This window comes from Acipenser ruthenus, chromosome 23 (assembly GCF_902713425.1).
Source record: "Acipenser ruthenus chromosome 23, fAciRut3.2 maternal haplotype, whole genome shotgun sequence".
Lineage (NCBI taxonomy): Eukaryota > Metazoa > Chordata > Actinopteri > Acipenseriformes > Acipenseridae > Acipenser > Acipenser ruthenus.
The window spans coordinates 18,192,617-18,314,512 of record NC_081211.1 but is presented as its reverse complement, the minus strand read 5'-3'; the positions used below and the strand labels follow the sequence as shown (position 1 = coordinate 18,314,512).

The 121,896-nt window shown below is 39.3% G+C and overlaps 8 protein-coding genes and 1 long non-coding RNA gene across 10 annotated transcripts; 6 read left to right on the top strand and 3 right to left on the bottom strand.

The window, feature by feature from the left end:
• Window positions 1-370: 370 nt before the first annotated feature.
• On the top strand, window positions 371-6,835 carry LOC117413139 (toll-like receptor 2 type-2). Its single transcript, XM_058996748.1, has 2 exons — window positions 371-396; window positions 5,742-6,835. The coding sequence occupies exon 2, from the start codon at window positions 5,854-5,856 to the stop codon at window positions 6,154-6,156; it is 303 nt and encodes a 100-aa protein (XP_058852731.1). The 5' UTR covers window positions 371-396; window positions 5,742-5,853; the 3' UTR covers window positions 6,157-6,835.
• Window positions 6,836-7,241: 406 nt separating this feature from the next.
• Window positions 7,242-8,227, top strand: LOC131699683 (uncharacterized). Its single transcript, XR_009308259.1, has 3 exons — window positions 7,242-7,479; window positions 7,727-7,803; window positions 8,080-8,227. It is a non-coding gene; the product is annotated as an uncharacterized LOC131699683 (long non-coding RNA).
• Window positions 8,228-11,034: 2,807 nt separating this feature from the next.
• LOC131699620 (uncharacterized) lies at window positions 11,035-17,867 on the top strand. Its single transcript, XM_058996747.1, has 11 exons — window positions 11,035-11,227; window positions 11,661-11,798; window positions 12,066-12,202; window positions 12,721-12,932; window positions 13,434-13,517; window positions 14,310-14,442; window positions 14,549-14,679; window positions 14,889-15,035; window positions 15,560-15,730; window positions 16,794-16,944; window positions 17,229-17,867. Exons 3-11 carry the CDS (start codon window positions 12,088-12,090, stop codon window positions 17,312-17,314), a joined length of 1,230 nt encoding a protein of 409 aa, XP_058852730.1. The 5' UTR covers window positions 11,035-11,227; window positions 11,661-11,798; window positions 12,066-12,087; the 3' UTR covers window positions 17,315-17,867.
• A 435-nt stretch (window positions 17,868-18,302) lies between these two features.
• On the bottom strand, window positions 18,303-20,813 carry LOC117413217 (probable UDP-sugar transporter protein SLC35A4). The gene has a single exon (XM_034022056.3). The coding sequence runs from the start codon at window positions 20,220-20,222 to the stop codon at window positions 19,242-19,244; it is 981 nt and encodes a 326-aa protein (XP_033877947.3). The 5' UTR covers window positions 20,223-20,813; the 3' UTR covers window positions 18,303-19,241.
• Window positions 20,814-20,946: 133 nt separating this feature from the next.
• On the bottom strand, window positions 20,947-23,838 carry LOC117413218 (SLC35A4 upstream open reading frame protein-like). Its single transcript, XM_034022058.3, has 3 exons — window positions 23,689-23,838; window positions 22,938-23,036; window positions 20,947-21,422 (listed from the first exon to the last, which is right to left on the bottom strand). The coding sequence occupies exons 1-3, from the start codon at window positions 23,701-23,703 to the stop codon at window positions 21,225-21,227; spliced, it is 312 nt and encodes a 103-aa protein (XP_033877949.1). The 5' UTR covers window positions 23,704-23,838; the 3' UTR covers window positions 20,947-21,224.
• A 3,763-nt stretch (window positions 23,839-27,601) lies between these two features.
• LOC117413216 (amyloid-beta A4 precursor protein-binding family B member 3-like) lies at window positions 27,602-51,145 on the top strand. 2 transcript variants are annotated; one of them, XM_034022055.3, is made up of 12 exons: window positions 27,602-27,931; window positions 37,407-37,594; window positions 38,035-38,090; window positions 41,409-41,469; window positions 41,905-42,051; window positions 42,651-42,778; window positions 46,365-46,479; window positions 46,824-46,911; window positions 47,665-47,748; window positions 48,722-48,843; window positions 49,048-49,227; window positions 49,798-51,145. In XM_034022055.3, the coding sequence occupies exons 1-12, from the start codon at window positions 27,883-27,885 to the stop codon at window positions 50,014-50,016; spliced, it is 1,437 nt and encodes a 478-aa protein (XP_033877946.3). In that variant the 5' UTR covers window positions 27,602-27,882; the 3' UTR covers window positions 50,017-51,145. The 2 variants fall into 2 exon arrangements, with proteins under 2 accessions (XP_033877946.3, XP_058852729.1); XM_058996746.1 differs by having other exon boundaries at window positions 27,604-27,931; window positions 48,722-48,837.
• Window positions 51,146-62,464: 11,319 nt separating this feature from the next.
• Window positions 62,465-67,849, top strand: LOC117413071 (steroid receptor RNA activator 1-like). Its single transcript, XM_034021809.3, has 5 exons — window positions 62,465-62,548; window positions 63,974-64,102; window positions 64,593-64,810; window positions 65,117-65,225; window positions 65,896-67,849. The coding sequence occupies exons 1-5, from the start codon at window positions 62,524-62,526 to the stop codon at window positions 66,084-66,086; spliced, it is 672 nt and encodes a 223-aa protein (XP_033877700.1). The 5' UTR covers window positions 62,465-62,523; the 3' UTR covers window positions 66,087-67,849.
• Window positions 67,850-68,956: 1,107 nt separating this feature from the next.
• Window positions 68,957-85,707, top strand: LOC117413401 (HMG domain-containing protein 3-like). The gene is made up of 21 exons (XM_034022548.3): window positions 68,957-69,067; window positions 70,606-70,753; window positions 71,080-71,254; window positions 71,746-72,270; window positions 72,489-72,587; window positions 72,726-72,875; window positions 73,361-73,746; window positions 74,228-74,340; window positions 74,654-74,746; window positions 75,086-75,174; window positions 75,340-75,441; window positions 75,774-75,923; window positions 76,332-76,636; window positions 77,181-77,308; window positions 77,742-77,873; window positions 78,445-78,629; window positions 78,927-79,146; window positions 81,067-81,200; window positions 82,982-83,095; window positions 83,429-83,638; window positions 84,372-85,707. Exons 1-21 carry the CDS (start codon window positions 69,055-69,057, stop codon window positions 84,828-84,830), a joined length of 3,930 nt encoding a protein of 1,309 aa, XP_033878439.1. The 5' UTR covers window positions 68,957-69,054; the 3' UTR covers window positions 84,831-85,707.
• A 1,620-nt stretch (window positions 85,708-87,327) lies between these two features.
• Window positions 87,328-100,523, bottom strand: LOC117431424 (vascular endothelial growth factor C-like). Its single transcript, XM_034052305.3, has 7 exons — window positions 100,079-100,523; window positions 97,264-97,480; window positions 93,761-93,951; window positions 93,034-93,185; window positions 90,901-90,989; window positions 90,100-90,436; window positions 87,328-89,314 (listed from the first exon to the last, which is right to left on the bottom strand). Exons 1-7 carry the CDS (start codon window positions 100,187-100,189, stop codon window positions 89,179-89,181), a joined length of 1,233 nt encoding a protein of 410 aa, XP_033908196.3. The 5' UTR covers window positions 100,190-100,523; the 3' UTR covers window positions 87,328-89,178.
• Window positions 100,524-121,896: the final 21,373 nt, after the last annotated feature.

Genomic DNA, 121,896 nt, shown 5'->3' with positions numbered 1-121,896 from the left:
TGGTCACAGTGCTTTAATTTTATTTATGTTATGATTTATTAAGAGCATACTCATAAAACATCACACTTGTTACGGATACTCATTTACGTATACATGTTACTCTGCACACCCCTACTGTAAAGTTTGCAAAGTCAGCTTTCAGATTTTAATTGTGAAAATGATGCTGGTGGATTTAATTTTATATCCGTAAATCACTGATATATTGACAGTAATACTTTCAGTAGCATTTTAATTTAAAGAAGGGCCTGGAGAATGCCATGGTTAACTTTCACGCAAATTGACTTACCAGCAAATCAGTCCCATAGCCTTCTATCTATCTATAAATAAATCTATCTTGCATAGTGGTGCATGCTGGGAGTGCTGCTGTGAGAGTGGAGAGGTTTTTGGTGCGATTAGGTGAGCGTCTTTTTTTCTATTTTATGTTTATATATTTATATATTTATTTGTGATACTTAAGTGTTAAAGCCTCTTGTTTTTGTGTGACAGCTAAAAGTAAGCTGACTTTGTCAGCTTTAGGTCAGCATGGCCAATTCAAGGGGGAGGGGAGCTCCCCCAAACTTTTCTTTTGAAACGTTAAGCTGCCGTCATGGGGTGAAGATAGTGGCAAAGGGGCTTGTTTCTTTAGAGCAGTGTGCTTTGGCGTTAGGCGAAGTTGTTGGGTGTGACAACATTAAATCTGAGTCTAGAATGAACGGATCAATTGTAGCTTTTTTGAGCGAGATTGATCTTGTTTCTAAAGTTGTGGAGAATGGAATTGTGTTAAATAATACCTTTGTTACAGTGGTACTGTTGGCTTTACCTTCCAGAAAAGTCATTCTTTGAAATGTTCCTCCTTTTTTTAAAAAAACTATCTAATAGAGAATACACTTTCTCGATATGGCCAGATTGTTTCAAGTCCCAAGAGAATCCCGCTTGGCTGTAAGTTATAGCATATTTTTTCATTTCGCAGACAAGTCGATATGATTTAAAAGATGTGAACGGAAAACCAAATGTAGCTCTCAAATTTAAAATAGAGGAAACTCAGTACATCATTTTTGCAACCACGGATGTAATGAAGTGTCCGTACTATTGGTAGCGAGGGACACATTGTTAGGAATTGCTCTGAAAAAGATCATAATGAAGGACAATAGGAGGAAGGAAAAGAGTCAGCATAGACAGGTAGAGAGAGAGAGAAAACTGGGCAGACAGAGGTGCAGGAAGCCGGGAGCGGCTTTTACTGCACACTGAGCTGATGTGCTTCTATGTAATGATTGTGTATCCAGGCGCTTTCAAACACTTCCTTTCACACAATGATTTGAACGTTCGCATTTCATATTTTACTACACCAAAAAGCTGAAAAAAAGGCATAGCAATTTTATGTATTTTTTTAAAGATTTTTAAAAACTTTAAAAGAACCCTAAAGTTGCACAATATATACCACAGTATGAATTATTCTATTATTAAGATCTATAATTTGCTCTAAACAATGTGGTGCAGCAGTTTGTTAGAACATTTGTATCGAGTACACTAAATAAAGTACTTTCTTCAGCTGGTGGTAAACACAATTAGAGAATGATCGGTTGTATTGCTTAAAATACAAATATATTATTATTATTATTTTATTTAGCAGACGCCTTTATCCAAGGTGACTTACAGAGACTAGGGTGTGTGAACTATGCATCAGCTGCAGAGTCACTTACAACTACGTCTCACCCGAAAGACATAGCACAAGGATGTTAAGTGACTTGCTCAGGGTCACACAATGACACAATGGGATTTGAACCGGAGGCCTCCTGGTTATAAGCCCTTTTCTTTAACCACTAGACCACAAAGCCTCTAAGATGTAAATAGTTTGTATGAAGCCAGAAAAGTTTTGAGAGAATTTCATCGGCTAAAATAAACGCAAAAAAGTTGAGCTTTTTTAGTAGGGGATTGGCAGGGTTCTGGGCCCCTGGTTTGTTTTTCATGGTTTTGTTTTTTGTAACAGATTAATTCCCCTTTTTATTTTAATGAAGAGTCTGTTTGTCACGTCAGGGCTGAATTTTTCTGAATGTGTTTTTGTCTTCGGCTTACAATAACTTTCTTTTAGGAGAAGCAAAGCTATCTATTTTAAAAAGTAGAGAAGCTCAAGTTGCTAATGTGATTGAAACAGATGTTGTCACTGTTTTTAGAATGCTGTTATCAGCAGGGTTAAGCTGGATTTTAAATATTACAATATGATAAAATATTTAGAAATGTTTGTTTTGAATTGGTGTAATGGTGGTGTACTTTGTGAGACTGATGGAGGAATTCTTAATATTTATTTGGAAATAGTCTCTTGATTTTTTGCTAATTTAAAAATAAAATGATATTTAAATATGTAATTTTGTGAATTGTGAATGTTTTTTATGTGTTAAAGTTTTTTCTAAAAAGAAATGCAGTTTTTTTTATATATATATCTAATTAAATGTATTAGTTTTGCACATTTTGTGATTTGGCATGGCAAACTATGAATCCACAAGCAGCTTTCTGTGATAGTGGTGCTATATCGCAATTGCAATGGAATTTTAGATTGAATCTGTTCCAAAGTTCCAGTTAATGGGGCTTCCCCTAAAAATTCCTTGGCTATAGAGCTTCCCTAAAACAGGTCAGTGCCCACTTTAAATGCTCCAATAAATACATTCTGCAGAAAAACTATAAAAATGAAGTCAAATTTTACTCATATTAGTTTTTATAGTAGGTTGTAGGATACAGAAAAATGACAGCGTACATTTGCCATGGTGAACTTTTAAAAGTTACTTCAGGTAGCTGAGACACAGTCAGCTGTTCTATGCTTAGTGAACATGATAATATATTAAATACATGTATACATTCAATACCAATGTATGTCTGGTTTTAAAACCCCTTTCTCCTTTTGGAAAGAGGTAAAAAAAAAGACAGACGACTGTTTTAAAGTGTGGTGTGCCACTCTACTTGTATCGACACAAGTGGACAGTCCTTTTCAATCTAAATCTATAGCCATGTAATCCCAAACGTTTAAAACGCATAGAGAAGTGTAGTAAAGCATTGTGAAAGCAATGCTGCTTCTTTTGAAAATGGATACTAGACAGATCTGTGCATTATTTTTTTACAACCATCAATGAAAACACTAAAAAAGATCTGATTACTATATCAGGTCAGAATACATTTTGTCTGAATTTAGGTAATGAACTCCACCATAATTATAAGATGCATTTTTATTTGTGTGGTTTAAAAAAAAAATAATAACCATTAAAAATAATCCTTAAATGTAATTATTTAAAGTCCAAAATGCAGAGACTATTTTCAGCATGAGGTTTAGCTAATATTACAGTTAGCTTGATTTTCTTGTATAATAAATATACAGTAACATAAGTGATTTGGAAGTTAGAAAAAGATTTAGTAACATATAAAGTATACAAAATGCCTACTTAGCACATATTTAAAAGGCAAAGCAGATGTGAGCATGGAAAACCACAGATATGTATGGTACAGTGCTTAAAGGATGGTAGACTGCAAAGTGGAAATCTCCTATGGTTGCAAAATAGAACCGCTGGTCTCATAGATGGCCACACTGCCAGCTAGCATACTAATTGAAAACATGTGCTGGAAACTTTCTGATTGAGCAACCTCTGTATATTATGAAACAAAACACACACACATAAAAACTGGGGAAGTGTCATTAAAAAAATTGGCAGACAAGTACAGTGTGGCTGTGGCTAATACTGCATTTCACTCAAAGACAGCAGAGCTGACAGTACTGGTATGTTTCTTATGTATATGTTTTATATAGCAAAATGTACTATATACGGCATGTAAGGAGGAATGTAAATTTGTTGTGTAAAGTTGTTTAAACAGTTTAAGAATAGATCAATATATTATGAAAAAAGTTTGAATAATTAAAAATACCAGCAATGCAAAGTGCATTATGGGTAAATGAATGCAAAGCAATCACAAGAAATCAACTTCCAACTCAAAACATAGTCACTGAAGCCAGTGTTTTACGAGTGAATTATTTACACAGAATACTGTGCTAACGGTAGTGTTATGGTAATATTCTTTCATTCAGTTGTTTTTGTGATAATTCTCTGTGAATACATCCTGTTTCATTTGTATTTACTTTAGCGTAACAGTCTCAGGAAGTGAATATTAAAATACTCTGAACGTCATTGATCATAAAGTCAGAAATGAGTTGAAAATGGCTGGTGGTAAACAGGTTTTCCTAAAATTTGAACCAGCCCTGCTGCTTTGTCCCTCTAAGAACCCTGGTGTATAACTGAAGTGTCTAACACGCTGGGCAATCCCTGCACGTTTAAATGCAATTCACTGAGTATTGTTCTTTTGCAGAGAACAACAATGTGGGTGAGTGTCTGTGCAACACTTTCTTCTCTTCTGCTGTGCCTTAACACTGTAGCAGAAGGGTGGAGCTGTTCCTATGAGGAGACACAGAGCTACTGCAGGTGCACCACAGAGGACAAGGATTTTAATACAATGTCAGTCTGTGCCAATGCCTCCACGTTTGAAATACTGGGGAAATACTTGGAGGAAGTGCCTATTGAGCTCCAAGCCTTTCTGTCCAAACTGCACACTTCTGATCCCAAACGGATCATCCTGAAGAAGGTCAACGTGTCAGATTCATTTGTGAACCATGTTGGTGGTGGCTTTTTAGGTTCTTTAGAAATTGAAGACTCAGAATATACAGGAATTGGACACTGGACTTTTAAAAATAAAAACTACCCAATGTTGACTTCAGTGTGGATTGTCAATGTGACAATTGTTGAGTTTTATAAATTTTATTCACTTCACTATCTCGGCCGTACACTTAAAGCTCTGAGAAATGTCACTGTGATTCAATGTAACCTGTTTTTAATTCCCTGTGAGGGGAGCAAGCAAATGACAAACTTGGAGTACCTAGATCTATCAGAAAACAAACTGCAAGACATTGCCATGACAATGTCAGTATGTCCTGGTGGTTACCCTAAACTCAGAGTTCTTAAACTCCGGAAGAATTATCTCAAGTCCTATCGGACTTTGTGCAACACTCTTAGTAAACTGAGCAAACTGACTCATCTTGACTTAAGCCAACATGACTTCTCCAAACCCCCTTTGTCTTGTTCTTGGCAGCAGTCGTTCCAGATCTTCAATCTTTCTGACACGAGGCTAAATCACATTCAAAATTACCTCCCTGCAACTGTAGAAATCTTAGATTTAAGCAAAAATAGACTTGCTGTCTTAGATATAACTCTGCCCACGGTGAAAAAACTGTACCTTTCAAACAATGTCTTGCAAGAACTTCCACCAGCGCAGAACTGTCCAAATGTAGAAATCCTGTGCATTGAGACTAACAAGCTGACTGATATAAAGAAAGAAAGATTACTGGCTTTTAGAAACCTGAAGTATTTAAAAGCAGGCAGAAACATGTATTCCTGTTCATGTGAATTTATGTCAGAAATACCTGATTTGATGAGTGCAGCTGCGTTTGTGAAAGACTGGCCAGATGATTATGTTTGCGAGACACCTTCTCATCATAAGGGCAGCAAGATTAAAGATGTCCAGCTTTCTTTGCTTGAATGCCATAGATCCCTTGTCTTGGTCCTCATCTCAGGCGGAACCCTGATAGTTCTCTGTATTCTAGGGTTCATATGGTACAAAACACACGCCACCTGGTACCTAAGGATGGCTTGGCAATGGTTACAGGCAAAGAGAAGAACTGTTAAAGCCACGACTGACTTAAATGCTAAATTTGATGCCTTCATTTCCTATAGTGAGAGTGATTCCGAGTGGGTTGATAACTTCTTGGTTCCCCAGTTGGAGAATACAAATGAGCCCTTCAAGCTTTGCCTCCACAAGAGGGACTTCCTGCCAGGGAAATGGATCATGGACAACATAATTGAGTCCATCGAGGAAAGCCGAAAGACCCTCTTTGTCATTAGCAAGCATTTTGTGAGCAGCGAGTGGTGCAAGTATGAGCTGGAGTTCTCCCAGCACCGCTTCTTTGACGAGAACAATGACTTTGTGATTCTGGTGCTCCTGGAACCTATCCCCAGAGAGTGCATCCCTCGCAGGTTCTGCAAGCTGCACAAACTCATGAGCAAGAATACCTACCTGGAGTGGCCTGAGGAAGATGACCAGCAGGGCATCTTCTGGGAGAAACTGAGAACTGCTTTGACAAGTCAATGAAGGGACATCGTGCATCTAACAGCACTGCATGTGTGGCTTTTCAAAGTGTTTCCTTGTTTGGAAAGAAGACAATTCCATGTTAATGTATTAGTTGATACGTTTTTGATTATTGTCATCTTGTGCAGTTTGGACAAGAGGATCACAAAGCGAATCCGAGTTGCTCAGACAATGCAAAATCATTTCTGTTATAATAAGAGACACCTAACATCAAAATGTATAAAGAAAAAATGAAGACTGTACTCATGAACTGCTATTAAACATTATTATTGACTTTAGGACTAAGCTATATCTTGATGGGATGACATCAATATATAGGATAAGATTTACTGGAATTCTAATAAATTCTAACTGATTTGTTGATTTCTCATACCAATATTGAAATGCCTATGACGTCTGCTTTATGGGACACCCTCTATATTTCCATTGTCTTTTCTTTACTATGACTTTCTGTTTTGTTCATTACTGTATATACTGTCATTTTTATGTAACAACATGTAATTGCTTATTCCAATGTTGTATTTCAAGACATTTATTAATGTTTATACCATCTTTTTATATTTTTATACTTCTTTGTTGGACTTTTACAGTCAAATTTGCCATTAAAACACAAACTTTGCTCATAAGAAACCACGCCTTTTAACATAATATAATGAACACAACACTTACAATGAATAGAGTGTAAACTGGTGTTTATGAAATTAATAAAAACTAATAACCATTGTGTGTGTTTGTTATTTCTTTATTCTAAAACCATTTTAACCATTAGAGACAATGGTGGAAATGGTGCTGAAGTTAATGAAAAGCAAAGACATTGAAAATGTATTAAACATGCTTACATTGAATTGAGTCTTTTGTTTCTGAAACCCTAGTCCACAGTGGAAGAGCAGCAGTAGAAATAGCTCTTAATATTTTAGATCACTGTGTAACACAGCACCTTCCTTCAGTCCTGTGGAGTTCATTAGAGCTTAACTGTTCAAGCCTACACTTCACTTTTTGAGGAATGGATGCTTCTTCTGTAAGTATAATATCAACTAAACAGGGTACTGGAAACTTTACCTAGTGCTGAAGCAATTCAGGGTACAGTGATTAGGTAAGAATTTATATTTTATCTTGTTATAAAAGTGAACACAATGTCTTGATCAGAACAGCGTCTAGGAAGGGAGGTAAGAAATAAGGATTTTTGTTGAACCATTGTGCGTTTCAATTTCCTTCACTGCCTGTACATCTTCATTATGAATTAGTCTCTCACACTTCTCTTGTTTAACTCCCAGAGTTCAACGGAAGTAAGTCTACATGTAGCAGTGGGTCTGTCACAGAGAACAGGTATGGTGAAAAGGTTGCCCTGGTAACATGGGTATATGATATTCAACAGTACATATACAATACACTGACAGAAACCCTTATGTTTTATATCTATTATTTTATAACTTTTACACATTAATTTTTAACTGAATATGATATTGTTTGTAAGGAAATGTTTATCATAGTTGGTGTTCTCAATACCAATGCCTGTTCTGTGGAATGCCTTTACTGTTAATTGACCTTTTAAATGTGATGTATTGTGATTCAGGGGATGAAGCCACCAAGGGTCCATTCATTATAGATGAAGATGCTAAGAGCATTGTCTATACCAGAGAAGGGGAGGAGGTGAGAAAATACATTTATATTGAAATGCAGCTCTGGTTTTGTGAAGACTATGCTAAAGTGGTACAAATGCATGAGTGATACTGTGCTACTAGACCCTGGTGCTATAATCACACTGTTATTTTATTCCTTAGTTTCAGGAGGAGGGTTTTTTAAAACAGTTTAAAGGGATACTGACTCTATATATTTAAGCTGTTTATCCTGTGTGCTTGTGATAATCATTTATATGTATTTTTCTACATTCATTTTTAAAAAATCACCTCCATGTTTTTTCTGTAGGATAGTCTCCGAGCAAGCCTGAGCAAGGTGCAATTTCTGTAATGAGGTCAGTTATAAAATACTAATTTCTTTCCCCCTGATATTGTGAGTTTGTTAGAGATTTTCTACTGCTAATCTTAAATAAACTCACAGTTTCAGTGGTGCACACCCCCAGGTAATTTTTATACACGCCTCATGACTCAGAGACAGCCCAAAGGTTAAGCTTGCTGGTGACTTTATTAAACGTGCCAGTAGCAGGGACTTTGGTTTTTTTTGGCTTTGTGTAAATAATGTTTATATAGGTTTAGCATCTAATTTACTTTTTCAGGATTTGGTCTTTACATTTGACGCTGTTTTGCATCCAGACCACATGCAGGTAGAAGTGTGTCAGTCAGAACTTGTGTAAATTTTTTTTTTTTTTTATTTAGTTATCGCCAATGGTTTTTACCCCAGTTTTCTCCCCAATTTGGAATGCCCAATTCATTAAGGCTCCAGCCACATTCTCACATGTTTTTGGCAGGGAGGAATTTAACCCCCTCCTGGCCGATCCAAAACAAACAATAGTACAATTACAATAATTAATCAAATACACCTATATCGATACACAAACGAAAAATAACAATAATTATAATGAAAACAATAATAATACAAATAATATAGTGCACATCATATAAAGGGCAGGGCACCTCATCACACTCTTCTGCACAAGGTTGATGGTGTAGATACACAGGTTCAGATAACCAGCTAGGTGATAGTGTCATGCTTTGAGGCATTGATTGGGATAGTTAGATACATGTTTTTTTTAATGTTTTCCTGTGAACCTTTACTTTAGAAGACACTGTACCCTGAATTGCTTCAGCCTCTGCTGGGGCGTGTGCTCTCTGGGTACAGTGCGACAGTGCTGGTGAGTGGGACACACAGCTCCGGGAAACAAAGTTTCCTTCATGGATGTGAAAGCAGACACGGGATTGTCAAACAGGTATAAAATACTATGTTTCTCTTAATGTATCTATAGAGCTCCCCACATTAATCCTGCAAGATTCCCTAAGCCTTCTTTAGAGGGGCTGCACTCTAAGTGGCATTTAAAGGGCACATAAGGACCTTTTTATTTTATTGTGTTACATGTTCCCATGTGTTGCTACAACTGTTTACGTAAGGTGCGTGTATTGTTTACATTTTTTTTACATTTTGACCACTTTTTAAAACTTTTAAATTGCATTCCTGGCCTCAAGATGGCTTCCCATGTACCCGCATGGACCTCTCAGAACTACATTTCCCATGAACCTTTAAACCCATGGCCGCTTATGCGAAAGGTGACAATAGTGTTGAATTGTGTGGTGGTGCTGTGAGTTGAGCTACGAAACTCAATTCACCTTTGACCTAGGCTGGAAGCAAACCCAGGCCTCCAAAAGTAAAAGGTTAAAAGGTAATTCTAGGTTACTTTCTGGAAATAATGAGTTCATTCTGCATTAACTGCTGTTAGTACATGTTTATCAATTGGAGTTAGTAGCTTATGTCATTTTTAGTATCCTTGGGTGGCCCATGTTTAATATTATTGCATCAAATAATCGGGTTTCCCACAAAAATCATATAACAGTCTTTTATAGCCAAATAATGGCACTGCAACATTCGCAGAACTGAGTAGCCTGATCAAAGCAGATTTTCTTGGAATCTTCAAACATATTGCAGTATAATATCCATATTAAATAATACTGTGTAATGGTCAACATTTTATGGATGGCTTGAATGGATATTTTGATTATGAATTGTATGTAAAAATCTAAAGTATTGAACTATCAAATGTAATTTGTAAATTAATTGATAAGTACAGTACTTGAGTTAAAAACAAAACACATTAATTATAAACTCTTCATTGTGGACTTGTAACAAAGAGAGATTGTATTGCTAATACATGAACAAACACATGGGGGATATCAAAGTATTGCATATCTTTGGGAAATCTCATGCTGTATCAATCCCATGCTGTTGATCCTGCCCCACCATCAAGCCCACCCCCAGGTGACTGTTTATCTTGTTTTTCTATCTAAAGCTGATAGGAGATTTATTCAGTGAAATGAATCAGATGACAGATCGGGAATGGTTTACTACAGCTTCCTTTACACAGGTAAAAAAAAATAGTCAAATACATTTAGAAAATCTTAAATACATTAAATAGAGAAAAACGTCTAATCTCCAAGTAGAGCTGGTACACCATTAACCTGTCCCCCTGAAAAACGCTACCCCTACCACTAGATGCAGTGTTTCAGGGGGACAGGCTAACGGTTACACTCTGATGTACCAGTTGAGCCTAGAGATAAGATATGTTTGAGAATTTTAAAGGCACCAGGAATCACTTAATCATACCATGTTTAAAATGTTGCAATACAATGATGCATCAATGGAAATACCCGAGGCCAGTCTATTAATGTCCCAACTTCCACTTTCAACTGTCTACAGCTACTGCCTTTTCATTAGTCCTATTTTGGAAAGCATCCCAGAAAACATGATGCAGTGGTATCCAAAAAGGACCGGCCATGTTTTTTTTTTTTCGTCCTAAAGACGCAGCAGCTTCTAAGCCTCTCCCAACCCTTTTCTAGCTTTTCGGAGGGTGATTGCATCAGATGTAGAAAAACAGATTTTGTAGCCACACAAGCATCCTCCCTCCTTTGGCTTTCTGGTCACTGTCATGCTCTGAACTAAACAGCCACCCTTTTCCAACTACATGCAGCAGCAGGGGGGAATGGATACCATATGTAAGCACTGTTTTAGAATATAAACACATGCTTGGTATGAAGCTGATATTTTTAACAACCTTCTTAATAATAATTAAAACCGTATGAAGCACTGTCCTCTGTACTCTGTTTTGAGGTAGACAAGTGGCTGCCTTCATCAGTGCTCAGCATTTGTCTACTTGACTTGGGGGTCGATTTGATTAGCCTGTACTCCACCAGGATAAAGCAGGGTTTTATTACATTCTTTTACAGCACTGTAATAGCCACTGAGTGAGTGTGGGGAATGAGACGGTCATTTTGGCTTCAGGACTTATCCTGTGCTTTTCTAGAGTTGTAGATGATTTGAGTGAAATTGCAGTATTCACTGCTGAAGAAGCCTTCAGTCTGTACCTGGAGGGGGTGGAAACACAGAAGATAGCTGGAAACCTCATCAGCAGGTTAGTGTGAAATGTAAACAGGAGTTCTGTAGTAAAAAAAAAAAAATGTAAAGCTATTGCCAAAGTTGAATGAAACCTGCTGAATAATGCTACATTAACATATTGAATTACATACTGCGCTATGGGGCACTATGGGGTAATATCAATTTACAGCTTTGTTGTAATATCGAAACACATTATTATGTGTAGTTTTAAAATGTGCTATTCTTGAATTCATATTGAATTTGTATGAAGTAACCATTCTTAATTATATAATCAACACTTTATCCTAGGAATTAAATTGTCATTAGTAATTTTACTGAATTGACATGGTTTTTAATGGGAATAAAAATAAAGCAATGACCAGGTGTTTTGTTATTCCTTTACGAAATGAATTTCAGACTGCTAATTGCTTAGGAAAACTGCAGCAGTTATTTTTTCTGTCCTTGTTTAGATGCAGCTCGTTGTTTTCTCTCACTGTGGAGCAGAGACAGGAGACCCCTGGTGGCAGCTCTGAGTATTGCAGATCCAGGCTGCACTTGTTTGATCTCACTGGGGGAGAACGGAAGGAGGATTTGAACGGGTAGGCAGGGTGAGATGAAATTACATTTGCCACGCGTGTGTGAAGAAAATTAGAACTTGTTCTAACTTGTCAAATCCCAACCACACAAATTCTGCATGCTATGTGCAAGTTCTATATACTTTAATATGTTCAACTATACGTAACTTAGTGTTGCCCAATACATTTTCCAGAGGTTTGTGTTTTGCGCATTCTAATTTTAAGATCAGGTGAGGTTTGTTTACATCCTATAAAGATAGTTTGAAGTTATTGATGACGTTGCTCATTCTTTCTATGCAGTGCTAACCCCTTGCTGACAGTAATGGAATTAAAAGACAGCAACTCAATGCCTGTCCATGGACTGCTGCCCATGCTGCTGTATCAAGGACTGGAAGGGAACAGTTATACAGTCCTCCTGTACTGCATACAAGTGGAAGGTAGGCTCATCCAGGTCAGAATAACAGGAATTACATGCTGAGGCTGTCAAACCCTGCCATTCTTATAGTTCTGTTTGCCCTGAATAATGGAATGATATAAAACTAGCAGGACACAACTCAGAGGGCTCTGTTTTCAAGCCTGTGCAAATGAATCAGTGAATATTTTTCTTGTCTAAAACTAGCAAGAAACTGAGCTGCTTCCTGTGAATAACACTCGTATTATATTTTAGTGATGGTGGTATTATTGTTATAGTGGCTTTTATACTGTACCAGTAAATATTAGCATTTATATACTTGCACACAGTTACAGTATCATCATAGGTTTTAAAATGTAATCCAAGGGAAGGTGGTTTCTAAATATATTTAGAGTTGTTTTATTCCTTTAAAAAAATATGCCTCTACATTTTCAATTGAACTAATCCTACCTGTACCTCAGCTGTTTCTTTACACTCTTCTTAAATGCAAATCTCCCATTTTTTCCTCAACTTTCCCATGTATTTTTTTCTGGACTGCTGCAGGCCTTATTGATGAGGAGGTCCCCCGGGCGCTGTCCCTGGCTCAGGTGGCGAGGGGTCTCAGGATGAAGGTGTCCCCTGGCCACTGGAGCCCTAAGGAGGCAGCCCAGAGCCTGCGAGCCCACATCAGAGAGCAGAGGTCTAGGATTGTGTCTGCGGGAGAGTCAGGGGGAGAGGGTGTCAACCAGCTAGGGGAGCTGATTAAGGCTTTGCAGGTTGGGATGAGCAAACAGGAGAGGCCTGGAAACCTCTGTTACTAACTCTTTGCACTCGCCTTTTCTTTATTTTTGAAAACCAGCACCCTATACTGCTACATTTTTGGAATGATAATATATGGTTTAATAAAATGAATTAAACAGTATAGATAATCTTAATATACAAGCCATTTAATACAAATAGTCTGCTACAAAGAAATTCTATCACATGAATATCAGGGCCTGATATATAAATTCAGAAGACATTTTTGTAAATGGGTTGTGATATATGTGAACAGGACAAGATATTGTGTACCTGATAAAATAACAACCTGTTTTGGCAGGTATCCTTTATACAAGTCTCCAGATAACACTGGCCCTGGCGATGAAAAGCTCTATACAGTACAGAATATTATAGAAAAGGAAAGGATGATTATTCTCTTTGATGTTACTCGTGGGAGGCATACTGTCTGGTGGAGCAGAAAATGACATAAATATGTTTTCGTGTAATCTTCTTTTCAGATTGTGAAGAACCAGGAATGGGAAAAGAAGAAAGCGAGATCAAAAGAGATTGAAGCAAATAGAAGAATCCGCCTCGCTGCGCGGGTTGGTATTACTGTTAGTCAGCATGGGAGTTTCTCAAGCAGTGTGCCTGCTGAGACTGCATGCAGGGGGTGGAACTGGTCTAATCTACTTGGGGAGTTCAGGTATAAATAACAACTAGAGTTTACTGAAGTTTACAAAAGCATACACATGTACCGGTATAGCAAAGTGTAGCACTATAGAGGATAGTGAATTGGTAAAGGCTCCTTAGGCAAGTATTATACAGGTACAATGTATGACCTAGAATTAACCAGATTCATGAATTATTGAATTGCTAAATAACAAAACAGAACTGTACATATTAAATGCCAGTGGCTGGAGAATCAGCAAGCTAGAAGTAATATCCCTGCTCATCACAAAGAGAACAAAGGAATCTTATTTTTAAAGAACTACTTCCCCAGTGAAGGATAATGCACAGTCCCTGTTTCATTGACATGCAATCTCAATAACACGTTCCACATAATCAATTACCAGAGATTACGGACCGATCTGACAAATAATCAATACTGCTTCTGCCAAAAAATGAACCGTAGTTTATTATTATCTCAGTGCCTATTCAAAGTTCATTCTAGGTTCAAATTGTGTTCATGTTTTCTTGCTGGTAGAAAACAAACGCGATTTCAAAACCTTTTCAACTCAATCGCAGTTGCAGATCGCATACCATTAAACTGTTTAAACCAATTCAGTACAAAACTAACTTGTTTTTGTAGATTTTAAAATACAATTTTTTGTGGGGACATCTGGAAAACAACCTGGCAGGCAACATCAATTCCGTTAGTATTTCTGATCTTACAGGGCTTGCTGCTGGGCCAACCCAGACCGTCCCACTCTGAGAAACCAGACCCCACCCCCCAGAACCGTGACACCCAGCTGAAGATCCAGCAACTACAGGAGCAGCTCAGGACAGAGATGGAGGAACTTCTTAGCGGTACCCTTTACCATTAGAATACCATTAGAATACCATGGGGGGCCTACACCCTATTGACAGTTCTATGGCAGGTGCCTAAGCCCTGAATATATATTCCACTCTGTAGGTGGAAAAGTGAGCGTGGACCTGAACCAGGAGCGACTGAGCAGAATTCAACAGCTGAAGGAAGCGATTGGGTGGGAGCAGAGGAGTATGACGCAAACAAGTCAACACACTGCCACCCCAGGGGTTGCCATGGTGAGATGTACATCCTACTGCCATCTATGGTGTGAGTGATCTCAGTCTGAACCAAGTCCAATATTCCTTATAAATGTTTACCATACAAGGTTCTTTCATGTTTCTGCAATGAATTTACTGTGTTTTACACACTGCATTTCATTTTCAACTGTTTAAAAAAAATGTAATCTTCAAATAAGTTGTTAACTTTTCCTCCCCCCCCCCCACAGCAGGCAAAAGATGGTAGTTCCCAGCTTGCTGACTTGGAGCTGGAATATACCATGGCCCTAAACAGAAGGAAGAGACTGAAGGAGGAACACGCCACCCTCATACAGGGGGAGCTTCTGAAGATGGAAGAGGAGCTGCAGGCTAAGGAGGTGAGAAAAAGTCAACTGAACTTGTTGATGAGAAGGAGAAACCTATCAAAATGTATGTAATGTTATTTTGTTTGTAATTGATTCACCTGGCATTATAGCTCCTTCAAACAACAAGTGGGAGAAAGAGAACTGCTTCAAATGGGCACAACATTTTTTTTTGTGTGTGTGGTTATTATACCCATGTTTTACTGCTTAATTTGAAATGCAACCAATTTACTGATCGGGAGAACTTGAAAATCAACAGGAGAGCTACATTCTCGCTGTCAAACCAATTGCCTCTTTTCACCTGCCGAACCTACAGATGTTACCAAGCTACTAAACCACGGAGGCAAGGCCCGGTCTGGGAAGTCTCTGTTCAGGGTACTGGCAGTTCAGTGTGAGACTGAAGGGTGATTGAGATAGAGCTGCAGTTCAGTGTGAGACTGAAGGGTGATGGAGACAGAGCTGCAGTTCAGTGTGAGACTGAAGGGTGATAGAGATAGAGCTGCAGTTCTAGGTTGATGGTTCTTGTGTTGTGGTTCCAGTGTGAAGGGGAGCCTGCGAGAGAGATCTGGTGGCTGCAGAGGGAGACGGAGGTCCTGGTTCTTCAGCTGGAAGTCCTGCGGAGGGAGAAGTGCGAGGCTGAGCGAGACCTGGAGAAGTTGCACAGGAGATACTCTGAGGAGCTGGACTCTCACCGAGCACAGAGCCTGCAGGTCAGAGTACACTGAGGTCAGGTTCCCATCAGGGCCTGTGTGTGGTAAAACTTGAAATAGCTGACACTTACTAGCAAGTATTTATTTGATATACCCATTACATTATACATGTTACTAAGAGTAGGCTTTCGTAAGGCATTACCATACTAGTTAAGATCATTATGCAGATGGTTAAAAGGATTACCTAAGATGAGGAGACAAATAGTTAGTTATTATTATTATTATTATTATTTATTTCTTAGCAGACGCCCTTATCCAGGGCGACTTACAATTGTTACAAGATATCACATTATACAGATATCACATTATTTTACATACAATTACCCATTTATACAGTTGGGTTTTTACTGGAGCAATTTAGGTAAAATACCTTGCTCAAGGGTACAACAGCAGTGTCCCCCACTGGGGATTGAACCCACAACCCTCCGGTCAAGAGTCCAGAGCCCTAACCACTACTCCACACTGCTGCCCTAGTTAGTTATAGTTCTTATGAATTCCTTTCAAAGCTAGGCAGTGGGCAGTGACAAAATGTATTACTTTGAGCATTTCCACTGACGTTGTTAAAGTAAATAATATTCTTTCGTACCAAGATATATTTTAGTGAGTGCTGAGCGAGGATGCATCATCACTGTATTAACACTGATATGTATCAGTGTGAGTACGGTATTTGAAAATAAGATGGACTTAACTGAAACCAAAATAGGCATTTATCTAACATACGCCCCCACTTTAATTATATATGTATGCAAATAACACTTGAATTTGATTTTTATTATAGAAAATAGGATGAAAACAGACAGTTTACTCAAGTGGGGATATAGCATTGAGAGTGAAACTGACACACATAAGATTTATTTATTTCATATTTTCAAAGTAATATCAAAATCCCTTCAGGGGATTACTCATGTTCCATTTAGATTAAATAGAATTATTTTTGAATAGCGCAATTTCCTGGAATCATTCTCGCACTCCTGTTTTACAATTCAATTTGGCGTTTCTTAGGAGGCAGCTCCCCCTAGAGGCCTGAAGCGTTAATGTACACTACCATACTGCTTGTTGGCAGGTTTTCCGTGCTTTCCGTGAGGTGTTTGAGGAACAGAAAGACGCCCTGGACCGCCGCTATCGGACTGTGCTGAGGGAAGCCATCCAGGATGCTATTTACCTGTCTGCACGCAACCAGCAGCTAGAGGCAGAGAATGCACAGCTACATGGTGGTGGGACCAGCGACATTTACTACAGCAATTTCATACATTTAACATGGTATCTCTATTTAAAGCTGTAGTGCACCACAATCACGTTACATTTTACACTAAAGTATTATCCATTTGTGACTGCTTACTGCATTATGCCTATCAATATGTTAATGTAACATTATTCAGCAGATCTCAGTTAATTCTATAGGGTGATGCAAAACTTTTGGCCATAGCTGTACGTACATTTCAATAGGTGCCACCAGAGAAGCACCGATTAATAAACCTGTTTTCTGTGCATCTTTTAGCACTTGCAGAGCTCAGAGATGCGCTGTCTGTGAAGAAGGTTCCTGGAGGCTCCCAGCGTCGTCAGCAAGATACTGCTGCAACCTAAGATGGAGAAGGATCGCAGCATTGCGGATTCAAATCACTCAGGAGTCTGCCTGTCAGGATGTCAAGGGAGGACAAACAACAGCAACTTTCTCAAGAATCACAGCTTAGTGTAACAGCAAGGACACAATAGCAAATCAAATCATCACCAGCCCCAAAGTGCTGTTGGGATGACAATCTCACAGCAGCGATACCGACCCTTTAAAATGTGTTGTTACCTCTTGTTAGCTTTATTGTAATGCTAAAGCACTGGTTATACACTAATGTGTGTTTTTTAAATATATTTATGTTACTGTAACTTTTTTCAAATGCAACACTGAAGCTACATTCCTGTCTATCAAGTCAATATGTACCAAGACGCAGCTGGAATTATACAGCATATTAACAAATGGGGATAGTTTTGTTCATTGCAGTAAACGATATAGAAAGAAATAAATCGGTTCTTTCCAGTTCTGAAAGGATCCTTCTCCAAAGGATGTCCTGTAACAGCAGCTTCTCTATTTTTGCCTATGTCTCTTGCAATTCTTTTTCTATTTTAGATCATTTCTCAAACAATATCTTGCAATGGTATTTTAAATATATATATATATATATATATATATATATATATATATATATATATATATATATATATATATATATAAAGTATAAATAAATATTGCAAAGAAATGTAAATATCCCAACTATAAAAAAAAAAAAAAAAAAAAAGTTTACTGCTAAGAGAACTTCTCCCCCAGCTGGCATGTGTATGAGAGCAAAGGACCGTTCACAATGTCCCAGTGAATCCTACCTCACTTCGCAGAGCAAATTAAACAGCTCCTATGGTCAATTTGCAAACAGAAAAAATGCGCAAAGATTGAAATCCCCTGATGGTTTAACACTTTGCATGGTGTTGGGGTTTAACAGTTAAATAGATTATTTTAGTTATTAAGGTATCCATGGGGGGGTGAGTAAAATGAAAAAAAAAAGAAAAAACATTTAATAGAAAGATGTTTGTATAGGTCACTTTATTGAATAGAGAAACAGGTGTAATATATGCATTAAGAACAGAGCACCAGTGACCTCCAACTGCTCTGTACATAGGGGAATAAGTGTGAACGAAGGCATTATTTAATGGCAATTTTATAATCATCCCAATGAGGTTAAAACGTGATCAACTAAGAATATGTAAAACGAAGGCAAGGTTTACGAAGACAGGGGGTTGGAGAACACTGCCTTAAGTGACACGAGGCAGTTACTGTTATCCCTATACAGTCACAGGCTGTTACAGATTGTAACAATGGCGACAGTGGAGAAAATAAAATCACATGTTCCCATCTAAATCCACAAAGTACATCAGTGACAAATAAATGTTGGCCTTTTTTCTCAAGATAGCACAATTTATACATGCTGTTGGTAAATGGTAGCTAGGCAGAAGGTAACATTGTGCAAGAACTGCAATGCATCAAAGACAACCTGTGGAAATTCAAATAGAACAAAAGAAGACCCATGCAAGTTTCACAGCAAAATACACACATGATGTAAAGCACCAAGAAACAATCAATTGAAATAATAATAATAATAATAATAATAATAATAATAATAATAATAATAATAAATGAAAAAAAATCCTAGTTGCATCAAAAACAAAAAAATGCAGCTTACATTTAGACAATTGTCTGCATCACAACTATCCAGTTGTCCTTAAATTATTCAGATATTGTAGATCAGTTATAGCCACACGCTGCTATTAGTGGTTTCTGTTGAGCAGTTGACTGGCCAAACGGTGGTCAAGTGTGTGTTGCCCTTAGTGGTCTTGATGTAGCTCAGACGGGATTCAAAACATTAACCAGCAGACTGATGCTCACTATTTCTTCCCTAGGGACCAAATCCAATACAAAATAAAAAATGTCCTTATTGTTCAGAAGGAATAATACCGTAACCTGTACATTTTACACATGGTAGTATAAGTGAATGGCCACTGCAATAAAGAAAACGGAAACAAAGAAGAGTGGAGTAAGCTGCAGGTTAAACAGCGCAACAGAGTAAACAGCGTTGACCAGCATGGAGCAGGAGATGACAAAGAGACGGGTGATGTTGCTGCTGTGCTTCATGACGACAGACATGAGCAACCCGTTCAGAGCTTGGGTAACCACGATCACCCCCACCCACCATGAGTAACCATCGAAAAAGCCACTGCTGACCTCAGCACTGGCGAGGTGGGCGCCCGAGTTCACTACAATCCCGAAGAAATAGAGGAAGAGGTTCTGCAGGTTCAGAGGCAGTCTCTGAGTCTTAAGGATGAGCTCTGTGTAGACAGCAGCCAAGCCAGACACAATGCAGTACACAAGCAACAGTAGCAGGCCCAGGGCAGTGATGTGAAACTGTGTTCCAGGTATGGCTTCATCCACCTTCTGCTTGGGTGTGCCCATGCTGCTGTGTGTGTGGCATATCCCTGCTGCCATCAGCAAAGCCAGCGACAACCACTGCCTGCGATTAAGCCGTTTTCTCAAGGCAGCGCTATAAAGGAGGGCAGTGGAGGCAATCTTCAAGTTGCTCAGGACCTGGAAGGTGCTGGGGTCCATGTGGACCTGCATGAAAACCACCAAGTTATTGTTGACTGCGTAGAGCAAGGCTGGGACTGCGTAGGGTACAACGTGTTTCCAGGAAACTGCAATGTGCAAGGAGTGCCGACCACGGAGAAATAGCAGCCCCAGCGAGACTATAAACTTGGCCAATTCTATTAGGACAACACAGGATGAGGAGCTGAATGGGATCTTGTTGTCTACTTTGCACAGGGTAATCAATGGGGCGTGGGAGCCATAGATAAGCACAGACAATGCGAGGAGGAGCCCCCAGCAGACCTGTGTGACCCTGTGCCCTTTCTGAGGAGCAGCCAGGTCTGCAGATTCCATATTTTTAATTATCATCATGCTTTAGGACCAGCATCACAATCCAGATCATTGGGTAATACACACAAACAGATAGATTCAGGCCAACCTACTGCAAAAACCAAATGGTGGGCTCATAAACTGCCAATGCAACTGTACCAGCATGGATATAAAGTTTCTACTGATTACACATTATCTGGATCACCTTTATACTACAGTACAATGCAAAATGTAATGCAATACACATGAAAGGTTCATCATTAAGGTTCACTGACAATCACTGACAATGCCCACAGCTCAAAGAAGACAAAATGCAAGTAACCAGCTATCTGATTGATATTTTTTATATAAAAAAATACTGTGTATATCCCTGACAATATGTGAACTAAGAATGAGAAGGCAAAGTTTGGTAGTCCATTATTTTGTGCATGCACTTTGACAAGTTATCCTCTCTTACACAGTGTATTTGAGATTTCTATTCTGCTTAAACACCCAAGGGTTAAACAGGGACGAGTGCTTTATTTCTAATCTTAAGTGAAAACTGGAACATTAAAATATTTCACTTACTGTATTTAACTGTAGTTTCAATCATTCAGTATCTTATTCATGACAGAATAAAAAAAAAAAAAAAAAAAAGCTGCGTCTTTTTGAATTTGTTTACATCTCAAAAAGGTTTAAGGCAAGTAAACAAATATTGTTTACATCTCAAAAAGATTTAAGGCAAGTAAAGTAAAAATTCTAAAAGAAGACTGTGCAGTTGCAAAAGTAGATTCTCATTGGTGCAACAAGAAACCAGTAACTCTTTGCAACAGAACTTTTGAAAATCAATATTAAAATGCAAAGTCTTGGACCCTGTGTTGCAAACTCTATTATTTACAGCCTGCAAAAGTCTTTGTCCCAAAACTAACCACTCCACTGCAGAATAAATATAACATTAAAGCCTATGAGAGTAATAAATGCAGAGAAAAGCGTTCTTGGTTTTAATATTGCTTCCAGGTACCAGTTCCTTTTCTCTGCCTCCAGTTGGCAGGATAGATGTTTCCTCTAGTTCGGTCCTTTCTTAATGGAGTTGAAATAGTCCTTGACGGTCTTTTCTATATTAGGGACATCAAAGCTCTGTGCAGCGTAGATGCCTGTGCATGTTCCTATTAACACACCCATCACAGCAGAGGAGCGTAGCTTTGCTACTACATAGCCAGCCAGAAATCCCTTAAGGAAGGGAGAGGCCAACAAAGATCCACCCTGAAAAACAAAAAAAACATTGTGGTTATTATTAATCCCATGAAACACAGGGAGTGACCTGACTGTGCATTGTTAAATGTTTAATTTTCATAAGTTATTTTAAAGTACAAAAGGACCCCCATTTTACCTAAACATGTGTGTTCTATAATCGTAAACATAGCCAGGTGCCCGAATTCTCTGGTCCGATTTCACCCCTCGGGCTGGCCTGAATTCTAAAGTCTGAATTCAGGCTGGGAGGAAATTATCAATAAATGTCAATCAAAAATGTTGTAGGGGGTGGGAACATACCACACAACAGGACATTTTGGCTGGTATTAAATTCGGCGGGTTTGCTACCTTGGTGGAGTTTGACGGTTTTGGAATTGCCGTTTATCACCTAGCACATTCACAAAGGAAAATGAAAAGCAGTTTTGCATTTATACTTTTAATTCCAAAAAGATTCAAATAAGTGTTTACTTAATGAAATCTGTCTGCTAAAACAGGATCTCATTTACACTAACTTGTTATACTAGCATCTACAATGTCACTGCAGCAACTTGGAGAACAACAAAGAAGGTCTTCTAATCAGTTAGACTAGCAAGCACTGGTAAAATCAGCTCAGTTCTATACAGTGCAGAACTCATTTATTCTAACGTTTTGTTTTGTTTATGGACTTTGCGATACCAGCTCGGTGGGTGTCTTTAGTAATATCTACAACGCATCGACAATAACAATCAACCATTTTGTTACAGACTTTCTAACAAATGGCATAAACAATTTTGGCTGTTAACATAAAAAACAGAGAACAGACCTAACATAAAAAAGCCCTTAACGTAAAAAAAAAAGAGAACAGTCCTACAGTAACAGGCACAGTTTACACTGCCTCTGGGTTTCTGATTGCATCCGATCAATTCCAGATTTTTTAAATCCTTTGATGGAAATGTCCGGTCTACTTTTAATGTTTTCAAGCAAACTGGCTTCATCACTGCCATTCTCATATCCACTTTGACATCCGACACATTATCTTGTCCAGCGTTTCTTTCCCTGTTCTGCTTACCAGTCTTCCAGAGGTATATGTACTGCATGAAACAAATGCGAAAGCATATCTAGATGGATTTAATCTTTTCGACAAACTGACTGTAATACCATCTGCAGCAAATGCACGTCTTGACCGAACTCAGGTGTTAACTCGGGTAAACTCAAAAGTATGGAAACGCCCCCCCCGAATCATTCCAAGTTCCATGTTGTGTTTTACATTGAGTGAACATTCTTCTACTTTCAACCACTTTTAGTGATCCCATTTGCTTGAAAAAAAAAAACTTTATATAGCAAGTCTCTGTATTTGTACCTGTGATTACTGCTTGGTAGAATAAACATGTTAATGTCTGTAGCTATTTATGTTACTTTTTAGTGTAACTGTAATTATAATTGCAATTACTGCAGCATAATTATAACTAATTATCATTACACAAACTGGCATTGTAATTTCAGCAAAAGATGGTGCTGTGATTGTACAACTGGCCCCAGGTCTGGTACCTGTGGTATCCCTGCCTGCACTTCCTCCTCCACTCGTTTCTGGATGTCCTCCAGCTGGTTTTTAAGATGGGCCAGGTCCTTCAGTTTACTCAGAGCATCCTGAAACAGAACAACAGACAGGCGGATTAGGAAAGGGGAAGGGCGTGCTTTTCTGTAGCCGTTTATCACTTCTTAAAGTAATTTAATTACTGCATTCAGTATATGCTACAGAATCTAGAGTTAAGAAAGAGCTATTAACAAAGATTTAAAATATATATATATATATACGTATAGAGATACACAAACACACAGTCTTGTTTTCATTTACCCAGTATGCATGGTAAGATGCATAAGTATGCACCCAGACAAAACATTATCGGCTGGTTTTACAGACAATAAAATAAAAAAAGGTATGCACATGCATTTGAACGCGACGATGTATCTTGAAACACTGCTGAGCGTAACAGTAACTTTGCTGTATTTAATTTGTAATGGGTTCCCGTATCAAATAAAGGTCAATATTTCGGAACACACCAGTTCTTGGACATATACTATATAGTTACACTCTACCCGTGTCGTTTTGTCGTTGTTTTCATTTCATACTGTCCTGAACCGCTATTTCACTCCCCTGTCTTTCACAACATTCCCGAAAAAAAGGCGGTGGCTACTTCTCCAAAACAAAGACTCCCAGTCCAGTCTCTTTACATTGTCTTTGTTTTCAAAATAGGTTCATTATAAAGTTCGCAATTTGTCCCTTGCAACTCACGCTCACCTTGTCGTCCGCCATCTTTGCCCGCTTCCTTGTGAGCTTGCGCGTTGACACGGGGCACAGTGTGATTCATAAGGCGACTCGTGGCTCGTCTGCTGTATTGCAGCAAGAAAGAACAGCTTAGTAATGTTTAACTGCGATGAAATACTGAACACCCTGCAGGAGCAAAGGTGCCAGCAAGCCCTGGTTAGTTTAGGAAATCGTTAAGCACGTCTTAATCGCTTTACTGGTTAATAAAACAGATCACGGTACACTATTTAAATGCAACCTCTTCGTTTTAATTACACTCACAGCAACACTGGATGAATTTCTAAAAAAAACCTTTATAAAAACCTAGAATTAGCAAAGGTTAAATGCTGTTTATTTTTTTAAATATGGTGCGCAAATGCTGCCTTTCAAATTGGCACATTTGTACAACAAACACAGTATTTTTTCTTCTTTAATATTAATGCAAGTGATGGGATGTACCCAAATCTAGGTTAAGGTACACTTAACTCACACGCTCAAAAATAGAAAATTCTCCAAAATATTTGCTCGTTAAGCTTTATTAATTCATTTAAAGCCATAAACAGTTAGGAAAATACACAAGTTATGAATGTATTTATGAAGTATAGGTTAAAACGTTACTGCGTATTACCTTTTAGTTCAGGGTTTTGAGCGTCGGGTGTAATAGCCACTAAAGGCCGCTGCAGGGTGCAAAAGAACAGAGTGTTGAAATAATAGTAACAGTTTGTGAGTTAGGTTTAAGGGTAGAGGTTAGGTTTAAGGGTAGGGGTAGGGGTTAGATGTAGGGGTTAGGGTTAAGTCGCATATGATGTGGCTTGGACTGAAGTTAGAGCTGTATTTTATTTTACTATATTTTTGTAGATAACTTTAGATTTATTTATTTTTTCTTATTTATTTTTTCTTTAAATTAATATAATAAAGGTCAAGGATGAGAAACTTGTCAGAATTTTATGGTTTTTATTGTGTGTTCAGTGTTAAATTATTTTGCACCCTCTAGCGGGTTCTAGTGGCTACTACATTGGACGCAAACCTCCGTGAACTGAAAGGTAAAGTTAATGAGACGTCTCCCATACTTTTCAGATTTATTTATTTATTTGTTTGTTTGTGTTCGCTTCAATGCTACCGTCCTTTCATAGCTTCTGCTCCCTTCCCTCCACTACATCATCATCAAATGATGTTTGGTATCATTGTGTGCACCACACTGAACATGGACCAGAGAAAGCAAAGGAGAGAGTTGTCCGAGGAGATCAGAAAGAAAATAATAGACAAGCATGGTAAAGGTAAAGGCTACAAGACCATCTCCAAGCAGCTTGATGTTCCTGTGACAACAGTTGCAAATATTATTAAGAAGTTTAAGGTCCATGGAACTGTAGCCAACCTCCCTGGGCGCGGCCGCAAGAGGAAAATCGACCCCAGATTGAACAGAAGGATAGTACGAATGGTAGAAAAAGAACCAAGGATAACTGCCAAAGAGATACAAGCTGAACTCCAAGGTGAAGGTACGTCAGTTTCTGATCGCATCATCTGTCGCTTTTTGAGTGAAAGTGGGCTCCATGGAAGAAGACCCAGGAGGACTTCACTTTTGAAAGAAAAACATAAAAAAGCCAGACTGGAATTTGCTAAAATGCATATTGACAAGCTACAATCCTTCTGGAAGAATGTCCTTTGGACAGATGAGTCAAAACTGGAGCTTTTTGGCAAGTCACATCAGCTCTATGTTCACAGGCGAAAAAATGAAGCTTTCAAAGAAAAGAACACCATACCTACAGTGAAACATGGAGGAGGCTCGGTTATGTTTTGGGGCTGCTTTGCTGCGCCTGGCACAAGGTGCTTTGAATCTGTGCAGGGCACAATGAAATCTCAAGACTATCAAGGCATTCTGGAGCGAAACGTACTGCCCAGTGTCAGAAAGCTCTGTCTCAGTCGCAGGTCATGGGTCCTCCAACAGGATAATGACCCAAAACACACAGCTAAAAGCACCCAAGAATGGATAAGAACAAAACATTGGACTATTCTGAAGTGGCCTTCTATGAGTTCTGATCTGAATCCTATCGAACATCTATGGAAAGAGCTGAAACTTGCAGTCTGGAGAAGGCACCCATCAAACCTGAGACAGCTGGAGCAGTTTGCTCAGGATGAGTGGTTCCAAACTACCTGTTAACAGGTGCAGAAGTCTCATTGAGAGCTACAGAAAACGTTTGATTGCAGTGATTGCTTCTAAAGGTTGTGCAACAAAATATTAGGTTAGCGGTCCCATCATTTTTGTCCATGCCATTTTCATTTGTTTTATTATTTACAATATTATGTTGAATAAAAAATCAAAAGCAAAGTCTGAGTTCTATTAAATATGGAATAAACAATGGTGGATGCCAATTACTTTTGTCAGTTTCAAGTTATTTCAGAGAAAATTGTGCATTCTTCATTTTTTGTGGAGGGGTACCAACAAATTTGAGCACATCTATATATATATATATATATATATATATATATATATATATATATATATATATATAGCTACACTGGCTTTTCAATGTAAAAAATAATAAAATCTAAATGGAAGTTTAATGGAATATTTGTAATGCACTGTATACTATTCATTTCAGCAATTCATATTAATGGCAACAATAGCCTATTTGTTTAAATTGTAATCTAATCAATTATGGAGAGTTAGCTGGAATACAGCAGTGGTTGTGGTTTTGTCTTATGATTGTGGGTTCTGAAATTAATAATGCATTTAAACTGTGTCCTTGCTGTACAGATTCAGAATAGCAGGATTTATTCTTCTTTGGTGGGAAAAGGAGGCTGCCAAGTTTGATTTTGTTTCTGTCATCATATACTTGTAACATTTTAAAACTAAGAAGTTTAAAGTACCCATGTTTCCTCAGTATAGCTGCCCTTAATCATGTCTAAACTCTAAGTACTGGTACTCCATAGATTTAGAAACGCTCACAATGGATCTCTATTACAATGGCATTTAAGTTCACACAGCTACAAAAAAATATGAAATAAGGTTTGTTTTTGGCAGTTTATAATCCATCAACATATAATCATAATTCTTACTCTTTATGAAAATAAATGGAAATATCCTATTGAAAAAGAGCAATATTATCTCTAAATCTATTTAACAGGAATCTATACTTTGACAAACTCTTTGGAAGTGGGCCAGCGCAGTGTTGCTGCGATGTTTTACAAGGGAGTTCTTATACAGAAGACAAGCTCTTTTGTTATTAATTTCTCAGCGCTGTTCTGAGTAGAGAATGGTTTTACTGTTCTCATTAATCCACTCTCATCCAGATGACCCCTGGTACAGACTGGATGTAGGCCCTTGGTTGCCATGGGAACAGATGTAGGTAAGGGATGGAGGCTGGCAGCTGCAGCCTGTGATTAGCTGATGACGGAATGTGAGAGACATCAATGGCCAGCCTCTTGTTAAGGAGGACCTGGAAGAAAACCTAGAGTGAAGAAAAGCAGTACGTTTCACAGAGGCTGTCAATAGCAATGCCTTATTTACTGTAGCTATAGAGCTATAGTATTAGATGGCTCATAAATGCTCATTAGAGTACAAAGCTGTTGTATTCTACAAAGTGGAAGATACCAATGTTAACGTAGCTAGATCAGGTAACCTTGAATCTGCTTTGAAAAAACAAAACAAAAAACCACTCCTGGGAACAAGTAGGGCTAGAGTGCCTATGTATCAGGGCTCTTCAACAACAGGCTTTTAGGCTTGCAAATAGTAGCCTGTAAGTGCTATTTCTCAAGGACAAACATGGCTTCATAACACCACAGTATTTCCCAAGATAAACCAATAAATGTTTTCAGCTGCATTGAACACAATTTCAAAGCAACCTTAAGGGGAGTATTGGGGGAGGAGTAGATGTAACAATGCAGGAGCTGCAGGGATATTAAATACAAGCTACTTGAGGAGGAGTTGCAAGCAGCCTTCTCAAGCACAGAGACAGCAGCATCAATCCAGCAGCAGTATCGGAGAGAGGGAAGAAGGCATTGAGGGTCCATTAATTACTGCTGCCGTTGGTGCACAGGTTTCAGGTTGTAATTGGAACCCCCTTGGCATGCTAGATTGTTGTACAGCAGTCTGTCAGAGCAGTATTAGCAACAGCTGGGCTCTCAGTGTGAGATGTACTGCGGCTAAACAAGGCAAGACTGGAAAACTACTCAGCTCGGAGTTCCGACATGCTAGGGAAAGACTACATGCTGGCTATCATCCTAGTCAACTATGATGGTAAGTAGTTTTTAAAACCTTAGCTGACTGTTCACAGATTGCAATCCTGTATCATTGTCTCTCTAGAAGTGGTTTAAGTTTCAAGCCTCTAACAGAACTACAGCCGACATGCAGTGATAAGCACATTGCTGCTTTGCAAGACCTAGAAATATGCAGGTGTGTTATTGATGCTTTGGTATAGCTTGTGTTTGGCACCAGGTAAAAGTGTTGGGTCATCAAAGGCACACAGGGGTTGACAGAAACTTGTTGCTGTTTGTTTGTGTGTATTTGAGCCACTAGCAGGGATTGTTTATTTAGGAATTAACACCTTCCATATAACATCTATCCAAATATGGAAAGGAATATTTCAATAAATCATTGATGTAGGGTTACCATGTGGCTCCAGATTAACCGGACGCTGTGAGACAGAACGGGATTTCAAACTTGCCCCTAAATTGAAATAAATGAAGGTGTAAATGAACCATCCTTAGCTACAATTAATAATGGTGCTTAAATTATCCAGGGCGACTTACAATCGCAAGCAAATACAAATACATTCAAGTGTTACAATACAAGTCATACAATAAGAGCAAGAAATACAATATTTTTTTTTTCAAGTGTGACAAACCACAATTCAATAATACAGCAGATAATAGTGAAAGTTACATCAGGATATGATTAAATAGTGATAGTTACATCAGGATATGATTAAGTACAAAATACTACAGGTTAAACACTTGGCAGATTACAATATTCTGAAGTACAGGATTAAATGTAGTAAAATAGGGGGCAGATAAGAGCAAAATAAAGCATATTTAAATGAAGGGTGATAGTGTCCCAGGATACAACAGAGGAGTTCTACAGGTGCTGTTTGAAGAGGTGAGTCTTAAGGAGGCGCCGGAATGTGGTCAGGGACTGGGCAGTCCTGACATCTGTAGGAAGGTCGTTCCACCACTGCGGAGCAAGGGTGGAGAAGGAGCGGGCTCTGGAGGCAGGGGAAGAGGGAGAGAGTGTGGTAGATTCCAGAGGAACAGAGATAGAGAGATCAGAGGAGGGGGAGGAGGAGGGAAAGAAAAGGAGGTCAGATTTAGAGAGGTTTAGTTTGAGGTGATGCGAGTGCATCCAGGAGGAAATAGCAGACAGACAGGTAGAGATATGGGAGGAGATGGTGGAGTCAGAGGTGGAGAAGGAGAGGAAAATCTGAGCATCATCAGCATAGAAATGGTATGTAGAGAGAGAACAGGAGAGGACCCAAGACTGACCCTTGGGGGACTCCAGTTAAGAGAGGGTGAGGTGTGGAGGTTGCTCCATGCCAGGTTACCTGGTAAGTGCGGTTGGAGAGGTAGGAGGAGAACCAGGCCAGAGCAGTGCCAGAGATCCCCAGGTCAGCAAGAGATGATAGTAGAATAGAGTGATCAACAGTGTCAAAGGCAGCAGAGAGGTCGAGGAGAATTAGGACAGAGGAGAGAGAGGCAGCTCGGGCACACTTAAGTGAGTTGGTGACAGACAGGAGGGCGGTTTCAGTGGAGTGAGCAGAGCGGAAGCCAGATTGGAGAGGGTCAAGCAGAGAGTGGTTGGACAGGAAAGCAGAGAGCTGGCGGTGTACAGTCCGCTCGAGGGTTTTGGAGAGGAAGGGTAGGAGGGAGACAGGACGGTAGCTCTGGAGGGAGGTGGGGTCGAGGGTAGGTTTTTTGAGGAGGGGAGTGATAGAGGCTTTTTTGAAGGCAGAGGCAAAGATGCTAGAAAGTAGAGAGGTGTTGAGGAGTGAGGAGATGAAGGGGAGTAGAGCAGGAGCAGCATCTTGAAAGAGGTGAGTGGGGAGGGGGTCCAAGGCACACGTGGTGGGTTTGTGACCCTGGAGCAGGGAGGAGAGGTCAGAGTCTGAGAGGGGCAAGTAGGTGGAGAGGGAGGGCGAGTTAGTAGGGGATGTAGTGGGTGTAGGGGTTGGAGCAGGAGGGGGTGCAGGGGAGGGAGAGGTGTTAAAGAGTTTGCGGTTTAAACTGTATATGGATCTCAGTCATGTGTTTTATGTCTCTGTTTGATATACAACATTATTCAACTACAGGTGAAAGATTGTTGGTTGATATGAACAAGTACAGACAGATACATACTTGTGTCCCAAGAGGTTAAAAGCTACTGCTTTGTCCAGAAGGGGGCGCTTTTGAGTAAATGAAGCAGCTCCCAGACAAGATATTCTTTCTCAGCATTGTCATATTAGATATTTCCTGAAGGAAAAAATCCAAAGCACAACATACCTGTTTTGATATTCTTGTGCTCTTCAGAAGTCGTGCTCCTGTGTTATTTTCTGTATAGGGCTACTTTTACCTACAAGCATGAGTTTGATTTCTTTATGCCATGTGTTCACTTCTTTCTATTGAAACTGTTGGTTATAACTAGACTAGATGTTAGCAGAAAAGGCCCTGCTTGCTACGAAGCTGTTCCCCAGTATTAGGGACCATCAGTACAAACTCAGGAGGGCTCTTGAAGCTTATGGAGGCATGTCTGATATGCATCAGGGTTGCTCAGAAATGTTGTTGCATGGACTACAGTAGATAAGTAACTGGGCAGTGCCGGTATGAATACAGAAACAAATGATGAAAGCAAGAGTGTGTTGAATCAAGCCCTGCAATATTTTTTGGAATCTATAATATTTACTGTCCCTGCTGTTTGTTGAATAGCATGAAAGAACCACACTACACTTCATGAAAGTAATATTTTACAGCTAATTGTTCAAAATAGTATGCGTCTAGATTCTCAAGGCTCTTTGCTCCAAATGTATATGAAAAACTAGTTTATTTATTTATTTATTTATTTATTTATTTATTACATTTATATCTGTTCATACCCAAGTGTCACAAAGCACTGAACAGTATAAAAACACAACACATTAAAATAAAAGTTCCCAGACATATTATCTGTCACAAATAAAAACATATTCAAATAACAGATTAAAAAAAAAAATATATATATTTAAAAAGTAGCAAATAAGTTACATTAAAACCCACTAAGATAAAAATGCTGTTTTATCAAAGTGTGTTTTCAGTCTCGACTTAAATATTGTAACTGTTCCAGCTTCCCTGACGAACGAGGGCAGAGCATTCCATAGTGTAGGAGCTCTAAAAGAAAAAGTCCTGCCTCCTCCCGTGTTAGTTTTATTGACCCTAGGAATAACCAGCAGCCCCGCTTCCTGTGCTCTAAAGAGTGTGATTCGGCAGATTTGCTGTCAGTACCTCCTGCAAATAGCTAGGTGCTAATCCATTCAGGGCTTTATAGGCTAATAGAAAAATCTTAAAACCAATTCTATGTTGTACAGGGAGCCAGTGTAAGGAGGCTAGAACAGGGGTAATATGTTCATCTTTCCTAGTTTTAGTGAGAATTCTAGCGGCGGTATTCTGAACTAGCTGTAGGTGGGACACCACATGTTTTGGGATACCAGAGAGGAGTGCATTACAGTAATCAATTCTTGATGAATCAAAGGCATGCATTAGTCTCTCAGCATCAGATAAGGAAATAATTGGACTAAGTTTGTCTATAGTTCTCAAAAGATAAAAAAAAAAATACTTTAGTAATTTCCCTAATATGAGTCTCAAATGATAGATAAGGATCAAAGATTACCCACAAATTTTTCATTTCAAAATTAACTCATGCAATCCTACATTATTTAGTTGATTCAGAGTGCCCATAAACTGAGCTTTTCGACAACCTACTTACTGCCAACAAAACTAACGGCTAGCAGCATTTGGGTTTAGAAACTGCATTGTTGCTTAAATCAGAGCTATATCGTCTTTGCACAAAATTATGATTTGTACTTTGTTGTCTAGTAGTTCCTAATAAAGGATCCATAGACCTTGTACAACTATAAACAGATAGTGAGGCTCTCCAGTACCTGATTCTGGGCTCTATTGATCCATGAGAGCAGCTGTTCACAGAGCATTAGGGTCACACAAGCATAGTAATGCTTTGATCCATTCCATCTTTAATGTTCTGATGCAGAGAGTTTGACCTTGTATTAAACATATGGCCCTTCCACCAGGATCACTTTGTGCCAGATATATTATTGGATCAATTAAAAGATCCCTCCCACAGTGCCAGAGGAAAACGAAGAGGGAGGGCTGAGTGTGGAACTGGGATGGAGATAAATCTGCCATCCACTCAGTTCCTGGGCTTTCTTTGCTTTGTCTGTCTTTGTATATTTGCTGTCGAAGAGCTGGAAAAGGAACACAAGTATCAGTGAAGTGCACTGAAATGCTCTTTATACTTATATTAACTTGTCAGTTTATCAACATTTAATGAACTTTTCATGAGCATTTAGTAATGTATCATATTAGTAGGAGTCATAGTAGTAATATTCATTGGATGTATAACTTGCCTTTTAAAAAATAAAAATCAAACATCTTGTAGCTGCTCATAGTTAATTCTCATTAAAATGCAATTTAAACTGTAACTGAATTCCTGTGATATAGAAATCATAGAGGCTGGATTACTGAGGAAAGATTGCATATAGAATGAAAGTCAATTTCTTTAGCAAATAGATTAATTTTTAGAGCTTTATAGCAAACTGACCACGTGAAAACCCACACAACCTTGTGTTATAGCTACTACTGACGCACATTCCAGTAAGACTATATGCTGCTGGTTAAAGATATATATATATATATATATATATATATATATATATATATATATATATATATATATATATATATATATAAAAACTTTTATTATAGACTGAATCTGTGCTGGAGAAGTCCAGTTTGTCAGACAGTAAGACTGCCTGACCTCTGAAACCATGGATACAGTAGAGTAATGAGGAACAAATCAATGATCCCAGTGATGTTCAGGTCACCTGACAGACCTTGTATTGCTGGAAAGGGTTTGGAGGTGCTGGTGGTGCAGTGGGCAGCACTGCTTACATGGGATGGAGGAAGTGCTTTGGGGCACTGTCCCATCTTGACCTTACCATGATTTTAGAGGACACTGGTTACTATGTGTTGTATTAGATGAGGGCATTAAATAAACTAAGACAGTCTTTCAAATCCAGTTTGGACAAACTCTGGGCCTGGCTAATTCCCCCATACCCTGGCCTAAATTCAACACCAATTTCAGTTTTGCCTTGTATTTTTCTACCCAATTTAAAATGGCCAATTTGAATGTCGCCTCACCACTGCAACCCGACCGGGTAGGTCAAAGGGCAACCTCCATTCCCGGTGTCAAACCAATACTTCTTTCACCTGCTTAACCTAAGCAATCAATCTTGTCAAACAACTGACCTAGCCCATCCGATTTTCAACCATAACTACAAAGAAGTACAAAAGCCTATGGCATATTTTTAAATGGACAGCATCTTTGTTTAAGATATTCCACTAATTGCCAGACATGGTAAACATAATGGGAGCTTGTTTTAACATGTATATACACTTTATAAATGTGTAAGTGAAAATTGGTAGGCGTTTTAACAGTGTTTTAAATATTTTTTATATTTAAGAAGGTTGTTACCTAAAACCATTTTTATGGCACACTGTTGACAGAATGCTTCAAGGAGAAAAGATTAGGCAGCAGTGTGGAGTAGTGGTTAGGGCTCTGGACTCTTGACCGTAGGGTCGTGGGTTCAATCCCCGGTTGGGGACACTGCTGCTGTACCCTTGAGCAAGGTACTTTACCTAGATTGCTCCAGTAAAAAAAACCCAACTGTATAAATGGGCAATTGTATGTAAAAAAAAATAATGTGTTAAAAAATAATGTGATATCTTGTAACAATTGTAAGTCGCCCTGGATAAGGGCGTCTGCTAAGAAATAAATAATAATAATAATAATTAATTGGCTGCAGCTAAACCTGTTCTGTGCACTGTGGTGACGCAGAGTGCACAGAACAGGTTAAATTGTGAATAAATGGAGTAAACGACACCCATTATTATTGTGTAAATGTTTCAATATTCCTTCTTGTGCAATAAAACATCCCACTAAAAATGTCTTCTCATGGCTTCTGAACAGCACATAGAAGGACCTTTATGTATTGTAAAAGTCCTTTACTGAAGAGTTTGATCAGAATTCTGTTGTAGGTGGATGCTATTGCAAAGCTACCTGATTACAAACAAAGTGACATAATTGTGGAACGTTGCTTCTTTAACTTATTTGGAAGTATTTCTAATACTTCTAAGAATAAATGGGTAATGCAATTAGAATTCAGGTGGTCAGGAGTCAGTCACTGTGTTTATATGCATGGTAATGTTATATTATTACACAGAATACATAGTCTAGTCCTGCACTGCATGCTTGGAATGTGGTGTGCAGTATTAGGAATCTTACCAAAACATTTCACTTCTACAAAAGAGCCAAAAAGACAAAAGGAACAAATCACAAAATCATTTACTTTATACAGGAAGAGTCAAGTTTATAACACAAGCTGGAACAGCATGGAATACAGAAAGAATGTAACGAAGACAAAAGACATAGAAGATACAATAATTCAAGCATCCTTATTCATGACTGCAAGAGTATTTTGGGAGACAGACTTACACCCTCATAATATTGACCAATTATATTGTGCTTTTTGTAAAACTGCCCAGCAATACACAGAGCTCACAGTTTTTATTTTCCTTAAAGGAAACAGGGTACAAGCAATACTAATTGGACCAACATAATTAAATATGCATTGTTCTAGTTGTGATGCACCATATTGCCAAAAGGCTTTTTTTTTTTTTAAAGTGCTTATTACAACGCTGTTTCTTTTCATGGAAGCTTGCTAGACCCCATTAATCTGCTCTGTCAGCCAGTCCCTTGGGATGTACTCCAATCTTTGGCAGCTGATATCATAGACTGCGTAGATCAGTTGTAGTCCTGTTTCTGTCAAAGCTGTGTGAGGGATGGAAGAAGGCAGGTATGAAGCCTGCAGTCCGATCTGCTGTGAAACTGTGGAAAAGGCTGTTATATTTTTAGAAACAGACATGAAATGCTACCTTGTCTCCTTAATGCAGGCTGACACAGGGTCGTTCGCAGACATTTACATATACATTATCACATGCACCCTCGGAAGCAACGTGTTTTCAGCTGTCAGAAAGCAAATGCAACAGCCTGGTATTGCAGGTTTCGTTGGGGTTTTTTTAAATGTTTTTTTTCTGAAGAATGTATGGTTTTTAGGGTTTTCAACAAACAAGTAAAAAACACATTAGTCGTTCTTGTGAAATGTTATCAGTATACACAAGAACACATTTTTAGACAAAAAAAATGCATTTATCAGTGGTTTCTCTACTAGACAGTGACGTTTCAACTGTTTAACATTTTAAAGTTGGCAATGATTTATTTTACAAAGAGAAACATGCCGTCAACGATATGACAGTCTACAATTTAGCCTTTTCAGTAATCTGCTTTTTTTATTTTCTTTACCCTATTTGTTTCATAATTTGGCAACTCACATATCAAATCAGAAGGACTGTAGATCAGCAGGCATCCTCCTACCCTCTGTCTAGCCCACCTAAGCAGCGAACATTGCCAAGCTAAGTCCATCGGCCTCCTGGCCTGCAGTTACCAGGCCCCTGATCAATAGGGATAGTTATGGGGAGGTGAGGAGAACCAACCCCAGCCCATGCTCCCTCTCTAACCCGTGGGAGAGAAATAGACCTGGTTCTCACTGACCCATTTCTGTATTGCTGCTCTAGTATGGGCCTTTCAGCTAAAGATGCTTTTGAAAGAAGGCCTGTCTTAATCAGTGTCTGAAACAGCAATCTATCAAGTACCCTGGGAAATGCAGTAGATTTGCCAGAACACATACTGGATTTTCAGTTAATGTGTAGTGAGTTTTAGGATGTGGGTAGAAGCCAACTTCTCTGGCTGCTGGATTGACTGGGGGGCATACTGTATGCATGACAGCCACCCAGCCCTAAATTTCTCACCTGAGATAACATTCTCTGGCATTACATTAAAGAGACAATCCTATGAAGGGCCCTGTGAACAGTTTGGCTGGTGGTGGTGACGTCAGAACCGGAAGAACACACAGTACTGCGAGGTGAAATGTGAATTGGGCTGTTGTGTCGGTTTATTGCAAAGTAAAAGAGTTGAACAAAACAGCACGTGAACTAATCTGTGCACTCCCAGTACTCACATATTAATACACATTTTATCTGCACGTGAAGTGATTGTGCAATCCACGTGGCTAAATACTATATATTTTAAATCACTCGTGCTCCACAGCCCTATTATATCCCGTGCACCAATATGTATACACACCAACAATAACACACCACATGCAACATAAAACACAATCTACACACGGGCGGGTCACCCCGCCACAGGCCCCTGCTTGTAGTTCTTTGGAGAATATAATTTATAGCTGGCATATAGTTATGAGTTAGTCATTCTTTTCTTGCTGCTCTGAAATAGCCTGTGCCAGTGAAGTCTCGTGACCCAGTTGTTGCAGCTGATAACGAACAGCATTCTTGTCCTGTTGAATAAGAGCTGCAGTCATCATAGTGTTATTTAAATTGACCTAGTTTTCTTCACCCTTTATGAACAACAGCACATCATTTTGATTTAATAATATGGCCAGTTATGTGTAGCTTTAGGCTGTATCTATATACTGTTACAGACATGACAACGTTTTGTGAACACAGATGTGAATTCTTAACATATAATTTATAACTGGTTACATAAATCTCAACTGGAAAATGGGAACAGCATACTCTGAACTAAGAAATTACAGTAATCTTCCTGCTACAAGTCTTCCATTGACATCAGTCAAGAACAGCTAGGCTATCTGAAATAGGTGAAACTGAAAAGCAAGCTGTAGCTTTTACACAGTTTCATTGGCTTTTTTAAAACATGTTTTCTTTGGTAGCAGCATAACTTTAAATATTGTTATACTTGTCATAGGGCCACCTTTTATCCCCCTCACAGTTGCAGGCTTTACCCACAACAGAAGAGACAGCCCTCTTAAAATGCTAACAGCCCTGAGACAGGTATACAGATATATTTCAACAAACATAGTTCTAGTTGCACTTAAGTTCAATTGAAGTAATTATGCACAAAATATAGGCTACCAAACTTTAACACCCACTGTAACTTTACCTAAATTTATTTGGGCAATGCTGAATATAAATATGATAATCTAGCCCATGAAAATATGATTTTAACTAAAAATGATTCATGCAGTTTAGATGGAAAAACACATTTTGCTCATAATAGTAATTAGTATCAATTGGAAGTTATTTATTAGTCAAATTTCAGTACTTGTACTGGCCAATACATACTAATTCACTGCAGTATAACAGACGTTTCTATATATCAAATGGAAATACATGACAGGTAAGATTTGTGCAATCATTTCAAGTGTACAGATGAAGGTTTGCTATTTAAAAAGCGCACGCGGTATGCACATTTTGTAGTTTGAATTCTTGCTTCGTCATTTATTGTTCCTGTGGTGCTTTGGGCAGTGATGTTACACAGCACCTGCATATGATCTGGTTGGCTAAACAGAATTAACTGACTCTGTTGCTTATCCAAGATAACATTTGGAATGACCAGAACCTGGAGCCGGACTCTGATCTCCCGGCTGGATGGAGGACTATCCGGGACAGCACAGGGACCTACTACTGGCACATACCCACAGGCACCACCCAGTGGCAGCACCCTGCTTACAGCTCCGATGGGGACCAGGCTGCAGTGAGTGGGATCACCATCACCGACCACAAGGTAGAGCTATCAGAGTGTCTTATCAGGCTGGCACGGTGGGTTAATAGAGTTTGACCTCTAAGGACATCTGCACGGTCTTCATGGTAGAATCAATTTGATAAAACTACAACTGGCACTGGGCACCTTAAAAGGGCCAAGGACTGGATAGGTATGGACTGCCTATCCAGAAGTGTTTTTTTTCCATAAAGTTATAAAACTGGCAACCAAGGCATAATAAGAAACCGTATCACACCTTTATAACAATTTGAAACTTTCAATTGCAATTTTTTTTGTTTGTTTGCAAATCAAACTTAAAACAAATGGTTTATTAAGATAACAATTAGGCTTCATCATATTGTAATAAACTCTATTTAATACACATTTAACAGTATGTTCATAAATGGTGATCAGTGGATCATTAAACTGAAGTGTTCACCTCCACCTGTCCTCTCACTCTACAGAGGTGGAGTTCCAGAGGCAGGCAGATTGAGAGCCCGCTGACCTCAATAAGCGACAGGTAGGAAGCAGTCTAAAACTACTCAGTCACAATGCCATTACTATATACTGTAGAAGCATATGTGGCTTATATTTAGACACTTTGCAGACTGAATGAAATTTGGTAACACAGTGTCAAGTGGGTCTGACGTAAAATGAAGTATAAGAATGTGTACATGAATCCCATATTACAACCACTTACAATGTAACTAAAGCATAATTTCTTACTAATTATACGTCAGTAGTTGTTTTTTACTCCCACCCTTCGTTGAAAATCTGCAGGCCTGTTGTGTATCTCGGCAGTGGCTTTTATGGCAATGTTCTTTACTTCAGAGTCTGTTTTTAAAAGATTGCATCAGACAACTGAACGTTTGCAGTTGACTAAAGTGATGACGTGAAACCCACTGAGCGATAACACTGTTTAACTCTATCATGTATAGGGTACATTATTATAGTTCACCGTATATTACTGTACTGCGGTCAGGATGTTGAGACCTTTATGTTGAGACCTGAATGATTTGGAGGTGCTGCTTAGGAAAGCTTCAACAGCTGCAGAGGAATATTTCCCAAGTAATTGTTTTCTTCAATCAATTCTGCTAAGAGCTGACTATATGCGAAGGCTGCAAAGTCCTCTCTCTCTTCTCGGTCTCTGCAGTACTAGCTTGTTGGTGACCTTGTAAAACCATTATCTGCCTCCCTACAACAGAGAATAGAATGTAAAAATGTTGTAGTTTGTGGTGCTTTGTGCAGTGACATGACAGCATCTACATTAGATATGGTCTGGTTGGCTATTGATAATTTCTTGGGCCTGCGTCCATTTCATTCACAATATTGTAATTATTATTATTATTATTATTTATTTCTTAGCAGACGCCCTTATCCAGGGCGACTTACAATTGTTACAACATATCACATTATACATTATTTCACATATCACATTATTTTTACGTACAATTACCCATTTATACAGTTGGGTTATTACTGGAGCAATCTAGGTAAAGTACCTTGCTCAAAGGTACAACAGCAGTGTCCCCCACTGGGGATTGAACCCACAACCCTCCGGTCAAGAGTCCAGAGCCCTAACCACTACTCCACACTGCTGCCCTACTGTAATCTGTAATTGATCTGCAATGCTGGTTTTGTGATAATGATATGCAGTAATTCAAAATTCCTATTTTGTCACACAGCGGAAACCTGTACACCCTATAGGAAAATCCTCCCCAAAATTTTCTTAATAAACCCAAACCCCTTGATGAATCCTCTGTACAGTAGTCTACATTAGTGGTCTTAGGCTTGCAGAATGTGCCTGATGTCTGATGAGAACCTCTTTCTGGGACGTCTTTGACTTGTGTGCCTGAGTTGCCACAGGACACAGTCACGTCAGTCACTTTGGCAAACATAAACTCAACCCTAGTTCTGACAGCAGTGTAGAGAGATATTCCTGGGGGAGGCTCAGCAGTGCTGGTGAATTGGGGATAGGCACGTATTCAGGGTAAAAATAACCCACAAGCTGCTACAGCTGCTCTTAAAAATAGGGACAGAAGGCAAACCTGATGAGCACAGTTTGGAAATCTCAAAGCGAGAGGGAGAGATGGGAGCGATGGAGTTCCTAGTGAACTCGCCTAGTAAAAGCACTACAGCGTGGGGTGCAGGGGGAGTCAGTTTGCTGGATCGTATGGTGTTGGTATTTTCAATCTCGTAGATTAGGGACCATCTGGGATAGTTCAGCTCACACGTCTTCACTCGATGAGTTTGGGCCACTGTTAGCAGACTTCAGGATGTTTCGAAGCAGCACCAAAGTCAGCTCCAAACATATGATTCTCTGGTGATTCATTACAGCATTTGGGGTAAACAAAACAGTTTAAGTCCTTATATTTTTAGATAGCTGGTGCAGTAAGATATTTTTTAACCTTTGGTACAGATTTTTATATCTTCCACTTTGAAGAAAAAAAAAAATGGGAGTAAACAAATTTGACTTTTGTAGGCGTTTAGAATGGTTTTTGGGAGTCCAGTGTCCGACAGTCAATTGTTGGACTCTGTAGTATATTTGGTCAAATATGACCTCCCTAAAAAAAACAGAAAGAAAATCCTAGCAGTACCGCTGTATAAAAAATATCTGCTGTATGATTCAATAGCTAGACTTCCTGAGTTGACAGAAGGCACTAGGTAAATCAATTTCAGACCTGTATTTTTGTTAACTTATATGGTAGTGCTGGGACAAATATTCAAACACTTGACCATCCAGTGCATGAAATGACCGTACGAGTATTTATAATTGACTATATCAAAACGATCTCAAGCACAGGAGACTAATGTAATGACGTGTGAAATAAATAACTATCACAAGATTGTTTATCTCCTTTGTTTAAAAGCTAATTTGATGGGGTACAGTACTAGATTAATTTTACTGTAATATGGTACAAGTTATTTAGATTTCCTGCTTATTCAAAATTAAAGACTATTTGAATATTTGTCTAAATATTAAAATAATATTTGAACATGAAAAATCCAGGTCACTTTTCTAAAAGCGATATCGTTACTACCTGAATTCTAAATTAAATGCAGCGTTGTAGCAACATGAATATGAGAAACAGGCTCCTGAGATGCCTAAAATAACTACAAATAATGTCATTAATTATTCCCCTTCATTGCACAGCTTAATGATGGCATTGGCCATACAGCTCTACACAGCAGCCTACAATCGCTGTCTTCCTGCACATGCCAGTGCAGTTTCTAAAGAGCAACAGTAAGGCTCAAAAAACACATTGTCTACACATGAAACAGATGGATTTTAGAGACATTCGTGCTTTGACAGTGTCTCTCAGGCAAATTCACAGCGTGTTTTTTTTTTTATCTTATCCTACTTGAAAGAACAAGCGACAGCTTTGTAGTTGAGAAAGCCTTCTTTGTAATATTTCTCCTGCCTAAATGCAATCCGATACACACCCACAGTCTCTTATCAAGTTTTAACATTATAAAGTTTTGTCATTTTAACACTGAATACAAGCAGTGTTTGTTTGGGTATTTAAATATTTGTCTCAGCACTACCGTGTATTTGATGAAGGGTGAAGTATTTCTTGTTTGTTTGTTAGATTCATTTTCAGCTGGACATTATGCACACTATCCCACACTTTTTCGAAGCTTTGCTTACATTGTAAATAAAGTCGCCTCTGTAATGTATAAGCAGACCATAATGCTTTTTCAGTAAGTGAAGGTGACCCAGAGCAAGTGGTTTATTTTAGAGTGGGTAATAACAGGAGGCTGGATCATGTGTCAGCAGCTTTGTTTGTTTCCAGTCGATCTGTATTATAGCTGGGCTAATGGGCGTGTCTCTGTGCAGGAGCTCACTTCCCTGGCAGGAGGAGGAGTATTTCGGGACCAACAGTGACCCAGACTCCAAGGTACCAGCACATCCAATAACACAGTGGATGCACCTGTACATCTAGACATTATCCAACTTAGAAATTAAACTTTCTAATAAGGACATAGAAAGAATATGGAGACATAAGGTGGCACAGTCATCCAGGCTGTCCGTCTGTATGTACAGTATGTCACAATTAAAGTTTTTACACATGTCTAGAATGCTTACTCAATTAAAATCACGTGTAGGGCATGTTGATAATTAATTGTACATGTGCTGTAATTTACTGCCTTCAGTATTTCATGATTTTTTCAAATGTGTAAATGATAGTGAAACAGCTAGGGAGAACTGTAATAGTTAAAAGAATTGCCAGATGTTTGGTGAATGTCGCTGTTTTGCTGGATTCCCTGCACGTATATGCTTTGATGTGCCTATTCCATGCTTGATTGCATGTCGGCCTGTCTCCCTGTTGCAGTGCTTTGCGGTGCGCTCGCTGGGCTGGGTGGAGATCCCAGAGGAGGACCTGACTCCCGGAAAGAGCAGCCTCGCCGTCAATAACTGTATCCAGCAGCTGTCCCACAGCAAGTGTGAGGACCGGGATGCCATGGGGGCCTGGGGAGAGGTACAGTGTGGGGAAGTGGGATGCAGGCTAGTCAGATCATCATACCTCTTGCAGTATTATCAGCATTACGACTGCTCCTACCTTTTTGGTGCTGAAAATCTTTTGGTTAGTTGCTTGTATTGTATACTGCTCAAGATATCAGAATACATTCTGCTATTCCTGATTTATTTATAACACTCAATGATTTTTAAAAAGACGTACTGTATGTTGAAAAGTTTGTCTTCTATACTTAGAAGTTTTACTATGTTTTCTTTGGTCCATATGATGTTAGTGTAGAGAAACCAGAGTTAAAAGGTCACTTCTCTTGAGGCTGACACCAGCTGTATTTAAGTATTACTCTTAACACTGAGCTGGCATCTTTTAGTGCAGCCAGTAGAGGCGCATAAGATTGCTGGTTGACAGTCCCAGCTACATAAAAAATAAATTTAAGTCGAGAACCTAAATACCAGAATCCCATCAGTCGGCTTTGAAATCTGGTTGCGCATTTTAGCGCCAAAGGACTAAGGAAGACAAACCACTAAGAGCTCATTGGTGAAAAATGAAAGCGTTTAAACCAAAGAAAGCATATTTAATTGAGGGAACCTGTCTCTACCCCCCAGGGTCAGGACATGGTGATGATTCTCAAGAAGGACACCCTCAGCCTGGTCGACCCAGTGGACCACAGCCTCATCCACTGCCAGCCAATCATCCATATCCGAGTGTGGGGCGTGGGCTGCAACAATGGCAGGCGAGTGAGCACCGCTGAGGAGGAAAACAGAATAAAGAGGCAGTGTCTCCAAAGGGAGCCTGCCTCCAGATTTACAAAAAGATCTTCCTCTGGGAGTCCCCACAGAAAACTGCTGCAAATGTTCTTAAAATCTGCAAAGAGGAATATTGATTTTCTGCAATGGACAATAGCTTTTCATTATTTATATGCAAGAAAATGTAAGACGCTTGTAAAAACCTTGCAGATCCTGGAAGCTTAGCTCGCTGTCTTTGGCAGTAATATTTATTTGTTAAGGTCGACAGCAGTCTCACAAACCACTCTGTTGCAAACACACAGAATTTCTGCAGTCAATTCCAAATGATTTAATTAAAGCTATTTCTGTGGGGTTTTGTTTTCTGAGATAGCATAATCTTTTCTAGAAGGACTATCTGGAATCTGCAGATGTGTTGTGGGAAGGTCCAATAATAAATGGCCATCTATTCTGTGCTTCTTGATGGTGGTACCTGTGACAAATGCATTAAATTCATTCTAAAACCATGGAGACTACATGGATGTATGGATGCCCCTTTTGTATTCGCCTCCAGCTAATCGACAGTGTGCTACTGCTAAGTTGTTTATGTGATCTGCTGATTCATTTAAATACGACTGTAGAACAGGCATGAAAAAGGAGGCAGAACTAAAGAGCTTAGTGGTTAGATCCTGGGTTCGATTTCTGCTCACATTGGCACTCCTGAGGTTTTGCTGTTGTTCAGAAAACTAATTACTGTAAGAATTGTGTAGTTAACCACAGCTCTGTTACTTTCCTGCAGTATAAGCCTGTAGGAACTCTCACAATACTGCTTAGCACTGCAGTGTTGGGAGGCAGGGGAACAAGGACAAACAGAACCACAGAGAGAGGGCGAAATAAGAAAGATAAGAGAGAGAGAGAGAGAGAGAGAGAGAGAGAGAGAGAGAGAGAGAGAGAGAGAGAGAGAGAGAGATTCATGGGATTCGTATTTAATAAGTGAAGTATCCCACCCCCCTCTGTCTTATACAGTAACACATTAATAGTTAGTAAGGTTCACTGATATACTGTACTGGCTATTTTAAATAAAATTTATAACCAACATGATGCAGATTTAAAAAACAAACAAACAAATAAACAACAACAAAAAAAACTACCGAGCACTGATTTGTCATTATGCTAGTGGATTTCAGAAAAAAAACAAAACATGTTGTAAGTTTCTAACAGGCATGGGATTTCTTGTCCATCGCTACCATTAATGCCACTTTCTTAGACAAGATAACATGTGTTTACTCTCACTAATGGATTTTAAAACGAGAAACATCTAGTAGCAAAAAACTCAAATAATTGAACCATTCCTACCTGCAATTAAGATGTTTCCTGTTAGTCTTATTATTTGTTCAGAAACATCAGGCCAGACTTTGCCCTTGCTTCAAATCTAGGCCCAAGCAGTCAAGTAAGCAAGAGTCGGCCCCCTAGCTCGCAGTACTTGAAATCTATAGAAACACATCACAGGCCTCTTTATACTCCATTATAAAAAAGGAGATATGTGAAATAAGTTTTCATTTATAACATTCTTACATTTGGTTTGTTAGTGGGTGGAAACGTTTCACTGTTGCAAACAGAACAAAAGGGACAACTGAGAAATGTAATTCTGAGGAAACTAGGGAATTGATGGATGAACAGCAAGCCCCCCTGTGGAAGACGGAGAGCTCTGGCATTCAATCATGATAAGAATTCTGTTGGGGCATGGAGCCTGAACCACACTCCCTCCTGAATCTAATGCCACAGTAAGATGTTAAATGCGTGTGTTTAAAAATATATCCCAACTGGTGGTTGTGGCTTCTGGGGAACATAATGTTTTATTGCATTTTTCCTCAGACACTTAAATTCCCTATTATTTGACGCAAGGGAATGCAATATAATTAGCAGACACCACAGGAGATGTTTGCAATGAAAGAACATCAGCCATGGCTCATTTAAACAATGTGTTTTGTTTTTTCTGCCTGCTTCCATTGCCACAGAGACAGGTAATACCTTTCTACATCCCTTTCATCAAAAAGACGTGTTATGTTTTAGTTAAAAAAATTATGAACTTGAAGCTATGAGCTCTTTATCCTGGTTTGATGTAAGAAATTAATTTGTAAAACCACATAGAAGAAATGAAGGGGCAGAGTGCTGCAGGGGGGCAGATTAAACTGGTGTAATAAATGTCATCTGAGATTAGATGTTTCTGAGAGCTATATTGATGCTTTAAACTTCTGAGATTTAAAACCAAGATGTGATGACTGGAACAGAAAAATGGTTTAAATGATCTACAAAGTGATTTTAAACAACAAGAAGAAAACACTAGTTAAGATAACTGTGTTTTTCTAGACCCATAGTTGCTCTTAAAGACACACATGAAGAAAAGCACATCATTCAAATGAATATCTGCTATGGAATTAACTGACGAAGATTAACAATTCTGCGGTTGCAATGGGATTATAAATACTTAACTAGATTAGTGTTAAAGACCTGCTGGCTGTTGAATGCGTTGATGTATTTAGATGAATGAAGCACTCAAATAAAATAGAGCTATCAAATTATTTTTCTCCTTTCAGTTTTAACCACTTTCGATATCAAATAGTTTGATTAGGACCTTAAAGAATGCACAGATCCTTCAATGGAATGAATGGATTGAATAGATTTTGTGTGATAGTCCTCCTGCGGTCAATTTAATTGATTTAGTTGGCAAGGCAACTAAATCCATTCTGATCACATTTGCACTGCCAAGGTTTTGCAAGCACAGTATATAACGTGAATTGTTCAGAAATAAAAAATGACTGTAGAAAGAGTGTAGTTACCCACTCAATCTTGTATCTCTCCATCACACGAATTTAGAGTACTCCTGAGACAACAGATATGGCTGACAAGAGAACATATTTCTAAATACCAGATAATTGAGTCTGTGTATTGAAATACATTGCAGTTACAGTGCTGGACTGTTTCCAGCGATGAATGGTGACAAATATTTAAATAAAAGACGTAAATGATTCATCATGGACGCTCTACAAGCAACCATTGTACAGCATACAATACAGGTCTATAGAAACAATTGGTAACTGTGGGCATGCTTGTGATCTTTGAATATGTTAGTAATATGTAAATAAATGAACATTGAAATGGTAATGAAAGTTTTCTAATAAAGTATTCCCTTTGATTTGCGCTTAATAATTGAAAACTCACTATAAGACTTGTCAATAGATTTCAATAAGGAATGACAAATAAATTGGATGTTTGGTATAATGGTAATAATCAGTAATAATCAAGATGTGTGCTGAGAATGACACATCTCTAGTAATTCTTAATTTTCCAAGTTTAGGTTATAAGCCCTTGTGTAGAAACCTATTATAAACTTCTCAATCACTGCAGCACATGCATGATTCTATACTGTAGGAATTGTACTTCTTCCAGCAACATCACTGGGTTTTAGATTTCAGAGAGACAAAATAAACTTCTTAAACAACGTATACGAATGACACTGTTCCAATCTCTGTCTCCTCTACATGTTTGATCGCCCTTGCAAACGAAAACCTTTTTCTTGTTTGTCACTCTCTTCAGAGACTTTGCCTTCGTCGCTAGTGACAAAGACACCTGTATGCTGAAGTGCCATGTCTTCCACTGTGACGTCCCTGCAAAGGCCATCGCCACAGAGCTCCATGAGATGTGCTCAAAGGTAGCCGCTCCAGTCGGGAGCTCAAGTTATCTGTCTTTTGATATACAATCTTCTGTGTGCAGACTGCGTGTAGATCTGTGAGACTTCACTGAACCCATCTAGTTAAAGTAAATGAGGTCTAGGTGACTTATCATTTATTAGGCTTTCATATATACAATGGTCTGGGTTCCATTCCAGGTCAGGTCTCAAGTGCTACGAAATCAGTGGTCTCATCTTAGCTGCCAGTATAACCCCCATCAGAAACTTATTCACAGTAAATCCCTTTATAAATGGTCAGTTATCACAGAAGCATATTCTAATAAAACGTGCAATAAGCCATGACGACGGGTCTTCTTTTGATTTAGATAATGGCAGAACGGGCAACAATGCATTCCTCGATGCCCCGGTCTCTGACAATGGAGAGCATCTCGCCTGAAGATTTGCCTCTACAAGGTACCAGCACACATGGCTTATAGGAGCTTAGGGGGATTCAACCAACAATACAGCAGCATCTGCATGATTTGCCTGTTCTATGGCGGCATTCAATACAATGTTGTAGAAGCAGATATGTACAGATATACCTTTGTTTTAAAATAGATGAGACGAGAAGCTTTTGTTGGTTATGCTTGGGTGTGTTTGGGGTTTGTGTCCTTTTATATGCCTGAGCTGTGCCCTAATACACAGAAGTAAAGTAGGTTTCTGTATTTTTTGACTGAATCTCTAATATGGGATTAGAGAGTTTGGCAAAAACTTTTCAACAGTAGCTTTTAGCTTTCACTTACATTTATATATATATACAGTATATATATTTAGAAACAGGATGACAGCTTTGATTTACACCTGCCAGTTAGTGTAAGGAAGTATACCTGGAGCTGGGACAGACACAAACTATTTACAAAGTAAACTAGGTCCTGGGACAAGATGATACAGGTCATACAAATAATATAAAATAACGCAAAACCTTTTTAGTACAGGGCATGTCAATGTTGGTACATTGTAATAAATGAGTAATTACCAATGATTCATGCTCTTAATTTGTACCTAGTGTGTAATTACATAGAATTAGCCTTGCATTACAGCTTGTTACCTTATGTAATTACATCCCACATTTAGCTTTGAAACACTGTGGTTTAACCTAAGATCCAGTGGTACAGGCTATAGACGGTACAGGTTGTGAAATAATTCCTGCTCTGTGGTTTTCCCTAGTTACTTTCCTGGATGCGGTGAGACAGAGCATTCAGAAGTTTCAGGTGCTGTACATTGGACAACTACCTGTCCCTAGGGCTATGGGTAAGATGATACACAAAAAAACAAAAAAGACCACTTCATTGCATTTTCTGATATACTTAGAAATTAAAGGGATACTTGCTATCATCTAGATTTTTCTAATATAGGTTTTTAGCTGTTGAATATCCTGTCATCTGTGTTCTCAATATTTCTTCTTAGATCTACCATTACTAACTATTCTAGCTGATTCAGATAATAGTTTTGTCTTAATCCACATTATGAAATATATACAATAGTGTGCTGAGTACAAGCTGGTATACGCCACTTGGGGACAGCTACAAAGCAGGCACCCTGCCCTCTCGTGGTGCTATATCAGTTTATATTGTATGGCACCCTATCTACTGTTCTAAATATATCAGCAACTTAAGGTAAGGACAAACTGTATCAGAACTGCAGAAACATGACACTCAGTATTGTGGCCTGACTCCAGCTGGCAATACCAGCACCTTTATTGTTAATGAGGCACTGCTTCCAGCAGCCAGTGCCAGCTCTCACTGCAGTGCTTAATCTTAGAATGATTCCATTAGAGCCAAAGGCTTTGCTACTGACTGCCTTCAATTAGCACAATGCTGAGAGTCATGTGCGAGCAGTACCAAATAAAGACATTTATTTTTATTCAATCCGCACTCTGAAGCCAATCAAAATTGTTCAAGCATCAAGCATCCCACTGTTGGCAATGATCTCAATGGAGGTCTTCCAGTCCCACTACTGTCCAGGCTAATCCTTACTTAGCTTCAAAGATCTGACCGCATATGGCAGAACAAAAACATGAACACTAAATGCAGGTTTAAGCGTTATGCCAGGGGTTATACAGGATGGAGTTTTCCCATGTATTAAACGTGTGGGCACTTTATTTTATAATGAAGGTGTCGAACCCTGTAAGTCACTGTTTTTCATGATTTCTCCTGATACAGCAGGTATTTCACCCCCCACGCTCTGTCATAGGTAGCTCTAGTATTTTGAACTCTTTTTGCAGGGATGGAAGTGCTGAACAAAGCGATTGAGAATGTCATGAATTCAGGAGATAGAGATGAATGGGAGCCCATGGCACTCCATGTGTCCGACACCATCTTGGCACTGTGCAAAGGGGAGGTAAATGTATGTGTGTATATGTGTGTTCAGCTTGTAAGCTACCCAGTATTCTAAAACTAGGATATAAAACTCTTAAATGAACACTCTAAAAGAGTTGGAAACTTAAAAATAAAATAAATAAATCCTGTCAGAAAAACAGACGCTAGGTAAACCTGACACAAAACCTTCCCATGTATCTCTAGCATGAACAGTGTTTGCTCTCTCTGTCAGGACGGGGACGACCCGTTTTGGGAATGCCAGGTTCGCTACCTGACCTTCCTGGGGGTGGGGCAGGACACTCACACGTTTGCTGTGATCGTGGACATGGGACGACAGCGATTTGAGTGCCGCGTGTTCTGGTGTGAGCCTGATGCTGGCCATGTCTCAGAGGCTGTGCAGGCCGCTTGCATGGTAAGGACATCCTGAACTGAATCCACATTATAACCTTAGAGACCTGTTCATTTCATAACACAGCAAACAAACAATCCCTTAGTTTAATTGCATGTCTATTGAGCACACTGGTAGCATACAAATCATCACCAGACGATTTATTCAGATGGCAAAACCCAATGAAGTTATCAAACCAGAAATATACAACTCAGATATTACATTTAGGGGCTTGTGAGTAGTCTGAACTATTTTATGTATTGTTTTATAATTGTAATTGGTGTTTTTTTCCCTTCAACTATGATAATGATAAATGGGTAATTGTATGTAAAAATAATGTGATATCTTGTAACAATTGTAAGTCGCCCTGGATAAGGGTGTCGGCTAAGAAATAAATAAATAATAAGAATAAATAGCTTTGAGAAAAACCGATTAGAGTAACAGCAATGAGAAAACAGTCCTATAAGCAACTATGCTTCTAATTTTGTTGGGAGTCTATTTTTCAATGGGTGGGTGGGGATAGATTTCTCAAGTCTTTGATTGTGCTCTAGTTTAAATAATCTGTATATGTGTATTTCTTCTCTTTTGATACAGGTGCAGTACCAGAAATGTTTGGTGGCCCAGGCCCCGCCGTTAAGGTCCAAGATTTCTCGCTCTGGGGCCAAAATTAAGCGAGCAGCCTCCATGGACAGCTCTGCCTTCAATCCCAGTCGCCGGGGTAACTCCCCTCCCAAATTCGGGACCTCCAGCATGAAAAAAGGGTTGCTGGCCTTCTTCGAGACCTTCAAAAACAAACAGATGCAGATGCCCTAGCGAGCTTGGGGTTAGAGAACGAGGGGAGAAGAACACAGGCACCCTTTGTTATTTTAGGTTTTAAAAGCCCTGAAGTGGATGGGGATGTAGTTTTACACTCACATATAATCATTTGAAACAGATTTTCCCTATTGTAAGGGATTTGTGATATCAGCAATTACCACAATTATTACATATGGTAACAGGCTGTATATCAATACACATGAGGTGCAATTCTTAACCCTAAGCTACCTTGTCATACTGTAGAACTTTCTTGCAGCATCTCTGCAATACCAGGCCCCTGAAAACAACGTTTCTAAAGTCAGCATTTCAGTCGTATTTCAATGTATTTTAATGTGTTTATACAGAAATCGGTAAAGCTATACAGGAAGTGGCATTAATACTGCATGAATTGGTTCATTGGAATTCAATATGAAAAAAAAAATGATTTCCATTCAAATGCAGTTGAAAACCCTACCACTTATTGTAAAGTGTTACTGAAAAGTACTTTGTGATTTCAATAATAAATTGCTCGTCTGGCTTAATGTAAAAAAAGTCATTTTTAGGTAAGAAAATGGGTGCTGGTTTTTGAAAATGAACAACTCATGTAGCATTGATGTAATGCTTATTTACAGGTTTGTCCAGCCTATATAAATGTATTAAGTTGAGTTATGTATTTTATTTATGTATTTATTTATTTTTTACTTTTATATACTACTGTCATGTATTGTAACATATATCTTTAATAGGACAGTTAAATAAGTTTTCACAGTTTTAGCACTAACTCCAAAAAGTGCTTGAGAGCACAATTTTGCATTCATTCTATAATTTTATCATTTCTCTATGGTTTAGGAAGTAAAATGCACTGTCTGGTTTGTGAAGTCACTTTAATCATCGCTGTTTTTAATAAGGCCCTGACATTTTTTGTAATAACTGTTGAGCGATTTATTACATAATATGACAACAGTCATTTCAATTTGCGTCAATAACTACAAAATGTGACAGGCTAGTTTTGGAAAATACAAACGAACAGCGCAAATGCAGAGAAATATTTGTATCAATTATGTGTAAATAAAAACCATATATATAGCCTTGGGAATTTGGCCCAGGTTTTTATTTCAATAATTAAAAAAAAAAAAAAAAAGCAAAATGAGATCATACAGAAAGATAGTAATCCTTGGAAAAAAGCTATTTTGTTTGAGGTTGCATGTTATAGTTTGGTATAGATTACAGTACACAATATTCTGTCCGTTTTCACTGGCTCACCATCCTGAGCATCAAAACCTATTGTTACATTTGCATTTAACAAATTCAATTTTCTACCACCACATTATTGACAAGGTTTTTGGTTGATAAGATATGTACATATTTAGTTCAAAGACACACACTGCCCGACTACACTTAGGATGAAAACATTTTGACAAATAATGTTGACTATGACTGTGGGAGGACAGTTTAAGAATTACTGGAAAAGTATGGGGATGTAATATTCATGAACATTAGGTTGCCATGGAGATTAGAAATCAGTGGCAGCTTCTGAAATAAATAATACAAAAATAAGAAGTCAGACAAGAATGAGAGGCTCATGAACATAATGGTAGACTTTCAGTTAACCAGAGTGTGTAAAATGTGTTACATGTTTTAAGTTAGTAGAAAATGTTTTGCTGTCATCTAGTGATTGGGAAAGGGGATGGGGAATGGGGGTTTTGCTGTTTGCGTTAAATCTGCTTTCTATAGCATGATAATATATGCTGATACAATTCATTAAGCAAAAAACTAAAGTTTAATTTTTTTTATTTTTAATTCTGAATTAAAATCACCCCACTGCAGTGAGCAACAGGTGGAATTTCATAGAAATGTATTCTGGACGTCTCATGGGCTGTAGAAGTTGCATTAAACATGTTGCATGGTATTAGTCCTGTAATGCTAAATGACTAATTCTAATTTCTCTAATGAGATCAGTGTTTGGGGTACTGTTATGAATCTATATTTGATTGCTCATCCCTAATAAATATTACAGTATATTATTAAATATTATGGAAGACCTCCCGTATTAGGAAAGAAAATGTAAGATTGCTAATGACTGTATTATATAGCATGTGATAGCAGGTTTATGAAATGTCTTGCCAATTCATTTGAAACGCTAGCATAGTGGTTCATGCTGTACTTTGTTTGGTTTTACTATTTATACAGTGAAAAGGATATTGCAGTAGAACAAAGGCTATTAATGTGTAATGTATTTAAATCCAAGTTTTTTTATTGTAATATTGTATTGACAGTGTGCTGGAGAACCCTTTCAGGGTCTGTGTTGGTTTTAATAATAAACTGCTTGGAAGTCTAATGGTTTCGTTATGACTGTTAGTGGGTAAAATGGTGTAAAATGTTGTGGTTCATTTTCTAAGTGAAGCGCTGCTTTCTGCCAGGCTGGGCAGACTGCAGACAGCCTGAAGAAAAGGCAATCCAGAACGGGACCCATGCAAGTGCGCATATAGCCCACACAGTACGCATTGAGCAAAACCACACAGAGCAAACTGAAGAGCACAGAAATCAATGAGAAATACAATTCAGTTGTCAAATGTACTTTTATTTGTCCGTCCATGCCTACATCTATATCAATTGGAAAGCCAAAAACAGTAATTCACTTGTGGCTGATGTGAAGCAACACATACAAAGGTGAGCAGACCTGGCCAACAGATCCATTTATGTGTAAACTGACCAGTCCCTTTGTTTTTACCTGGAACTGGAACTATGACTATGGGTGCATAGGGTATAGTCATATGAGGAAGGCAGTACTTTTTTAAACATGATTCATAAAGGCTGTGCATTTTGCTTAATGTCAGTTTTTTATTTTTCTTTACCAGTTTTTAGGAAATTGTGTGTGTGTGACTTATTTAAAGATGTTAATATATTTGATAATAAGAGCGATTTGCTAAAATTGACATTAGCAAGTTGCAAAAAGTAATTTTATACATGCAGCCAACAATCCCCAAGTACAAATCTAGTTTAAAAAGCATGCATAAAGAAAAGAAAATGGGACTCTGGCTATATACTGTGCATCAGTTGTTTTGAATATAAAGAATCGGTTTGCCTCAGCAGCTGTTTCCACACCTATTCACCCTTTCTTCTTATTGGCTCAACTTATTTCCAGAAAGCCATGGTTGCAGGTACTGTACACTTCTGTTGAAATGACAGAAGAAAATTATCATACTTTTATTTCACTTGCAATGGTTTAGATAGAGAGTTATACAACAGCTGTATGCAGTAACAGCAGTTGGGAGTTTGGGGTTTTAAACAGCGAGTTTTGATAAATCTTGCTTTTGACATTTGGCATCACTGTTTCCTGTCATTGTCCAGTTCCATTTTAGGTGTATGGAAATTAAAAGAAGAATAAAACAAAACAAATGTACCAAGCCACATTTTCTATTACAAATCCTTTAAGAACTCATTAGACAGAGTTCTGGGATTAATCATCTGCTAGAAACTGGACAGTAATGGGTCCTCTTTGTTTTCATGGGCCCTCTTCTTGTTTGTAATTTTTCATGTTCTTATGTACTTATATTAAAATTCTAGACAACTGAAATGAGGACCTTTAACTAGCAAACATTCCTAAACAAAAGAAAAAGGTTGGCATTCATTATACAGATCTAGACTATTTCTAGACAGGGCTTTGAGCTCATTGTGTACAAGCACTTAAAATAGGTTCCCAGTGGTAGTCTTTTAACATTTCTATAAAGGCAGCTTCCTGCTAGTTGTATAAAGGAATAGTCTTTCGCACTATATGCCGTAATGCTTACAAGGCTAGAGTCTGGTCACAACAATGTAGGATCCAAATACCAGAGGGAGGTATAGAACTAGAAATAGGTCCACCAAGAGAAAGGTGTTGGTGTTATAATAGAGCCATCACTGTCAGTGAGAAGACAACATGGGGAAGCAATTTAAAGGTAAATGGAATGCTTGATCTAGTCAAAAGTGTAAGGCTCAAATCAAAAGAGGTTATGATAAGGTTTTAGAATGCACTGGTAGGACCGCTCTTTTCAGTTCCATTCTTGGAGTCTAACAAAGAGCATCCAGACAAACCACAGGCCGCACAGCCTCCTCTCGTTTGTAATGTTCTTAAGAGGCGGCTTCTCAGTGCAGTGTGGAAATTCCTGTGGCTAACTGACTTATAAATCGGAATGTATATATAGTCATTTCATAACCAAACACCATCTGTCTACTGCAGGAAGTATAGGCCTGTATTTAATGACCTTTAAGAAAGATCATTATTAGTCTTCTCTTTGAAAACTAAACCATGGAAAATGTCTGATGTTAAGCAAAATAAGTTGTTCTCTTTAAGGAGTACTAGCACGGTTTTACATTACCTGTTATTACCTATTACTGCCCCCCCTTTTATTCTGTTGAAGAGCTTTTATTTGTATTTTATTTTTTATACTTGTATTTGGAATGCACTGATATATGGGCCAGTGACTACAGGCCTTGGTGCCTTCAAGAGTTTATTTTTAAAATTACTAGGCTTACCATTTTTTGACCTAGTAGCTCTGCTTAAATTTTCATAGTCCTCTCTTTCATTTTCATCACCTACAAAACAAAAGGTAAAATAAAGCTTTCCCTAGAGGCCAGCTGTACATACTGTACTAGAACCCTTTGACTATGTTGTAACAATGCATATTTCAATAGTATTGGATGTGTAGGGAGCTCAAATCAATCACATTACGGTATAAATATATACACACTGTGTGGCCACTTTATTAGGACCTGTTCCAAGGTAGGCTTGGACCATCGTTTGTCATGATCACAACCTTGACATGATGTGACATAGATTCCACAAGGTGCTGAAAGGGTTCTTAAGGGATGCTAATCCATTCAGTCATTAATCATTTCAGATAATTTTACAGAGAGGTAGGCAGACCATGGTGATGACGAATACATCATTCAAATTCATCCCAAGCAGTGGTGAAATTCTGCTGGTACTCACCGGTACTCTGTACTGGGTCTTATTTTAATGCCAGTACTGGTTACTGGGACCTATTTTATCTGCTTTTCATCCAACGTGCTTGCATTCCGTTCATTCACACTAGCACAACATTTTTCAAATGTGCTTTCATTTAGCACAGTTCATGCTGCTTGCATTCTGTTTCCTAAAACTGCTTATCTGTCTCTTAGCTGCTATTGGCCACCATTAAAGTCAGTATAATCACTGCATGTTGATTGGCCGAGCTTTCATTCTGATTAGATTCGTGTCAGTGCTCATTGGTTGATCAATGAGAGAAGACTTTAGCAGTGAGATGTGAAAACAGCGACATGAAGTAATTATTATTTTCTTAAGTTTGGAGAAACTATCTGAATATTCGAATGACCATTGCTGCGCATGAATTTGAAGGCAACAATTCACGTTAGTTTCCGCCATAAATTACACAGTTGATAAGTATTAGAAATAATTATCACAATGTGCTTTGTCTTGCACCAATTTATAAAATGGAAAGTGATGTGTGGGACAGTAGGGATTAACATAAAAAAACAGGATCAACAAAGTAAAGTGCTGCTTCAGATTTGGCAAGCGAGTCAGAATCGGGATACAGATGCAGGTGTGCTTTTACGTTTTCCAAACACTGGCCCAACTAGCAAGGTAAATGTTAAGTATAGTGATCAAAGTTTAGTTTTTTGTGATGCTAGTATTTTCTGTTATGACGACTGCAAATGTACAATGCCCCCCTTTTCTACAGTACATTTAAGTTAAATTTCAGTTTGCACTTGCATATAAAGGCATACGTAAACCACAGTAATGATATTACTTTATGAAAATGTGTAATTTGCTAAGGATTAAAAAAACAAAACAAAAAAAAACTGATCTCTACTTTTATTCTGTTTCTTTCTGAAATATACTAATCTTTTTCTGGAATAGATCATGGTATAATTCATCTACACTGAAACACAACAGAACATATTGTAGGATAAGTAATCTGTAAATCAATCAATCAATAAAAAAACATGTTCTAATCCAAGGTTATCAACGTAGCATGACCAGGTCCAATTGTAGGTGAGCACCCAGGGTCTGGAAAGTATGGGGAGGATTTCATTGAATACTCTGGAGATTGAAATGGCCAAGTCATTTTTTGGTTGATCTGTGTTGATTTGCAGCAGTGCCTGGTACATTAAAAACAATATCGCGTATTATTTGACTTAGACCTTTTTGTATCATTTGTTCAAAGCACAGTTGTTTTCTTTATACACATTTTGTATAACATCCACCCTTTTTTAGGATATCTTGAAACAAAACTCCCTCTCTACAGCAGTTACTGCATACTGTAATATGTCTTAATATTTATCATTTGAGGTTTAACTTAAGTGTTATATTACAGTACATAACTAAGTGATACATGCAGAGGGTACAAAGCTTTCAGTATTTTCAGCTTCTTTGTTTATAATGACTTGGTTATATTTTATCAGTTATTTTCTAAGGCTTATTTTGTATTCATAAATGTATTGCATACCGGCTGTGCATATGAGGACCTGCACTTTTTTGTTGAGAATTTCACCCCTGATCCCAAGCATATTCAATTGAATTGGGATCCTGGGCTGTGGTAGCTGCTGTCTTAAACCATTTCTGCATAATGAGCTCATCTTTCTCTTCATTCTACGTGCAATAGTAAATCAGACAGACATCAAATTAAAGACAGAAATAAATGAGCAATATTTCCTCTGACCTGAAAGGCTGTTAGCAATGATGTTTGTGTTGTTCCTCTCTATGATTTCTGTGTAGATGTGTTCTTCGTTCCTCCTCGGCATAAGATTGCTGTCTTGGACATCATCATCATTGCTGCTCAAACTGGTAATCCTTGCAAGAAGAAATGGAATGGTCATTTACACAAGGAGAACAAAACACATTGTGTTCTCCTTGCGTTGAGGTACATTGCTAAAGGGTTAAGTAACCTTTATGATTGCTGTTGGGACTGTGGTATAAAGCATAGCAGTGTGCAGTAAAGCACATGCAATCAGGGCAATGATATCACATAATTACTGTAAAGAACAAGCCAATGAAGAGCCTAGTCTTTTTGGCCCATGGCTGGATTGAAAAAAAAAATTTTCTGGGAAACTCTAATTTAATATCAATTGATAGCTGACAACACACTCTTAACATAAAAGAATCACACCTCACCTTTGCAGGAGCAGTTTGTACCTGCAGTAAAGGAACAGCAGGGGCCCCAGGAGCAGGAAGGTGACACACACACCAATGACAATCACTGTGAGCTGCAGCGATGGGAGGCCTGTGACAGAACACTTCCCCAGAGGTGTAGCACTCTGGAGAGGAGCGGACTGCACGCTGAAGGGAGGCACTGTGCTGGCTGTGCTGACTGCGCTGGCTGTGCTGGGAGTGCCTCCTTTCTCTTGTTTGCACAGTGCGGATAAAAAAAACCCAAAACAGAGACAAAATAGTTTTATTCACTCTTTGTATACTGTTAAAATCAAGAGAGAAAATGAGTAAACTGGCACAGTAATTTGGTACTTTAAAAGCGTTTCCCATACTTATACTATAGAACTGTGTTTTACCATGTATTTTAAAATGCCTCACCATATTTATCAGTGATGTATCGTGGTTGCCTTTGCTTTACCATACTTTCATGCTTCTACAACAATTCTCTAGCCAAAAGACTGTTGGTGCACAAATCACAACATGTGACCTGCAGTTTACAGAGGGTCTGGGCTGTTCTTCAAATATTTATTTTGTATGTTTTTGTTTTCACACAAACGTCTATGCTTTACATTCATATGCTTTTCTGCCTGCCCAAGAATGCATCCTTCTCATTCTTGGAAAGAGCTTTAGAACGCTTTGTAAACTGGCTAACCCTTTCCAAATTATTTTCACCAAGACCAAGCCGTTTTAGCTGCCATAGTTAAACAACATTTACATAGAGGTATTCTGACATACAGGAACCTGTAACAGGGGGAGACCTGTACTGACTCTTCTGATGTGTTCATAGTGCTGCAGGAAGAGGGCAGCAGCCCATCAATATTTGCCTGTCAGTCATGGCAGTGACATGGAGAGGTGGGAGAGTGGGTGTGCGGGCTTTCCTTCTCTCTGAGTGGCTGAGAGGCGGGTCTTGGGGGGATTGCTAGCCCTATAAAATAACATTCTGCTGTTCCCTCAGGTCTGCCCTTTTGAGAGAAAGAAAAGAAGGACGTGCGGACGCTGTGGTCCAGGTCCAAGACACGGCCGGGGAGGAAAACCCCAAAAAAAACAAAAGACAGAAAGAAAGAAAACAGGGTTAGCGGGGAAGACCGTGGGCAGACCCCATCAGTATTTGTTTTAGCAGCCTGAGGGAGCGGCGAGAGTAGGACGGAGACCCGGACCGTGCGGGTAGCGACGGTCGGGGTGAAGCTGCCGAGAGCAGCACCTTTAATTTGCAGTTTTTGATTACTGTGTTTTATTTTCCTGGTTCTTTTTCCCTTTTGCTTATTTTTTTTGTTTAATCACCTGCGAGTGCGCCTATAGTATAACCTACTACGGTACCACCCCTGGTATCTCTGTGGCTCTGTCTATCATTGTTGATAGGCAGACCACAGACAACAGCGCCCTCTGTGGGACAAGATGTGGAACTGCCCCAATGAATAAAACTGGGCACCTGTGCGGTGCTGTCAAAATTATCTGTGTCTCCTGTGTGTCAGTGAATTACCCACCACCCTTCCACAGAACCACAACAGCATGATCCAATAAAACTGACAATACAGTAATGAGTAGTGGTTAGGGCTCTGGACTCTTGACCAGAGGGTTGTGGGTTCAATCCCCGGTGGGGACACTGCTGCTGTACCCTTGAGCAAGGTACTTTACCTAGATTGCTTCAGTAAAAACCCAACTGTATAAATGGGTCATTGTATGTAAAAATAATGTGATATCTTGTAACAATTGTAAGTCGCCCTGGATAAGGGCGTCAGCTAAGAAATAAATAATAATAAATAATAATAATAATACCAATGAGTACCATCTAAGGACAGCTTTATTTGTCTTCCAAAAATGTCATTACTGGTTATTATGAGGACTGCTAATAGTTCTGCAAAGATTCCTTCAGGGAATACACTAATATCATCCAAACAACCTTTCTAATGGGGAGGTGCCCCAGCCTAATGTATTGTATAATAAAAGAGCTTCTTAAAATGACTGAAAGTAGCGAAAGCTTACCCCTGTGCACCTTGAGTTTGATGGTATAGATCATTCTGATGCTTTTGGAATCGTACAGTGTGCACTGGTAGGAGCCCTCGTCAGAGAGCTGGACGTCACTTATGGTAAGGGAGAAATCTGCAGTCTGAATCATGTTGGGCTGGGTTTTTATCCTCTCTTGATTCTCTGGGTTTACCACCTCTCCCATGGCTGTTATGGTGACTAACAGCTTCTCGCATTTCTTTTGAATGCAATGGTGCCACGAAACCCCTGCATCAGAGTCTGGTTTCCAAAAATCCTTTCCTTTGCATGGTAGAAGAACGGAAGATCCTCTGAGTGAATGGATTAGGGAATCACCTGTTCAAAAGTAACGAATGCATAAATACATGGGCTTAATCCGAACTATAAAAACAAAGAGGGTTTGCATCTTTTAAGATTAAACGTCCTAGTTTTAGATTCAATTTGTAAATTAACTGTCAGTTCCTGGTCCTATAAAAAATTTTTTTTTTTTTTTTATTGTTTTTACACTAACCATTGTGTCTTAGCTATAGTAACCCACACTATTTTAAATACAAAGTTACGGCAGTATGCAAATGGATTAGAACACCCCATTGCTTCTGTTGTTTTGATTGGTTGTGCATATTAAGTCAAACCAGTGTAACTGAAAATCTTGGAAAATTGAACTAAAAATGAACTAAAATCCTTACCTGAGGTGCCTTTGTAGAGCAGGTGAGCAAAGAAAATGAAAACAATTCTGCTGTCCATGTTGAAAGGCAGAAATTTTCATTTGTGTTGCTGTGGGAGTCAATTCTCAGCACTTGAGAGCATCAAAGAGTGGAAAAAAACTTAACTTCCTGTCCTATAAATGTAACCTCCTTTGATAAAAAGCATAGCTATACAATAAAACCTTTTTTTTTTCAAACAAACCCCTAAAACACAGCATTTATTTGTTTTGTATTTTAAAATGGATCAAAATTGTTAAGCGCCAGTTTACAACTCATGCTAAAAGTATTTTGAATGCAAACATTGCTTTTTTGTCTGGTTAAACAACAGTTGATTTAATTTTCCAAAGGTCTCTCGCTTTTTCAGTTACATAGACCACAACAGCTGAATATCAGCAATGGGGGTTTTTTGTTATGCTTTGGCAGAGATAAACTTAAACAAATTCTGTGGCATATGATTGTCTGACATTCATTTGTATTGAACTGCAACCAATTGTATCAAATATAGGACAACCCATATGGAGAACCCCCTTGCTACCCATACACATATGGCATTTCATTATGAGGGGAATTGTAGTTTTCTGCTGTACTCTAAAATGCCTGTGTTTTTCATGTAGGACAGGTGATAAGGGGAAGACAAAACACACAGATCCAAATCTCTGCCTTATTGCTTAACTCATAGGGTCGTAAATGACACATCATGTTTTGATTGAATACGCATTTCTTAGCACTGCACTAGCACTGCAGTAGTACTATTGAAGGTTCCATTTGTGGCCGTTATAAAACATGCATAAAACATGTTGTCCCTGTTTATTGCATGTCAAACTTTGTTAAACCTTTATTAAATCTAATGTGATCTGGGGACTAAAACACTGTTATACATTATGGAAAAGAGCATTTTTAATGTTTTAAAACTCAAAATAAACAGCTGAGGTTTTTTTATTTTTTATTACAGGACTGCTTTGTAAATCTGATTTGTTTCTTACTGGTTTTGGAAAATGAATTATTTCATTTAGAAAAAAAACTGGATCAAACTGTGCACTGGAGGAAGATCTTTTTTAACTCATAAAAAACAGCATAATCTCCAACCTAAGGAAAAGTGTGCAGAGAAAACGCTGTTGTCTAATATCATCATGCATGAATTATTAAGTGAGAGCCAGCTTACTCTGCAATTCCAGCAGCTCTTTACTGTACTTTGAGGAGAGGCCAGTTACTGCACAGTGTGCCAGCTGCTCAAACCATCAGCATCAGATTGATGAAATACAATTACAAAAGTTTAAAATTCAGCTGAAAACTGGATATTATGTGGTGGGCATGGGTTTCTGAATTATGAACATTATTTAACTAAATAAGAGCTAAAAGACACATTTATGAATAGGTGTATTACAATTGCCCAAGCCTTACTGAGCATGTACTCCCCTTAAAAACGGTTGCTGACAGTGCCATATACTGTGCCCTCCTAAGGAGGGGTCTCTGAGTCAAAGACAATAGACCCTGCCAACATACTGTCCATTGTTATTATTTTGTTGTATGTGGCCCATGTGAAGGCTTCTTTCTATCGCTTGGGTCTGGAAACACATGTTCTTTCTGATTGGTGAATATTTAATGTTGTGTAATGGTTGTTGATGTTGTATATTTAACATTTAACATCACACATCAGCTGGCTTATATGGTGTTAAATATTTCTATCATGTTTAGACCAAACCATGTTTTTTTCGTGGTTAAATTGTTAACTTCAGGTCAGCCCTGATTTGGCCATCACTATTGGTATTTCCAGGTCTTGCTTAGGCCAATGTTCTGGCTCAAGTTTATATTTTATTATTATTATTATTAATTGAGTCACCATGATTGTTTCAATTATGGTACCAAAGTGTAGAGAATGTGTGTGATTCACGATCACGAAATTGACAATAAATACTTTTTATTATCAGTACTACTGGGATCTCGATTTTTGTTTATTTGGTGCGTTTGAGACACCTAAATAAAATACACAATCAGTTTCCTTTAAATGATTTGTTTTGAAGATCTGAGAATTTAATGCCTTTGAGATCATGTTCAGTAGTTTGTTTTCTTTCTTATGTAAAATCCTGTATTAAAAACAAATATGACATCCATTACATTTTGGGTAGCCTCTTTTTCAGATCCCATGTATTGATACATGCAACATATATATATATATATATATATATATATATATATATATATATATATATATATATATATATATATATATATATATATTCATTCAAAATGGAGTGAGGTAGGTCTGGCAACATTCCATAATAACAAATCACAACGAAAATAGTGACATGTCATCTGGAGTGACGTGGAAGGAATGGTGTGTTTCACAAAGAAGGTAACTTACTACCGTCATATATATATATATATATATATATATATATATATATATATATATATATATATATATATATATATAGTATATGCTTTGTCTTATGGGTTCTATATTATTGAATCGTTCCATTACACATGTTAAAAGGAATTATTGTTTACTTCCTCTTCGAACAACCAATCAGCAGGCTGTAAAGTCACAGCCTATGCTCGTCTTCATAACATGCACTTCGTCTGCCAATGGGGTTTTACCAGTGCAGAACCCGGAAATGAAAGTTGAGTTGTGATTTGGCAGGGAGCACCATGGCAGAGTCGTACGTGAAACCAGGTAATGCCAAAAAAAAATTACAAAGAAAACACTTTTCAAATAAAATGTATTAAGTGAAAAAAAAAAAAAGTTTATTGATGTAGATATATGAATTTTTGTAAAATGTGCTGTTGCTTGCCGAATTTTTTGATATTGTTTCTCGTGCATATTTTCTTTTAATCGGTTGACAGACCAACTATTTGTGTTCAGACTTTTTATTTTTACGTCGATTCAAACATAAGTTCCAGTTATGAACCAACGCTTTCGATGTATTTACAGTTTACCTGGACAGTGTAAAGCGTGTTAAATACGAACATAACATTGGTGAAATGTTAGGAGCTATGGCGATAACGTATTTGATCGTAAAAATTGTTTCTAGGGACAATCATTTATTCAATACAGTATAAAGACAGTACAATCTAAGATATATTATTAATTAAAAACATACCGGTATGCAGTATACACATGTAAACATATACAGACTTCTGTGTGCTATGATTGTGCTACTTGTTTAAGTCAGACAATCCGAAAACTGTACAGAGTGTGTATAATCAAAGTTGTTTTTATCAGGAGCTTTACATACTGATTATATATTCTATCCCGGACATCTAAATGTGTTGATAACAATCACCAGGCTACACAAACAGAAGTACCATGAAGTAGGTTTGACAAACTATTTTTTTTTTTTCTGTTTAGCAAGATCCTACATAATTTTGCTGTTAGAAAACGTGTGTTTTTAAAAACCTGTGAGCCCCTGACCACAAGTTCTGTTTAGGAACAGCAGTTAGTTTACTGCTGCTCTTACGTCACAGTCAGAGCGGTTCTGAAAACCACCTTTCTTTTTTTGTGTGACCAAATCAGAATTTTGCTTAATAGGGCTGAAGTCATAGCGCAGTGTTTTGCGCTGGCACACAGATTTATTTAAAAATAAAGATCACTTACTTGACTTTGTAAGTTTATAAGTAAAAGTACAATGTCGCACAATCACGTTCAATACTGTACAAAAATAAGATTATTGGGTGGCATTTAATTCTTCCATTGTTTACTATCCTAATCAGATATCCTATTAGTTTACAATCTCTAAATGTAGCAGTAGCTGCATGCACTCAAGTTTCCACTTCTGATAATGCTTGCGACAAGGTACAGTAATTGGCAAGTATGCAGGCATATCTGCCCTGGCGCACAATAAGGTTACAGCACACACCCTATAGTTATCTTAATACTGAAATTGTTTTTGTACACTGTAACATTTTTAGAAGCCTAGAGCTGATATAGAGTAATCCTATATCTCTTATTTCTAAACTGTTTTTAAAACTGTAAGGACCATGCTTTTAGGATGGGCTGGAGGAACTGGGTTGGATTCTTGTGGTTTGAACTACATGATGGGCATAGAAAGGCTTTGTTTTAAGGAGATATTGGACATCATTGTTCTTTTTGTATTACTAGGTAATCAGGAAAAGGGCTGGAATGACCCTCCACAGTTTTCCTATGGCCTGCAGACACAAGCACAAGGGGTACAGAAGCGCAATTTCTTAAATAAACGAGTTCCCCCGCCTCAACTGGACGGGTCCCAAGGTAAGTGTTGTTTTACATATTAGCCTCTCGGTAAGGCTAGAAAATGATACAGCTTTTAAAGGGGTTTTTTTTTTTTTTTCGACACAAGTGTATATTTCTTAATTTTTCCAAAAGTAAAAAACAACCAACAAACTACGAATTAAAAAATAAACAACCTTATGATATAAAAGACCTTAAATGTGATACGTAACTGGTTTATTTTTAGTTTTGTAACTGTAACGTATTTGTCATATTGTTTTAATTCTATAAAAGCAGTAATAATAATTTAAAAAAATGGATTAAAAGCTTTCTTTAATCTTGGAAGTATCCATTTATCTAAAGAAATGAAACAAGACTAATGGAGAGGCGAAATAGTCTTTGTAATGCAGCTTTTTTTCTTCAAATTGAAATAGAACCCTACAATGCTTGTGATTTTTTTTTTTAATTGAGCAGGTGAATACTTCATGTTTTTCACAGATTTTTCATGGTTGTTATATCTGCTCTGTTTAAGTTTCTTTGCCGAGTGGAGCCCCACTGCCTGCCAAACCTTTGTCTCCTACTTTGCCACTGGCTCCACCTCCATCCACAGTGGTGCTGCCCGCCCGCAGGCTATCTGCAGTGGACTCCACAGCCCTGTCGGCCTCGGCTCATACAGAGTGTGAGGCCAGTATAGAGGATGTGATGGGGTTACTGGACTGGGCACTGACAGCCTGCAGGACGACAGTCAAGGTAACCATTAAAGGAGCTCCTCTTATCTTCCCTTTTGTATGCTTAAAACACAGACATATTCTCTTTCTAATTTTGTATTTAATACAGGTGACAGGTTAGGCCCTATTTTAATGCATTAGGGCAGTCAAGCGATTGTATTTAATTGATACAATTACTGCATCCATCTCATTCAAATTTGTTTTATTACTAATGTTGTTGTTATTATTATTATTATAATAATAGTGCATTAGTGCATATATTAAAGGCTTTTAAACCATTGCATGCAGGAAGACTCTTTTTTAATGCACCTGTCATTTGGTTTTTCAGAGGCAGGTTTGTGATGAAGTTAGTAAACGGCTGACCCTGTTCCAAGAGATGTGGATCAGTGGAAAGCTATCGTCTCCTGTAAAGAAGAGAATGTACTATCTGGCACAAGGTAAAAGGAGTGCATTTCATAACCACTACATTTTATCAACATCTTTTGCTGGAATACTTGAATCCAGTGTATGGGTGCAGGGCACCCATACATATTCCCACACTTTAGAGTCTTCAATAGAAACCCCCTTATTCAATTGTGATAAAACTTGCTTTAGCAAAAGTTATCTTTGCATAGTTACATAGGACACAATTGTATTTTACTTCCCTCTGGAGAACTGTTTAACCAAGAGCTGTCCAACGGTTTCAGACCTTTTTGTTTTAGAGGTTAAGTGGGCTTAAAATTCTGAAAATTCTGATGCCAAAATGATTTCTCTTAAAATAACAAATCAAATACCCAAGCCATGAGAGCAAAGCTGTACAGCATATTTAGGGGTTCTGATTTTTTTTTTTACTAAAAAGTTGACTAAATTGTAGGAACTACACTAAGACAACGCTTCAGTAGTTTTTTGCTAATTAAAACTGTACACAACATCAATATGCTGTGACTGCACTTGCTTTAGAGTACATATTGTCCTTACAGTCCATTAAAACCTTAAATGTGATTCTTCAATACAGCCATAATGTTGAGCTCACTGAGACATTTGTCTTGAGATCCATCCGTTAGACAGTCAAAACCCAGCACCCCCAAAGTTAGGTGTACACTATTCCTTGTGTTTTGTGTTTTACAGAATTGAAAAAACAGAACTGGGACTCTGCTGATGAGACTCATCGCTCCCTGATAGTGGACTATGTCAATGAAGTCAGCCAATGGATGGTGGGGGTGAAAAGGCTAATTGCAGAGACCAGGAACCTCCCTACTGAAGTCCTCAATGCTGAAGGACCAAGCCCAAAAGAAGACACGACCCAAAACACCCAATAAGACTAATGAAAAAAGTGAAAGACTATATATTTGCTGTGATGACAGCAGAGATAGACAGCAAGTTTGGGATTTATTTTTTGAACACAAAGCTGCTGAAGTTGTTTCATGACATACAAAGAGTTTGAAAGAGTATACTTTGTTATTCCATGCATAGTTATCATAATACATAGGAACATTATTTTTTTCTTAAAAAAAAAAAAAATAAGAAAAAGCTTTGTAAAGCTATCCAACACTTACACTGTTGTAATATTGTTAAACAGTTGAAATGATTATACTTTATTGAATGGATAACTTGGTTTGGAGATGGTTATGTTTGGTGGCTGTATTATTTTAAATTGATACCAATGATATTGACATTTTTTCATATAAGTGATGACAGGTATGGGGCTCCATTTCCAGCTGTTTTTAGGAAGGTGTATATAAAAAATCTATAGGAAAGCTAACAGTTTTACCCCTACATCACAGTGATCAAATGTGATTATGCAGTTACTGGAATAACCGCCTGATTTGATTATGTTTCGGTTTCTGAATTCTTTTTGTACATTTTGACTTGATTTTAAGGGTTTGAAGAACAGAAACAAGTTATAGTGGTGGCTGGTACAACCCATTAAAGTTAAAATTGCTGCTAAGTCAAGAACATTGTCACTGACTCTATTCAGAATACAGCTTACTTGAACCTTCAGTACCTGTATTATCCAAGGTGCAATGTGGTTTGCTTTTTGTTAGTGGTTTCATTTATGCAAAAGAAGACTATGCGTACATATTGGTTTTCCAAATTGAAAGACCAAGGCTTTTACATTTTTGTTATTAAATGTTTAACAGCAGTATGGATATGTGCAAACTGTTCAATTGTCTAGATGTTCTCTGATGATACAATTGTGTGTGATGAAATGATTGGCAGTGTTAATAATTAGTGGCTTCACCTATAGGGGTAGGCACCCTTGTATCTTACTTTTCACTCCATTCCATTCCATTGCAGAATGATTTTTTTCCAACCATGTTGAAGAACAGTGACGGAATTAAGGACGTGATTAGGTCAACTAATTTAGCTGTTTTCCCTTGACGCTGGTCCAGTAGTGTAGTGCCTTCATCAAGCCATATAGTTAGGGCTTGAAGTTTTCGGGTTTTATTTTTTAACATATTTTGAGACAATTCTGTTTCCTAATTATTCTCAGAAAAAGCTTTTCATCACAAAACAGTATAATTTGTTTTTACCTTCATATCTTGACTGAGCCTGATAAAGTTTCGCTTAATTTTTATTTCAAACAGACGTAACAAATTACATTAATTGCTCATTGCTGATCCTAATTGCATTTCATTCTTGCAATTGGCTAGTTTGTCATTGTGCTTTTGTCATTTTCACTAATTTAACAGAGTTGTCCTGACAGAAATACCCAGTGCGGAGTGCACACTGATAGCAAGTACATCATTTAAAATCTCCTTGATTTGTAGCAAAGAAAGAAAAAATAATAATTAACCCAGTCTTTAATTAGTAGTTTTCTTTATTAGGAAGCACAAACAGCTTAACAACTACTAATTAACATTTAAATGGAGGTAGAGATTTGGAAAATAAAACCCGAGAAGTTCAAACCCTACATATACTATATGTACTTCCTCCTGGAACAACTTTACAATTGGCAAAATATGATCAGGGCTAATAGTTTTGCAGTACTAAATCAGTTTGGGAGCTTGGGGTAGCATTCATATGTACAATTCTTTAAAGCATTAAGTTATGAATAATTAAATAAAGCGTTGTTTTCCAAGCATGATCTCTGCAGACGTGTTATGTCCTAACATTATTCACGGACCAGTTTTAACAAGAGTGCCTGTAAAGGAAAAATGTAGAGCTCAAAATAAATAGGGAATGTAAAATATTACAAAGGAGATTTTCCTCAAGGTTTCAATGGGAGCAGCTACATTTCTAATCGAAGGTTTTAATTTGAAGTGGAAAAGCCTGGCTCAAAGTAAAATTAAATCACATCAGGAGGTTTGTGTCACGAAGGTATTTGATCAAAGATTGTGCTTGCTGACATATGGCTAGAGATATAACACCAATTATTAAGCTAACACTTTTATAATGCCCAGTGGATGTAGGTTTATCTTCTTAATATTTGCTTTTAAATTGGAGAAAGGTAGATTAAGCAAATGCACAGCAGTCTTCTAGGGCAGTTTCATGAAAATCAACCCTTATTCTATTCATAAAAACCTATTTTGAAAAAGCATGTCCTCAATAACTAATGAGTTTAAGATGCGTGTACATTATAAGGCTCACTGCTTCTATTTTTAACACAATAGGCCTACTACTCTGTTAAGTTGGAATGCAGTCAGCAGAGTGCATCAGTATGTTGTTACCATTTAAGTATGTTATTCGGTCTTTTGTAGCTTGTAAATAATGATTTTGTATGCAAGTTATTATAAGTTACCAGTTATATGCTTTAAAAAAGCCAAGTAAAAACAGCCTTCACATGTGTGATGAGTTAGTGCTGTCACCCTACATCCAGGTGAATTGATTCCAAAAGTATTTTTGCACATAAAAAAGTATATATGTGCACATTAAAAAGCATTTAGTTGTATTCCAAATGAAGCATTATTTTAATAAATGAAAATAACATTTTATAGGCCCAAATAACTCATTTTCTTATGCTGAAAATATTGCTTAAATCATGCATTTATTATATGAACCCTATTCCTGTGTAGCACACCAGATTATCGTTGTTTATAATATTATTTAGAAAGGTAGCTATGCGCGTTTTTTATGACACTGTACTTCAACCTAAAAATAGAATCTGTCTCTTTAAGAAAAAAACAGTTGTTCATTTGGGCATAGATATTTTCACGTGTCTAAAACGTCGCCACCTATTTGTTCATGAACATTGATCCAGTAACCTGATTGGCCAGACGCCCTAGCAACACAAGCGCCATCTTGGATTAGGCATGGAGGAGCAGAGAAGTCACTACAGTCTACTTTATGGATGCAGCAGGTATAAATTAATGGGGCTACGAGGGTGTTTGCAGACTTTATAGAAATATAATTACGCGAAGTAGGTTTGGGTGTATCAAGTGGGATCTAGAGGGGGTGTGGGGGTCTTAAAACGCCGCTGGAGGCAGGGTTGCAATAAGGCTCTAGCTCATTGGATGCTTGGTCGGGGCCTGAGTCAGTATGAAGGCACAAGAATAACCCATGAGATTGCTAATGTGGGTGGCGGAGGTAGACAAGCGATACAGCTGTTGAGGTGGATAAGGAAGGAGAGGTGTCTAAAAATAATTCATATATATGTTTTAATTAGTTATAAGGATTTTCAGATACAAATGTAATGCTTGCTTCTCATTATAACCTACTATCAACCTTTCACCACTGAATATGAACAATTTAAATGTACCGTTTCTTATTTGTTTTACCATGTTGATGTAGTGATGCGTAGTACGAGCTACACACACACATATCACTTGCTTGATTCAATCTGGGTTATGCGAGTCGTGACAGCTCTGCAGCAATGCCATATTCTTTTTTTTCATTCTGTTCAGCTGTAGTAAATTCTGCTTTCATTTCGCTTTACAACACATTGCCCTGGAAATCTTATTGCCATACTCCATACCGGTAAATTAAAACTGAAGTCGTTTTTTATATAATGTAACTATATAACACAATGTGAAAAATATACATTTCCTCTCCCAATTCCAATTTATCAGCATAACAAAATCTCCATTCAGGAGAAATGCAAATGCATAAAAGTTTCTGGTATGATACTTGAGCATCAACAATCTTGATATAGTTTACCTAATTTTATTACATCAAGTAGCATAGACACAATTTAAAGCTGGTGTTTTATAACTGTATTTTGCTGGGGGTGAAATGATACTTGATGCTTGATCACTATGCAGTATCAAAAGACGTGATTGTCTGAGGATACAACTTAAATCTCGTATCTTGTAAAGCGCTTTGTGATGGTGGTCCACTATGAAAGGCACTATGTAAAAATAAAGATTATTCTTATTATTTTAAATGAGATAGGAGAGCATGTAAATAGCAATGTAGTGCTTTTAGCCATGTATCAAAATACACACTTCCATCATTATACAATGAAGTACCAGTATCTCAACTTCCTGGAATTATAAACAAACCACACTGTAAACAAGGCCTGCTTTATGATAAAGTAGTGCAGAGAAGACTAAATACACCCCTTCCACTGTGTTATCCTTTAATGTGTTTAAAGGGAATACAAAGTTTCCCCTCCTAAAGATAATTTAGAATAAATGTTTATCTAAATCAAATAACTATTTCCTGTAAAGTGCTGTTTACATTACAGCAACACGATTTTGCTTCTGTATTATCTTATAAACAAGAATGCACAGGAAACTAAACCAATGCATTCTATTTTAGTGAAGAATTGAACATGACTGTGCTATTATTACAGTATTAATACAGTACTGCAACCTCACTGTAAATTATACTCGGTTGAGTACAGTAGCATACGCTACTGTGGTAGAAGTCAACATTCTATTTTTGTCTGAACACTAGTAATGGATGCTGTTTATGAGGGGACGGAAGTCAAGATAATAACGGAGGAGGTGGAAGGATGCTACGCTTTTATGGAGGTCTCGTCACCCAAAAAGAAGAAGAAATGCAAAAGCCACGGAGAAAGTTTGCAAAAAGCAAAAAAGCCAAGGTATTGTATGCAGAGTATAAAACGTTACATTGGTTAATACATCTGAGCAATAATGCAATAATTTTAGTAAAGAAAATCCCAAGTCATAAGTACTGAGACCTAGTTTATTCTTATTAAAACTGCTAAACGATTTGCCATATCATTTGTCCAACCCCCACCCCCCCCCCAAAAAAAACAAAAAAAAACAAACAAACATTAAAAGCATGATGACCAATTGTAAACACACTGTTTAATAAAATTCACATTTGTATGTATTTTGATGCATGGTATTTTAGGATGTGGTCACAGAACTCTGCTCTAGCAGTGTCCGTGTGTTTTTCTTTTAGGTCTGCATACCTGTTGTACTACTTTGATATTCACCAGAGCATGCAACAAGAATACCCTCACCTTCCTCAGTCGGAAATCAACAAGAGAATTAGCGAGAACTGGAAAAGACTGAATGTGGCAGATAAGGGATATTATTTGGAGAGGGCCAAGCTTGAGAAGCAGGGGATAGATCCAGTGAGTTCAATTCAAATTTTCTAGTTGGAAAAAGCCAACCAATAAATGGTCACCTACTGGATATTAAGGCATGCAAAACCACAAAATATATTACTGGTTTATCATCAGTAGACCCTGAAAGAATGGGTCTTTTGCAGTATTATATATTTAAGTGAAAGTGCCCGTCGATGAAGGCTCTACTGTGTGGGAGTTGACTGGAGTTATGCGTCCAGAGCTAAAGGCGAACACGGTAAAGAAAGTCAAGGTCAACTACCACACAGTAGAGCCTTCACTGAGAGGACACTATCACTATTAGAAAAGATTGTTCTCTTTATTTTCTTTAAAAACACTTGAAAACCTAGATTTACCTTGAACTTCGGCTGAGTATTCACTGTACAGCAAATAACACAAAAAACTTAGATATACAGTAGATGTTATCCTATATAAACTGGTAACATCTATAAGAACAAATATCTCTGTAAAGCTCAATTCCTCACTTTATTTTTATCCAGGATAGTCAAGTGGCAGGGCCTTCAGCAGATGTGCCAGGATTTAGAAAAATCCTCCCCCGCTCCAATTATGTCCTCATCCCAAAAAGCACAGTGCCAGAGGAGAGTGTGGCACAGCAGGTGGACCTGTGCTTGAGGCAGGGGGAGCCTGACAGTGAGGCTGCCCCTCAGACCCTCTCTCATGACACCCTGTTCTCCCCTATGGGCCTGGGCAGCGAGGTGGAGCTGCCGGAGCACTGTATCGCCATCGAGGGTCTGACGAACGAGACGGCTGCTGCTCTCAGCCAGTCGGGAGCACTGCAGGAGATCCTGTCTCAGTTCTCTAGCACCACACAAGGCAAAGAGCCAGCTGCTTTTGTACTGGAAGAGGAACCAGCTGTGGAGCTGGTTGAGGGCCAGGCCTATGGAGCAGTTAGTGTTGTGATTGAGGAGACTCTTGTGGATGGATCAGGCACAGTAGCTGCCCCCACCACCACTGGACAACAGACTCGGGATGAGGGACATCTTGTGACTATCATCCCAAACCAGGTTAGATCTGAGAAGCTTGTTTCTTATTTTATACCATGTCATAAAAAGATATTCCAAGATCAGGGCTCCTTGGTGTTCGAACAAAATCCTAATTTATGATAAATGATACTCAACCACCTCTTACTGCATTGAACTTGACTAGCCTTATGACTACTGGGTACCGTTATGTGTTGGTTAAGTTGTGGTTAACAGCCTCTTTGTTGATTGTCTTTCTGTAGGAAGTGGCAGAAAACAATGTCTCATCGGGATCCAGTTCTCTAATTTTGTTGCCCATTAATACCAAGCCTGACGCAAGTGCCAACCCTTCTTTTAAACTGGTCAGTAAAGCACACATATATATATATATATATATATATATATATATATATATATATATATATATATATATATATGTAAAAAGCATATATATATATATATATAAAAGCAGCCCTAAAGTTTTGTGATCTCTTTTTTAGTCAATAAAGTACACCCGAAGGGGGCGAGGAAGCTGCCGGACTCCGGGCTGTTTGTTTTCCTACGTCACACGACACAAGCCCCCCCAGTGTCCTCAGTGTGGGAAGCACCTAGGTGGAAAATGGGTACCCAGCTCCAGTTCAGAAACATCAGTAAGTAAGAGGGTGTTTACTTATTGCTTCTCTAAATATTTGATACATCATATAAATACTCAATGTTCAATGCATGCTATCAGTGTGTCTCTGTGAGAAATCACATGCATAGTAATATAACAGCCTTGTTTGGTTTTATTTACATACGGTGCAGATGCAAAATCTACACCGACTTTGTATTTGTTTACACTTTAGTTTAAACATACTTTTATGCACAATAAAGAAATGGTTGACAAAACATTCCATTCCTCAATAATGACCTCATTTAATTCTAGGAACTTTTTTTTGTGTTAAACATCAGATTTTTATGCAGTCTTTCACCGATCAACATTTATCCATTCAGTCTTCTAGACTGAAACTGGGAGATGTAGCTTTTATAAATTATATAATGCATAACACATGAATCAGTTGTGTGAGGGAAAGCAAATTTGTGTACCGACTATTACACACTGTCAACTAATATTGTGTTTAATTAACTGTCTCAGGGGAAGAAAGCACTCGCCAAAGCAGCAACGACAGGCAACAAAGTGCCCTCTAAGAAGCAGCAGGAAGCTTCTGGTGAGACAAGCCGGCCGTCCCTTGAGACCTTTGAGGCAGTGACACAGCTGATTGTCTCAGCATCGTCCTATGAAATGAACAGCGAGCCTCAGTGGAAGGAAGTGGTTGTGGAAGAGACTGCTGAAGTAGTGAGCGCTCTTCAGAGTGGTAAAGAGGAAACTGCAGAGGGGATTATGAAAAAACCTGAGAATAATGGGACCAAGGAGGCAGGGAAAAGGGGGAATGCAATTACAAGACAGTCAACAGCAGGGGGCACAAACTGCAAGACTCCAACCTTGTTGATTCATTCTACACAAAGTACTGCTGCAAAGAGGTGAGACAAGCTTTGGGCTTCATGATTTGTTAATTTGTTGATTTCAGTAAATTTACAGAACATCTGTAAGAAACAGTGGTCTCTCACTAACATGTTGCTAATTGGCACTACCTATACTTTATCCAAAATCTGGTTCCTGTACCCCAATGCTAATGCTATTTCAGTGCCTTTAGTTGAATTTGTAAGTTATAATTTGAATTTAATAATTGAACACCCTAGCATGGGAAATAAAACCACAGCAATTCTGCTGGAAAGTTTTGTGTGTTTTAGAAATGATAACAAGATAGTATGTTTTTTATATTCAATATAATATCAGTTATTATTTAATACTATCATGCTATTGATTTGGAACAGTGCTATAAAATCTATTCATGATCAATTTTAGCATGTTACTGCTTTCATGTTAATCTGTTTGATAAAAGCATCAGCATCAGCGTCAGCATGTTCATTTGTGTAACAGAAGAGGCTTGTTTCCTTCCAGCCTCCCTCCTGTGACAAGTGCCCACAGTGCGAAGAGTAAAGGGAGAGAAAAGCCAGCAGTGGTTGCACCCAAGCGTCCTGTCCGAGCCATCCTCCCTGCTCCTGCTCAGTCACGTAAGGCTAGTTTGTGTAACTGTGGGCTCGTTCACTTGACACTTGATGCAGTTGTCTGACTTTTCACATAGGACTCTTTCCTCTTTTGTTTTCTTAAAATTGCCCCATACCTACACTGTCTAAGAATCTGAATTTACAAAATTAAAAAATACACTTTATTACTCCTATAATCTTGTGAAACCAAAAAGTTATGTTTGAAAACAGATGGTTGAATTGCACAGTAAATCACACAATAAATCTATCAATCTAGCAACCTTTAATACAAGGTGTTGGAAATGTCATGGCTGATTGTTAGCTATTTCTTCTCAAGCAGGTCCTGAGCTTGGGGCTGCTTATGTTCAATGGGTAGCTGTGCCGCCAAATAAACTAAAAGACTTTGAAATGCCTAAAAACAACAGCAAACCAGGTAAGCCTTTTCTAATATCACCTCACTGGAGTATAGTAGAGACTAGCTCACCCATCAAACGTGCTTCCAGAACTTTGGTTGAGCTTGACCCACCTGTTCTAAAAAATTTCGGAGAGCTGCATTCATTGTTTTGGATGCAGTAACTGTGAAGTTAATAATAATTACAGTATGTAGTACTGTACCTGTGAATATGCAGTTATTTTAAATTCCTTTGACATCAGAGATGTACAGTTTTTTATAATCAGCATGGTTTTTACTGTTGAGAGACAAAATAGTTACATAAAAAAATGATTTCAAAATAATTGAAGAAACAGACAGTGTGTTTTTCACTCTCTGCAGTAAAGCGGTCCTGTGTGAAGGTGTCAGGACTCAAGGCCAATACATTGAAGCATCTGGGACATCCTGTCAAACAGACGGTCGAGGAACAAGTGAGTTATGCCCTTCATAGGTTTGCTCAGAAATAGACTGATTTTGACAATATACCCACTATGCTGCTACTTTCTAATGTTAGTTTCTAAGGTAGTAAATTGGAGCTGTGGTTCTTCAAAATGCTTTAAAGTTTTAAGTCAAGTCGTGTATTTCATTTTCTTCAGGCAGTGGCAAGCCTGACAGATATGAATCAGAATGCCTCGTCTGAAAAAGGAGTGAAGATTTTGTCCATTTTATCTTATAAACATAATCCCAGCACTTCTCTTGTAAGTAGAGACACTTCTCTTTTTATCAATAATTATACACTTTATAATTGCATTGGTATTTTCATAAGTATAAACAATTTAATGGGTTTAGAAGATGTTTTCTCATCCTTTTGCAGGTTTTCAGTTCCATAATAGCATTTCCTCACATGTCTACCCAATTTGTTTCCCCTGTCTTTTCACCTCCTGAACCTAAGCAATGTGTTAAAGCTCCTGAACAAGGGCCAAGCCTTGGAATGGAGTTGACAACTTGGTCTTTCTGACATGTTTTCTTTAAAATCGATTGGATCACCGCAAGGCTCTCTTTTAAAATACCTATATGGTCTGTTTACTAGGATCTTGGATTGTCAACAGCACGGGGCAGAGGGAAGTGCAAAAACCCCTCCTGTGACTATGTGTACAAAAACAGACACAAACCGCTGGTGTGTCCCAGCTGTGGCTGGGATCTTACCAAGGACAAGCAGGGCAAGAAACCAAAACTCTTTGTAAGTATTATTCAAGACAATTCCATATCTATTAGATCATTCATTGATGATTGGGCCGTGCTGATAAGCCGTGAGAACAGATATTAGTTGACTGTGCTGGTTTCTGTTGTATCATGTATAAACTAATTCTAGAAAAGTCATCCCATGTATTAGCAAAATAAATAAACAGAAATAATTAGTATGTTATATATGAGATTTTGTTTAGCGGTAGAAAATTAAGATAAGGTGTTGTGCACAAAAAAAATGACGTTATATATATATATATATATATATATATATATATATTTATATATATATATATATATATATATAACAAAAAGCAAATGTATCAACTTTCTGCAACTGTAATATGGATCTTGGCTCTAGAGTACCCTGTTGTCTCCTTATGGTGTATTTGTTACTGAGCAGGAGAACATGTCGATTCCTGCCCCTGCCCTGCTGGACCCCTACCAGCCCCTGAGTGCACCCCAGCAGGAGGTCCAGCGGCAGTCCACCCTTCAGCTCCTGCGGAAGACAGTGCTGATCCCTGAGAGTGAGGGGGAGCTGGCCGAGGCCATGGCTCTGATCCAGGAGCTCAATGGAACTCAAGTGGTTCTGTCCATGGGCAATGAGGAGACCATTGCCATTGAGCAGACAGGCTGGCCCCGCTACTATGAATCTGCTGCCACTCAGTGTGCGCTCTGTGACTTTCCCCTCTTTAAAGGGGGACAAAGGTATGCATCTACATAGGTGCTAAGAGAGGAACTGTTGTGAAATCTGCTGAGGTAACAAAGGGAATGTACCATCTACTATTGTGGGTGGTTTCTAATTTTCTATCGGTTTATTATTCACCAGACTTACTAGCTAATTATTATTATTTATTTCTTAGCAGATGCCCTTATCCAGGGCGATTTACAGTTGTTACAAGATACCACATTATTTTTTACATACAATTCCCCATTTATACAGTTGGGTTTTTACTGGAGCAATCTAGGTAAAGTACCTTGCTCAAGGGTACAGCAGCAGTATCCTCCACCTGGGATTGAACCCACGACCCTCTGGTCAAGAGTCCAGAGCCCTAACCACTACTCCACACTGCTAATGTCCTTTTTCAACAATGGGGACTGTTTTACAAAGGGCTCCCAAAGCTGAATTTTAAAATTGAGTGTTGTAGAAATGACTGCTAGGGGTACACCTGTCGTTTTTGTCCCCTCTACAACTGTGATTTATAAAGTCATTTTCTATTTAGAAACTCAGTGTTGCTTTTTTGTTTTTCAGCTCAATAGCCGGACAAGAGGACTGTTGGCTGCTGACTGACTCCCATATACAAACTGCTACTGTTCAACTAAAGATCTGTTTGAACCCTCAGTGTCTAGCACTTCACAGCTTTAATGACATAAATATGGGTAATTAACTACATTTAGAGTATTAAAAAAACGCCTATATCTGTATATTGGTAAACACGATTTAAACACAAGCTAAGAGAAACATATTAATTAAGTAAATAATTTCTCTGCAATGCAAAGAGGATTTATCAACACAGCCTAGTGCAGTAATTCATTTAAAACACTATCAAAGTTAATTAAAAGTAGAAGTTTATATAAGTAACGAAATTAACCCATCCTAATAAACCTTGGGCAAGCATTCTAATGATTAAGGGTCATATTCACAAAGCATTTAACTTTCTTTCTTTACAGGTATGTGTTGCTTTTTAACATTACATTTGCATTTGGTTAATGCTTTGTGAACACAGCCGTGTCTTTGTCTTTTTGTCTTTATTGATCTTGTTATGCTATCATAGATCTACAAAACCAATTGTTCTTTTTGTTTTTGTTGTAGGTCTCTTTAATGTTGGTAACAAATTGTTGGTGAGCCTCGATCTTTTTTTCAAGATTAGAAATCAGATCAAGCTTGGGCACAACCCTAAAGATGCAGCTTTACACATACTGGATACGGTTCAAAGCCAGCCTGGTAAAACATAGATTGTATTACTGTATAGCCAGTCCTAAACAATGTGTGGTGTTCACAGCCCAATGAAAGCTGGAACCATTCCTCAAGATCTTGATAGTAGTCTGATTGAATACTTACAGTGATAGATCAGACTTTGGTCTTCTTAAGTGAAAGATTACAGTGTTTTGTAATTATGTTCAGTTTAGTACCAAAATATGATTCAATTGTCATTATTTTGTAGTTTCCCTACCTAATAAGAAACCAGACTTCATATAAGCTTCTTCCCTCATTGAATTTAAACTCTAAGCATGGTATTGCTAATTTCGTAAGCAATTCTTAATCTAAAATAAACAACAATAAAGCAATTGGATAATGTACTGAATTAATTTAGGGACTTGTTTCAAAATGTATGACTGGTTTCAAAGAACCACATTAGCACTAATGTTGGACTGCCTTACATTAGAATCATTTAATTCTGTCAAAAGCAGCTCACATCTTGATGTCTGCATTTTCATTTCAGGCTTCTTAATACAGTTGTCATTACTGGTGATTTTTTACCAAGCAATATACTGACTGTTTGTGTCTTTCCCAGTAAATACACTGAACCCCAGTGAAATATCCCAGATTCAGGAGCTGCTATATAATGGATATTGGGCCTTCGAGTGTTTCACCATCAGAGACTACAATGACATGATTTGTGGGGTGTGCGGCATTGCACCCAAGATGGAGATCGCACAGAGGAACACAGAAAATGTACTCCATCTGAAAAACGTACAGGTAAGCTGGGAGGAGTATACTGTTCAAAGAACCCATTGAACACAGCCATTTACCATTATTATTCTTTTTTTTTATGTTGTCTCCAATCAAGACACATTAGTGATCGGTACCTTTGGTCTAGTGGTTAGAACAATAGTATGAAACATGGTTAAAATGAATAACCTGTTTCAGTCCTCCCAGGTGGAACCATAGTAGTAGCAGCACTCTTATGGAATACATATAAAGCCAATCATCACAAAAAAATAAATTGAAGTATCTTACCGCATGATTTGAACAGCCTTTCTTTGTCCTTCCCAGTTCACGTGGCCAGATTTCCTGGCCCGAGACGAGGTGAACGTTGATGATTTCTGGTCGACAATGGAAGGGGAGGCGATCGAACAAGCAGCGTTCCCTTCCAGCATGCCTGTTATTAAATTTGACGCCTCCATCATTGCTCCCTTCTTTCCCCCACTAATGAGGAACTCTGTCGTTGTCAACACAGAGAAGGACAAGTATTCCTGTGAGCAGATAGTGAAGGGTATGTACAACACTACAGGCAAGATACCGCGGGTCTGTTACATAAACTGCTTCTACAGTATCTTCTGTGATCCATGGTGGTACTTCTTGCATGTTGTTGTCCATTGTTGGTTTGCTAATTTGTATGGCTCTGCAATTAACTGTTTATCAACTGCAACAGTAAATAGTGGGTGAGTGACTTTGTACCCACTTTAGAGAGCCATACAGTAGTTGACAAAATGAAGATGGGATCCTAGAAAGTCCTGTCTTTCTTTTAAAAAGGTGCTCCAGTTCTGTGTCAGTTCCAATGTGCAAGTCCTTGTAAGTTAAATGAGTGCTAACCAATGCTGTTTTCTTACTGTATTTGCATTATCCATAGTATTAATAATCCCCCTTTGATTGTGCTGAGAATCTTTAGGTTAAAACTGTAGATAAACTTCTTGTACCTTTGCCACTTGGTCTGACTAGACAATTGGTGTGATTTTGCACTGTAACACATGAAATGATTAAGTACCAGGAAGCAGAAGCACCTTGTTATATATGTGTTGTCTTTAGAAATATCCAAAATAAAGTATAAAATATTGGCAAAAACAAAAAATGTTCAACTGAAGAAAAGGGTAAAAATGGATTTTGATTAGCACTTCTTTTAAACTTAATGGGGTTCATGTATCAAGTGTTTGCGACGGCATTAAGGCCATAGCGCTGAGTTTACGCTGGCCTTAAAATTGCCCTGTATGTATCATGACACCTTTGGCAAGTTAAGGCCGTGTTAGCACAACCAAAATGTGCTCCGTCGTGCAATGCACTCTGCCGCACATTAGCCATGCATTTTAATGCATGTCAAGCCTTAATTATATGCAGTTGTAGGTGGGAGTAATTTGTAAATGAAGTCTGTGATATTAAAATTTGATTCATGCAGCTGCGCTGGCTCTAAAAGGGTCCACAAATAAGTCTGTTTTCAAATTGGTCTTATTTGGGCGCAAACGAAAAGTCAGAAAGCAACTGATAGGAAAGAGGATTATGGCAGCAGTCATACCCTTTTAGAAATCTCTGAGGATGAAATTATAGCTAGGTACCGGCTACTTAGTTATGTACAATTGTTTGTATTCGTCGTAAAATGAACTTGGTTCATGAAGTTATTCTTTTCATTATGTATATTTGGTTTTATCCGTCATATAATAATAATGTAATATAAAGTCAAGACACTTAGTCAACACGAGTCATTTCTGTCTCTCCAGATGAGCTAACTGGCTTTAGTGGGTTAAAACCTGTACATTAATTTGTTTATTTAGCAGACGCCTTTATCCAAGGTGACTTACAGAGACTAGGGTGTGTGAACTATGCATCAGCTGCAGAGTCACTTACAATTACGTCTCACCCGAAAGACGGAGCACAAGGAGGTTAAGTGACTTGCTCAGGGTCACACAATGAGTCAGTGGCCGAGGTGGGATTCGAACCGGGTACCTCCTGGTTATAAGCCTGTTTCTTTAACCACTGGACCACACAGCCTCCCACATTTTATTTAAAACACAGGTTAGCCTCTCCAAATGACCTACCTATTGTTGAGTTGAGGTAGCCCATTTGGAGGGGAGGCGCTATTTATCAGATTAGTCTGTTAATCTGTGCTACTGGTAGCCCATTTTGAGCACAGGTGCAATGCATTTAAGCATTAAAATGCGGCAGCTTACGCCGTGCCTCATTAATTTTGTGCCAGTTAATACATTTGGGATGGAGTAAAATTAGTGCCGTGGCAGAGCGCTACTTTACACTCCGACAATTTAGCACTGCATCGGTCAATCTTAATACATGTCCCCCAATGTGTTTTTGGTCTGCGCATGAGTTGTGTTAAGTGTTTATTAACATGACTATCTTATGACATTTAGAAATGGTACAGTGTAGAAATGAATGACCAGTTGAAATGAAAACGTGCCTTGCATTTCAGGAGATATTGGTGACCTGGTGAGATTAATACATACAGGCACATTCAAACCAGATCAGATCAGCTCATACAGTGAAAAGGAGCTGAGAGACATTCTGAACTGCTGTGATATCCCCCACAGGCCAGAAGACACACAGGTACTGTATGGGAGTGTGAGCTCGAAACTTGTAAAAGTGAAATGTTATTTATATGGATATTTTAGGGAAAATTAGCAACATGAAGAAACCAACTGTGTAGGTTGATTTTGTTCTGATAATATTTTTAATGTTCACATCACATGTAGCCCAATGATAAATCGTTCATATTTAAGCCCTATGTGACCGTCTTCTTGAGACGCTGACTGAAATCCATTAGTCAGATTAACTTGCACTTGTATTGATGCAGCAGGGTTAACATACTGTAATGGTTACAAACCTTTAAAACAGGAATCTTAACGTCTGCTGGGTGTTTTGCATTTTTGGAAATAATGGATTATTTCTGTTGTTGCTTGTCAGTCAGAAGATGTTAATATGAAGGGGGTTAAGCAGGGATCCATTTAACACTGATCAGAATCTCCACTCCGCTCTCACAGAACCTTCTGAAATCAATATCCAGTTCTCTGCAGTGTAAGACACAATGATCTTATCACAACTATTGTTATATAAACTATTATACATGCAAACCCTGATCAACCTGAACTGATAGTCCTTGGCAGTAGATTAAACAACTTCTGCGGTCAGGTAGAAGCTGTTTCTGCCTGTATGTAATATCTTCAACAAGTATAACTTGTGTTGTTTCCCAGTTATACGACACAGTTCAATCCACAACCCAAATACACCACTGCCTTAACAAAACATGATATCTGGTGCTACTTTAGGTTAAAGGAAGCTCTGGTTTTGTCATTTTTATGGGTTACCTGTTTGTACTTGTACTCACTTGGTCACCGCAGCAGTGTCTTCTGAGCCAAAGCATGTTACTGGCTGAAAGCCTGTCAGTCAATAAGGGAAGCAACTGATTGGTTATTGACATGAAATAAGCCATTGAAGGGGTGGGGACAATTTCACTCTCCAAGTGAAATGATCCAAGAAGTACAAACGTTTTCGTTCACCCAAGGTAGTACCAGATAGCATGTTTTGAAATGAAAATACATGTTTCTCTCAAAACAGACTTATACAGTGAATAGATAGATGTGCATTGTGGAGATATTGTATGGAACATGTGTTAGCTACAGTGACTTTAAGGACCTCATTACAATTACATTATTGCTGCATTTCTTTAGCCATAATTGGCTGTAAGAAATCCTATTTGTTTGAGTTGTGAACATATCTGTCAAACTCATTTTGATGTTCACACCAATGCTTTTACAAACCCTCATCCATTCATCAATTTAGGCTGTGGTGAAATAAAAATAAGTTATTTCAGTCAAAAGGTGTGTCTTTTCTGGACTGAACGCCTGCAGTTCTGTTACAGAACCTGAAAATACTTTATTTTGAGTCAGCAATGAGTAATGGCCTTTTATCTTCAAGTTCCCGCTGTTGTAGAATATGAATATTTGCATACTGTTGGCTAGCAGTGACATGACTTTCCTAGAAATAAGGTAAGGCAAAGAGGCTGCCCTGAGTCCCCACCAATGTACTTCAGCTTTTCTGATCTTTAGCACAATCAGCCATTGTCTTTTTTCAAGACAAAATGCTGTTTAAAGTGCCAGTTGCAATGATGGCATTATTATTTCACTCTGTCTATATGGTTTATCATTATAGGTGTATTTTCTGGAAGCAAACCAGTGACCTAGGTCTGCTTCATTTAACATTTATCTCAGCACTAAAGCATTAACCTAATTGGAAGGAGCTGCCACCTTTTGGGCACTTTAGCTTATTCAGAACTTTCCCTGTAGCTACCTTGCTTTATAATATCTGTTTATCGTTATATACCTTTTCAGGAACAAATGAGAGTCTCTCTTTTGGCTCTTTATGCTTATATCCAGAATGGGACAGCAAAGCAGCATCCCCCTGACCTCACAGGAGGGAAGCTGTACAAAGTGTGCCCACACCAGGTAATGACAATGTGTATTTTGCTTCCAGGGTGTAAACCCTTCATTATTATTGTGTTGTTAGTTACAGTAGTCTCTGCCAAGCTTCTCTTTCATAGACGGGGATACCAGTCTGCCATTACAGGGAACTGTTTACTGCTGCTGTTCTTTTTAATAACAGTTTGTGTTCATATTGTTTTTTTTTTTTTTTTAATCACCCCTGTCCTGTGGTATTGCTACATCACTCATCTTGTTGCTGTTTTCACTGTTTAAGTACTTTTCTTTTTTTCTGATTTGTTTTTGTATGAGCTTTTTAGTAGCGCTGCCGTAAATGACAGACCTCTTTCGTCTCTAAAGGTTGTGTGTGGCTCGAAGTGCATAGTAAGAGGGGAGTCCGCCCGCGACCATGTTGATCTGCTGGTGTCCTCACGGTACTGGCCCCCAGTCTATGCAGTGGACATGGCCAAACAGGTGGCGGTCAGCACTGATGTCTGGTATCCAGAACTGGCAGCTCAGATGTGGGGAAAGAACCAGGGCTGCTTCTCGGATCCTATGGAATTGCCAGAGGTCAGTATGGGGCAAGATTTAAAAATGATATACCTTTCAATAAGTCAATTAAAAGGGTGCACAATTGTTCATTGTTTGGCAATTCCAAAAGGTACTTCTACATGGGATCTGTAAACTGTTTCCTTCTTAACAGCTTGTAGAAATTATTTTTATAATGTGTTTATTGTATCATTCTGTCTGCCTTTACACACATAAGGCCTTTTTTTGTTTGGAACAATATCCATATCATGTGATCAATTCTGTTATCACCACAAGCATCCTTACTAAGGAAAGCTTTCAAAACCAGATGATCTGCATAATGAGAGATTGCTATAGCAACAGACATTAACTGTGGTGCGATAGAAAGCGAGGTCTCTGTGACACTGCGCATTTTCTTTTATACACAAGATGTGACTGTTTCCTTTATTTTCAAACCTTAATTTCAGGTTTATAAAAATGGCTTGACTCAAGACTTTTGTATACGAGAGTGTAGAAATATGTTCCACTGTCCAAGCTGGTGGGTGACATCACTAGAGTAACTATAGAATGGGTTTGTGGGAATTAGCAAAAACTATTGTACGGTTTTGACGGCATTAGCACCAAGAATTGTTTATCATAGGCTGGACTTCACAAACTAGTGCCTTTGCCATTCATAGTTATAAGGCCATTTGTTGAGGTTTATAACATATTTAAAACATCCAAGCTGCTAATTACAGAGGATAGTTAAACCAACCGTTCTTTCCTCCCTTTACAGTATGTATCGTGCATCGAGTTACAGGACCAGCAGTATAACATGGACCTAACTGTGCCTGAAAACTCCACAGTGCACCCAATTACCAAATCCTCGTCTCGCTGGATTGTGTGCTCCGAGGTGGACCAGGAAACTTCGGGGGACCCCCTGTCCCAGCACCACTCTCTGTCCCTCTGTCGAGAACTGGAGCCCTACAGCGCCATCGTCTCCACCATACAGGACAGTAAGACCAGCAATGTGAGGCAGCAGCCCTTCTCCTTCGACAACGCAGCCTACTACTACCTCTACAACCGCCTCATTGACTTTCTTACCAGCAAGGACATTGTCAACAATCAGATTGCAGACATCCTGCAGACCTGCCAGCCGGGAGAGGTTGTGATCCGTGACTCTCTGTACCGCCTCGGAGTGGCTCAGATAAACACAGAGGTAGAGCCAGAAGAGGTGGAGGTGGAGCAACAGTAGGATTCTTCAGTCCTGTCCTCATTGGGGCTGATGCCACCACATCATACTTATTCAGCCTTCAGAACTCTGATAGAACTATATGTGGCAGCTGGTATGGTGCAGACTCTATAGTATGATGTATCTTACAATGCCTCCAAACTTCTTTTACAGAAACGTCTGTTTACTGTAGTAGTTTCTAAGCAGGGAAGTTATTAGTTTGAAAACCAAATGTTTGCAGAGATTGTTAGCTGGATTCCACTTAGTCTTGGCCATGTTATTACACTCCACAGGGTTGCATATACAGCGTGATAGTTTTCTTTTAGATCCTGAACTGTTTATATTGAAATGCATATCTCTTCCATACATCTACTTGCCCACGTAACACAATATCTGCTTTCTCAGACAGGCCTATCCAGGCTTGTTTTCTGCAAAGCATAAATAATAATAGCACTTCATGTCGATGTGAAAAAACAGGATTAAAATAATAAAGCACCTTTTATAAAGCTTTTGCTAACTCCCAAATTACTGGATTATCTTGTTTGAGTGGCTGGCCCCTATTACTGTCTGTCAGGCCTGGAGTTGAACAATGAACTGATCCAACAGTAAAAGTACCTGTGTAATTGTTTGTGCGCGGATCCCTACATTGCTCCCTTTCATCTGCTTCATCAGAAGCGAGCACAGAAGAAGATCCTGTGCTAAGCAGCCACGATGCACTGTTGGTAAGAATGGCTTTATTCACAGAACAGAGTGGATAAAAACATGCCTTCCATGAAGGTGGCTTGTAGATCTTTCTATAAATATGTTGTAAAACTGTTGTACATTTAAACTGTGAGCCAGCTGAATGCTCTTGTAAAACAATAAATAAAACATACAACTTGCTCTTTTGTTTTGAAAAGGACACGTTTGCGTTGTCATTATTTCACAAGAGTATGTTATTAGACTAATAGTTTACAGACTTATCTTATTTTAATGCCAAATGAGGGGAATGATAATAGACCTGAGTCTGAATTATTCCAGACCCAACAATGGTAGTTTTAATGGCAGTAATTAATCAGTCTATTTATTGATTCTGTAATCATTGAAAACACTTCTGTTTTGAATATCGTTTGGCATCAATTGAAAATCTTTTTGCTATTTTTGTATACCGTTTTCTGAAATACAAAGGAATTCCTAAAGAGTTTCTGTTTCTGCAGAAATTGTTTTCATTCCAACAAAATACAGATATCGGCTCCCTTTTGTCTTTTGCACTCAATTAGGTTGAATTACAGAAACTATGAATTTCAGTTTGTAGCTCATAGAAGTGGGAATAAAAACACATACATGCCAGTTCATGTTTGTCAGTTATGAGTTTACACAAAATATTTCCTGTTAGCAGAAGTATATGGAAGATATAACACCCTGTAATATAGTGGTACGTAAAATAATATATTTAGTCTGCGTATGAAAGGCCTATTTAATTTAACATCTGTTGAGTTGTGAATCTTTAGCAAAATGAGCCACAAGGTCTAATAAGTGCAACACTATTTTCTTTAATCTATCTCTATGAAGAACATAAGAACATAAAAAAGGTTACAAACAAGAGGAGGCCATTCGGCCCATCTTGCTCATTTGTTTGTAAATAGCTTATTGATCCCAGAATCTCATCAAGTATTTTCTTGAAGGATCCCAGGATCTCAGCTTCAACAACATTACTGGGGAGTTGGTTCCAGACGCCCACAATTCTCTGTGTAAAAAAGTGCCTCATATTTTCTGTTCTGAATGCCCCTTTATCTAATCTCCATTTGTTACCCGATCCTTGTTTCTTTTTTCAGGTCGAAAAAGTCCCCTGGGTCGACATTGTCAATACCTTTTAGAATTTTGAATGCTTGAATCAGATCGTTGCATATTCTTCTTTGTTCAAGAATGAATAGATTCAATTCGTTTAGCCTGTTTGCATATGACATGCCTTTTAAACCAGGAATAATTCTGGTCACTTTTCTTTGCACTCTTTCTAGAGCAGCAATATTCTTTTTGTAGCGAGGTGACCAGAACTGAACATAATATTCTAGATGGGGTCTTACTAATGCATTGTAAAGTTTTAACATTACTACCCTAGATTTAATTTCAACACTTTTCACTATATATCCAAGCATTTTGTTGGCCTTTTTTGTAGCTTCCCTACATTGTCTAGATGAAGACATTTCTGAGTCAACATAAATTCCTAGATCTTTTTCATAGATTCCTTCTTCAATTTCATTATCTCCCATATGGTATTTATAAAGGACATGTTTATTGCCTGCGTGCAGTTTCTTATACGTTTCTATATTAACTGTAATTTGCCATGTCTCTGCCCGGTTCTGAATGCTGCAAAGAGGATTGGTTGGTACTGGAATAGTGGAAGCTTGGAATGTTATGTTTTTGCATGCATGTAGGGTTTGAAATAGTTTTTTGTCTGACACCACTCTGCAGTGACTATTAATTCTATTGCAGTACTTTTACACAATTTTCAAAAATACTGGACACAAAACAAGTGTTCTATAAACAAGTATATTTCATATAGAATGCAAAATCACAATACTGTACAATAACAATTTATAAAACAATGATACAATAGTTAATAAATATATTTACTCTTCTTGAACTTCACAGTTTTCACACAAAATATGTTCTTTTAATTCCCAAGACAACTGTCAAGAGGAGAGGTACTGAAAAATGACATATAAAAAAATCTGATTTCTATACATTCCTGTGCAATGCAGGTACATCATTTCTATGTGACATTGTCCAGCCGTAATATATGTAAATAATACATGTAAAACATCTGTATACATATATTGTATAAAGTATAGTATTTTAATTGATCCAATGCGATTAGAGAACAGCAGTCTACACAAATCCAAGCAGCTGTTTCTTCAATTGTTTCACTTGGAATGGTAAATTAGCCCAGTCACCATAAATGACCCTCACCTGTGGCTGCTTATCCAAATAATCATTTTGCACTGCTTAACTTGACATTACCACTTGACAAGCAAACCAAAGGGTACCATTTTTGATAACTTGAACTTTCTTCACCAACTTGGAGGGTCTATAAACATATAAGAGTAAGGTAATAAAGGGTAACTAAAAACAGGTAGGCACGCCTTGTTCAGTACCCCTTTTGAAAGTTGTTCTGGTCATTTGGTTTTGGACTTGTTTTTAATGTTGGCAAGCACTCCTTTTTAAATGTTTTGTTAACATGCCATTGTTCTGAAATAAAATCCTCAGTGCTATATTCAAAACTACAGGAACATAAATGATCAAAACCCTTGCAGTATATATAATATGCGTTAATATACCATAATATCAAAACCTTTTATAATAATGCATGTATAGCACTTTTGTGACCAGCACATACAATGATTTATTACAGCAATATCAATTCCTATAAGGTACTGAGGCAGGATAAACTGCAGCTCAAAGAATAACCTTTTTTTTTTTTAATCGTAATTGGCTATTTTTATAATGACTTGATAAAGAAAAATCATTATAGTTTAATAATTATATACTGTACCTTTTTTGTTGCTTTTATTGTTTTAAAACAAAATTACATTTTAAACAATGGCAGCCCATTATTACCTACAGTATAACAGAAAATAAAAGCTGTTTTTATTGTTATTGAAATCTTTGAAATTAAATGAAAAAAAAACTATATAGGCTTCCTATAATTGTTTTTAGCCATTTACAAAAAACAAGGTTTTTACTTTTCAGTAGCAGTTCCTTTCTTTCTCACTACCTACAGTCTCACTGCACCATACACTGAGCAAAAGCTCCTAAGGTATGCTCAAGTAGGAGGACAATCTGGTCTAAATGCTGTCCTTAAAAGAGGGGACCATTGGCTGGGTATCCCAGGAAGTAACTTATTAACTAATGCCGCAAGGGTGGCCTAGCAAAAAAAAAATTAAAAATAAATAAATAATACTCTATATATATATATATATATATATACAGAATATGTACTGGTAGACATGGGAATGTATGATTAGCGAACACAAACTGGTGAAACAGCCATAAGCATATGCCATTTTGTATATTAAAGAATAGCTGCTGAAGGCGAATTATTTATCTTTTGTTTGATACATAATAACTACGACCTTTAGTTCACTGGTTCCGAAGTGCATACATTGCAATAAATCCAATGATTTTGCATAGTTGATAGTTTCACGTTTTATGCTTCAGATTGTAAAGCATAGTAATTCACACCTTACAGTGCCCTTCTGTTCATCCTTCTCTTGAGATAATACGTTGCTGTAGTGAACTACTGCGACCCACAGCATAGTTCACTGTGTGGTTCTTGTTTTCACCAATTGCACGTGTCGTCTTGACCTTTTTCTGTTTGTTTTCTTCTGAAGTGCTAAACAGGATTTCTCTGTGCAGATGCCAGTTCATAAGATCTCATGTAGTTCGGTATGCAGTGACAGACATAGTGGCTGAAATAAAATCCAGATGCACATCTCCTGTTCTGAGTCCTACAGGGCAGCCGGTAACAGCTGGAAAAAAAAATAATTATATAATTTTATATATATATATATATATATATATATATATATATATATATATATATATATACATATATAAGCTCTGGGATATGCTATTGATCTGCCTGATCTTGTCTGCTGGACTTGGTGGGTGGTCAACCCATTTTAAAGGCTCAAGTTCTAAAGCCAGTGCCAAGAAACTTTGTGACTGCAAGCAGACAGAATTTGTTTGAAACTAAAATCGCCATGAAATGCCACGGTTTACATTTGACGCTATCTTGCACGCAATGCTTTGGCAAAAAGTATCGAGCGGTTTGTTGGGCTCACGATACGTTTATAGTTTGCTATTTCCATCACACTCCCACGGTAACAACCTTCAGTCCTGCCGAAAAAATATTCCTGCAGCTTTATTAATGATGAATATGACCCAAGCAGGTTGATTTTCTAAATGAATTCATTGGTGTTTAGTCCTTTATTAAAGAGCACAGTGAAACCTTGCTTAGGGGTACCTCAGTATGGAGACCATCTCACTATTAAAACCAAAGTGTAACAGTACTGATATGCTTCTATTAACTGAAAAGGCACCATCAATATACCCAGCCCTGTATTCAGTATCAAGGCCACCATCTGCAGTCTCAAGTATATTAAACCTCTGTTCATATATATATATATATATATATATATATATATATGAAAAACAGATACAGTAAATGAAAACAAAAATAATAATGCTTTAAAAATGACACTAACTCAAAAAAAAAAAAAAAGTACCAGTTAAATATAAAAAATCCAAATACCTGCAGGTGTTGGGGTTGAATTTCTTCCCCAGAAGCAGACAGGTGGCGTCGCTCTCTTTGCACTCGCACTGGCAGGTAACTGAGTTCAGGGGCTGTCTGCTTGGACAGCTCTCCCGGCAGACACAGCCGCACTGCTTCTCATCCCAGCTCTGATCAGGCCGGCAGGACTCGGGGCCTGAATCCTCACCACAGACGCACTTGCATGAGGCCTCGTCCAGCCTCCGCCTGGCTCCGCAGCTCGACTGGGTCAGCCCGTTCCAGCACAGGCACCGACAGCTCTCCTCATCAAACCTCATTCGAGGTCCGCAAAAGTCTGCCAGAGCCTCGCTCAGGGATCCTGTTTGGAAGGAAAGAACGCAAAGGGGATGAGAGGCGAATTAATAGAATGCAAAGGGAACCTGACAGGAAATGTGCTGTATGGAGAGTTGGAGCCACTTCTGAGTCTAGTTTAAACTTTGCTGCCTCCTACAATCTAATTTTTCCTTTGATTAATTACCTTCCCTTCAATATTTCAGGTATTAAGTCAGATAGTGAAATAAAGAAATACTGTATTGCATATTCTCACCAACCTCTTATAACATTTTATAAATAAGGCCTACTCAAGATAAGGATCTTTTTTTTTTTTTTTTGGAAGCCGACCCAGTGGTTGAAAAAGGACATTAGATAGCAAGCCTGGGAAATAATGAACTAAGCAGAAACAGCAATAGATAATGATCGAACTCATACATAATAGGGTAGTAAACTGGTAAGACATGAAATATTAAGAGGGATGTATGTTTAAATCAGCTGCAGCAAACCTACCAAATGCGCTCATGTCATCCGGAACACACTGACAGTCAACAGGGTCCCAGGACAGACCAGGAGGGCAGGATGAGTCTGGCCCAGCACATCTGTAAAGACATGATTGGTTATGAGTTTTCTCATATTGACACTAACCTTTTAATTATCATGGCCCCATCGGCTCTATGGTAGTGGTAGCAGTGGTGTAGTGGAGCAGGAACAAGGCAGAACATCGCTCCGGTGCTATTTTCTATAGACAGCAGTGGTGTAGTGGAGCAGGAACATGGCAGAACATCGCTCCGGTGCTATTTTCTATAGACAGCAGTGGTGTAGTGGAGCAGGAACATGGTGGAACATCGCTCCGGTACTATTTTCTATAGACAGCAGTGGTGTAGTGGAGCAGGAACAAGGCAGAACATCGCTCCGGTGCTATTTTCTATAGACAGCAGTGGTGTAGTGGAGCAGGAACAAGGCAGAACATCGCTCTGGTGCTATTTTCTATAGACAGCAGTGGTGTAGTGGAGTGGGAACATGGTGGAACATCGCTCCGGTGCTATTTTCTATAGACAGCAGTGTTGCAGTGGAGCAGGAACATGGCAGAACATCGCTCTGGTGCTATTTTCTATAGACAGCAGTGGTGTAGTGGAGCAGGAACATGGCAGAACATCGCTCCGGTGCTATTTTCTATAGACAGCAGTGGTGTAGTGGAGCAGGAACAAGGCAGAACATCGCTCTGGTGCTATTTTCTATAGACAGCAGTGGTGTGGTGGAGTGGGAACATGGTGGAACATCGCTCCGGTACTGTTTTCTATAGACAGCAGTGGTGTAGTGGAGCAGGAACATGGCAGAACATCACTCCGGTGCTATTTTCTATAGACAGCAGTGGTGTAGTGGAGCAGGAACATGGCAGAACATCGCTCCGGTGCTATTTTCTATAGACAGCAGTGGTGTAGTGGAGCAGGAACATGGCGGAACATCGCTCCGGTACTATTTTCTATAGACAGCAGTGGTGTAGTGGAGCAGGAACAAGGCAGAACATCGCTCCGGTGCTATTTTCTATAGACAGCAGTGGTGTAGTGGAGCAGGAACATGGCAGAACATCGCTCCGGTGCTATTTTCTATAGACAGCAGTGGTGTAGTGGAGCAGGAACATGGCGGAACATCGCTCCGGTACTATTTTCTATAGACAGCAGTGGTGTAGTGGAGCAGGAACAAGGCAGAACATCGCTCCGGTGCTATTTGCTATAGACAGCAGTGGTGTAGTGGAGCAGGAACATGGCAGAACATCGCTCCGGTGCTATTTTCTATAGACAGCAGTGGTGTAGTGGAGCAGGAACATGGCAGAACATCGCTCCGGTGCTATTTTCTATAGACAGCAGTGGTGTAGTGGAGTGGGAACATCGTGGAACATCGCTCCGGTGCTATTTTCTATAGACAGCAGTGGTGTAGTGGAGTGGGAACTCACAAGACTCAGATTTTTTTGCACAACTGTCTGATTCAGTTACTCAGTCCTCTTGATGCAATAAAAAAGCATTTGGAACTTCTTCTATTACAAACTACTTCTTTAAAAAAAACTGAAAATGCTGCCGAAGAAGACAGCAACAGCTGAATCATCTCAGCTATGCAAAAACTTAGCTAAGACATCATCATTCTGCCACTGACACACAGCCACGTAAAGTAAAGAATTCTGACATGATGGAGAAAGACACTTTGTGGAAATACTTGTAGAAATTAGATACATGCATGACCTATTATTACCTGTTGTTACTAGTGGAGTACACCACTGCCAATAGAGTTTAACAGTCACATGATTTTTCTGGCATCCGAAACCAAAGACAATTTACAAATAACAAAGAATATTGAATAGCAAATGTCATAATACATACATCTAGTTTTGTCAGTTTACAAATGCATTTTCATTTCTTCCAAACTAATAAATAGCTTAAGCTTCGACATTGTATAATTATTTAATACAAAATCTTGTTTCTTTTTTTTTTATTTTTTACCTTTAAGCCAGTTACTTTTGACAAAAGGTAGTTTGAAATAAGCAATGCATTTCTGTGCATCATGACTGAAACACAACACAAGAGAAAAGACATACTTGTTCACTTTGCTTCGCCCTCCTTTTAGGTTTTGGGTTTTTTTATTACTCACCGAGCAAGTTTGTCCTTTATGGACCTCCTGATGACGGAGTGGTGTGGCCTGCTTGGGTTGCTTTTGGATTTGCACTCACAGGATGTGTGGTTTACAAAGCTGATCATAACTATCTCAGGGTGTCCAGACGGAGGAACTGAGAACTCAAGAAGCTAAAATAACAAGCGTGTTAGTAACGTAAATCCCCCATCGCAGCTGCAAATACAAAACTAGAGCTATCAGTATCATGGAAAAGCAGATCAACACGATCAACATCCACAGACTGTCCATAGAAAATGTAAGAGTCACATTCAGCCATTGCATGCTCCTCCATATATTCCCATGCTCTACAAATCTCAATTTCTTCAATATCAACCACATGTAATCAGAATTTGATATTTATGTGAAATGGGCAGTGTTGTGTTACGTATTGTGAACCCTGTCGTGAGATGAGAAAAAAACCCCCACAAATGCCGACAAGCCTTTTTTGCATTGTAGTTAAGTAGCACGCTTGTGAGGTGAGTTGTCACAGGTTCGGACCTGGTATCCACCCTGTTACATGTACGGACATGCGTACCAGCGACCTCACCGTATTACTGCCCAGAAGGGAAAACACATCAACTGTGGCAGGAATCAACCAAAGAACACTTGCCTTTGTGTGGTGTGTTATTCCCCTGTTACAGTAACATTCCAGTTCATTTTCCAGGGTGGAAAAGTATATCAGAATGCAGAGTAATCGGATGCTTACTGTTTTGCTGCTGTAGTTGTGGCTGCTGTTGGTACAGTGCCAGCCCTCGTGGTTGCAGCAGCCTCCACAGCGATGCACGGACACACATGATGGCTTATAGAAGTGAACTGTGCTCTCAGGGAACTCCTTGGTGATGTCCAGGCACACTTCTCTAGGAGTGCATTGTGTCTTTTCATATTCCAGCATGATACCTGTTACAAAAAAAAAAAGCTTACAGCTAGTAATAAAAAAGAATTCTAAACTATATATATATATTGTAACGATCCGTGTATTGTGTTTGTGTACTGTATTCCCTCTTGTTTCTATTGTCTGTTATTGCCGCTGTATTGTGTTCCTTTCCCCCCGTCTGTATTACCTGTAGCTGCGGGTTCGCTCTGTCTCTGGCTGTGCGAGCTGCCCTGTCATAGGCTGTTTGTTGTGTGTGCCCATTGGTCCTGGTGTGCGGCTGGGGACCAATGGGTTAGCTGTTCGCTCTGGCACCCGATTAACATAAAGGGGCGGGGCTTAGCTATAAAACGGGGCGTTGCACGCTCATTGTGGTCGGTGTAGAGCAAGTGGCTAGAGCAGTGGGCTCTAAGAGGTTCATAAATAAAGCATTGAACTTGAAAACGGCGTGTTGTGTTTGTCTATCCTGCGCACTGCGTGGAAACGCTACACTGGTGTCAGAAGCGGGATCAATACAACGAGTAATCCAGCGTTGAGCAGGAACAGGAGAAGACAAAGATGGACAGATGGCTGTGGTACGACTCCAAGCCGTCACAGAACCGGTGGGACGGCAGACTGGAGGATCTCCTCGGTGACTTGGAGGAGCGAGGCTGGTGCCTTGCCTGCGGGGAGTTCGGGCACCAGGTGACGTGCTGCCCCTTCCAGGAGGAAGGGGACCTACTGCCTGCCCGAAAACAAAGGCGGAGGAGGGGTGGTCGTTCGAGGAGGTTAGCGAAGGAGTCTAGATCATCTCCAGCGTGTGAAATGGGGGGCCTACCGCCGCCGCCGCCGCGTGAGAGAGAGCCAGGGCCGCCGCCGCCGCGGGAGAGAGAGCCAGGGCCGCCGCCGCCGCGTGAGAGAGAGCCAGGGCCGCCGCCGCGTGAGAGAGAGCCTGGGCCGCCGCCGCGTGAGAGAGAGCCAGGGCCGCCGCCGCGTGAGAGAGAGCCAGGGCCGCCGCCGCGTGAGAGAGAGCCAGGGCCGCCGCCGCCGCGGGAGAGAGAGCCAGGGCCGCCGCCGCCGCGTGAGAGAGAGCCAGGGCCGCCGCCGCGTGAGAGAGAGCCAGGGCCGCCGCCGCGTGAGAGAGAGCCAGGGCCGCCGCCGCGTGAGAGAGAGCCTGGGCCGCCGCCGCGTGAGAGAGAGCCTGGGCCGCCGCCGCGTGAGAGAGAGCCAGGGCCGCCGCCGCCGCGTGAGAGAGAGCCAGGGCCGCCGCCGCGTGAGAGAGAGCCAGGGCCGCCGCCGCGTGAGAGAGAGCCAGGGCCGCCGCCGCGTGAGAGAGAGCCAGGGCCGCCGCCGCGTGAGAGAGAGCCTGGGCCGCCGCCGCGTGAGAGAGAGCCAGGGCCGCCGCCGCGTGAGAGAGAGCCAGGGCCGCCGCCGCCGCGTGAGAGAGAGCCAGGGCCGCCGCCGCGTGAGAGAGAGCCAGGGCCGCCGCCGCGTGAGAGAGAGCCAGGGCCGCCGCCGCCGCGTGAGAGAGAGCCAGGGCCGCCGCCGCGTGAGAGAGAGCCAGGGCCGCCGCCGCGTGAGAGAGAGCCAGGGCCGCCGCCGCCGCGTGAGAGAGAGCCAGGGCCGCCGCCGCGTGAGAGAGAGCCAGGGCCGCCGCCGCCGCGTGAGAGAGAGCCAGGGCCGCCGCCGCGTGAGAGAGAGCCAGGGCCGCCGCCGCCACCTGAGGGAGAGCCAGGGCCGCCGCCGCCGCCTGAGGGAGAGCCAGGGCCGCCGCCTGAGGGAGAGCCAGGGCCGCCGCCGCCGCCTGAGGGAGAGCCAGGGCCGCCGCCGCCTGAGAAAGCACTACTGCTACTTGCCTTATTAAGAGAGCTACCGCTGAAAGCGCCAGTCCTTTTAAGGGCTCCTGCAAAGGGCGCGACCAAGGGACAGGAGCAAAGAGAACCGCTGGCGCCTGAGGGAGAACACTTGTGGCATGAGAGCGAGCTCCTGATACTGGGGTACCGAGAGTCACGCAGCTCAGCAGAGAACAGATTGCCTTCCGCACAGCACGGCCCGTCGGCTCACCCACCAAAGGCCCTGGAAGGAAAACCGGACATGCGGGGAGGGGGTCTGTGTTTCAGGGGTGGAGGTTGCCGAGCCCAGTCATATGCTGCATGGAGCCTTGTGAACTTTTTGGGGGCAAAAAGGCTAAGGTGGGGGTAGTGTAGCGATCCGTGTATTGTGTTTGTGTACTGTATTCCCTCTTGTTTCTATTGTCTGTTATTGCCGCTGTATTGTGTTCCTTTCCCCCCGTCTGTATTACCTGTAGCTGCGGGTTCGCTCTGTCTCTGGCTGTGCGAGCTGCCCTGTCATAGGCTGTTTGTTGTGTGTGCCCATTGGTCCTGGTGTGCGGCTGGGGACCAATGGGTTAGCTGTTCGCTCTGGCACCCGATTAACATAAAGGGGCGGGGCTTAGCTATAAAACGGGGCATTGCACGCTCATTGTGGTCGGTGTAGAGCAAGTGGCTAGAGCAGTGGGCTCTAAGAGGTTCATAAATAAAGCATTGAACTTGAAAACGGCATGTTGTGTTTGTCTATCCTGCGCACTGCGTGGAAACGCTACAATATGTATATATTCAGTGGGGCCGTGACAAGTTAGATTTATACTGTACGATGTTACAGATTAGTTGAGAGTTGAATGGACCACGTCACCCAGGACGCACTAGAAAAACATGGAACTAGATACTGTAGGAACTTGATAACCCAGCAGCCGACACAGTTTGAATGCGCTTCAATACTGGAGAGACCCTAAACTGTGTTATTTTTTATATTGGATTGCCTGTAAGACTTCTCATTTTTCTAGGTAAAACACAAATCCAGAAACACATGTAATTATGTATGTCTCAACCCGGCTGTAAATCCACAGTCATTTACTTTCGTAACAATGCCATTTGACCCAGCCATTTATCCTGCAGACGTACTCCCTGTGCATCACTGATTAGAACCCCACATGAAACCCCAAACTCCCTTTGCTGCAGTGTGCTAGTGGCAGGATAAATGGACTTCATCCAATTTAAAGTGAAAATAAAGTCCAGAAATGAGAAGGACCTTGCAAGAAAGTTGTTAAACGAGTGAGAAAATGTATACAACCTTGGCTCTAAATAAAAAAGATTCAATACCAATAGGATTGCTTATTAGTTTATCAATGTTTTACTCCTGTATATATTGAAGGCAGAACCCACCATTCAGCAATAAGCCTCAGAATTTAGCCCAAGATGAATGCCCAGGCTGGATGATTCCTTTTTGTCGTGAGTGTTTAAAATTCACTTTGTTGAGAGATAGCTTAGTATGTGGCTACAGGGGTGGTTTCAGTGCCTTACTTCGTAAGCTCTCCTCAGTCATCCCTCCTGCATACAGCGGGGCCTCCTTCACATAGCCCCAAGCTGCCTCTTCGTGCTCGGGTTCGTGGGGTATAAGAGCAGCCTTCCTGTGCAGGCACTGCTGGAGGAGACGATACTCTGGGTATAGGAGGTCCAGCAGCTCGTCCAGACTCGAGGGAAACTGCAGCTGTTCCACCAGATCACTGCCTAACTGACCCTGCAAGAACAAAGCAGCATACGTGGCTAATGGAATCATTCTGTGTCTCTTACCCATCATGCATTTCTTTTTGCTACGTAGGTCTCACGGGTGCAGTTTTGACGTTATAATAAACATGTATTTATGTAAAGTATGTCAGTCAAGCTAGTTGGGTAATGGCAGGAAATACCTTGGGGACAATTTCAGTCCCCAGGTGCAATGAGCAAAGGAAATACAGGACTACCTGAAAGTAGCTTGCAAACAAAGTTTTATTTACCGCAGTATAATACCAGATATAATTTAACATGTCGGCCAAAAATGAAATCCATGGCAGTTGTTTTACCTTGAATGGAACTACCATAGGGTATATCAGCAGAAAGGTCCAGGTCTATCGCTCCATTCTTATTTTTCCATGTGTATCTATGTGGCCCAAATGTTGACTTTTTTCCTACTTTGCATACATTTTTTTAAAGTGAGCGCCAGCGAAAAATATTATCTTTTAAGTTTCATCTTATATCATAATGTTAAAAAACATACTGAACGCTGAAGTTGTTTAAAGATGGGCTCACTTTAAAAAAAATCAATGGTTGTAAAGTGGGGAAAAATTACCTTACTTGGGCCTACATCGGATTTTATACACATGGCAATAGACAAGTTAATTTCTGCAAAACTTCCATAGTAAATATTCAATTTTTGGCTGTCGCTTGTAGGCAAAATTCCCATTATATTTACTGTACTTACTTATTAATCTGGTCCTTAAATAGCTTACGCCAGACTAAATGACTACCAATCTACAAAGAAAAAACCTGTTTGGGCTTGCAGTGAGAACTTAGCTTCTTAATACAGTGTCTCTCTTTCAAACTTGAATACTACTCAGTCTGCCCAAGTTCCCTGGGGTTTGAAGTACAACAAAAAAATGAAGAGAGATGTTTACACCTGGGCATGTTCATAAAGAACACTGGGCTGACTCAAATATCCCCTAGGAAGTGCTGAAATGCTGAACGTTTTCAAACACAGTATCCTCTTTTATTCAGAGAAGTCCACCGGTGCTGCTTAAAAACAGTGGTGGCCAGATTAAGGACCAACTGAACAAAGGATGGATGTTCACTTCCTTTCCCCAGGCAAGGTGCAGCATAATCGGCCACTGTAATGTATTTGGTGTCCTTGAAAAAGGATTGACAGCAGTATATAAGAAGCACATTGCAAAACAGAGACAGCAGTTTCCACAAAACAAACTATGATTTATTTTTCTGTAGCGCTTGGTTTGGCCTGTTCTCAGATAGTGGTCTGGCAAATGTTTTTACAGGTTTCCTCATTAGAACATCTTTAGCCAAAAGTAAAGCACGGTGTAGGTTTTCCAGTAATGTTCATTGCAATTATGCCAAACATCAGACCCATCTGTTCCCCTCAGAAAAAACATTATTTAAAACTCTTAGCTCTTATATTTTACTTTCTCCTTCAACATCTAGATATTATGAGATAAAAACTAAATCTGTTGTTACATAGAGATTACCCCTAAAAATAGGTGGTTGATACAATGCGTAAAATGCTCTAAAACAAACAGCAGTGGTGTATATAGGTTGCTCAAAGAAACCCCTAAGTGTAGTAGGCACATGTTGCAGCTAGTTTGCAGCTATTACCCTTATCTTATGACACAGACTTGGTTAATTCCCTGAATGCAACAGATCTGTTGGATACTGTCAGGTTCGTTAAGTATGTAGCTTTCAGTTAAGAACGCCTCATAGCTTGTAAGCCCTTTTTAACTTATGACATAATCTACAAATGACACTTTCAGTTATATTGTTACATACGATTATTACTTCTTTATTTCACATTTCCATTATTCAGGTCTTAATTATCCCATTCCAGGCTCTTAATGGGGTTGAAAAGGCTACAAGGACAAGTTTGACAAGTCTTTGGTAGCATGTACAGTCAAAATGCAAAGAAATGGATGTTTAAACATGGCACATGTTTAATGAACACAAACATACTGAGGCTGTGTCTTTGTGCAGTCTGGTTAAACCTCTTTTTCATCTGTCTTTCTTTTAAAGGTCTTTGTTGCTATCTAGTCAGCTATTTAGTTTTAATAACTAAACGTATTTGATGGCACAGTCTTTCTTTTCTTCTGTTAACTATTGCACTGCCCTTAATATTTCACGAATGTTTAAGTCTGATGGAATAATGGAAAGAGTACTGTGCATTCTAGGTAACTGGAAACCACAGTGTGATTAGTACCAGTACAGAGACCAACTCGCTATTCAATTTGCTCCTATTGATGGCAATGCAAAGTCACCATCAATATTAAGACCACCCGTGTGTTCAGTAATCAGACTCTGCAGTTCCAAGTGTATCAAACAGCTGTTCTAAAAAGATCAGCATTACCTAAATGACATCTGGATAAAATAATACCTAGAAATATGGTTAAATCGCTCAATATAGTGTTATGCAGCTCAATACAGTGTTATGCAGCTCAATACATCTTTTTAACCTAAGGTAATTAAATGTTTCAAGAAAATCTATGTTCCGTTACATTTTGTTGGCCCTAATGACCAACCTTAATAGTGCGGTTTCACTGTAATTAAACGAAAGTGCAAGGCTTTGAAAATGACATCATCTCACCTCAGTTTCTTCCCCTTCCTTATAGTACTCATAATAATCCTGGCCAGATTGAGATCCACAGCTGGGTGTAAACACTGGTAGAATCCAAAAGTAAATCTGAAATCTCCACATAGTGCAAACAGAACCACAAAGGAAGAAGAGCAACCAATGGGCTCAATGAAGTACAGCGCTTCCCTTGCTGTGATGACTTAATTTCCAGTTAGCGGTACCAAATGAAGCAACCCTCCTTGTTCAGAAAGAGAACACCTTTAACCTTGTCTAGACTTGCAACAGCACATACTTTCCCTCCTTTAGATTTTCAATAAGACCTCAGTTGCACTCTTCAATTTTCTTGGCATTTGCTGTTTTATATTTAAATCAGTCAGTGAAAGTTGTCAAAGCTTTGCCTAAGTTTATTTGCACAGCCAATTCAGGCAGATACTGAATTCACATGAAGCTGTCGGGACTTAAGCCCTGGCTTTTGCTGCTGAGAACTCCCCTCCTATTTGACGTGGGAAGAGATGTTAATAGGAGGAGCTGTTTTTTTTTAGCTTGCTTCATACTTCTTTTATCAACAGACAGATTTTTGCAGAGGATGAACAAGTCTAAACAGCAGTGCTGCTGCTTTTTCTTTCTGGATTGTTTTAATATCAGTTAACCGCTTGAATGCGTGATGGTTCTTCTACAAGCTTTGGAAACAGAATGGATTAAAAGCACCATTGAATTGGGCACAAACTACTGTGTTACACTCAGTGTTTTAACTGAATAACAAGGACAAACCGGGTGGTTATGGTACGTTTTGGGACTTTAGTGTTTGAAGAGAAAGGTGTATTGCTTCTGATCTGTGTATAAAATATGAAGCAAACACAAAGTGTGCACCGTGGTGTTATAAATGAGCAGTTCTAGATGCCTGACTGAAAACTTGTCAATCATGAGGGAGAACAGTCATTATAATCAATAGATTTCATTAACATCATTCTTGATGAAGAAATGTTATTGTGCCCACATAAGTAACATGCCATGTTTATATTGTGTAAATTGCAAGAAATTATTTTCTTTAATTAATATTCGGAAAGCATATTTTTACACATTAAATGTATTATTTATTTCTTAGCAGACACCCTTATCCAGGGCGACTTACAATTGTTACAAGATATCACATTATTTTTACATACAATTACATTATTTTTGACACATTATTTTTACATACAATTACCCATTTATACAGTTGGGTTTTTACTGGAGCAATCTAGGTAAAGTACCTTGCTCAAGGGTATAGCAGTAGTGTCCCCCACCTGGGATTGAACCCACGACACTCTGGTCAAGAGTCCAGAGCCCTAACCACTACTCCACACTGCTGCCTATTTAGGTTTGCAGCTTATCTGGACCACTGCACGCACCCACTCACAACGTGCAGTAATGTGTTGGAATATGCAGATGGTTTTGTTTGCTTAGCTGTTTTGTCAAGTGACTCACATGCCAGGATCTGAGCAAATGAGAAACCCGGTTTGGCCTTTGTCAGAGCCATTGATATGATAATTAATCAGAACTGGGGAACTGGAAGAAAAATCATTCCTGTTTTTCATGTGTACTGGTTATTTTTATAATGGCTCAGATTGGGACGCAGATCTACACGCATGCCGTGCTACAGAACGTCAGAGGTGCTCTGTGATTACTCAACAGGATATTCACTTTATCGTATTACCAGTAAGTGAGAAAAATTGATTCCCCTCCCAGCTGTAATTAAAAACTGACATTCCTGGAACATTCTGAAAATCAGCAGGAACCACTTACTTGTTTGACATTGAGAAGGGGAGTGTATACAGTTAATTAAACTATTGAATTCCTGCCAGTTGGTTAGTATAGTTGTAGCTTTGACATAGTACACAGCCACACAATGAGATTATATTTGAAACAGACCATAAGTTAACATTATATAATGTGTTGAAATTATAAGATGACATCAGTTGACAGTTTCACTAATATGTTGATGATAGTTCACATCATATGAAACACCCAGAGCCGCTGTCACATGTATATGTACATGTCTATTGCACTGTATATGTGCAGCAGGACTCTTACTCTATGTATGTATATGCTAGTCTTCGATGGTGCAATATATCTTTAGTTAAAGGATGTGCGATAAACAATCAATGGTGTAACTATAAATGTATTATAAGGATGTAACAATATAATACAGTTATTAACAAGACTAATAACAAGATAACAAAAACTTAATAACAAGACTATATCAATATAATGCCATAGAGCATGCAACTAAGGCATTTATAAATACCTAATCACTAAACAGGACATGAGGCTTGATATTAGCATAACAAATATTACTGTAATAAACTGTTATGTCTGTGCAGCAGGGCAGAGGCCCTCATGAATTAAGAATGCTTTTGTGTATTTTGTTCGTTTTTCTTTTTTTTTTTTTTTGGTATAAATAATTTGAGAGCCAGACACTCAGCCTGAGACACGGTTCCAGACAAGTTTGTTTACTGGGAATCGCAAATGATGATTGGACGGCTGCGGTTCCTTGACCAGCTGATGGGCGTGTCCCGGTGGCATCTCAGACACACCTCCATACTGCAGCCAAGGGCAGGATCGTCCATGCTACCCGAACAACAAAACCGTCAAGCAAACATATGATCCAAAGCCTCTGAGGACTGTGTGTGAATCGGGGGGCAGTGTTTTGATTATTATACAGAGCAGGAATTTGTTTAGATATAAAATAAATATAGCAAGGTCTGTCAGCAGGACCTCCTTGAATAGCAAAGCCTTCATGGCAAACTGTGTTTTTGTTTTGCCTGCCTGTATTTTCTGTTCCATGTCACCATTGTAATGATTTTGCCTGTGGGTGACCATTGTAGCATCATGCAGTCTTGTTGTCATTGTTCATAAATCCTGAATGCCTGCATGGCGTCTTCAACGACAACTTCCGGTGTCTCACCCCATCTGTCAGCGGATTATCCACTATCACACAATGTTACTGAACGTCTAACCCAAAAACGACATGTTTATACATGTTTCAAAAATAGATATTTAAGACAACCTATCCTTTTTCCCAATTCTTTGTATTTTTAAATAATAATAATAATGATAAATCCTTAATTTCCTGCCTACAGGGTAGCAGCAATGCTATCAGCAGGTAATGAAGCATGATATATATCAGTGGTTTTGGCTCTGGATGTATGCAGCTTAACATCACTGATATGCTACAGGTGCCAGCCGGTTTGTGTGAGGAGATCCTCTGGCTAAGGAAGCCCTAACTCATTACCTGTCTAGAGCCAAGCCTGGTCTCCATGGAGATAGAACCCTATACATTGTAGACGATACAGCACAAGCTTAAACTACAAAGCAAGTGATCCAATTAGAGACACTCCAATAAGCATGATTTACTTTGCACTACTTTGTTCTTCCTTAAGAGTAAAATACAGCAGAAAATATTAAACAGTAATATCAGTTTTTTTAATGTGTTTATTGTTTTTTTTTCCTCTGGTAAGGTAAAAATATATATACATAGTGCATAAAAAACATCTGTGCAGAATAAGCTTTTCAGTGGTATTAAATACAATAACAATAATTTCAAGTTCCCACAATCGCTCGCTCTCAGGACCCACTTGTTCGCTCTTGTTTTTAATGCTCTCTAAGCCTGGTATCTGTTATTAGCTGTTGTCTAAATTGTTGTTTCAGGTTTTCACTTCATCGTATTAATTTAATTCTGCTTGACACACACATTCAGAATGTTTAGAATTCACATCCTAGCCTTTTATTTAATGTTTTATGCCTATATTTAATGTATTTGCATTTTTTTTACTGCTGTATTTAATGCACTTTCCCCTGTATGTAATGTATTATGCATTGTTCCTCACTGTCTTGTAAAGCGCTTTGTGATGGTGGTCCACTATATAAAATAAATATTGATTGATTGATTGATTAAGAGGTATATTAAGTGAAAAAAAAATTAAAAAAGGGAAATAATGTTTAAAACTGTAAAGGAAGAACTGCACCTGAACTTGATTTAATAATAGATACAACACAAAGGTATTAAACAAATACACACAGAAAAAATAAATAAATAAATAAATGAATAAATAAAAAAGGGGTTGCTGAGCCATGAAAAGACTATGGGATAGAGTTCAGTCAGGTTATTAACGTAAGAAAGAAAAGGTTGCCATGCTTTGTTAAAGTTCTCCTGTATTACCTGTAAATAAAATACTCTGTATAAAGTAAATTATCAATATTTCAGCATTATAAAACAAAGGAATCTCACTTGCAAATAATTACATTTTAAATTAGTATAACATTACTTCCCAAATTAAAAAAAGTAAACCATGATAAGAATATATGAATAAGAATGGCGAGTTCAATTTAAGAATATATACAGATGTATATCTTCGCTGTGTTATGCCCCTAATCTAATATAAATGGAATAGCTGGTATGTGAATAACCTAAGTGAGAAGATGAAAACATAACAATAATAGCCCTAATAATAATCCTCAGTGGGCACCACAGATATACAAGACAAAACATATTTGATAGGTTTGTCTCAATCTAAAAGAATAAAGTATCCTTCCGCAATGTTATACATACTAACAATGGGAGGAGGAGGTCGAGGGAGAAAATAAATAAATAATAATAATAATAATAATAATAATAATAATAATGATAATGATAATGATAATAATGATTATATATATATATATATATATATATATATATATATATATACACACACACACACACATACAAGAGAGTAAATATCATTCGTTTCTTGTGCAGCATAGAGGACATGTCGGGGAAAATCCTAATCTTTGAATTACCATACCATAGATTTCCTTTCTTTCGAGCAGCCACAAGAATGTTGACTTTGCTCTCTCCATTCCCATGGGATCGCCTTCGGGAAGGCCAAGAATTGTAGGGAACCATTCCCACCCTTGACCCCTCGGGAAATCCCACAAGTCTTAGATTTTTACGTCTGGCACGGTTCTCAAAGTCGTCCATTTTGTCTTGAAGTTCCAAAATAGCTACGTCCCTGCTCTTCTTACATTAGGCTATTTCCTGGCGCAGGGCCAGCATTGCAGCCTCGTGGTCCCCATGTCTTGACTCCAGCTCTGATACCCTCTTATTCGTAGATTGTAATTCATGAATTACCTTCAGTTGAATTGAACTGTCAGTTTTATGAAGACGGGTGTCGATGGTATCTGGTATTTTGGAGATGCCATTATCCATTTCAGAAATGAACCCCGAAGGGGGCGAAGGTGAGTCTGTCAGTGCATCTGCGGCTGAGGAAGGTGTCTCTCTGGGAGGGCCGCATCTTTCTTGCTGTCTGGGTTCTTTTTTGAACAATGTAATATATATTGTATATATATATAATGTAATATACGATTTGGATGCTGATCAACAACAGACACCTCATGGTACCAAGCTACTGAACCGCCTGCATTCATGGTGCCTGACCAGTAGGGGCCACTGAAGTGCAATGAGGTGAAATATCCCCTGTCGATATTCCTCTCCTTTATGTGACTGCATATGCAATGCACCCAGTGGGCCCCCAGTCAAGATTGGTGCTGAGTTTTAACCAAGCAATATCTTCACTGGATGCTCCACCGGGCACTACTCCATTTGAAACCTTCTTGATGTTACAGCTTGAACAATGTTGATCCCCCTTCAGTATTCAACATACCAATAGAGTTGCATCCTGGATATACCAGTCGCCCTTTTACAGTCCCCTTATTTGAATCGCATTCAAAAATGGATCTGTTTGTGGGTTTACCAGAACAGTTTTCAGAGCTGAGAACAGTCGTATGAAGGCTATAGTCCAGGATCCCTAACCTAATGGCAATATGTACAGTTAAGCTTTTTGCTTGTTTTGTTTTGTTTCAGTGCCCAAACAAAGACTAGCTATAGTCTGTGTGGTGAGACTTTTCAATAAGTGGGAGTTCCTATTAACTTCCAAGAGTCCTTTTATAGGGATTCTGCAATGCAAATCTGAACTTTGAGTTGATCCAGAATGAATTCATTTTCAGCTGCTTCAATTTGCTTTACTACTTTTTAGGCAGTCTTAGCATTTTTATGTTTTATCAAAATATTCACATTTTACCCTTTAAATATGATTGAACATTGACAGCAAGACAAGACATATTGTTTGAGTGACAAGGCCTAACCGGAACCAGCACTGTTGTACAGTATTTAGAAAAAGGTTGTTATCCATTGCATATAACAAATGTATTGATCTGCACGGAACTTGTCAGCTGAAACTGAAATACTCTATATAAGCAAAGGGCTATCACTGCCCAAGGACTCAGTCAAGGAGCATGGCTGAGGAGAATCCGAGACTGTAGGGCTATAAAGAAAGCCAAGGCTGAGGATGAAACATTTTCACTTTTCAACAGACCTCGTTTTATGATAACCGTATTTGAATTAATGTCATTAAAACAGATGGGGTTTGAGACTCACAGCATGAGCAAGGGGAAATACAAAGTTACATCAATTTTATTTCCAAAGAATCCTTGTGTGAATGTGTGAGGTTTGAATGTTGCAAGAGCAGTCGCTCTGTAAGGTACAATACAATTTTCTGTTGACCAGGAGCATTCTTGTGCTGACAGGTCATGCATCGTTTGCCAAAAGTCAGACTGTGGTTCTCCCTATGTGATTGAAACAACACATCTCTTTTTGGTGGCTCACACTTGTAAGTGAGTGTCGGCCAACACATGTCTGCTAGTGGTTAGGTGTTCAGTTCTTCAGCCTTTGTCTAACAAAACAACGTACACAACGGGAGTAGATACAGATGAAGTAAAGTTAGACCAGTTAAGAGCATTGACTAAGCCATTTTATTCATTATGACAGAATAAGTTTAAAGTATTGCAATATGTCAAAGTCATTATTGCAGGTATATTTAATAAAATACATGGGAATTATACAACCACAAAATAATTTTTTGGATATAAGGTAATTAAAAAAATTAACAAATTATGCATTTTATAAACCACCCCATTCAAATGTCTAATGGTGTGTACTGGTGGATATTAAACTTGGGATGTTTAAAGATATTCCAGTCCTGCCAGCTCTCAGCCTCTGCCACTTTAGGAAATCGTGTGGTGTAGAATAGCTTTAAATACAACAAGCAAAGTATTCACTGGATTAAGATAGAAGTTAGGAAAGTTCCCAGCATAGTCCTCTGTTGTGTCAGGGCTGAAAACCAGGCTTTCAGAGTTTGCAGCTCTGTTTAGCCTGAAGAGGTAAATCCGCGCTCAGAAACAGCAATACTTAAATTAATCTAAACTTGTGTCCAGTGAAAGGGAGTATAATATGCCAGCTGGAACAGTGGTAAGTGCGGTTACACAGACGACATGAAGCTGGAATGTTACATCCCGTGTGTGGTAGCGTAGGAGGAAGACAAGCCACTAAATGAAAACACGTCAAGCCTCGTCTTTGAAGGAAGTTGCTGGATATTTGAGTGTGGTTTAATGAGTTTGAATTACAGCATGTACTGTAGGAGGATGGCAACCATAACATGCATCCTTCAGTGAGAAATCACAGCATCAAACTCTATGAGACATAACTCTATTGTATCATGGCTGCCTTGGCATGGCTTCAGATATTTTTTATTTATTTATTCATTTATACAGAAGATTTACCCATTTTGACCGAGGCATTATTTACAAGGGGGTCCTATTAGACAATAAAACAATTACAAATACAAGCAACACAATAAATACGTGTGTGGTTCAAACTGAGTCAGCAGCCTACAAAAAAGAACAACATATACAGTATATTCACAAAAATATCCAGCCGGCGCTACAAAAGTGTTTGAAAGTCTTGGTATAATCGCGGGGTGCTTCGTCTTAGGAACGCTGCATCAAAGGTCAGCGGTAATACACCACAAGAGAAATGTAGAGCGCATCTCTGGTTAAAAACACTTTTCTTTGTCCTTTTTGACGCTCTGAGGAAGACCAGGATCGGTCAAAACATGTTAGCGATTTAGTATTTTTATATATAGTGACAATGTGCCTTTTCAACTCTTCCAGCTCAACTTACTCTACATCTATATACACAGACATGGTTATACTAAGCACTAACCATAGTTTACCATGGGTTTCCATGTTTATAATATGCATTATGGCTTTAGTAAAGAATGCCCTTTTGTTTGCTTCTTGCTTTTTGATGATAAAGTTTTCTCAATGCATACATTATATTACTATTAATAATAATATGCACAGGCATGTTTTCAGGTATGTTTGAAGGCTTTTTTAATGGGTCTATACTGAATAATACAAAATGATGTTTTCTATTACTACCTGCCAGATTTCCGATTCTGATTGCTTCGCCAGTCCATCTGAATACCTCTAATTAATAGGGAAATAAGGAGTCTTTAAGGCATGCTTTACAATGTACATATCATCTGACCTAAGAAACGTGCGCCCCTTCTCCCCAGGGGATTTCATTGTGGGCATTGCCTACATACATATTACATTCGGGATCCTGTCCATCTGTCAAAACAATAATGTATATTTGAAAGATACTGATTACTCCTCTTGGAGGTTTGGGAATGTGTGTGGTTTGGGTGGTAGGGTCTACAGAAAGGGTTATCTGATCTGGAAGTACCTGCATGGTTATTAATAATGTCTTTCTGTAAGGTATACTGCCTCATAAGGTTTTGTTTCCACATGCTCGAGAAGGCTGTTGCATTATAAGCCCATTCTGGACACACTGCATTAGCTGTGTAGGGTTTTAGAGATGAAGGGTGTGCTAACAAGGGACAAGCCTTGATGGGTTGAACAGGCTTTTTGCAATCCTTATAGTTAGGGAGCCCATTGATGTTTAAAGCTACATGAGAGGTAGCGATGTAGTCTTTACTAACAAGTAACAGCATTTCTTTCTGCTCATTTTCTTTTTTTTTTTTTTTAAGTTATTTAAATAATAAATCAGAAGTTTTACAACAACCTGTGTCCAAACTTCACACCATAAGGCTGGATTTAGGAGATGTGAGAGAGAGGTAAAGATGGGAAGTTTGCTATTTTTCAAAAGCTATTAATTAGCAGTTAGTTTTGATGTTTCTATGTGAAATCAAAGTATATTTTCAGTAAAATACTATTGCTAAATTGAATCTCCTACACTGTTTCTTATTGAGTGTGTTTTGGGGTAAGTCAATGGCTGCACTGGTGTCTAAAAGTCTAAGAGTTTCACTATATTGCAAATGAATGTGAGTGATTGAGTCAATTACAGTGCAGTGTAATCATGTAAAATTACATTGTCTAGCTTAACCCTAATTTGCACCACAATAGCCTTGTTGTTAAAACATCCCCTTCAATCACTGCATGCATAATTTTATCACATTACATTTCATATATATGTATGTGTGTGTGTGTGTGTGTGTGTGTGTGTGTGTGTGTGTGTGTGTAAGTAATGCAGTGATGTTTTTTATCCTATGGTCTCCAAAATGACGGATACATCTGAATTACAGTGGTGCTATGATTTGAACAGTGACGTACCAAAGTACCGCCACCCTAACATTTACAAATCTCACCAGTGTCATTGTGATCATCCCTAATGATCAATTTCCGAAACTGGTATTGCTGTAAAAGGATGTGACTGGGGAATAGATTTTTCCTCTTCTCATTATTGTGTTGAATATGCTGCTTTATTTAAGTTGTCTCAGTTTAAGGGACATGCAATTTAAAAATGTATTTTTTTTTAATTAAATAAATCGAATAATTTTAACCCTACTAAAATAAACTCATGGCTTTTCATTACAGCTAAAACAGATCCAGAGTCATTATGACGGTAACCCCCCACCCCCCCACGAATCATGAACGCAGTGAAATATTACTCTTGCTATTTTGTGGGATCTGTGTTCTTGAAGGGAAATTTTAACTGACTGCTGCTCATGAGCCATAATGACTGTCACTGACCACTCATGACAAGGCTGTCACCAAACGAGACGGAGCACAAGGCTACAAGTACTGCTGTTTGACTGTTGATAAGAAGCGTTTCATGATAAAATGCATGAGTGCGCGAGGCGGGGTCCTACAGGAACCATCTGCCCCTGATATTCATGAGCTTTTTTCGCATTTGACATGGGTAGATATGTAGATTACCACTGGAGAGCTAGAAGTGTAGAGTGAGAATATCTTGAGCTACTGTAACATTGTTTTGTAGAAACGCATTCCGGATTACCCAAGCTATCTAGACTGCTTTTTGAGTTACCAGTTTCATGCAACATTCATAGATGGGTTACACGTGCAAGGGCAAATTGTCCAGACTAGTTTTTTGATAGTTTTATATAATTTAAATGATTTGATTTTTATTGCACTGCAAAATATGACAAGAATGTTTTCAACAGATATAATTATGTAAAATAATTGTTTCCATATTTACAGTACTGCACATGTGGGTTATAGTAGGGAAAAGTGTAATCAAAACTGATTATAGTATAAATATTATGTTGTACCAGTATATAGTTTGATAGATTGATACTTGTCTTGTATACTTGTTCGTTGTCAGAAGGCAAATATTGCTAAATGCCTCATTTCACTTAATGGCTGTGGTGATTTCATCCACCATTTGCCAAAATACCTTGTAAATCCCTTTACAATTTGTTACATTACAGAAAATGTTATTTGCCTACAACATATACAAGGCAATATAATTTCTATGCTATAATCCAAAGGGAAGTAAAGCAGAAAAATGGATTTGTCTCCTTAAATAGTTGCTCCTTTCTCTTCTCCCTTCTCTGGTTTGTTATTTTAACAACACACTTGTTTATATTATAGTTTCCTCTAAAGGCTTCAGGCACAGATCTGAGGGTTTTCTGTTTTTTTTTTATGTTTTTAAGAAGCAAGGCAGACACACGCACATTTGATGACTGCCAGATTACTCATCCCGGGGGCCCTTGTTTTCGGTCTGGGTTTATCATAAAGCCTCACTCTTTAATTGCATAAGCACATTGCTGTTGACACTATACTCCTCCCTTCATTAAAATCCTCAGAATCTTGCTTACAGTGTGGGGTATACAGCAGATATTTAAATGAAATAGGAAAACAGAATGTCTTTAAGAAAAACAAAAAAAAAATCAGTGTATTAAAGTGACTCGGCAAGTACTGGTTAATTCAAGTTCTTTCTTAATGGAAATCTGCATTACTAAGATTTCAAAAAGACACAGCACATTGGAAAAGACACAAAACCTGTTATTAAACTTAGATTTAATGTATTTTTACGCTATAGAGGAAGTAGGTCTCATAATGTAGGGTATACGCTGTGAATAAGTGTGTTGTTTACGGCCATCCTCATAAATGAAATAAACACAGCACTTCAGAAACGTTCACGGATTATTCTGTTTATACTGTACAATGTACAGAAAAGAAAAGTATGCCTACATTGAAATGAAAGTGCTGAATTAGATCCAGCTTTGCATATACTGTACTTATCAAAGCAGCATCATTTGGACCATCATTAAAACAAATTCCATATAGATTCCAAAAAGAGAAGATCACTCAGCAGTGTTGATTCAAAGTTATTCAATGCTAGATCTTTCAACACTTTGTGTATAAACTTATGTCACTGTGTTTACGTTTGTCTTTCAAGTTTGGTTTTCAAGTACAGTACAGCATTTTACAAGGGATATCTTCGGTCTCGTAGTTTATGACGTCACAGAAACCCTAGATGGAACTATTTTCCTGTAACTCACTGAAGCCTATCTATTATATATACATATAACATGTTAGTAAGTTGGAAAGTTAATTAAAAAAGTAATGCCCACTTAAATACAACTTCACTGGGCGTGAGCTGGGGTGAAGGATAAGGCAGAAGAAGCAGCGAGGAGCAGTTAATAGGACAGAAAGTGGTCACTGACTGAGGGCGACGATGCCGACACATCCCAGGGGCAGAGGACCCAGCAACCGAAGACAGGATAGAAAAGAGGTCGCTGACTGAGGGCGACGATGCCGACACATCCCAGGGGCAGAGGACCCAGCAACCGAAAACACATATGAGGGTTATGACTCGGAGAGCCGCCCCTCGAGAGGAGATGAGAGAGGTACCCAGCATCTGAGACTTCTGTAAGGGGCGCTCATAAAACCCCTGATTGGCTGAGACGTCACGCTGCCTGGGACCTGAAAATAAGGACAAAGCATAGATGTTAGTATAGGACTCAGCACGAGTGACCAAGTCCTGAAAGAGAGGCAGAATAGAACAGAGCCTCGAGTGAGGTAAGATAAGCGCAGGAACTGCGACAGGACAGAGTTTGGCTGGCGGTCCGCTCTGACTCACATGGTGAGAACCCCCCTGAAGGTAAGGGAGGCGGATGCCTAGCCCTGAGGTCGGGGAAGTGAGACTCACTTGCCCCCCAAAGGATGGACCCTCGGCACCTCACGAAAACTCCCACACCGTGAGACAAACAGAAGACTGCACATGCCAACGCATAACATAAACAAAAGACCAGAAGGACAAACAGGACAAACAGAGGGAGATTAGTAATTTGTTAGTAGGATGTGACTATGTGTATACCTGCCACTCAGTGGAGAGGAAAAAACCCCTTGAGGCCGATTAGGGGAAAACCTCTGGTGGCCCCGGCAGACAGGAAGCCCCTACTCCAGGCGTACTAGCGATTTTTAAAAGTGGGCAGCAACTATATGAGAGGAGGATGGATGAATGAAAGAATCCACTGCAGAAGAGGGCCATCTCCCTACATTCATGATCTGGCTGTGATTGATGTTGGCCCTCGCAGCAGAGGGGGCTGTGCCTACAGAATGATTGAGGGCTGGGGGGAGGCCCGCTCTGGAGGCGAGGTAGGTTGGGATCCAGTGACGAGTGATCCACGTTGAAATTGATCCCTCTTGGAGGTATGACCGAATGGTGAAGTAAATTAGAAGCAGAAGAAACTGCGAGTTCTGAGGAGTCCGAAGAAGGCCGAGATGCAGATGAGATACCTTGACGTTGAAAATAAGGGGCAGATAGGGGAATCTGCTTGACAGCTGAATTGGATCCGTCTGGAGGTACACAACTGAATGATGGAGTAAATTAGAAGTAGAAGAAACTGTGGATTCTGAGCTCCTAAGGAGACCGAAGAGGGCTCAGATGCAGATGATCTCCATAGGTAGATCCTTGTATGGGGAGAAGTGGCGTTTCCGAAGAGTAGAATGAGCAAACTGAGAATGTTCATTGATGCGGACAGCGGGAAGGTGAGGCAGAAGGGAAGGCTCTTAAGAATCAGCTGTTAGGCAGATGGTCTCCATGAGGAGATCTTTGTAGGGGGACAAGCAATCTTTCCGAAGAGTAGAGATGAGTGAATGGAGAATGTCTGTTGATATGGGCAGGCGGGAAGGTGCAGCAGGGGGGGGGGAGCTTTTGAAGATTCCGCGAAAAGTCAGACGAACTACTGGTATGGAGAGAATGGTGGGAAGAGAGAAAATCCCTAGCGTGGACAATGAAAGCCATGATCTGGTTTGATTGAAGGAATAGGATGAATCCGATTCTGGCACAGAACGTTTAAAACACTGACCAAGCTGTACAATATGTAGCTTTCGAAGGAGGGAGAGAGCTGCAGATATGAAATGTTGAGCAGATTGAAGGAGGTTACTGAGAGTAGGATTCAGTCAAATAGCAGCCGGTGAAGCTGGTGAGTCTGGGGGTGGGGTGGGGTGGGGGTTTGGGGCACGCAGCAGACGGGACCAGCTGACGGAACTTGGATACTAAAAGTGGAGGCAGAAGGGGAGCTGGAACTGACAGTTGAGGTAGCAGCTGGAACTGAACGAACGTGTGTAAATCGACTGCTGGGGAAGCTCAGCACGCTCTGTGCTCCATTTTCTGGAATGGAGGGTAGAGATGAGATGTTGACTATCCTATGTCAGTTAATACGGGATCGATCTGCGGTCTGCTACTATCATGTCTGCTTGAAATGGAAAAGGTGAACTCACATTGAGAGACTGGGTTTCACAACTCCAGTTATTCTCCTAGTAGTGGAACTCCTTAACTCATAAACAAGACAGATTTCCAGTCTTACACAGCGTCTCTCACCATGTATTAATGCTGTAATATTTGAGAGGATGTGTGGACATATGAATAGATTGCTGAGAAAGTCAAGCACCTCGTATTTTTGATTAGATGGGGATTAGCATTAGCCTTGACTGCGGAATGCTTCCACGATCTGCGTATTGGAGGAAAGCGGAAGCGTTGGAAGATCTGGAGTAGTGCAGGTACAGATTTAGACTGTAAACTAAAGCAACTTGCATGCTATAATAGTGAGTAGATCTGAAGAGTGAGCAGAGATCTGCTGTAGTGAGGAGCAATTAACAGAAGAGGACGGGATCTGCTGAACAGTGCAGAGGTCTGCTGAAGCAGTGATCTATAATAGTGAACGGTGGACAGCCATCAGTAGAGTGTGGTAGGCTGCTGCAGAGAGCAGAGATCTGCTGAATGTGGTGGATATTGGACTTAGAGTATTAAGGTGATTTAGATGAAGCCAGAGATGGTCGGGAGCAGTCTATGAGTGTATTGTCTATTGCAGAAATGTTGATAGTTGTAGGACATGATTTCCGTATCTGACTAGCAGCTCACGTTGATGAAATGATAACTTTGAAGGCTGAATAAAGTGCCTTGGTGAAATTTGTCGGTTTGGAGGAGAGGAGCCAGATGAGGAAGCACGAATCATGGGAACAGGAATAGGTCGCTGGAATGGATGCCTGATGCACGGAAGCTGAAAGTTAATGTGACTGTAGATTCTGAGCATCTCAGAAAGCTGATAAGTGTGTGGCTTCATGACCAGGTCCTCAAAGGGGCAGGTAGAGTTGAAATTGAAGAATGTCAGTTTATATTGGTAGACAAAAAGGTCGAGGCAGGAGGGGAACTCCCGAGAATCCATCAGAGTGAGAACAAGCTCTTCAGAAAGCACCTGTATCTCCTCTGTTTTTTCCCCTGGGACATATCGCCCTTCCTTAAATGCGCTTTACTTTTTGCGCTTTAAAAAAACAAACAAACAAAAAAAAACAGAACTTGTGGTATTATACTGCCATCCAGAGGTTATGATTGGAATTAAACATTGACTTGAGTTAAGCAGGGTAGAATATATGAGGTTATTACGATTAAGAAACCTTGTCTATGTAGAACAACCAGGGTCGTGGTTTCCCAACACGCAAACCACGGAATTGCGTGGGGCCCCGCGGGGCTAGGGGGCCCCCTGCTGCCTAGTAGCAGTGTTACATTACTGTCTGAATTGTAACAAAATCCTTATTTTCTCAGATGAAGTAAAATAATATACACATTTGATTTCATAGACCACACACACCCTGTCTGCACTTCTATATATTTACAAAAGGTAATTTCATTCAGCGCCTGTCATGACACATTTGAGCTACCGTAACTAGGCCAGCTTCAGTCAGTGAAATCAAGCAAAATGAAGCGCACGTTTCCTAGCAGAGCTCAAAAACGAAAAACGATAAAAGAATCAAAAACTCAACAGGAAAGTTTGCAGAAGCTCACTAGTTTCTTTAAGAGTAACACTGCAAAGGAATCATCTGACGAGGAGGAGGTGGGAAATGTTTGTCCTCCTTGTGATGCCACCACCTCAGCTTGTTGCAGCAGCACCATTAGCACAGACCTACCGGATAACGTTACAGCGACTAGCTCAGAGGAAGCAGCTCCATCTGCCGCAGAACTTGCCGAGGCCTCGCCCGAATCCTCGCAACAACATGACCCGGTGGTGAGTGAAACTGTCATTCTCTCGGACGACCCAGCGCTTTGGCCAGACAAGCTTACCGACCAAAAGAAATGTCAGTTGATCATAAGGGGGTCAGTTCAAATTAAGGATTTTGACTTCCCACAAAACGATGACAACGTCCCCACGTCGTTTTACTGAAGAGAATTACCAAAAGAAAATGAAAAACGGAGAGAAAATACATCGTAAGTGGTTAGTTTACTCAGTGAGCAGTGATTCTGTATTTTGTTTCTGCTGCAAGCTGTTTGAAAGAGGGACCAGATATGCTCTTAGCAGCAGTGGATTTCGATCGTGGATAAATCTTCATAGCCACCTGAAAGAGCATGAAAAGGGCAAATCGCACCGTGCCAATATGCAGAGCTGGCGTGAATTAGATGAACCGCTGAAATCTGGCAAAACCATTGATAGTGCCAGTCAGGAATTACAAGCCCTGGAAGTACAGCACTGGAGGGCTGTGTTAAGCAGAATAATTGCCATTGTTTGCCATTTAGCAGAACGCAACCAGGCATTAAGAGGACACTCAGAGAAACTTTTTGAGCTCTATAATGGCAACTTCCTTGGACAGATAGAGCTGATGGCACAGTTTGATCCCATAATGAGCGAACATCCTAGAAGGATTGACAAAAAGGAAATCAAGGATCATTACTTGAGTAACACCATCCAAAATGAGTTAATTGCAACAGTTGGACAGAAAACATGTGATGCAATTGTGCAGAAAGTGAAAGAGGCCAAATACTTTTCAGTCATAATGGACTGCACCCCAGACATCAGCCACACAGAACAGTTGTCCCTGGTGCTACGCATTGTGAACTGTGAGTCAGCTGTGGGGGCCTTCATCTCAGATCACTTTGTTGGGTTTATCAGTGTTGATGACACCACAGGAAAAGGCTTGTGCAATACCCTCCTTGAGTAGCTGAACCACTTGAAATTGAACATTGCAGACTGTCGTGGGCAATCCTATGATAATGGAAGTAATATGATGGGACACAAGCAGGGGGTCCAGAAAAGAGTGCTGGAACTGAACAATAAGGCAATGTGTGTTCCCTGCAGCAGTCACACACTAAACCTTGTTGTGGCTGATGCAGCCAAGTCATCTGTACTCTCTGTGAGTTTTTTCGGCAATCTTCAGCGCCTTTACAACCTCTTCAGCTCCTCAGTACAGCGCTGGTCAATAATACAAAATCATGTGAAGCTCACAGTGAAAAGTCTGTCAACAACAAGATGGGAGTGCCGCAGTGTGAAAGCACTTCGCTACCAAATGCCTGAAGTGGTGGAGGCTTTAACTGCACTCAGTGAATAAGCAACAGAGAAGAAGGATGGGGAGACATTGTCTTCATCACAGAGCCTGTGTAAGGAGCTGACAACATGGCGCTTCATTCTCTGTGTTGTGATCTGGTACAATGTGTTGTATCAGGTAAACCGCGTCAGCAAACTCCTGCAAAGCCCCAGTGTGTCAATTGAGACAGTGAAGAGGGAGACTGATGGTGTTGAACAGTTTCTCCAGGAATACAGGGATGGTGGACTTGCCTCAACCCAGATAGATGCAAGAGAAATAGCTGAGAAAATGCAGATAGACATGACATTCCCAGTGGAGAGACAGAACAACAACTCGCCAATTCCTCTATGAGGGCACAGAGGAAACTCAATTCACACCAGAACAGCGCTTTAAGAAAGATTTATTCCTTCCCCTGGTTGATATGGCACTGAATAGTGTCAGTGAGAGGTTCACACAGCTGGACCAATTTTTTTCTTTGTTTGGATTTTTATATTCAGCAGATAACATGAAGAAAGCCGTTCAAGAAGACACACTGGAGGAGTCATGCAGGAACCTGGAGCAGACACTAGGGGATATTGACAGCCAGGACTGAAGATTGAAGTGAGGACAGCTGTCATTGCTTTTCCAGGTCACATTTCTTCTCCAGCAGAAATGCTGGATTACATCTACAAGGAGAATCTGTTGGAGCTGTATGGCAATTTGAGCATTGCCCTGCGTTTACTCTTGACTTTGCCCGTCACTGTCGCCTCAGGTGAGAGGAGTTTCTCCTCCTTGAAGCTGATTAAAACGTACTTGCGGTCAACCATGTCCCAGGAAAGACTGAATGGTTTAGCAATGATCTCTATTGAGCAGAGAGTCCGGAGATCATTGAATATGGAGGACATAATCAAAGCTTTTGCTGAAGTCAAAGCCAGGATGGTTAGATTCTGATTGCAGCAAGAGCTACTAGAAGGTAAGAAAATGTCTTTCACTCTCCTATTTAACTTACATGAGAACACCTTAGTTCAAGTGCACTGTCGGTTCTGTAGCCCACCCTTATAATGACATAGGACTGTGGCAGACACTGATGTGTGTGGTAACGCTAAAATGGTCATGACAGGTAGAGAAGGAGGGGCCCCTAAACTGAGCTTTGATTGGGGCCACAAAATTGACAAACCCGCCTGTGAGAACAACGTTTGCTTATTCCCTTAGATTTAAATAATAAATGTGTAATATGTTAGGACAATTAGTCATGTATATAAATAAGTTAACGCAGTACTTAGATGTCATGATTCGGCGCGTTTAATTCGTCTCCACCAGTTGTGAAAGAGCAGCAACAGGAAGTCAGAAGACTGCCGTACTGAGACACAGAGCACGCAGAGCCTGATGAAGCTGCCTGGTCACCATGGCAACAAACCACTCCCCGCAGTCAGTCAATGAGGGCGTTGCCGTGGTAACCATGGTCTGTAAGGCGCCGGTGGAAAAGTTGAGTGCAGCGCTATCGTTGGAGCATGTTGTGACCAGTCAAACCACGAGCCGCCACTGGTTGAAATGGGCAGGATACGTCTTTTAAAAGGTTGAACGTAGCTGATGGAGGTCCAGGGCAGGATCTTCTGATGGAACGGTAATTGTGCTGGCTCTGTGGGAGCGGGGGAGGGGCGTCTGATTGCAGGCGAGGAGTAAAGAGAGATTCCGCAGACAAAGCTTTGTGGTGGATTTAATAGAGCTAAAGTAAGGCAATCGCTAACAACGGGAATGTCGATGTCTTGTCGAAGGAGCTTGAAAGTTTAGCAGAGGACCAGTCTTTCTGATAAAGTTGCAGACAGGTTGAGTAATGAAGCTGCGCTTTGAACGGCGCTGTTGCTGAGGTAGAGACTGGATGGAACAGGAAAGACAAACGTTGGAGCTCTTGAAGCCGAAAAGAGAAGCTGACTGAAAAGAAGGATCACCTGAGCAGGTAGGAAAATGATTGATAATATCTTGGCAGTGCTGTGCAGAGAAATGACCTGCAGTGAGCGAGGCAACGAAGTTTAAATATTTAGCGGTGGAGCACGAAACAATGGCGTCTGAGCGTTTGCTACAAAAACGAAACACTAGACAGAAAAGGTGCAGGTGATCAGGGCTTAAATAGAAAATAGATGCTAATTAACAGGAGATTAAAAAATTAGAAGATTAGAAGATTAGAGGCCCCCTGCTCCACGTCCCCTGAACTACGCAGGCTAACATTTATAAAACACACATATGGGAAACATGTTTTAGCATTGTTTGTTTTCAATACAAGTTTGAAACATTTTTTTGAAAGCTTTCCATTGGCACCTTCCCACTAGTCCTGAGGCCAACTCCATTGTCAATGTCTCCAAGTGAGCCAGCATACAGTCAGTATCCAAACAGCTATTTCCCATAAAAGGTGACCTCATCAGGAACCAATCATTGAGCTCTTTCACCATTCAGTAGAATTAACCCATATTAGTAATCCTTGTCATGGTGCACACTGCTATCGTGCAATGGCACTGAACTAGGAAAATGTTACCACTGTGGGCATTATTAAAGTATTGTAGCTGTCCCTGTGCTATCACTGCTCCTATGTAAATACATTGTTTTGCCACGTAGTTCCACAAACGACAAGCTTTTTTCTTGGGGTTAGTTCTTCTGAATTTTTAAAAAATTAATCTCCAACATATATTGAGATGCATTCATTTATTTTTCAAGTACATTTAATATATATATCTGTTCCCCCAACCTCCAAACATGTTGTATTCCCTATGCTAAGAAAACACATACAAACTGACATTTTGTCAACATGACGATGAGCAATGATTTTCTATACAAAATGGACAAACCAAAACATAGGTATTATTTATTCTGAAGAATAAATAACACATCTTTTTTTTTTTTTTTTTTAATTTTGTCGTCGGCAATTATTTTACCCTGGTTTTCACCCCAATTTAGCATGCCCAATTATTATCTGTATCCCCGGCTCACCGCTCGCAACCCCCCTGCCGACTCGGGAAACGGAGGCTGGAATACGCGTCCTCCGAAACGTGCTCCTGCCAAGCCATCATTTTTCGCACTGCAGATCCACAGCAATGCCACCAGACCTATAGTGCCGGAGGACAACACAGATCTGGCGGCTCCGCTGCAGAGCCACAGGCGCCCTATCGGCCACAGGGGTCGCTGATGCGCGGTGAGCCGTGGATTCCCCTGCCGACCTAAGCCCTCCCTACCCGGGCAGCGCTCAGCCAATTGTCGCCACCCCCTATAAATAACACATCTAATATATCTAACAATCAGGAATCATTCTTACATTTCTGCCATTTATTCCCTTTTCAAGCATTTGAGCTCCCAGAAGCCTCATGCTTTGGCTCTCCTTCCAAGAACCAAATGCTGACTGACAGGGTTCCAAGTATAATGTTTACATGCACAAGGAAATGATCCTTTTGTAATTGATTCTTTTGAATCTGCAAACAATGCCAATGCTGTTTGGAGGAATCAACACTTCTCAGCCTAGTTACTTGAATCCAATTAAAAATCTCAGTGGGTTTCCATGCTGAACAGGGAGCATGAATCTGATTAGGTTGTGCACAGCAGCAAGGTGAACGTCAAATGCATTCTTTCATGTGTCTTCTTAAATGCAGTTAAACCAGAGCTGTTCGGAAAATGGAAATAATGCATTTTCTTTTTCTTGTTTTCTTGTCTAGAGTAATGCTGTGGTTTAACCCTTTTCCCCCATGACAAGATGTCACATCTAATGGGTTTAACCCAAGAGAAACAGTTTAAAACAGAAAAGGTTTCATGAACAGGGACAAAAGGTAGCCCAGCATATTACACCACTGCCACCTAATGTTTTTCAAGAGTAAAAGGAATGAATGAATATACATGGTTTTGCGTGTAGTCTGTTGTTGATAACACTATGTAACACAATTTTTGTTCCTGGGTAGTAAGTGTTATTTCCTAATTGCTTATGCCTCAAAAGTATAGAAAATGGCTATTATTCCCCACAAACTTTGCTTTTGTGACCAGGACAGTGATATTTTGAAATTTACCTATTTCCAATGAGAAAACGGGAGAATTTGTGTCTTTTCGTTCACATAAAGTCAGAAAAAAACAAAATATGAATCCAAATTAACATGTATTTATACTAAAGTAATACAGAAATGACTACAAAAGATTTAGAAGTGAGTAGTTTTTCGAGATTTACAATTATACTGTAAATCACTTTCACGAATCAGCCCCCAAATGTAGTCTCCCCATCCCATTTCAAATGTATGCAGAATGCAGTGATACCCCAGATATAGTTAATTTGCTTACCGGATAATATCAGTGATTGTTTTTCATTCACAAAACAACACAAGTTGGAGCTAATAGGGTCTGGGAATTTGGGGAGGACTTTAAACAGAACTTGCAGCTTTTCAGGTCAATTTCTTACTGCTGCTTTATCACACAAAAACCACTAGGGGCCGGGCCACTACAAATGGAAAGTTTAAAGATCTTAAATCATCAAGTCAAAAAATCAGTAGACTACAAAGACCTAAAGGTTAAATGAAAAGTGTGTGTAACTCCAGTGGTTCAAAACATGGGCGCTAGATGTTGGTAACTTATAAATTTGAACCTGTGTGCTGCCAAGCTAAATAGCATGATACTTCTGCTGCATGATGTCAGTTTCACATTGTTCTGTTAAAATGTTACAACTGCAAAACATTAAAGAAATAATCAGCTTCAATTTACATTTCTTAGTTTGTAAGTTTCTTTGACAATACTGTAGCGTTTGCGGGAAATGAAGACAGACTCACAAAGCTATTTCAGGTACTCGAATGCAGCGGTTTATTAAGCCGGGACTCTACACTTTACAGTGCTACAGCTGAGCA

What these genes read in the sequence shown, in the direction of transcription:
- LOC117413139 (XM_058996748.1), top strand. Translation starts at nt 5,854, where the DNA reads ATGGACAACATAATTGAGTCCATCGAGGAAAGCCGAAAGACCCTCTTT.
- LOC131699620 (XM_058996747.1), top strand. Translation starts at nt 12,088, where the DNA reads ATGGAATTAAAAGACAGCAACTCAATGCCTGTCCATGGACTGCTGCCC. An exon ending in ACCGAGCACAGAGCCTGCAG is followed by an intron (nt 15,731 to 16,793) that starts GTCAGAGTACAC and finishes GCTTGTTGGCAG; the next exon opens with GTTTTCCGTGCTTTCCGTGA. An exon ending in GAATGCACAGCTACATGGTG is followed by an intron (nt 16,945 to 17,228) that starts GTGGGACCAGCG and finishes TGCATCTTTTAG; the next exon opens with CACTTGCAGAGCTCAGAGAT.
- LOC117413217 (XM_034022056.3), bottom strand. Translation starts at nt 20,222, where the DNA reads ATGATGATAATTAAAAATATGGAATCTGCAGACCTGGCTGCTCCTCAG.
- LOC117413218 (XM_034022058.3), bottom strand. An exon ending in TGCAGGCAGGGATACCACAG is followed by an intron (nt 21,423 to 22,937) that starts GTACCAGACCTG and finishes TTTGTTTTTCAG; the next exon opens with GGTGGATCTTTGTTGGCCTC.
- LOC117413216 (XM_034022055.3), top strand. Translation starts at nt 27,883, where the DNA reads ATGCTAGGGAAAGACTACATGCTGGCTATCATCCTAGTCAACTATGAT. An exon ending in ACAGTGACCCAGACTCCAAG is followed by an intron (nt 41,470 to 41,904) that starts GTACCAGCACAT and finishes TCCCTGTTGCAG; the next exon opens with TGCTTTGCGGTGCGCTCGCT. An exon ending in TCCATGAGATGTGCTCAAAG is followed by an intron (nt 46,480 to 46,823) that starts GTAGCCGCTCCA and finishes CTTTTGATTTAG; the next exon opens with ATAATGGCAGAACGGGCAAC.
- LOC117413071 (XM_034021809.3), top strand. Translation starts at nt 62,524, where the DNA reads ATGGCAGAGTCGTACGTGAAACCAG. An exon ending in CCTGCAGGACGACAGTCAAG is followed by an intron (nt 64,811 to 65,116) that starts GTAACCATTAAA and finishes TTGGTTTTTCAG; the next exon opens with AGGCAGGTTTGTGATGAAGT. An exon ending in AATGTACTATCTGGCACAAG is followed by an intron (nt 65,226 to 65,895) that starts GTAAAAGGAGTG and finishes TGTGTTTTACAG; the next exon opens with AATTGAAAAAACAGAACTGG.
- LOC117413401 (XM_034022548.3), top strand. An exon ending in CCAACCCTTCTTTTAAACTG is followed by an intron (nt 72,588 to 72,725) that starts GTCAGTAAAGCA and finishes TCTCTTTTTTAG; the next exon opens with TCAATAAAGTACACCCGAAG. An exon ending in TCCATCTGAAAAACGTACAG is followed by an intron (nt 78,630 to 78,926) that starts GTAAGCTGGGAG and finishes TGTCCTTCCCAG; the next exon opens with TTCACGTGGCCAGATTTCCT.
- LOC117431424 (XM_034052305.3), bottom strand. Translation starts at nt 100,189, where the DNA reads ATGTGGAGATTTCAGATTTACTTTTGGATTCTACCAGTGTTTACACCC. An exon ending in GACTGAGGAGAGCTTACGAA is followed by an intron (nt 93,952 to 97,263) that starts GTAAGGCACTGA and finishes TTTTTGTAACAG; the next exon opens with GTATCATGCTGGAATATGAA. An exon ending in TTCAACCCCAACACCTGCAG is followed by an intron (nt 89,315 to 90,099) that starts GTATTTGGATTT and finishes TTTTTTTTCCAG; the next exon opens with CTGTTACCGGCTGCCCTGTA.